The sequence below is a fragment of the Protomyctophum bolini genome (assembly GCF_963924005.1).
Source record: "Protomyctophum bolini genome assembly, chromosome: 23".
Lineage (NCBI taxonomy): Eukaryota > Metazoa > Chordata > Actinopteri > Myctophiformes > Myctophidae > Protomyctophum > Protomyctophum bolini.
In genome coordinates, this window is record NC_137884.1 from 19,157,536 (window position 1) to 19,301,714 (window position 144,179).

Consider the following 144,179-nt stretch of genomic DNA (forward strand, 5'->3'; position numbering starts at 1 on the left):
CATTTCTATACAACAATACCCTTTCTATGTGGACCATGACCCATTTACGATCCTTAAGAGAGTAAGCCTTGCCGGTGCCATGAGGCCCATAGGGCAGGAGCCTATCTCCTGTTTCTGTAGCGTGAGGCAGCGTGATGTAAGCTTCATGCTGAAGTGAAGAAAATAATCTTGTTCGGAAAAAAAACACCTAAAAACGAAAACAAAGATCTATAACGTCAATGTAGTTATTATGTAGTCACAAACTCGTGTTAATTCTTGTGATTTGACAAAACATAAAATAGAAATAACGTAACTGGTTGAGCTATACCAGGCCACGCCCCCGCCTACCCTATCTACCTCGTTATAAGAAAGAATCATGCAGGGACTGGCTGCATGCGTTTGATGTACAAAACATTGAACATGTCGGTGGGCAAAGACTGGCTTATAAAATTACAGCTTCGGGTTGCTCTTCTGTTTGAAGCTTAATCTGAGTTATTTTTCCACCCCCCCCACTAAGCATCTAGAGGTTAGACCTTAGTTCAGGATACATGGCTCGTTGACTTTAAGGTGGCTATATGGTGTGATGTGCTGATCCCCCCCTAAACACCTTTTTTCTTGAGCCAATTAAAAATACATTCTTTTCATTTTCTTTATCTTATGCACTATACTTTACCTTCTGATCTCCAGCCAAGCCAGAGCCTCCCGTCACCACGGTGATCAAACGGACCGCCATGTTCAGCAAGGTCACCTTCAGCCCCAACATCGTCCAGCAGGCCAAGATCACCACCAGCGGGATCCTGGGGGATTATGTGATCCACTATGATGTGGAGAGGGAGATGGGCATAGGAGACATACAGGTTAGTGATTGGATAGGAGATTATGTGATCCACTATGACGTGGAGAGGGAGATGGGCATAGGAGACATACAGGTTAGTGATTGGATAGGAGATTATGTGATCCACTATGATGTGGAGAGGGAGATGGGCATAGGAGACATACAGGTTAGTGATTGGATAGGAGATTATGTGATCCACTATGATGTGGAGAGGGAGATGGGCATAGGAGACATACAGGTTAGTGATTGGATAGGAGATTATGTGATCCACTATGACGTGGAGAGGGAGATGGGCATAGGAGACATACAGGTTAGTGATTGGATAGGAGATTATGTGATCCACTATGATGTGCAGAGGGAGATGGGCATAGGAGACATACAGGTTAGTGATTGGATAGGAGATTATGTGATCCACTATGATGTGGAGAGGGAGATGGGCATAGGAGACATACAGGTTAGTGCCGTGGCAGTTTCACGTTGGCATTTAACCGTATTGTTAACACATTTAGACCTGAGGCCGCATGGGTGTCGCCTTATAGCTTTTAATCACTTTAACTATTATTTTAAACTTTACCTGTTGAAAAATAGCATCTGCTAATCTGCTATTTTTGAATCTTTGAATACGGTGTATATATATTCTTTCACAGGGAACGTTTAACTCAAAAGTTTGTTTCTGGGGGGGGGGGGGGGTCCCTGGACCAAAATATTTTAAGATTGGGGGGGTCCACGGTCAAATACAGATATTTCTATGGGTCCTTGACATGAAAAAGTTTCACTGACAATCTGACATACTGTAGAAACATAGGGTTTTTCAGAAAACTATCATGATTTAGAAGACATTTGTAGGATCAGTTCTCAGTTAAAAATGGCTTAACCGTAGCAGTTAAAACCCTGGAAAGCGTCTGTGTCATTTTTAGATGTTAGCTATATACAACACATTGGTTCTTTACACGTTGGCTATTCACAAATAGCGCAGACAAGATCACATAGCGGGAGTAGGCAGAGGCACACTGCCTTGTTCAACAGCATGAGTCACGACCGGTTGTTGACAAACCAGCAGGAATTTAATCTGTGACCTTTCAGTTATTAGGAGACAAGCCCTGCTAACCCACCTACACGTGACAAATAATATAGCGACATGCCTTTGAAAAAAAACCACAAACAAAAGTACTCTGAACATAGTCAGAGTAATCACCTCCTGGATGACAAAACTGTGCCGCGCCGGCATCTAAAAGTCATGTAATGGCTATAGCCATTAGATCCTGATGCATAGGCGTAATATTCTGTGAATAATACTCTAATCCCAGGACTGTCAAAGTACGGTAAACATATAGGGTGTCACGCTATTATAGATCATTTCACAGCCCACAGAAAAACCTGACTGTGAAAGCATGTGTATAGAATACATTCATGATTCACATTTGTTTCTCATTGTCATGTATTGTACAATATATGCACGCACACATGGAACACCAATTCTCACACACACACACACACACACACACACACACACACACACACACACACAGTACAACCACCAACCTGTTAGTGATTCATTTTTCAGGATTACTGCCACCCCCTCATTCCACGGTCAAGCTCTACCTCCAGGACATACATTTCCATAAACAAACAAAGCTACTGAAACTTTTCTTTCCCTGACTTTGTATATAAATAGTTTCCTTTCTTCTCCAGGTTTTAAATGGCCATTTTGTCCATTACTTTGCTCCAAAAGACCTGCCGGTAGTTCCCAAGAATGTGGTGTTTGTGATCGACACCAGTTTCTCAATGCTGGGAACAAAGATCAGACAGGTAAGAGTGATGGACACCTTTATGGACATGTGGATGTTTTTCTTTTGCCAAGTTGTTGTCCGGATTAATATTATTTTATACAGATTAGAACAATAACCAGGCTAGAAATGTAACACTTTTCTCCAATTAATATATTGTGGGGAACTGAATGGATTTTTGGAGGGTTTTTTAAGTTTGTTATGCAGCGTTGTCTAACAAAACCTTACTTTTTTTCCTGTGTGAAGTTAAATGAGTGTACCAGCAGCTAGTAAACCTGACACCCCGCCTCCTCACTCCTACACCGGAACAGCAATATCTGGCCTTTTCCTCTTGTGTAAGAGCATGATAATCCCCTCGGCCAGAAATCACAAATCCGATCTCTGCAGCTGCCATACGACGTAGCGCGAGGAAAAACTAAAGGAGAACAGATTGCAACGAAAAGGGAAAAGTGGAAACGTACAAGGCCGTGCTGTGAGGGAGTAAGGTCAAGCCGTCTATGGAGTAATGGAACTTTCTAGACGAGAGCGCTCTCGACCCCGATGATCTGCTCCCCCGCCCAACGCCAGCCCCCAGTGGACCAGAGCAACAGAGCAACAAGTGTGCTTTGATGTGTCTCCACAATAGAAGGCTTCACTGTCGGACATTCTGTGGTTCTGCAACTTCTGTCCCCGTGGCTTTATACAGCCTCCATAGGCGTCCAATATCTCTCCCTCCCGACTTTATGACTCCCACACATGGCTGGAGAGCTGGAGGTCCTTGCTTGTGACACACACACACACACACACACACACACACGCACACACGCACACACACACGGGACAGAATAGTAGGAGGGATGTAAGTCATTATGAGAGCATATCGTAGCTGTGGGGGCAGAAACTTTGTGTTGTTTCTTAACACATTTACTGTAGCCCTGATTCCGATTCAACAAAATGCCTTCTAAATTGTGCCAGTTTTCTGAAAAAAACCTGTTTCTAATATGTCAGTCAAATATTTTCATGTCAAGGACCCCCACAAATATTATGCAATTGGCCGTCTACACCCATCTGAAAAATATGATGTTCCAGGGACCCCCCAGAAGCAAAGATTTTAGTTAAAAAAACGTTCGCTGTGAAAGAATATATATTCAAAGATTTGCGCCACATTTGAATGATTTTTCAAGAATAGCAGATCTACTGCTAGATATGTGTGTGTGTGCATGCGTGCGTGCTTGCGTGCATGCATGCTGATGTCATTATGGGACTACATCGTTGACATTATGCGTTTTCTGTCCAGTCATTACAACACATGAACCATGGTTACAGTCAGGCAGCATAGCAACCATGATCACATTGCTCACCAGCATTCACCCCTTGTGAAGGAACGCATGCAACTTAAAGGAGCATTCAGTGATTTGGGTGATTTGGAAAAACCCCGGTCCACCCCGGTAACAAGAAAGGACCGTTTACTTCCGCCTTTTTTCGCCGATTCAGCATTGGTGCCCAAATGCGGAAGTGCAACCGAGCGCTCAATGTTTTAAAGCCCAGCTGCACGGGGTTTCCTCGTCATGAATCCACGGGTCCGCCTGCAGTCCTTCCTCTTACCACTAGGGCCCAGTGCTTCAACGTTGTAGCGCCTCACTGGCCCCTTGGGTTAACTGGGGACAGGGAGGAACTCAGCACACTCTATAGTAGGGAGGATTATCACAACAAAACAAAAAAGAAGTGATATTTGAACTGAATATACCGGTACCTTAAAAAAAGGTTATTTAAAAAAAAAAAACATTTGAAACATGATATAGATAGATACAGTTAATGTGTTTCTCTCCATTTGTCTCTTGTTTTGCACCCTGTAGCGCTCTGGGATTCTCAGTCACACTCTCCCACTCTCTCTCTTACCTCCGTCTCCCCAGACTAAAGATGCTCTGTTCACCATTCTGAAGGACCTGCGTCCTGGTGACAACTTCAACTTCATCAGCTTTTCCAGCAGGATCAAAGTGTGGCAGCCGAACCGCCTGGTCCCTGTGACGCCGCTCAACATCCGAGATGCCAAGAAGTTCATCTATATGCTTGTGCCCACCGGAGGTGAGTGACTCCTCCTCTGCACATACCAGGGATTTCGCATCCTGATCTAGAATTATACATCACAGTGGAGATCACCTTATATTTATTCATAATCATATCTTTTTGTTACTTTTAGTTAACAATAATAATCTTGTTGTGGGCCCGGAAATAGTTTGAGAACAACTGATATAGAAACATTGGTTTTTGGTCATGATTCAGAAGACATTTGTATAGAATCTGGTCTCAGGTCTAAATGGGTTAAGTACATTCTTTATGCCAATACCTATTGTACTTTTAAGTAAATTGTGAATACAGTCATTTCTACATTGCCGTAACCCGTAATGCGAGTGCCCTTTTCCACCACTGCCACCTGTGTATACTAGGCACGAACATCGACGGCGCCATCCAGACGGGCTCCCAGCTGCTCAGCGACTACCTGGAGGGCCCCGACAGCAACCCCAACACCGTGTCTCTGGTCATCTTCCTGACCGACGGGCGGCCCACGGTGGGCGAGACGCAGTCCCCGGCCATCCTGGGGAACACGCGCTCGGCCGTGCAGGAGAAGTTCTGCATCTTCACCATCGGGATCGGCAACGACGTGGACTACCGGCTGCTGGAGCGCATGTCCCTGGAGAACTGTGGGATGATGAGGCGCATCCGCGAGGACGCCGACGCCAGCGCCATGCTCAAAGGGTCCGTGTGTGTGTGTGTGTGTGTGTGTGTGTGTGTGTGTGTGCGTGCGTTTGCGAGTGAATTATTATCTTCAGCTCGGGTGTTTTGTTGATTACCTGTTCCATTATGTTGGTGCTCTACAGTCTATACCCGGCATGGCTGGGGGGGTGGGGGGTGGGGGGGGGGGTGCGTCGCGGTCGTGCATCACTGCACCGAAACACGGAAGACAGTTGACCGGCCTATACCCACTCCTATATTATTATATCACAACACAATCTCATATCATTGTCATTGACCACATCATTGATCCTGCTGACGCACGTCGGTTATAGATTCACGGTCGGGAAAACTTGGCATTCCCGCCTTGCGTACCAGTGGGACACGTCCCGTGTACCAGTGGGACACGTCCCGTCGTCCCGCGTACCAGTGGGACACGTCCCGTGTACCAGTGGGACACGTCCCGCGTACCAGTGGGACACGTCCCGCGTACCAGTGGGACACGTCCCGCGTACCAGTGGGACACGTCCCGCGTACCAGTGGGACACGGACCGCGTACCAGTGGGACACGGACCGCGTACCAGTGGGACACGTCCCGCGTACCAGTGGGACACGGACCGCGTACCAGTGGGACACGTCCAGTGTACCAGTGGGACACGTCCCGCATACCAGTGGTACCAGAACAGGGACACGTACTGTACTTGGAAAGCATCAGTGTGTCTTTATCGCTCTCTTTAACTCAATGGACAGAATGTCACTCTTCCGGACACTACTAGACATAATCCAGCTCTTATTAACCAATTAGTGCACCTTTAATCCCTGCCTCTTATCTCTGAACTGCGTACTTTCATCTCTCATCACGCTATGGGGGACAGGAGGGTTGCCTGAAATGTGACGGTGCTGACAACATGGCTCTTTAATCAACTTCTGTGACAGCCACAGACTCTCTCACACACACACACACACACACACAAACACACACACTTTGTCTCACAGGAAAACACGCACAAACCAGAGGAATATCCAATTGCAAAAACAAGCCAGATAGTGATATTGGTCTGGCGTGCACGCACACACGCACACACGCGCACACACACACACACACACACACACACACACACACGTGTATTGCTATGCTTGCGAGGACTGACTTCACTCGCCACCTCCAGTTACAGTACATGCTCTTAAACTTAACTCGAATTCCAACCCCAATCCTAAAACAGCCTCTGTGCAAAGTCATATAGGACCAGGAATATTATGCTCCCCATCTTCTATCCTTGTGAGGACATTCGCCTCTCACAGAGATAGATGGCGGTACAAGTGCACCCTCTCACGCGCACACAACAAGGTGTTTGCTCTGTGGAGGAGGAATGTGTGTGTACATTGTGCAACCTGTGTCTGAGTATGTGTTCGGGGGGTTAACAGATATACTCCACAGATAATAGCCCCGGTCCTGCTTGAACAAACACGCTGGCGAGGAGGTGAGGAGGTTTACTGCGAAACACACAGAAACACACACACACACACTGAGATGGGCCAGAGAGGTGAACACACACACACACACACACACACACACACACACACACACACACACACACACACACACACAGATAAACGACACTCAATCTCCTCAGATATTAATTTCACCTCTCCACCACATGAAGCGTAGTAGTGTGTTCCCATTTAGGGCATAATAGGCAAACATTCGACAAAAGCAGACGTTCAGCCAAAATAGCAAATCTACATTCATGAGCTCACAACATATCGCATATTGTGAGCTTGTGCTGACATTGTTTGCTTGAGAATGCAGCACAAATCTTTGAATATATATTCTTTCAGAGTGAACGGTTTTTTTTATTTCGACGTCAGGCCTTAAAGGTAGAGTAAGTGATTTCACTTAATTCAAATATCACTTATTTTTTTGTTTTGTTGTGATAATCCTCTCTACTATAGAGTGTGCTGACCATATAAGGAGTTCCTCCCTGTCCCCAGTTAACCCCTGGGGGTCAAAAAACCGTAGGTTTCGTTTTTGACTCTCTATCCTGATTGGACGAAGGCTTAGGTCCCACAGCCAAAAACGAAACCTAAGGTTTTTTGAGTGAAATCACTGAATATACCTTTAATGGTTTAAACGGCAAAATGTAGTGGTAACTCACCTCTCTGTCCGTCCCTCCAGGTTCTATGACGAGATCGGGACACCGCTGCTGTCCGACATCAGGATCGACTACACGCGGGACCAGGTGGAGTACGTCACGCAGCACCTCTTCACCAACTACTTCAACGGCTCCGAGATCGTCGTCGCCGGCAAGCTGACCAACGCGAGCGCCGAGTCTCTCCACGTGCAGGTCACCGCCACCAACAACGACAAGAGCATCCTCCTGGAGACCGACGTGCCTCTGCGGCGCCGGCAGGCCGAGACGGAGAGGCACGTGAAGGCCGCCTCCGCCGCCGCCGTGGCGGCGTCCGCCCCCAGGCTTCCTCCTCCCGGGTCGAGGCCGGGGGCGCCGGGGGCACCGCCGGGGACAGAGGCGGCGGCGGCGGCGGCCGTGGCCGAGGACTTTGCCGAGCGCGTCTGGGGCTTCCTGAGCGTCAAAGAGGGGCTGAAGGGGCGGCTACGCAGCCAGACCAGCGGCGAGAGGGAGGGACACATCCGGCAGGCCACCAATCTCTCCGTGACGTACCACTTCCTCACACCGCTCACCAGCCTGGTGGTGGAGAGGCCGCAGGTCCTCGCGGACGGCACCATGGCCCCGGCGCCCACCGAAGCCCCCCCGGGGACCAACGGCAAGGCCAACGAGCTGCCAGATGACGCGGACGAGGAGGACACTCAGGCCCACAAGCTCCAGGGGAGGGGCGGGTCAAGCAGCTCCGATGTCGCCAAGACGGGTGAGACCGTTGTGTTATATTCTTCATCAAACACGGTCACTCAGTAATGGTTCCACACTATACAACAGTGGAAATGAACCACTTGACCCATTGAGACCTGAGACCAGATTCCATAAAATGTCTTCTAAATCTAATGTTTTCTACTATTTCATGTCAAGGACCCCCAGAATTATCTGTATTTAGGTCTAAGGTCTTAATAATAATAATAGACAATCTACCAGCTCAACAACATGCGAAAATGGCGGCTGGCCTAAAAATGACATGCTCAAAATAGTGACGCCATGTAAGCATGACGAGAGGAGGTACTCTGCAATAGAAGAGACCGAGTCATTCTAAGACGACAAATTCTCTTCCCCTTCCACAGGCAATAAAGCAGAGAGGAGACCAGTCAAGAAATCCATCACGGTGCAGTCCAAGACATCAGGTGACGCCTCGTCTTCTCTTTCTGTCTGCATCAGTGCATGTTTTCACCAACCAGCCTGGGGGCACATTGTAAACTCAAGTGGCGTAGCTGTCCCTCTTGTTGCCGTGCCTTGTTGTTCCCATGAGGCAGTTAAGCAGCTTCTTTAGGGGGACTTGACAGAGAGCTTGACGGAGAGCAGAGAGGGGAAATGTACAGTACAGTAGACCATTTTCTTCTGTCTCTCTCCGTGTGGGTGGCTTGTAATTTGCCTGTTGGTCCGACAGATGGTAATGATCACATAGACGGCAAAGGGGTTAATTGATGCCTCGGAACATGACCTGCAACGCGTCGAGAACACACAGTGTCTAATTGAAATACCAGCGCCGGGACTAGGCAGCACTTTAAAAACGTGCAAGTGCGTGTCCTGTGAGCACAGCACACATTGCACGGTAGAGTGTAGGACATGAGAGAGAGTGTGTGTGTGTGTGTGTGTGTGTGTGTGTGTGTGTGTGTGTGTGTCTTACAGAGAGATAGGGATGGCATCAGAGGTAGTTAGTGAGCACTAATGACCCTGTCATTACTGTTTGCTCTCTCATCTCATCTCATCTCTCCATTCATCTCAGTCTGTTCTCACAGGAAACTCAGGTTATACATTCTATCTGTCGGGAGTGTACAGAACACTAGAGCTGTCCTTTAGAGGTAAATTAAAGACAGTTATGCCATACTTCACCTTTTTTTTAACTTCACATTAAAAATAAATAAGAGACTGTATGCGGCTGGGGTATGTGTGTTCATGCCCACCGCAGAAGTGCTGGTGTTTGCAACGAAAACAATTGGTTTGCTTTCGCAGGTGGGAAGCCAGTAGTAGCTGGCCGTCACTGCGCTAGCGCCTCCTTCAGATTAGTCAGGGTGCCTGTTCAAACAGAAGAGCAAAACTGGGAAGGATTAGCATGTTCCTTCACCTCTCACCTGCACCGTCAGATGACCAAAAAAAGCGTCTGGAGGAAATGTGTGGTTGTTGTTGTCTACTCTACACCCTCCGAGCATCAGGTCAGCAGTGACAGGGACTGCACTGTATGGCATAATGTCTAAATGACATTAAAAATAAAAAAAGTAGCTGGTATGCTTTTAGGTTAGGTTACTAGATTGTGACTTTCATTTATCACTCTCCTAAATAACACACTTTTTCTTTTACAAAATAACGGCATTTCTGCAGAGAGGTCAGATCGACTATTTTTGGTGAATGCTCCCCCCAGAATTGGAATGCTGCGGTTTAAGTGGTTAAACGCAAAAGTATAAAAGTTATTTTCAGTCTGTCCTAATGGAAATCATATTCTCTCCAGTTTTCCTCGTGACATATACCGTGTCTTTGGGGGAACTACTAGCTACTGCACACACAGCGCCACAGCCCTGGTGCACTCAGGGCTTAAGTACCTTGCTTAAGAGCATTGCACTCAGTGCACTGCCCGTAGAATAACCTCCACAATCCAGCAAACTGTTGTTTAGCACAAGTCATGAGTCAAGTCTTTCTGCCTCCAGACCAAATCCCCCTGACTGCCTGTAACAGTGTTTTGAACCACTTATGGCCTATTCATACTTTAGTTTTAGGTGAAAAGGTGACCTAGCCTCGCATAGCCAGCCTTCATCTGCTTTTATTTGTGTTTTTTCTATTAATTTGGTCATTAAGGTCCACAGAATGAGAGGTCTGCTCTGCCGGAAACAGCGTGAAAAATAGTTATGGGCGTTTTTGTATACCACACCATAGACAACCAATATAAGGCAACATTTTCCAAATTCCATCATGCCTTAAGTAGCATGTGACAATTGTGACATGTCAAACTAGGCGGTTTTCATGATTCTGAATCCATTCCAAGCATTAGTTTTGCACGAAAAACACTCCTTGGCCTAAATTCGGCCATAGCACTTGCCAAAATGTGCACAAATGTGCTGACGTCATCACATTTGTGCTGTCCTCATCACATTTGTGCTGACGAAAAAAACAAATAACAAATAAAAGGTACGGCATGACATCACAAGTCCTGTCCAATTTTGGGCCCTTGGCTCCCCGGCTACAATGCATATTGCCCCAGGCAGTTAAACTCTGGCCCATCTCAATGCATATTGCCCATTTGCCCCAGGCAGATTAAGTCTGGCCCGTCTCAAAGCATATTGCCCATTTGCCCCAGGCAGATTAAGTCTGGCCCGTCTCAATGCATATTGCCCCAGGCAGATTAAGTCCGGCCCCTCTCAATTGTGGGAGGACTTCACAGCCGAAGTGGTGACGAGCCAACCAGATTAGTCTGGAACCAGGCTATAACCAATCAGGGAATCAGGGCCCAGTATGCAAACTTGCGGCGGGACATTGCAAAAGAAAATACTGAGAGGGACGAGAATAATATCCGTGATATTAGAATTGCTACGAGAGGCTAAAAGTGATCACCTAAACGGTGGTTAGTAAAAGGAGAGAGATGTGTTTTGGTGAGCGGTGAGTCGCTTATCACCACGGCGTGACGTCATGTTGTAGTTTTCGGTGCATGGTCACCGTATCACCTAAAACTGGAGTATAAATAGGCCTTTAGACCTTTAGTCTGTACTATTATAGTAAAAGAGACCTAAGTTGCACTGTACTTGTGTGCTTTTATATATTTATTTGATCTACACCCAGTCTACAAGCTTAGAGCTGTGAGCTGCAGAGCTGAGATTGGTTATTTTCGGCACATGTTCCCCCCCAGAAAAGAGATGCAGGGTTGTTGTTTGCCATGAATATCTCATCATCTTACTATTTTATTCTATGCAGTGTCACTGAGCAGTATGGGTGAGAGGGATTGAGGGTTCTTTTTGCCTGTTTTTGCTTTCCTTTCTTCTTTTTGTTTTTCATAAAAAAAGGAACAAATAATGTATACTGTACCAATTTATATAATAATGTATAACCAGTTCTTAATACAAAACGTATTTGATAAAAGAGAGAATAGAGATGCTGGGGTTTCCACACCAACACCCTTTTAAATCTTTATTGTCCTGCCTTAGCGGACGGTGACCCCCACTTCATAGTGGAGTTCCCCCTCAGTAAACTGACCGTGTGCTTCAACATCAACGGAGAGCCTGGACACGTCCTTCGCCTAGTGTCTGACCACAAGCACTCCGGTAAGATAGCAGACAATAAGCTCACAAACAGTCAACAAAGTGAACCACTTATGCCCCATTTCAATAATGGCAAAAAATAGCAAATCTACAAGCTCACAATACATTGCGATGCACTGCGTACTTGTGAGAGTGCAGATTGGCCATTTTTGAAAATGTTTTAAGGGCTCCATTTTCGTCACCGCTAAACCCCTTATCCCTAAACTTCTTTGCCTTTTTTACTATTTTGGAAAAAACATTTTTGAATAGTTCAACTAGCCAATCTATATTGACACGTTGTGAGCTTGTAGACTGGCCATTTTAACTATTGAAAAATGTTTAGCAAAATAGTAAAAAAAGAAAAAATGCCAAGAAGTTTAGGGATAAGGGGTTTAGCGGTGACGAAAATGGAGCCCTAAATGTTTTTCCTGTGCCCAAAATATGAACTCAGGCTTGAATTGCTTAACGAGGCTAGCCAGTAGTCAAGTCTTTGCTATCGTATGTTGGGACCGGCGAGTTATTTGAAAGCATCACTCGTGTGTGTGTGTGTTCCATTCGTCTCCCAAAAGGGGTGACCGTGAACGGCAAGTTGATCGGTGCTCCGGCGCCGCCCGGCAGCCACAAGCAGCAGCGCACCTACTTCAGCACCATCACCATCGTGGTGGACAAGCCCAAGCGGGCCTACATCGAGGTGACCCCCAAGAAGGTCATCCTGGACGGCCTCGACCGCATGGTCCTGCCCTGCGACTCCACCGCGACGGTGGAGAGCGGCTCGCTGTCGGTGGCCATCGTGGCCAAGTCCAACGTGACCGTGACCATAGCGGGCGTCATCAGCTTTGTGATTCTGGTGCACCAGTACAAGAACCCGGCGCCCTACCAGAGAGACCACCTCGGGTTCTACATCTCCAAAAGCAAGGGGCTGTCCAACAGCTGCCACGGCCTGCTAGGTACATGCTCTACATTTTTAACATTTCAACAGTTTTTTGATGTCAATTACGGTTAAAATGATAATCCAGATTGTGTTTTATTATTTATTTTAATGTTTGTTTAGAGCACGCCAGCTTAGTTTATGGAAGTGAGTGTTTTTTATAGGGCACCAAATAGACGTAAGTGGTCATGTGGCCAATATAAATACATTTTTTTTAATGCCTTTATTGCGCATATTGTTTATCTGTAACACATTTGATCAAAGGGTATGTAACGGCCCCTGTGATTGTATCCCTGTGTGGTCGTGTCTGGTTCTTAACCATTGTGTAATAGTGAGAAGAATCAAGATGAGGGAAAAGTTGAACAGCTGACCAAACATATCTGAATGAATTGCCACCGCTCACAATTACATTATTTTGAAACACAATTTCTTGAAATACATTTTCATTCATTATTGTGGTGCCCTACGTTCTACCTAGACTGAATGATTATATTTATGCAAGCACAATGCTTTGTAAAGAAATAAGGGCTGAAGAGATGAGGTACAATGCTTCCCGAGTAGTCGAGTCCTGAGTATGCACATGCATCACTTTTCACGCCCAGTAAAAAGTAGCCGTTCCTGGCATAACTTCCGGGTACGATGATGTGAAGATGTGATTCAAGAGGGGAAAGGAGGAAGTATTTCTCAGAGAGACTAGTCTGCTGTTGTGACCGTCGTGAGAAGTGACGTGCTGGAGGGAGATCAATCAGGACCAGTGTTCTTTTGACAACGTCTTATTTGTTTTATTTCCAGGTCAGTTTCTATACGAGGAGGCGGGCCTGGCACAGCTTCCTGGCAGCAGCTCCGCACAGGGCGATCCTTCGCTGGTCAAACCAACATCGGTCCTGAAGCTGAAGGGTCGCTCCGTGCCGGTGGTTAAGAAGACCAGGCGCATCTACAGCGGGACGCAGAGCGTGGACTGCTGGTTCGCCAGGAACAACGCGGCCAAGCTGATAGACGGACAGTATGAGGACTATGTTACGTCGCACATGTTCGATACGGAGGATTGGCCACATCATGGAACGAACAGGGCCTGAGACTGGGAACAATCAGGAGGCTGTGAGTGAGGTGGCCACTCGGCAAGCTCTTTCAGACGTGAACTGTATAGCCGATTAGCTGCCACCCTTTGGTTGACCTAAAACCTAACTTTTTTTTTTAAGTCAGACACCAACAACCTTTTGTTCTTCACTCCCAGGTGCACATGGACAGAATAACACCACCAATACTTTGAATATATTTTTGTACTATTTCTAACAGAAGTGTAATGTAGGTTTTTTTCTATTTGACGTCTATCATTTTCTACAATCATTTTGTAATTGTAAATAAATCCTTTTAAAACAAAAATGTTAAGTTATTTTCTGAGAGGGGGAAAAAACCTGCACAAAAAAAGCCCTTTCACACATGCTTGGGTGGAATAAGGTGTATATTCGGTCAATAATCTAAAATGTAAAGCTGTGGTCCTCAACCGGTGTGTCAGGAGTCAGGTGTATCCCCACATGATGGGGGGGGGGGGGGGGGGGGTTGTCCATCTGACATTGAAGTGACAATTTAAGGACACCTTTTTAATACCCCCAAAAAACTGCATCAAAAGTAATGAACAAACCAAACCATACAATAAAATTGGTCAAACATTGGCCAAATTGTCAAATAAAAATACAAGCTCACAATGCCTCACAACATTTATATGTGCAACCGGGTCAAAATGGAATGCCTCAATGCTTATTCCAAGTGATGGGAGGGGGTCAGATCAAATATTATTATTTTTGGGGGTGGGGGTGGGGGGGGGGGGGGGGGTGAGTACCACTGATGTAAAGCATGTCATGAAAGTGGCGACTGTCGGCTGGGGATCACACCTGGTCACCACGGAGACCAAAGCCAGGCGGAGAGCAAACCCTCTAGTTTCTGCGCGTCTTAGTACCGATGGCCACACACACCACCAACCCCCCCAGTCTCCCCTGTCATCAGCTCGAGGTCACAGGGCTGTTTGCCCTGCCCTCACAGGTGTGCTCTCTCCAGGTTGTGCGTAAGTGTCTGTCATCGCCGGGCTCCCTCCCCGGGTTGGGGGCCACTGCAGGAATTTGACACCAGAAGAGCCAAAGTGTGTGTCACTGTTCTTTATTCAGCACAGCACAGAGTACAAAAAAAGAGATACATTCATTAAGAAGCACAGCGGCGCGATGGGGTCTGCTTTAGCACCATCATCATCATCATCATCATCATCACAAGAGGAACAGACATACGCCGCCACATGTATTATTGTAAAAACACTCGATGCACTTGTGGACACAAAATAAAAGTACGTTACGGACACTAGATTATGTCAAATGTAAGACTCTCTCCAACTGCTATAGCCTACATCATAATGTAAACATTATTTGGTGGCTAAATTGAGCAGAAATTCTTTGGACAAGTTAATAACACGGATACAAAATAATACAATCTGAAACAGATATTTGATAAACATCAACACATTTCATTGGTCTACTGTAGTGCTTTTTCCCCCCTCTCGCCAATAGTTTTGCTATGACATATTAAAAGTAATATAAACATTAAAAACATGTTTTATCCCATTATTGTTACCACAGATTTGAGCACAATATATCAAGTCTATCAAATCAAATACGTATAAATAACGTCAATAAGTCAGAATAACTCGACTACCCCTGAATGAATCACAACAATCTACCAACCATTGCAGATTAAGGAAATAATGAGTTGGCCTTTTTTACCATTACAAAAATAAAACATATTTCCATACATTAACCATAATATATTTAAAAACAGCCTGTTTTTGACCAACCACTGTTCCCTGTCGTTCGTCCATTGTGACCATTGGCAATCACAAGATTTGACGACCTAAAGTCAACATGGCTGACGTCTGTTCAGTGGTTTTCGCAAATCAGGGCAATGCAAAAAACGGTCGACCAGGCATTCATAGAACCATTGGTGAGCAGTGTGCAGGAATGTCTATAATTATACCTCAATTAAAAAGGTACTGTAGCTCTGAAGCGTTCATGCATCAATATCTCGCTGTTCTTTGGAAATTTGATATGCGATGAATGACTCTTTAGTGGTATCAACTCACTCCCCCCCCCCCCCCCCCCCCCAAAAAAAAATCCCCATTGACAAAGGACAGATTTATTACTGCCTTAGTGCCTTTAATTTTTTAGAAACTTAAGGTTCCCCCCTGTTAATGCCGTTTTCAAATACCAACACACTTAGGAAGAGTCACTTGACCTTCTGCCTTTACAATGCATCATTGAGCAGAACCGTTTTCACATAATGGAGTAACCCACCATTGTGCGTGTACTGTCCTGGCAGTTTGTAAAGACGCCGGTGTCATGCTCAATCGCGTTTTATTAACAGACTGTGCTTTCCATTAAGACTAAAACAATACTTATAATCTAGACTTGTGTTCTCAGTGGGTCTTTTCTTGTTGCATTTTTTTTAATCATCATTATATGTATTCGATATTTATTGGAATAATGAAGCTGCAGAATAGTGTGTGTTTGCATGCGTTTCAATTTGATTCACCTGGTCGACTCACACCACCACCCAACTAGGTTTCAGGGCTCTTCCCGAGCACTGCACGTGAGGGACCGGTGGGCCACCGTCCTGGTCCTCTTCCCCTTCCGAAGCCTCGTCTGTGTCTACAGTCAGCAGGACCTGGAGGTGACAGGAACACCACATGTTGTTGGTGGACAAAGAAAGAGACAAACACACACATATGGGGCCAAAGGGACACGGATGAATGCATGGACAGACATAATAAGCGATTGGCCACGCCGTGCGTATGACTTTTGCATTTCCATCACAAAGCCGTAAAAAAAAATATCCCCGTTCATTCCAAAGCTTGGAATACAATCTCCAGGCTGCGAGCAAAGATCCCATAACTACATTAACATTTACAGCATTGTAAACCAAAATGTTGGACGAGATCGTCATCGTTCAAGAAGCAGAATGGAATCGCAAGCTGATGTATACTTCCAACACGCTTCTAACAACTTCTATGCCCGTTTCCAACCTATCATAATTTCCATGCCATCAGCTATACAACAAATGGGCCAAACAACAAGAGAAGGCTACGTACATTACACAGTTTTGACCAACAACTCCATCCGCGACCTCATCCTAATCAATGCCTTCTCTTATCTTCATCTCTCGCTCTCTCTCTCATGCTCTCGTGGCCTGCCTCCGCTCTGCTCTGCTCTGCTTTCCATCACATCAGTGCATGGAAATGGATCCCAAATGTCACTCGTATTCCCGGGGATGAAGGGATGATTTGTGGCTGCCTGGCTGAGAGCCAGTGGGAGGTTGGGGAGGATCCACGGAGGGAGAAGAACAGCCCTCCCAATTCACATGCCAATCAGTCACAGGCACAGCCATTGACCCTGAAGTGTATGTGTGTGTATGTGCACGTGCACAAGGCGCCAAGACAAATCACTATTCAATTTGTCGTAACTCTACAGGGAGAGAGAAAGAAAGAGACAGAGAAAGACTTGACGCGCAGGCTTCTGTGTAGGAGGCTATTATCCTGATTGTATGCATCACAAGGACGAGTCTGTTAGAGTTTCACCATTTGAGATAAACCAACACTTGACCCAAGACAGTCAGGAGCCGCCGTTCAGCAAAATTTCATCATAGCGGAGAGCACTCCTACAATACCATTCATTCTCGCCTTTCAAAGCACCACACAAATGCAAACTGACGTTTTTCCTCCAAAGATTTATCGCAAGGCCTGGCAGAATGATTCACGTTTGCCACAGTTACAAGAGAACGGAAACGCTTTCCAAAGCACAGGGCGGTGAAAAAAAATGAGTGACAACATTTTACATGCCCTTCCAATAGGGAGCATAGAACTGGCACAAAAAGGAAGAAGACAAAATGAAGAATAAAGAAACAACAGCTACCACCACCAACTTATCTTAACGGGAAGATAAATGGTGGAATGCTGAAGCACAGCATAGAGGGACAAGTAGAATCCAGAGATGTGTCTGACTCAGTCTTTCTTGGTCAGATGTCAATTGGCTACATTAACCTTTGTGTGTGCGTGTGTGTGTGTGTGTGTGTGTGTGTGTGTGTGTGTGTGTGTGTGTGTGTGTGTGTGTGTGTGTGTGTGTGTGTGTGTGTGTGCGTGTGTGTGCGTGTGTGTGTGCACGCTACCCCCCGCCCCACCCCTGCAAAAATAAGAAAGAAAAAGAAAAAAACAGGTGCAGCAGAGCATCCCCAGGGTGCTCATGTGTATATAATAACCATCAGCATCAGCGCTCTCACGTTCCTCACATTAAAGTGCTGTCTTTTCTTCAAGTAAAAACACACATATTAGACTTTCACAGCCTAGTCCCCATGGGAGATGCAGCGTTGTGAGGCTGTTCGGTGGGAGCGACCCCTCTTTTCTAACCGCGGCTTTCATGACTTCAGCTTTCATGACTTCAGCTTTCATGACTTCAAAAGCGATCCCTTCTCTTCATAGCGCAGGCCAGCAGATGATGCAGTACTCTCTGAACTCTGCCTCATGGCTCCCGTCACTTTGCACATTATATCCACTACATCAGTGGTTCCCAAACTTTTTCATGTCAAGGACCCCCAAATTGACACTAATTAGCCCACGGACCCCCATAAGAGAAGATTTTTACGGCTCTAGCAATGATTCTCAACCCGTTTAATTTCATTTTCAAGGAGCCCCAGTTTGACCTGCATATTAGTCTACAGACCCCCATTGAATGGCATTTCTATCTCTGAGACCCCAATTTATATTGTAAAATCAACGTTAATTTAACTCTGAGAATGTACAAATGGAACCAAATGGTTCCGTTTGTACACTACAAACTCTAACACACATTTGTACAACTCAACACACATTACCTGCACAAATGCATGCTTCAAAGTAGGAACGCTAGAGCAGTGATTCTCACCCAGATGGTCCTGGGACCACCAGTGGTCCTTGAGGGGGTTCCAGGTGGTCCCCAGCTAAACGATATGGTATGAAATGGTAACCAAATGGACACTTATTAGATCTTTAACTCTTGAGTGTAAAATGAAATTTACACTGTGGTAGCATAGGAGGGATAGTGGGCAAACGTAAAAAATAAATAAAAGATGTTTCACAATAATTTAACTCTTGACATCAACACAGCATGGAATTGTATCCCGCGATAACAAAATATTCTTTAGTTTTGGCGGGTCTGAGAGGCTAAATTTCATCAAATGGTGCTCCGTGGCTCAACTGGCAAATAATAAATAATGGAGCTTGATATGAAAAGGGTTGAAAAGCACTGCTCTAGACTACTATAGAGTGTATTGGTCACAAGATCAACATATCGCCCCCAACAGCTCCTAAAGGGATAGTTCTGGGATTTTTGAACTTAAGTTGTATGAAATACTTGCCATTAATATAGTGGTTGCAACTGTATTAATTGATTGCCCGAGTCTTGTTTTGGTGAATATTAAGTAGTTCCGGTCATTTTGTGGGGGATACAAGCCAGGTGCCACGCATTAAAAGTAAATTAATTCACAAAACTAATGTCATTTGTACTGTTCTAATTCTAAAATATTAGCGCAACTTTCGTTCATTTTTGAGCCCTCTCCATCACACGGAACTACGTTTTTTGTGTCCATATCACTACGCCCAAAGAATAGGTGTGTGTGATAGAGGGGTCAAAGTTGAATGAAAGTTGCGCTAATATTTTAGGTCAACAATAATAATGGCACTATTATTGTGAATTAATTTACTTTTAATGCGTGGCCCCAGTGCCCCCACAAAATTCAATTCAATTCAATTCAATTTTATTATAGTGTCAAATCACAACAAGTTGTCTCAAGACACTTTACAACCAACAAAGATCCACCCAGAGCAAGCAATATTGCGACAATGGTAACGAAAAACTCCCCTTTAGGAAGGAACGTCAGGCAGAACCCGACTCTAGGGTGGGCGGCCGAGAGACAGTAGACAGAGAGAGAAAAAGACAGAGAATAGGCAGGTGGGCTCCGTGGAGGGGTCTGGTGCACATCTGGTCCAGGTCGAGCTCTGACCGGAACTACTTAATATTCACCAAAACCAGAGCAGAACTCCCACCACGGGACTCGGGCAATCAATTAATACAGTTGCAACCACTATATTAATGGCAAGTATTTCATACAACTTAAGTTAAAAAATTCTGAGCTATCCCTTTAACTTCATAGTCAGGTTCAGAGTCAGACGCCACTTTAGCTATTCATTAATCCTTTTAGTGTGTTATTTACTCATTTCTATCAAACTTTTTCATGTCATGGACCCCCAAATTGACACTAATTATTATGGACCCCCATTTGAAAAGATATGCCAGGGACCCCCATAGGAGAAGATTTTTACGGCTCTAGCAGTGATTCTCAACGCATTTAATTTCAAGGACCCCCAGTTTGACATGCATTAGTGTACGGACCCCCCATTTAATGGCATTTCTATCTCTGGGACCCCAATTTATATTGTAAAAAACAAAGTGAATTTAACTCTGAGAGTGTACAAAAGGTTTCAAACTATCATTTAGCTGGGGACCCCCTGGAACTCCCTCAAGGACCCCTGGGGGTCCCCGGACCCACTTTGGGAACCACTGATCTAACAAACTTGTCTAATGCCTTATTTCCACCGTCTCGTTTCAGGCTGGATGTGGCTAGCCATGGTATGTTAGGATTTAATTTTTTCTAGCTTCCCCATGGCAAATAACCTGCCAGCCAAAGAACAGCAGGACGTGACAGCCACAAGTAAGCTTCGTACGAGGGGGGATATGCATGACTGACCAAAATCTAATTTGGTCAAAATCTAATCAGTTCCCCCCCGGAACGGAATTTTGTTATTCTCTTTACTAGCTGGAAGTGATCATTCTAATCATGAAAGGGCAACTGCACAAAAATTGTCACATCAGAATAGTCCTTCATATCGTTTCATTCATCATTCATTGGCGACAATAAATCAAAACTCACAGGTTTTGGTGACATAAGTGTTAAAGTGGTGTGTGCTGTTCATGCGTCTGTGCTTAGAGCCAGCATTATTTGGGACAGTTGATATAATGCTTTTTTTGGCCAGCCTCCTAATATAGCATTCAAGGTTACGCAAATATGTGCACAAAATCCCTCTCCTTCCACAAAACTGACTAGTGCTCTGGTTTCACCTGCTCGCTTGTCATCACAACCCCGCAACCTCGCAGTGAAGCTAGTAATGGGTGGCTGTTGTGAAGTCTCTTTAGGCCAATCTCTCCATCTTTTTGAAGCCGTGTCGGTGAGTGAGAGCGTGGCCATATGGCCTCAAAGTTTAAATTCAATATCCAACAGCTGGTGTAAATAAATCAATGGTCTGTACAAATTAGAACATATATCGTATATAATTGAATTAGAAATATGAAAACGATTAAACATAGTCTGTGCTGACATAGTGTACCGGTATGCAGACCCAGGAGATGAGGTACTTTTTTTCCCAAGAAAACAAGCTCACTTGACTGTGCTGTGTTGGGAAGGTGGAGTACAACCACAACCTGGACGCAGTGTTGATTTAGTCGACTAGAACTATGACGCAAATATGTTCCTCGACTAGATAGATAGATAGATAGATAGATAGATAGATAGAGTGCAACGAAGCGCTAAATCAGGCATCAGGGCACCTCCAAAATACATGTTAGTCGACAAAATAAACTGTAGATTTTAGTCAACTAAAATCTTACGATATTGCCGACTAAAACTAGACCAAGACTAAAAAGAAATCAGATGACTAAAAGTTGGATGGACGTGGATGTGACTGGTTCTTACCTGTGCTTCGTCGCTGTTGATCCAGGGCAGAGAGTCGCCCTTCTTCACGTCGCTGTCACAGCTGTCGTCCAGGTTCTTCATCGTCTTGTACTTCCTCATCATCAGACTGTCTATCACCCAGAACATGATGGACTGCATGGCGGCCGTCACAAAGACAAATAAACTGGTCAGCAAAGCTGATTCACCACCACCAAATGCCAAAAGCTAGGTTGAGTACTGTATGTGTGTGTGTGTGTGTGTGTGTGTATGATTTTGGAATAATTTGCCATTTGTGTTAAATTAATGTATCCTCTTTTATGCTTTATGCTCCAGAAGGACAATACAGCAAAAAGAGGATGGTAAAGCAGGTTTGCTAGACGCTGGTAAAAAAGAAACATAAACCCTCATGGTGCTCACTGACTGCTGCTGTGTCCTAATCAGTTAAAATATACCCAGCTGTGCCCCCAAATTGCCCATCACCTTCAACATAAAAGCATTAGCTGTAAAACGAATCAACTGAAATACAATGGCTGTAAACAAACCAATTATGCAAACAAAACCAATAAATATATGCATTAAATAAATAGCAACATACTGAATAGCTCCCGCAAACATAATTGTACATTTGTACCTAAGTTAAAGCTTTGTTTTGTGTGCAGCAGAGTACCAACAGTGACTGCACTTTCCTGCATATATTTAAACGAATAGCAAACGACTCGCCCCTTTACCAACCCGCGAAATGTTGTTAACAGTTAATTTAGTATTTCCCTCCCTCTCTGAAATCTGAAATTATCTTGTATACAGATTTATTTGATTGTATAGTAGTCAATCTCTATACTCTGTCAAATTTTTAAAAATCGATAAGTTCCTATTTTCTTAATTTTCGGGCAGCAGCTGAATTGCGGGCCGCGTCTCTGGTAATGGCGCCGACGAAATTGGAGCCCCTAGTCTCTAGATCTACAGGAACTCACATTGACTATGAAGGGCACGATGAGCATGACAATGACCAGCTCCAGCTGAGGGTTGGCCATGTAGCTCAGCAACACCTCCTGCAACTGGAAAGACACATAGAAAATGTTATGCAACACATACAATTACGTACAGTAGTTAGTGACAAAAACACTTTCTTAAATATTTTTCTGGCTCTTACATCAACCGGCGCCAATTGCGCCTTTTGACGCATATTTTCATGTTTCTCCACGCCGATGACGCTAGTCTTTGATTCTTTGAAGCATAGCTATTACTATGGCAAGGGTTAATGGGAACCTAAATATATAAACAAATATGATATCAAAATGTCACACAACAGCCATGTGAATACATTTACTCTGTCTCCATGTTTTCATTAAAATCAAAGGGTCAACACTCCTTTCTTCTCCTTTTTATCTTGGATTTGTTTGTCTGTTCTTGTCATGTGTGATGACTTGCATCTCTCGCTTTCAAACTAAAACCACTGACCACAGTAATAAAAGCAAAAATAAGAAAAACTTCCTATTCATCATATTCCTAACATGTATTTGATATTTTTGTTGCGTTGAAATAAATAAACTAATATATATATTTTTAAATACTGCGAGAATATAGAGCTGTTTAACATGCATTTTAACAAATACAATACATGAAAATACCACTGAAAAGACAATGAAAAGACCACTAACTAGGCCCGGGCGGCTAGTGTAGCGGTCCCATGCACCTAGGCTGCTAAGCCAGCCTGACGGCGTGTCGCAGGGTTCGACTCCCGATCCACTAACTATATGTGGTCCTTTAATAACTGAAATTGCCAAAAGATAAAAACCCTTTATAACTGAGACATGTGTATTGAGTGGTGCAGCATTCTTACATTGGACCAGCCAGGAACGAGCAGCACCAGGCTGATCACACCTTTCTCCAGCACCATGATGAGCAGGTAGATGCCACACTGGCCCAGCCACGCCGCGGCTTGAGGAGGGTCACCTGATGCAAAAGACAAAACACACACACAACACAACAGACCACAAGAGAAGAAGAAGAAGAAATGCGTTCTGGTAAATCAAGTTTACCAAGGGTAACTGGACTAAGCATCAGATACTTGTTTACAGCCAGGCCCACATGGAGCATTTCATGGTAGAGGTTCAATGCCTTGTCCAAGGGCACTTCAACGGTGGTAATTTTAACGTGTCGGATCGCTGATTCGAACTGGCGACCTTCCGGTATCTAGACCGCTCCGCAATCCACTCGGCCACCGCTGCCACCACGCTTGTCATATAGATACGAAAAGGATGCCCTGGGGGTCTGTGTGCTTGTTGTTTGTTTTAACTTCTCCTAGGCCTAGTGTCATCCCAGGACACACGAGGGACGTGTCTGTCATAACACAGAAAAAAAAGGACAAAAAGGCAGAGGGCGAACCCTGTGAAGAGTGATCACAGAAAGATGGGAAACGACCTACAATGTCCTGTTATCTCTGAACTATTAATATTGTAGTAGCTATATAGCCACAGTAAGTCAAGCAGTTTTACAGCAAAGACAAATAAAAACATCACATAGAAAGCCAAATATCTCTTGGACACAGAAGCATTGTGTAAATAAATAAAATGTACGGACAATCCATCAAAACTTGAGCCACGATAATGAGCTGGTCATGAGAAAAATAAAAGGATATATAGGACGATAAACCGCACAGTATTGAAAACCATTTCAGGGATCAAGGAGAACCATCGGAAACCAATGAGAGCTGCAAGCAGCTCGAACACAATCCCAACTCAGCGGTCATACCAGGGTGTTTTTCAGGCTGCAGCTGGAGTGACTGCTACAGTAAGTGCTTACTTGTGTCACAGCGGCCTCTGCTGGAAGTGCACTGTTCGTTTTCCAAGGAAAGAGAGGCTGCTGTAATAACAGCAGCAGACAGTGTGCAGGTGGCCGCCTGTTCTTTGGCCAACATCCAGCTGTTCGTCAACAGGCTGCGCTGAGCAGATGTGCCCTGAACCCCCCCCCCCCCCCACACACACACACACACACACTCACCATACTCTCCAAAGGTGAGCAACGTCCACTGCTTGTATTCCACCACCTTGGACCCCACCATGACGCCCAGCCAGATGACCAGCATCCCCAGGGTGGCATCCAGCAGGAAGTTCATTAGGTACCTTGGGTAAAACATTAAAAAAATTAAAAAAAATGGGTAAAAAACAAAACAAAGAAACACACACACACACAAAACGCCTTGTGTAATAATGTGACTAAATGGCCGATGAGTGACTTACAGTGAACATGGGTCCTCCTTGGTGAGAGTGGACAGGAAGACATTGGCAAAGTGGATGAACAAAGCACCGATAGCCTGCTTCGATGTATCAAAAAACCTGCGAGAAACACAAGTGAAATGTTTCAAAGCAGAACATAATGTGTGCAGAACATAATGTAATAGAATCAGTGTTGTTTTTGCCAGCAAATTTCTATTTTAGTCATAGTTTTTGGAATGAAACTTAGTTTTAGTCACATTTTAGTCACCCGGAATGTTTTAATGACTAAATATCATGACATTTTAGTCGACAAAAATGTATTTTGGCGGGGCTTGATGCTGTCGTAATGGCTGATTTTACAAGCACACACAGGTCACAGCGCGGCGAGTTGTGAGCTTGTAAGATCGGCTATTTTCAGCATACAACCAAGTGTAAAATGACTTGTGTCTTACTTATACTGGATCTCTTGTCCACTAGTCCCTTCCTAACATTTTAGTCTAGTTTTTGAGCGGTGCAACGACTCCCTTACGGAGCTATGTGTGTGGGTGGCTGGGTGGGTGGCTGGCTGGGTCTGAGCACGAAAACAGCATAGGTCTGGAACTTCCAGGGACCCCCACACGGAGTTGCACCACTCACTTCACACGGGTGTGATTTCTTATTTGTTGACGAAATTGTCAATATATTTAAAAAGTCGACGAACATTTTTCGTCATTGTATCAGTCGACGAAATCAACACTGAATAGAATAGAATAGAACAGAACATTACCAGATCCGCCATGGTCGTCTGATACGTGCAGGCTCTCTAAACCTTTTCACTGAAAAAAAAAGAGAAAAAGAATAAATCAATAATTTGTGCAAGAATAATGCTAGCCTTGGAAAGATAAAATGCTATACAGTGTCTTTGTATTGACCCAAACAGCAAGACTTATCTCTCTTTCAGCTCCAGGATAGAGGAAAGCCTAGACAGGATATTGCCCTTGTTTTACACTACCAATGCCCGCACCCCACCCACCCCTGTTCTATCCTACCACCCCCCCACCACCACCACCACGACAACACTCCTCCCTCAGCAGGCTCCTGCTGGAGGCTCGGAGAGAACTGGTTCACAGACACCCACTGTTACTCTCTCCCACAAGGTCACAAAGTGTGACTTGCCATGTGGTAAAACATGATCTTACACATATACACTCACTTGCTCGCGCGCACGATTTGTATGGTGGTGGAATGAAAGGGGGGGGGGGGGCTGCTACACAAGAATGGAATGGGGGGAATTCTGTAGCATTTTGCAATCTCTGCTATGAGGCTGTTTGCTATAGCAAAACATATTTTCTATTTCAGCAAGGTTGCTCAAAAAAAAAGAGAAAAAAAGCTTGCATTTAGGAATAACCGAATAAGGGAAAGCTGCAGCAAATCTGCACACAAATCCAATGTCTATCAGCATAAAAAGGGAAGACAAGGATTACGGCAAGTCAATGGAAGGAAATTACCAAAAATAGCTTTAAGGAAGAGCAGTCTAAACAAAGACTGTGGGGGTACTGGGTAGGAGGGGGGCTGTATTGTACTAGCCTGGCTAAAGCCAGACGTGAATCAGCCGTTGGCAAAAAATAATTGCCTGCACGACAGTGTGATAATAGTCTGGCTAATTAGCCAGGCTAGTATTGTACTGTACTGTACTGTACATGTACAGCCAGGCAAGGATCTGAGTCTCTGCATACCACCACGATGTCCTCGGCTGAGGGCTCTTCTAACGTTCGGCTGGTCATAAATAATGTGGTGTAACTATTAACAGATCCATGCACTGCGGCCAAGGAAGACAAGTTCGCATACATAACCTGCATGCATCCAGAGGCAGGGAGAAAATCGAGCAGTGGATGTCAACCCTTTTCATATCACGGTCCATTATTTATTTAGCATTTGAGCCACGGACCACGCCATTTGATGAGATTTAGCCTCTCAGACCCAAAACTAAAGAATATAATGTGGAGAAGATCTCATCTCAACAACTATATTATAGATGTTGAGATAAGATCTTCTCCACAATTCCATGCTGTATTGATGTGGCGCCATATAGGAGAGATGACAGGCAAACGTTGATCAAAATAACAATTATTCTACATACTCTATACTTGTGTAGACTTCTTGTAAAATAAATAATGCAGATTTAACAATAACATATTTCTAGAGTAGGGTCAATTTGGTTTCATTTTACATTCTCAAGAGTTAAAAATATCTACGGTTCCATTAACCAACTCTCCATCATTTAACCCATTTTGGTGTTTTAAACATTATGTTATAATTTAGCTATTGAAAAATAGCAGATCTACAAGCTCATAGCGCGCCCTTGTAGGTCTGCTATTTTTGAAAAATCGTAAAAATGCGGCACAATTCTTAATAGGTATATATTCTTTCAGAGCGAAAGTTTTTTTTATTTCGACATCAGGCCTAAATGGGTTAACTGAAGGACCACTGGTGGTCCCTGGACTACTGGTTGAGAACCACTGGGAGAAAGAGGGATAGAAAAGGGTAGAGAAGATAAGAGAGCAAGAGAGAGAGAGAGAGAGAGAGAGAGAGAGAGAATGCTGAAAATTGATTGGTCTACAAATAAGTAACTGAGTGGGGGTCATAGCTCACTGATCCAGCTCACTCTTACTTACAGTCTGCCCTTATCCTAAAATACTGCACTGCTATTTGGCAATGACTAGGCTGAACTCTGGAAGCAATGATTAGCTGATGAAAATCACAACGGCTGCACACTGGCCTTTCACAAATGCCTCACACTTAACTCACTCTCACAGCACAACATTGATCGCGTCCTGTGCCAACTTACTCATGTGACTCCATATAATGACACAGGGAGATGCTTGCGTGCCACCACAGTAGAGTCATACGCATTTGTCAATGATGACTGAACGTCCACCAGGGAACAAAACCGACAAGATTATAGTCCGGCAGCCGAGGTGGACGGGTGGGAAATTTGCTATATAGTCTTTTTTATTGGTCTAAAATATTGTCTATACGAACATAATCATAACAAAATAGGTACCGGTATCTGTCATCTGTAGGCGGTAGCCCCTCCTTTATACAGCTTTTGTCCCCACAAAATGTCTGCTACAAATATTAAATACCATTGACAATGAAGGGAAGATCTACGTCATCTTGTCCCCACACGTCTCATATTTGCCATCGACAATGAAAAGAGAAATTAGGTCAAATGTCCGCCAAATATGACGTAAATTTGTGGCAACAGGCATTCTGATTGGCCAGTATGTGATGATGCATGGGGATGTATGATGATAAGAGCGCCCCTCACTTCACACGGTTGTGATTTTTTCTTCATATAGAGCGAATGAATACTCCCTTCACGCACAGACCTTCTTCAGAGACTGGGGAGGACAGAGAGGGAGATCAGCCGGGAAGTGGCAGGGGCCGTATTGCAGTCGCTGTACCGCACTGTTGTGACGAAAAGAGAGTTTAGCCAGAAGGCAAAGCCCTCTGTCATCCGAGCAATCTTCGTTCCTATATACTCTCACCTATGGTCATGATGTGTGGGTCATGACCGAAAGAATACGGTCGCGAATACAAGTGGCTGAAATTTGTTTTCTTCGACGGGTGGCTGACATCTCCCTTTGAGATATGGGTGAAAGTCACACGAGGGAGACTCGGAGTAGAGTCGCTGCTTCTTTGCCTGGAAAGGAGCCAGCTTAGGTGGTTCGGGCATCTGGTTAAGATGCCTCTCGGGCGTCTCCCTAGGGAGGTCCTTGAGGCACGTCACACTGGGAGGAGACCTCGGGGCAGACCAAGGCATATAGTTGGAGGAAATACATTGTCCAACTGGCCTTGGAACGTCTCGGGATCCTCAAGGAGGAAGTCACTAATGTTGCTCTGGAGAGGGAAGTCTGGAGCACTCTGGTGGAGCTGTTGCCCCCGCGACCCGACTACGGATAAGGTTGAAGATGGATGGATGGATGGATGGACGGACAGGCCAATCACAGCTGGTTCTTGCACAATCCGTGTAGGGTTTTGAATGACGCCGCAAGGACACCCAATGAATATGTATTTGGCCGCAGACCCCCATCTGACAATATTTTGTGCCAGCAGGCACCCCCATAGATTTGTATTGTTAAAATGCTTCCTAAATGAAAATGATCCTTGAAATGGTTGAACATCACTGTTCGTAAAAACCTTCTCTTTTCCATTTTCTAATGGGGGTACGCGGGCTAATGAGTGTAGATTTGGGGGTCGGAGTCCTTGACATGAAAAAGTTTGGGAAAGTTTTGGGACCAGTGGGGTCTACAGTATAGGCTAGGTAACGTATTTTCATATTTTCTAATATGGCCCCCGCCATCCTTTGCCAAAAGATTTGACATTGACACCCCTCCCATTGGGCCTATTGTCACTGTGTTGAGCTGTGATGATAAACAAGCCACAATAGGCTGGTGTGCTGCTGCAACAGCATACTATAGGAGGCCTCCTCCTATATAGTAGGCCTATGGAACAATTAAACGTCAACAAACCGCCACGTGGACTTTTTAGATTCCATTTCCGTCGCTAATATCTGCTACTTTAGAACACCACTCAATATCAATAACAGCTGCTGAATACGCTAAGATAAATAAGATAGACAACAGAAATTTGTCAGGATATACACTGTAGGCCAGTGGCAGTGGTTAACATTTATTTTACAATAGGGTCCCAGAGATAGAAATGCCATTGAATGGGGGTCCGTAGACTAATTCACTGGGGGTCCTTGAAATTAAACGGGTTGAGAATCACTGCTATAGAGACAGACAGTCGTCGGATTGATTGATTGAAGTAGGCTATTTATCAACCGTTTGCAGAATTACAGTATAGCCTTGTACATTTGAAGCACAACTCAATACAAAAACTGTTAACTGTGAGTGGACGACACCATAAAAGCATTACATTTGTTTACAATAGAGTATAGGGCCCACCGTTTTCAATTAATCAAAACATTTAGAGACGTAGCATAGCTATACTACCCCTACCCATCAATATGTAATGTTACTCACGCATCAACGTGCTGAACGCGACGATGGCCAGCAGCCCCTGGACCAGGACCCCGAACCTGTCCGTCAGCGCTCCGTTGTCACAGCCGTGCGGGACAGGGCTCGCCTTGGCTATGATGTCGGACATGTTCGTCACTTCAGCAACAGCTGCGTTGTCTTCTAATCTCTTGACCAGAAAGACCCCGTCGTCGTAGCCGTACATGTCCATTATCGCCGTGATGACAGACAGACGCGTTTAAAAACAAGTAGGCCTACGTGGCAGTGTTGTGAGACAAAGAACGGGAGAATTAAGTGGAGGAGTCCACACTTCCTCGGCTCTGGCTTTAAAGGATTTCGCCTTTCTTTGCTTCATAAACTAAAACTGGGTGAATTGATGCCACTCTGGTCGAAAGCAACAACAAAAAACTCCGCGCGTCTTCTTCTCTCGACTCTCGGTGATCATCATCAAAGTCGCTGCCATGAATTGATGTTGGAAAAGTGAGTGAATCCGTCGCGGGGTCATGAACATCATCTCATCTCCTCCGACCGTCTAGTCTCACTTCCATGTTTTTGACAACAACGAAAACAAAGCGATCATGCGGGACTCTGACGTGACGTCATGCGTCCTCCTATAGCGTTGAATTCCTTCGATCTGCACCTGACTGACTGACTGACTGACTGAGTCATGCATGCACAGACAGTGCACACAGTCAGTCAACTGTACTGGTGGTGGGACTGTAAACTGAACACACATGTGGTTCCCAAACTTTTTCATGACAAGGACCCCCCCCCAAAAAAAATTTGACACCCCCATTTGAAAACATATGCCAGGGACAGAGGAGATTTTTACGGCTCTAGCAGTGATTCTCAACCGGTTTAATTTCAAGGACCCCCAGTTTGACATGCTTAAATCAGTCTACTGTCTACGGACCCCCATCTAATGGCATTTATCTCTGGGACCCCCAATTTAAGTCTACAGTCTACATGCTTCTGGCTGTTTATAGGATAATAATAGGCCTATAGCCAAACACATTTTAATAGGCTAATCAAATGATCTGGGGCGCCACCAAAAGGTGAGGTTTAACTGCATGATGCGGACAGGATCAGGATATAGTGGAATTGCCTTTCCCAAACCATTTAAATATTATCATCATGTGATTTTATTTTATTTGAATTATAGACTCATTTAAAATAGGCTATCTTGGGAATGTGCAGTCATCTGAAAAATGCCCAGCAGTGTTGTCACCATATAGTCACGAATCTATTCCCATGCATATGCTTTCAGATTTTTTTGGAGGGTGCATGTGTGATGATTGTGATCCCTTGGTTCCCTTTTCATCTGGTGCCAGCCAGTGCAGATATAGCCAAAACGAAACCGTCTCCTCTGCTCGGTTGGTGCTGCAGACTGCAGACAGAGCGGGGCGCGTGGCAGGACCACGCATGCACGAGTCACACGTGCACGGGGAGGGGGGAATAATCCCTTCTCCCGCGCGCTTGGTAAAGCCTTTGGCAGATTAATGGACCTCCTCGTCAACCATCTGTTACATCAGAAGTAGCCTCTATACCCCCCTGGCATTCATTGGTGCCCTGCCCTGGACAGAGGGGCGGGGGGCGCAGTGAATGCGGGCCCTGGCCTGGCTGGGGGAGTATACCAACCGTTGATGATATGTAGGAGTCGGGACTCGGGTCGGGACTAATCACTAATCATATGAGATCAAGTTGGAATTAAGTCCTTCGTCCTTGAGATGATGATGTTATGCTCTGAAATGTTTTTTTTTTTTAAGTATTGGTTACTATAATTAAATTAAATTTAAAGTCACTATGGAAACACATGCCATGCATGGCCTGAGAGAGACAGGCGAGACGCGACACTTTATAGTAAATGTGTCCAGACTCCAGTTCATGCAGATGAGCTGCTGTGTATAGCCTATATAATAGTGGTTCCCAAACTTCATGTCAAGCCTAAGGACCCCCAAATTGACACTAATTAGCCCGCGGACCCACATTTGAAAATGTATGGCAAGGACCCCCATAAGAGAAGATGTTTACGGCTCTGTCAGTGATTCTTAACCATTTTCATTTCAAGGGCCACCGGTTTGACCTGAATTAGTAATTAACGGACACCCATTTAATGGCATTTCTATATCTGGGACCCCCAATTGATATTGTAAAATCAATGTTAATTTAACCTAGGATCGATTTGGTTCCAAACATCATTTAGCTATATGGACCCCTCAAGGACCCCTATAGGGTCCCCGGACCCCACTTTGGGAACCACCGACCTACTGGGATTGTCAAAATACACCAAACAAAACCAATAGGCCTGTTCATAACTGTCACATATTTATAGCTAAAGTGTTACTGGCTTTACTGTAGCTGCGTGAGTGGAGCCCTGCCCTTCCACCACTAGAGGATAGTGTTGACTGTCATAAGAGATGGCTTTCTATTAGTATCATTTTTAAATCTATATCGATCAACTGCTGTGAAGGAAGAATGTTTATTGATTAGGCCTACCCTGCAAACTGGAAAAACAGCCTACATATGCAAGCATCGAAAAGTAACTCATCACACAATGGATTTGATTTGGCCCAAAATGGATAAAACGGATTGACAAAAACTGATTGAAAAGTATATATCTTCTTTCATCCTAGCCAATTAACATATATCACCCTATATAACCAGAACCTTACCGCCTGAGCCTGCAGCGATATAGGTGAACCACCCAACAACTTTTTCCAGTTGCTGGATAAAAGTTATCGATTATTTTATCAGTCGACTGTCGACTGACTCGATTGCATTTGCAGCCATGCCGTTATCAATGGCATTGCGATAGCCTATAATTAATTCAATATAAAACAGTCAGCATCTCCCTCTTATTTGCAACTTTTTTGGGTCATTCAAATTAATTATCTCCGTCTAGACCCAATTGGCTATATATGTTTATCCAAAATAATAAACTTCCTTCTATATAGCCTAATGCTCCATTCTTCTCAGATTACAACAATATAGCCTCCATATAGAACCGAATATAGGCTATTGTCCCTAACCTATATGTTACCATATGCAGCTGCATATGCCAACAACAACAACAACAACCTCAAACTGTTTTGCCTGCACAAACTAAACAAAATAAAGGGGAAAAACGTCGGGCAATTCGAGTCGGTTAAAATAACTGGCTTATTTCCAAGTTACTGTTTGAAAATATTAATTCAATGTCTTAATTTAAATGTTACCTGACCGCCGGCCTATACCAAAATAGCTCTTAATGAGTTCTCATCAATATATAAAAACTAATACCATTACATCTGGACAACCCCAGCCAGTGAGCATGCATGGAATGGAAATATTGTTGTGTAATATGCATGAAAAAGGCTGCTTATAGGCTGTGGCTTCCGACTCGTGTCGTGTATGTGTGTGTGTGTTTATATCGCTTTTTAAGCGATGTTATATCGCTTGCCGAAAGGATAGCAGATCTGCATGCTGACAACGCGGACGTCAGCCTGTAACATCATCGGTTCTTTTCGGCAAGCGACACCACCACGCACCACCGTCCTACTGGGCCACGCACGCACGCCACGGAGTAATATAATAAACGGCGCTTCGGAGCGAGAGAGGGGTGGGTGGTGGTGGTGGGTGGGGACTCCACTCCAGCATTCTATTTATAATTGGCCGAACAAAATTTTGCAACTGCAACTGAAAGGTCAATGAAGGAGTTGGCTTGGAAATATGTGCAGATCTGTGGACATGCGCAGACGAGAGATGCCATATTGGAAGGAGGATTTGTGTGAGTGTGTGTGCTGTGTGTGTGCACTGCTGTGTGTGTGTGTGTGTGGTGGTATAGTGCAGCAGCAGAGCAGCTGAAAGACGTATCGCTCAGTCCGCCGCCGATCGAGGCTGCTGCCGGGGAGAAAAACACGCGAAAAAAACTTCACCAAAGGTAGGACAGGTGACACTGAATTCTTGTCTCTTTGTGCGTCGGCGTGCGATCCGAAACCGATGTCGCCGTTCGTTGGACGCGACGAGCAACGGAGAGAGGTTTTTTCTCCCCACGGTTTGAAGTGGCTCTTCTCCGAGGTTGGTTTCTGTAGAAACAGAAACACTCTCCCGGAGAGAGAGAGAGAGAGAGAGAGCTCACAGATCAGCCAACTTGTTTCAAAGTGTTTTAATTATAGCTTTCCTCCGCGCTCACAACACTGACTCGTGGCACTTTCGATAACATTGTTTGCTATATTTGTATTCTTCGTTGCCGTGTGTTGTATAATCAATTAAGTTGGGAAACTTTTATTTTTTAGTTTTATTTTTTAAATATACTTCATCTTTTCTGCATTGACCAAATCTCACGACCAAACAGATCTATATAGGCCCAACTGAAATATCATCTCAACACGTTTAGTTTGAAGTGGATGGCGCAGTTTTAGTTCTTATTTTTGAAATTCGATTATAATTAACTCGTTGTCGTCACGCGCGAAGGTGAGTCATTTGTTTTTTTTTCCACATATAGGTGCGTAAAAGGCATCGGAAAATACCGGACATTGCCAAAAAATGTCAACACTTTCAACATGGCGCGGGTTATGGGTGAAAAACTGCACACCAAATCTTTGAAGAAGGAAAAAATAAAACGATGCCATGTAGCGAGCCGGGCTATGTTTCTTTTGATGCATATACACGAGCTGTAATGAATTAAATCTAAAGTGTGCATTTGGCAACTGCGTGGGAGTTTTTTTCCGTTGCAATTTTGAGTGTGCAAAGTACATGAGCGGAGTGCCAAACACACATGACACACACAACACACACAACGCGCGCGCACACACACACAGCCCACTGCATGGACTATGTGTGTGGGAAACACCCCTCTTACATTTCCTCTTTCACTTTGATCACAAAACAATCCTATATTGATCATGTTCTTCTATTGCTGAGCTGTAAATCCTGTGTATAGGCTGTCTTTGTCGGAGATATCTGACTATTTCAAATGACCCGAAATTAGATTGAATCCAACGTTTTCACCTTGGGTTTGCACGATATGTTACGCGCAGTATAGGCTATAAGCCATAGCTGTCATGAGAAAATGTTTCCAGTTCATTGTTTGAGTGTATACGGCTAGGCTACATGGCAAATGTATAACGATTAAGTTGATAATTAGGTTAAACCGTTTAATTATTTATTTGTGTGCGCGTGAACCGTCTGTGTAAATCCTTCCTGTGTTTTAAGCTTTGCATTACCCCCGTGGATTCCTCCTCGAGATTAGATATTCGTCACCAATGCAATGCCATGTGAATATAGGGCTAAATCGTGCGTGTATATAATATAGAGTTCGTTTTGCTCACAAAAAAAGAGAACGCAATTTATCTCCATGGTGGTGTCTGTGAATGGGCTGGTTCAGAAGCGCAAACCTATACGAAGATATAGCTTGATATAAAAACGGACCCCTTTTGGGGAAAATTGTAACGTGGCCAATTGGGGGGGGGGGGGGGGGGGGGGGGATATGCAGGTAGGCTATTATAATAGTATAGCAGCAGCTATATCCAGAATTTCCACATGTCATGGATAGCGATGAATATAGGTATAGCATGCTCTGTCTGTTGGGCAATATTGATGATTTTAGTTCCCTTTGTTGTCGTTTCGTTTTAAAAAAACCCACTATCACTATATTTTATCTATTTCCCATGGCAACAACATATGAAGAAGTAGGCCTATATTTCATATGACAATTAAGTCAAGCTCATATGGATGCCTATAGAAGCCTTTTGCCAAACTCCTAACACCATGCACTGGGGTTCACATCATGAACTGCACGTGCATCTTAAAATGCTGACCTATAAAACAAACAGTTTTCACGACAACAATGGAATGTGTCACACATGCCCTTCTAACAACAACTTGTTCCCAGACATTTTATGCTTAAATAAAAGGTTTTCGGGGCTGAGTGAGGGAGCTGCCCTGGGCTGCTTGCTCTTCCATTTTCATTGTTTTCCCTCATGGCCTTTAACTCTGTGTGTTATTGGCTGCCCGGGGCACATTTCTGTTTGCACTTCACTCCTTTATTCTGGTCAACATGATCTCAATGAGTGTCAAAAAATGTTACACTTGGGCAATGGACTGACAGGCTGCATCGGAGTGGACATATAGACACATGACTTAATTAAGAAAACAGTAATTGAGATGAAGTCTCAAATTGTCACATGTCCTGTTGGATAACTATAACTCACATAATAGGAGGTATTGCGATAAATCATTTAAATAACTCAACCCAATTGTCGCTAATATCTTAATGCCTCCAATTAAATCTTTTGTGTGACAAAGTAAAGCAGGAGGATAGCCTATAGCCACGCTATGAGGGGCTAATCAATAAATAAATAAAAATTAAGCTCTCTTCTCTTCTGGATATAAATCCTGTGTTTGAGATTATCTCTCCAGACCAGTTAATCCCTGCATGGTGCTCAATCTGGGATGCTCTAACAGTCCAACAGGCTTCATTCAATTTATCGTTGCTGCTGGTGAAGGAAAAAAACCTTTTCTGAAGCCTGAAGGACAAAGTGAATAGACCTTATTCTCAGACTGATGCCCTCAGAATTGATAAACACTGTCATTTCTGTATTGGCTTATTTTTCCACCTCCCAGGTTTAGGAAACTTACTCAACAGGATACGTATAAGAAAAAATCACACCCGTGTGAAGTGAGGGGCGCTAATATATTAAAGTCTAACTCATGTTGATTAGGTGATGTGATGATGATGTAAAACAAATGGTGCCAAGTGCCAACACAAACATTAAACGCCATTAACAATAAAGAGACAATGACGTAAACGACACATTATGACCGTACATTTTCCCTTCATTGTCAATGCGTTTACTAAACAAACTTTGAACTAAAGACAAACATTAAACCTGTGTACAGGTTGAAAATGAGACGGTTAAAATTAATGTTTAGCCTACTTTTCTTTTCTTTTTTGCTTTCGGGCTCTTCAACGTAATCCCTTTTTTATTTTATGTTTGTATCCCGTCGTTTCCAGGTGGTCCCCTGAGTATAGCCCCATGAGAACCTTCTATAGCAGTGGTTCTCAAAGATGTTCAGGTCAAGATTCCCCAAATTATGTGAAAGGATTTTTGTGCCACTGACCCCAATTAGAGAACAGTTTTTTTTAAAGCACATCTAAAATGTGTGTGCGGTGAGCTTATAGATTGTCTGTTTTTGAATAGGGGGAGTTTTAAAACAGGGTTAAGTGTTTTAAACTGTTCCTCATTTTAGCCGGAATCCCCTCAAGGACCCCACTTTGAGAAGCATTGTTCTATAGACCGGCTCGTCGTGCTATTTATTTACACAGGGCTTCACACCCATTTGATTTGACTGTCTTTTTGATGAGCTCAGTGTGGAGTGCTTAATCAAGGTTGCGCACCGATGACGGCGCACGTCAATGGGAAATGACGATTGCAGGACCATTTAGGCAAGAAGTACTGATAGGCACAGGGGAGGAGGGCAGGGGAGTGGCGTCATGTGAGCCAAATTAGCTCTGCTTGTTGTTTACGCAAGGGATGTGTGCTGGAATCACTGTGGGACAGAGGGGGTGGACACGCGCAGGAGATTGAAGAGTAGCTATACGCAGGAGAGACTGTTTTGAAGGCATGAGTCACGGATGTGATTTACTGTACTTTACATTTATTTTGTCAACATGTCTTTGTTTGCTTTTCTCCCTCTCAATATTTTACCTATACACCATAGAATCCTCAGTGTTAGTTGAGTTCACCCATGTGTAACTCCTAGTGGATTGCATTTGTGCATTGTCAGAGTTAAGGCAACACTGAGGACATTACGTGTACTGCCATCTACAATTTTCTGACGATTTAGGGTCATTTATTTTGTGTCCCTCATCAGTGGCCATCACACCTCTAATGAATGTTTCAGGTGATCCCTGCCCTGTACTTTTTGGACAGGCCTACTTAATTGTATTTTGAAGTTGACGTTGATATGTCTTCATGTGAAACTATAAGCTTTCTTGCTTTGGCTTGATTTAATGATGGCCATGACCCAATGGTTTACCTCAGTGTTAATTGCCAGGTTGATGAAAGTAGTAGTAAGTGTGTGAGTGGATGACTCATGGTGGAGCCTGCTCATGAGGCCAATGGAACCCTGGGAAAACAGAAAGGGGGATGACAAACAAGGTCTTTATCATCAAGATGTTGATCATTGTGTATTGTTGGCTGCTACAGTCCACTAATCAATTGGCAATCTTTGTAACAAGCCAGCAATTGGATGAATATGTTGGCGACGGTGTACATCTTCAGCTTTTGAAGTAGTCACCTTTCAGTGCACTGCATTATGTGCCATCATTTCTGGTCACATTTTTAAATGTACGTTGACAGTAATTGCAGCACTATTACACTAGCCAGCAGCAGATTGCTGCCATGTGTTGTGCTGATTTTAGTAGTTATGATAGGTTTTATATATTTGTTATTATGAACTATCATGGCGTCATTTTTTGTTTTGTAATTTCTCTGTGGTATCTCTTCAAAGCAGAGTAATTTGTCAGGCTGTAGTCTCCCTTGTGCTGTTCCTGTTTTTCTACTTTGTATTACTCTGATTGGTTATCTGGAGTTCTGCTGAGGCATGCAAATGCAGCCAGCCGGCAGATTACACCGCACACAGATATATTACACTTTCTCAAGATGCAAGAGTCAAGTTACAATGAAACCTAACACTTTGTTTTTAAGACTAAGCTTTTCCGATGCTGAAATTTGGACTGAATATTAAATATCGTTTTATAGATGCAAAAGGTGATTTCAACCACTTTTCAAACGATCGCTTTTTCTCTCTTCTTTGCCTAAAGCATCGAGTGGTGGAGATGCAGTGACGGAGAACTGAAATCACAACTTAACTCTCAAAAGTTCAAAGGGAAGTGAGTGAGGGCTCAGTCGGGATGGCTCAGTCTGGCACTCAGGGGCGACCATTGGTCCTCACTCCAGGGAAATCCCACTGCTCCACCAATGGGAAGGAAGAAGAGGTGCACACAGGTGAGGAAAATTACCTGCATTGTAGTACTGCTGACCACAGTGTGCGTGCATGCGAGTGTGTGTGTGTGTGTGTGTGTGTGTGTGTGTGCTGGCTGTACTCACGTCTCTGTTCAGCTCTACAATGCTCTCCATATCAGATGAATAGGCGGTAGAAGACGAGTCACAGATTAATGACAGAGCAAATCCGGGAATGGGTCCCAGGAATGGGTTCTTGGGGCTGACAACAGAGGGAAGACAATAATAGGCAAACATGGTTTCCATTTATTGAAACTGACTCGGTAAAACATTTATTTTTAATGCTTTTTATTCATTCAGACTTTGCCTGTGCATGTGTAATACTTCTACTCCCACCAGTGAGATGACAGCGAAAAGCAAATCTAGCATTGATTCAATCCAGAGTTCCTCCAATCCAGAGTACCGTGCATACTCGCGTTTACGCACACACACACACACACACACACACACACACACACACACACACACACACACACACACACACACACGACAGCGGAAGACTGACACATTATACCTCCAGAGTGTCAGTCTCTCCAACACAAAGTGAGCAATTCTCACCTTCATGAGAGACATTAGTGTCATTCAGACTGCTTAGAGCCAGGCTTCTTGGATTACTGAAGCATGCAACACACGCGCACACAGCCACACACATACAGTACATACACACACAAACATACGCACACGTGCACTCACAACACGTGCCATCAATCATACGTTTTCAGAGAATAATTTACTTTAAAGCTTATTTAAATAAATAAAATATCGTTGTCATTTTTCACCTTGTGTGTATATATTGAGATATACCATTTTCTGAGATTGTAAACGTTTTAATGTATTTTTTTAAATGTTACAAAAACGATTTTAAGATCAGTGGAACTCATGGAATATCATCAATAAGGTGCAGATTCCATGGAGGAAGAGGTGGAGTTTAACTGGGAGGAGTACATGGAGGAGACCGGAGCCAGTCCCGCCCCTCACACCGCCTTCAAACATGTGAGTGACCACGTTAGATCTACACCTCAAACTGAGATCCAATCCTTTAAATACCACATTGAAGATAAGTGGTACATTTAGAAATCCCGTAACAATGTGTTTGTGAAACAGTGGCCCTGACAGTCCCTTTTCCTAATGCCATTGATTCAAGCGTTCTCACTGGCTTATAGCAACGTTTTATGATTCACCTGTTGTTAGATGGCCTTTGCTGCTGTGCACAAACAGGGAAGTGGTGTGTCGAATGACGCACAGGTCACAAATGCCTAAGAAATTAACCGCAGATGAAATCATGCTTCCTTATTGTTTGTTGGGTTTCTTTACTTCTCTGCGTGTGTTCGGTTACATATACGTAATGGATTGAAGAGTGTAAAAAAAAAAGGGCCAACAGGCCGCTGCGCTGTGCACAAAGTGGCATGCGAAATTCTGCCAGCTTGCAGTCGCATTTTAGCGCTTAATGAAGTCTTCTGAAGTGTCAGCAGGCATTTTATCAAATTTAGCTTGACACGATTGGGAACGACTCTATTACCAAATACTGTAGCCGAGGGGCATTGAATCCATTATCACGTTACATCACAGGAATCCGCCAGATGGGCGAGCGTGGTTGACCCTGGAGGTGAGCTCTTTATCTAACCTCGGCTGAAAACTGTATTTGACTGAGTTCTCCTGAGGGCGCGGCTGTCTGCCCCTATGAAGCTCACAGCTCACATGCTAGTCATATTCACGGAGGACGTAGACGCATCTTTCAGCGGCTTGCATCAGTTCAGCTGCTAAATGTGATCGCAACGAAGAGGAGATTAGAATGTGTGTATTTTAGGAACGGACACTCGCGTCGGACAATCTGTGTACTACTTGGCCATTTGAGTGCTGCCGCTTTCGTGGGCAGCTAAATTGTTATGTTGGTACAGTAAGTAGATTGAAATTACTGGGAAAAGACCATGAAGTCCCTAGAAAAACTGCAATAGGCTTTCCCATCTCTCTCTCTCTCTCTCTCTCTCTCTCTCTCTCGGCAGGACAAATTGAAACAGTGATTTCTCTTGGGCCACACACACATACAGTACAGACACACATGCACCCAACAGAGAGAGAGAGCGAGACACACACACACACATACACGCACACGCAGTGTGTGCTGCCAAGGGTGCCTGTGGCTCTCTCTTACATAAGCCGGCCAGAGTGATACAGCACATTTGCATTGTTGTAGCAGGAAGTCATGAGGCCATTTGGTATTGTGTTTATTCCTAAGATGTTGGCTTTTTCCAATCACAGCTGTGTGTGTGTGTGTGTGTGTGTGTGTGTGTGTGTGTGTGTGTGTGTGTGTGTGTGTGTGTGTGTGTGTGTGTGTGTGTGTGTGTGTGTGTGTGTGTGTGTGTGTGTGTGTGTGTGTGTGTGTGTGTGTGTGTGTGTGTGTGTGTGTGTGTGTGTGTGTGTGTGTGTGTGTGTGTGTGTGTGTGTGTGTGTTGAGCATGAACATCCGGCTGAGCTTTATGCAATGCATTGGACTGTGTGGCAGCCTGTGGCGATGGTTGAAACACATTAGACTCCACCATATTCTCTGTTTCCTGGTTTTGTCAAGAAGCAGCCCTCCTCCTCCTCCACACTCACTCTCTGACTTTCTGTTCAAGGCTAAATTGTAAAAGGGCTTATGTGTGTTGTACAGTGTTGTTTTTCGTTCCGTAAGCTTAACCCCCCCTACATTCTTTCTATCTGTTCAAGAACCAAATCTATCTATACACGAAGCCAACCTAACTTATTCACTTCAATACAGATGAAACAGTCTTCATGTTTTCATCTGAGCCCTCGCTTGTGCACAGCATGTATTTCCCAAACATAGGATTGGAGCTGAAAAGGTTTGGGAATCCCTCATATACAGTAGGAGCACTGGAGCAGGGGTTCTCAATGTTTTTGGCTGGGGACCCCCGGAAATGCTTTGGCCATGTCTCGCGACCCCCACCCCAATACAAATTGACCGCTAATAACAGAGGAAAATATTCATCATAAATAAATACTGAAAATATAATCATTATGAAAGGTTTATGCATGTACTATGTGTACTTGAATGTAATGTAAACCCTTAATTTCCATTTTACAGCCATTCAGTTACAATATTATTTAGGGATGTCAATGATTAATCGATTTTTTGATTAATTGTGTCTCCAAAATCGATTGTAATATTTTATAATCAAAAACCGGGAAAAAAAAGAAAACAATTACAGACAAAATATAGGCTAATAGTACTCTACAGTAAGCCTGCACAATATATCGAACATGTACCTTCATCAGAGTGGAGAATAGAAGTATAAATCAAGTTGAGCAAAGCTACTCTGCCCCTCTCTCGCTCATACACAAACACACACAGTTAAGAGTGCCTGCCAGACAATTAGCTCAAAAGGAGGCAGCTGTATGTGTGTGTGTGTGTCCAACTGAACTTCTGTTTATATCAAGTACTTCACACTAGCCCCTCATGAAACTACTTCTCACCAGATCCAAAAGGATTTTTTCCCCATCCTGAATGACATTATTTATTATTGTCACTCAAAGTAACTACTATGAGAACTGAAAAGATCTCATCAAAACTGATTATACAACTGTAAGCATCAAATCATGCAATCAACATGTAATGGTATGTGACCATGGGCATATAATAATAAAATATACTAACTTGAAAGTTCTATGTGACATTTTCTTTCTGGGGAGGGGGGGGGGGGGGGGTGTATCAATCGATTAATAATCGGGAGAGCTGTTGATTAATCAATTTGGCTGATGGTCAGTTTTTTACATCCTCATTATTATTATTATTATTATTATTTTAAATAAGCTGCAGGGGACCCCCAGGTTGAGAACCCCCCGAAGTACTGACGTCAAAGCCATGTTCCCTGGGTCATACTCATAACTAAACCAAAGTCATGTTCAATGGGTCATAACTAAACCAAAGTCATGTTCCCTGGGTCATAACTAAACCAAAGCCATGTTCCCTGGGTCATAACTAAACCAAAGCCATGTTCCCTAGACCCTAGCTGGGTCATAAGTTAACTAAACCAAAGTCATGTTCCCTGGGTCTTAACTAAACCAAAGTCATGTTCCCGGCTGGGTCATAACTAAACCAAAGTGTTCCCTAGCTGGGTCATAACTAAACCAAAGCAATGTTCCCTGGGTCATAACTAAACCAACCCTTTTGCACAACTCGGGGACAGGTGTGTCGGTGGAGCAGACTACTAACAAGATAAAGAGACGAACCCGCACGCAGTCTTCACTTGCTCAATGGAGAATCAGCTTTTTATCATAAAGGCAACGTTTCGGTCAAAGACCTTCCCCTCCGCCTGAGGAAGGTCTTAATCATATTTAAATGGAGAAAAAAGGGTTTAAAAAAATCTAAACTGTGTTCCAAAATAAAATAAAGAATCCAGGCATTTATTATTTTTCAGTCATCCAAATGTATCTATTTTTGATAAATCGTGAAAATGTGGCCCAAATCTTTGAATATATATTCTTTCAGAATTAATGTTACTCAAATCTTTGCTTCTAGGGGGGTCCCTGGAAAAACACATTTTCAGATGGGGGTTGGCGGCCAATTAATTACATATATATTTGGGGGTCCTTGACATGAAAATGTTTTGAGAACGACTGACATAGAAACATAGGTTTTTCAGAAAACTTTTTTAATCTGCCTCAGCCCTAAATGAGCTAAACCTGTTGCTCTCTGGGTGGCTCCCCTTAATTGGCAGGTGGAGATGAGCCTGCAGAGCAGCTTCCAGCCCGGCATGAAGCTGGAGGTGGCCAATAAGAGCAGCCCGGACACGTACTGGGTGGCCACCATCATCACCACCTGTGGCCAGCTGCTGCTGCTGCGCTTCAGTGGCTACGGGGACGACCGCAAGGCGGACTTCTGGTGCGACGTCATGAACGCTGAGCTCCACCCCATCGGCTGGTGTGCCCAGAACGACAAAACCCTCATGCCACCCGAAGGTATGTATGAAGAAGAGAACATATGCACACACACACATACACGCACACGCGCCCACACGCATGCATGCATTTTCCAAAGAAAAAAGGCATTGTGTAAGCTGAGATACTAAAGTGGAAAGACAGGTTGTTCACGAAGCTTTCAATCATCTTACTAACTACACACCCACCCACCCATACACTACACCCCCCCCCCCCCCCCCCCCCCCACGCACACACACACGCACGCACACGCTGCATCCCATTTAAAACCATGTAACCTCAGCTACGTTAAACACAAGAACAATCACCCCCTTCCTTCACCAGGGTAATCTATTGCCGTTTAGACTGCCACCACACCTAAAGAAATTAAAATAAAAACATGTAAGAAAGGTGTAAAAGGCCTTCCATTATAGCTTTACCGATACATTTACCCCGGCTCAGTGGTTTTCAACCTTTTTCATATCAAGGCCCATTATTTATTCGGCTTTTGAGCCACGGACCACCACTTGGTGAGATTAAGGGCCGATTCATACTCCTATTTTAGAGCCGAATAAAAGTCGGTTCGGCTCTGTAGAGCCTACAATTTGACGTCATTTGAGGTTCGGGGGGGCGGGTACCGTCCTAAAGTCGGCTCTTCGGTGCTACTGAAAATTTCTGACGAGCCGAAATCATTTCGGCACTACAGCGCCGAAACAGGAGTATGAATCGGCCCTTAGACTCGCAGACCCGAAACTAAAGAATTTTGTTGTTGTTGGATAAGATTTTGTCCACAATTCCATGCTGTATTGATGACGTTGGTACCATTTGGAGAGATAACAGGCAAACGTTGAAATAACAATTATTTTACATTCTCTTTTGTGTAGACTTCTTGTAAATTAAGTAATGCAGTTACTCTTGAGAGTTAAAGATATACCGTAATAAGGGTCCATGTGGTTAACAACTCTCCCATCATTTGGCTGGGGTCCACCTGGAACCCCCTCGAGGCCCACTGGTGGTCCCCGGACCACCGGTTGAAAACCACTGCTCTAGATAGATGACTCACCCGCCCTAGTTGTGTTCAGGCCATTTATTTCCCCGACACTTCCTTGCTGATGGATTGTATGTGCTGCCGTTGTCATGGAGACGACCTGGATATGTTTCCACCTGACACGGGTGTCCTCACCCTCGCACCGGCTCCATTTGTCCTTTTCACTCCACTTTGGGTCTTTGCATCAACTTCCTCCTTTTTTTTGGGCCTTTTGTAGCAGCTGCTGCAACCTCACCTATAACCAAACAAATAATGACTTCAACATTAGTTTCAATTCCTTCTGTTTTTTTTTGTCTTTCGTCTTTTTTTTAATCACTGCATTTTTGTATTGCTTACGCTAAAGAACTAAACTAAGCTAAACTACACTAAACATTATTCACAAACTGCTGCGTTTGCAAACGGCTCTATTTCTCAATTAACGATTGTGTCCTGTCGAATTCTGTAGCCATGTGTGTCATGGTTGCTACAGTTGGCATTGATTATAAAAACGTAAATTAAAAATGTTGGTTTATCAATTAAAAAAAAACAAGCCATCCATCTCTTACTGTGGTCAGGGCAGACAGTAGGTATTATGAAAAACATTTAAGTGACCCCCCCCCTCAGAAAGCTTGTATTTCTGTATTAAGTATTTCTGCTGGACACTGCACTGCCATGTAAACTAGTCTCTGCTTCCTTCTTTGCGCCATGTTTCACATAGTCAGTGTGAGTCTGTTATTGTGTCAGCGAGGAACACACCAAAATACTGTGTGTGTGTGTGTGTGTGTGTGCGCGCGCGTGTGTTTCATTTTTTATTTCACTGCATACTGTGTGTGTGTTACAGTTACCATCTTTATTTCTGTTTTTTTTTCTTTTTTGCTTTGTTCTCAGATAACATTTACCTAAGAAAAGGTAAGCTGCTTTTACCACAGCATCTGACTAACTTGCCATGCTATACCTGACTATAGTTGCCGTCTCTGGAGAAACTCTGTATTAACATTAGTGTGGCAAGTATAGTATGCTTCCACTGTTTCCCTCTCTCTGCTACTGCACAGGAAGTCGCCTCAGCTGTTATGCCCCGCCCCCTTGTGCATGTGACTGTTCTCTGTATCTCCTATGTAGTGAACTCTCTCCTATAAGTGAGGATTTGAACGAGGGTATCTTATAGTACCAGCATGATAATACCTCTCACATGTGTGTGTGCATGCGCGCGCACAACACACAACACACACACACACACACACACACACACACACACACACTTTTGCCCGCTCTTCCAAGGGCAAGCTGTGGCTGTGTGATAACTGATGCAAGCGTCGCAGGCTAGCTCAGTGAGAAACATTGAGGTTTTGACAAACAGGGCTGCTCTCATATCCAACACGCTGCATTCTGTGTGCATGCATGTGTAGAGGCCTATATGTGCAAATAGTTTATCGAAATAGAAAAACCCTTAAATCAGGCAGAACAAGTCAAGCCAGTGAGGAAGGATATATCAATTCAAATCAATCAGGTTGTACGTCGACTCTGCTGCAGTGGACTTGTTAAATGAACCATGTGTTAGGCCCCGGGGTCGCTGTTTGGGCTCTGAACTTGTTCAGACAGGGCTGAGATGTTAACACCTCCACGTTCTGGAGTACACTCCCTGAATCTCCCCTGCTGTGCGTGCGAATCTATACGTTAATGCAGAGCACTTTTTAGGTTATGTCACAAGTTTGATCATGTGATAAGTGGCTGCTCGCTGTACAGAGCCCGATGCAGGACATTTACATAATGCATTCACCACACTGCTTCCTGCCAGAGCCCAGAGAGAGATGGCTCTGCACGCGTGTGTGTGTGTGCGTGTGTGTGTGTGTGTGTGCGCGCTAAAAGAGAGTTAATCCTGTGCTGGCAGAAGTGACAGAGGTGGCAGTCTGGAATTCCTCCAATGACAGTGGAGTCCCAGGGAGACACTATGGGTAGTCAACCAGTCAGGAACAGACAGGTCTGGTCTGGTCTGATTCCCAAGTGACCAGCCCGCCCATCATGACCACTTGATTTCCATAAGCTTGCTGTAGTAGAGTAAAGTTAGCTTGCGTGTGTGTGTATGTGTGCGTTTGTTAGGCATGTAACGATACACTCAACTCACGATACGATACGTATCACGATATGAGGTTCACGATACGATCTTTCACGATACACATTTTTTTGTATTTATTATAATTTATCTCCCCCCCCCCCCAAGCTTTTTTCACAATTTCTATTTAACTACATTGCAAAACTATAGCATTACTTTTCATGTCAAATTACTTAATTTCTGTGCAACAACTGTAAACATGCTTTCTTGTTTAGAACCTAACTCGAGTTAACATTTCTTTGGTGGCATCTTAGATGTAGACCTATTTGACAGTGCAGAAACATAATTGCCTTCCTTGATGTATTAATGAGCATCAACGACCATCACCTGGGCACAGTCACAGACACAGCTCTGCAGTGCTATACTGAAAGCTTTCTTTCCAAAAGCACTTGAATATGTTGGAATATGATTAAAGCTCACATTCACACATTTCACACATTTCACACACACACCATAATTCACTAGCCCCCATATTATTTGTTGAAGATTTGTATTAAACCGATTTCAAATCGATATACGATATATCGTTACATGCCTAGTGTTTGTGCATTGCACTTTTGTTAAGCTTTCAATAAGCTTCATTTTCATACGCTGCCACTATGCTACTCGAGCAGTTTCCCATGAAACAGAATCAAAGGCAACTTGCATTTCCTCAGCATTTCCTTTGAACAAATGTGTGAGCATGCACCCTCTTAACCCCTCACACACACACACACACACACACACACACACACACACACACACACACGCACACGCACACGCACACACACAGTTATGTTATGAATGCTATTTCACCATTTCTTTTACCATTTTAACTCCAACACTGAAGCCTGAGTTATTCTTAGTGGCGTGCCAGTGTCGCGCACACACACCGAACATAGCTGACGTACAAGCTCACAGCAAGCATGTTGTGAACTTGTAGATATGCTATTTTCAGTGTAGTATATGCGCAGGGCATATAGTGTAAATCTGCATAACTCCTCCAACCTTAACCTATATCCCCACCAGCTAAATGCCTAATCCTAACCCCAAACCCAACCTGAATCTCATGTGAAAAATATTTGTTCTGAGGATCAGAAAGTGTCCTCACAAAGTCTATTTCTCAAACTTGTGGGGACATTAAACCCCTCGCAAGTATAGTAATACAAGCACACACACACACACACACACACACACACACACACACAATCAGTTCCCGTGAGACTGTTTAGTGCTCTCCGTTCACCAAGGTAATTCATAGTTAAACAAATTGCTCTGATATCCCGTCATGAACGCCAGCTATAAAATATGTTAATAGTTAACAATGTGGGGTTTTCCCATTCTAAAGCAGCCCACGCATCATTAAGCCTATCACAACAGTGAGCGATGTCTTTTAATAAAACCACGAATTGTGCGTTTTAAGATCCTTGAATTTGTGTCTCTGCATACTCATCTGTTCATTGGGCTCCTTGTCTGTTTGAGAAACTGCAGGAAGCATGAGGTCAGTCCGTTGCTCTCCCCAGGTTGGCAGAGGGAGTGTAGCGCCAATGACTACATTAGACAATTGACACAGGGTGGAAACAAATGGGTTACAGTACATAAATCGTGGGATTAAAAATAAATGCGGGTTGAAATGGAAAATAGGATGTTACGCTAGCATCCCTATTCCGTGTCTAACATTTGGTGAAAATATTTAATGAGAAGTGAAAAAAGGAGGGGGCCTAATAGTGCCCTACAGTAAGTTGGGAATCTGGTTTACTTAGGATTTAAGAGGTTAAACGACTAAAGCCTTATTCATACTTAATCGTATGATTGTGTCACTTGCCGAAATAGCTGCACTACAAGCTCACAACACAAATAGCTGCACTACACGCTCACAACACAAATAGCTGAACTACAAGCTCACAACACAAATAGCTGCACTACAAGCTCGCAACACAAATAGCTGAACTACAAGCTCACAACACGTTGTGGGCTTGCAGATCGGATACTTTACTGAGCAACACCGTCCTCGGTGTATCTTCTGTTTTTGCTCTATATTAAATATATTCGCTGAAAATCTCCAAGTGACCTTGTAGAACTCAAATCCTCAATTCTGTCCCGATTGAATGAGCGGCACCGAGTCGGCTGAAGCAGACTTCGAAACGTTCGACGTGGTGACTCGCTAACCCGAGCGCCTCCGTCGTTAGCTGTTTTTGCTCTCCTACAGTAACTTAATATAATCAAGTACATGGTGTTCTGCAAGAGTTTTCCACAGAATACCGATGCTAGAGTTTAAGTGGTGGAAGCATACAGTGAGTTGTTCTTGGCCACTGGCACTGGATACTTCATCTCCATGTGGCTTACTTTACGTCATTAAAAGATGAGCAGATGGAATGAAGTGTCATTTGCTCCCGCGGTAACTCGATCTGATTTAGGATTTGTTGTGTCGCTGCGATCAAGGCTTAAAAACAGACACTACGCGATGCCAGCCAGATGATTGTTCTTTAATTATCACGCCGATAATCTCAAGTAAAGCTTTAGAATAGGTCGCCGTTGCACATATTTACACAATGGGCACATATTTACACAAATAGAATATGCAAATTACAGTTTTTTCCCCCTCCCTTAATTCCTTCACGAGTGTTTAGCTACAGTATATCTGCGCGGTGCGCCAGTGAAGGCCGCGACTAGCGGAGGACGGAGAACACACATTTATTTTCTCCTTCAGGTGGTGTCCCTATTTTGATCATGACATATTTTTTCCATTTTTGTCATGATCTATCAGAAATAGCAAAAATGGCCAATGTACAATACTCACGCTCCCAACCCACTGAGGTAGAATGCGTTGTGAGGTTCTAGATTCGACATATAAATGATGTATATTAAGTGGTTAATTATGCAGCTATTGTGGCGTGGAAGTCAAGCTTTTGCCTCTAAATGTGTACCACCTCAGGGACAGAGAGATAAATAGATTATTACCGTATTCATACACACAAAGCGTGGTATAACGGGAAAGGCGAGAAAATGAGAGAGGGCGAGGTAGATTGAAGTTCAGAGAGTTGACGCTTCTCCTGCTGCCAACCTGCCAGCCTTTGAATTGCTTCTACAAGCAGGAATAGTTTATCTATTTCTGCCTGCGATCAACAGGACTCGGGGGGGGGGGGGGGGGGGGGGGGGGGGGGTGTGTGTGCACAATGCCTGACACATATGGACAAACCACTTTTTGTGCATGTATGTTCCCATTCCCCATGTTTCCAGTGATGTGGAGGAAATAAAATCATTGTATAGGGGAAAAACACACATTGAATACAAACAGTGACGAGAGTCCTTAGTCAAACAAAACATTGACCATTCATATTTTACCGTCACAGGGAAGTTGCCATCTCTCATATCCACATATTGATTTATTTGCTGGAAAATTCCATGACTGCTCATTTGATTCAGGCTGGGCCCTGGAGTCCTGAAACACCAGGAAGACATAATGATGTTGACCAGAGAACCAGTCAATTATGTTTTATGTATAATGATACTGATAATGAATTTATTTATATGGCACATTTCAAGACGTAGTCACAAAGTGCTTTACATAACAGGGTGAAAAACAACAAAAAGCAACAACAACGTAATCACAGCTACAAGAAGATATCAGTGAATAATTAACCGCAAGCACAAAATGAAAGCATACACATAATAATCCAAAAATAGAATAAGGTATGCAAAAGGAAATTAAGAGAAGGTGGGTTTTCAGAAGGGATTTAAAACATGACACAGATTCTTGTGAGTCTTAAATTAATATGTAGGGCGTTCCAGAGTTTGGGAGCCCCGAATTGCAAATGCCCTGCCACCCTTTGTGATGAGCTGGGCTGTAGGAGGGCTCTGCCTGAGGACCTGAGTGAACGTGTATAGATGGTTCCCTATCCGAATCTGCATTTTGAGCAGGTTTAAAGACATCCTAACCCTAAACCATGCTTATTCAAGCCTCAGACATCACTATATCAGAACTGACCAAGCACAAAATAGAAAATTTTAATACAAAAAATATTAAATTGTTTTGCTTCTGAAGTGATTTAGGAATTTCCTAAATTAAAATGCCAGCTATCAATGATAGCAAAGAAATGTTCATAAATATTCAGATAGATACAACATTTCAAAGTTATTCCAATACTGCAGTGTAAACATTTCACTCCTCCAAATAACTGTAATTCCCAAGAGGTTTTCTTTATCTGGAATGTGCTATATGGTAGACTTTAGTATTTCACTCAATACAGTTTGGGGGCCTCTATCAGAACTGAAAGGGCCGTAATGACATTACGCTGAATGAATGAGTTATCAAATTGTATTTATTATTCTTGTTTTACCACCCATCCCTTATGGCAGTGGTTCCTAAACTTTTTCGTGTCAAGGACCCCCAAATCAACATTTATTAGTGTAATGTAATTTATTTATTTATTCGAAATAAGCATATCTACAAGCTCAAACGTCTTATCTGCAAGTTTTTTTTAATGATTTAGAATTGTTTTACTAAATACATTTTTAAATAGGGCTTAAGTGGTTGACTATACTTTTAAACACAAATCATGATATGAAGGACAATAAACTCATAGTGGTACTCATTCTCCATTAAAGTGATGTCACAATAATTACAGTACACATCCATTCTTCCTCTATAATCCCCCCCCCCACCGGTAGCTGTCTGTAATCATGATTCACTTGGCACAGTTCCTTGCTGTGGAAGTACAGTACAGTATTTGGCAGCATGTTCACTGTGTTTTTTCCAAGAGAAGATGCTGACTAGGAGGACATCATGTTAGTTGCCGTCTCACTGCTTTCCAAGGAAGTGCTGTGTGTTCGGGAAGAGACAAAAGCACACCCAAGCGAATAGTGGGCCCGACGATAGCAAATCAAAAGCCACAATGGTGCGCCGTAAATTGTACAAACACACCGTTGCATTGTGGGAAACGGGAAGCGGAACACGGCCTATCCTATTTGAAATGAGCCGGCCTCAAGAAAGTGTGGCTGCATTACACCTGATGTGTGTGTGTGTGTGTGTGTGTCGGTGTGTCGGTGTCTGTGCATGGGTACGTGTGCATGCACTCATTGCACTCATCGACAACACTTCCATTTGCAAAACAAAAACACAATTATTCATCATGCGATACCATCACCTCCCTGTACTGTAGTAGAGAGCTTTTGCTTTGGCCCTTGCTTGCACTGTAATCAATGTTTATCTATCTCCAGGAGTGTACAAATGCAACCAAATGGACCCGTAAGGGTCGGGATTTTATACATTGTGTGGTGCTGTGCTGTTGTCTTGCAGCCATTAAGGAGAAGCACAGCGACTGGACAGAGTTCCTCGTTAAGGACCTGACCGGCGCCAGGACGGCACCTGCCCACGTACTGGAAGGGGTGAGAATGAATGTCCAAACCCAGATGGTCCTTAAAGGAGAACTGACACGCCCCTCGGGAGCTAATAACTGCTATCAAACAATGCTATCATGATTCTGACGTCAGACTGGCGAAAGCTTTCCCCAACGACTTCTATGCGGGCTCGCCGGGCTTGGTGGCCGTGGTAGCATAGCAACTTATGCTACTATTTTGGTGTCACATTTAGCTTGAATACTGGGTGAAAGTCTCATTCAAAAAATTAATTTTTCGCAACATTGTTCAGGTGAACTGTGTGTTTATGCTTGTTCATTGTAATAATCAATATCGCTATGATTATTTTATTTATCGCCGCGTCGCTCCGCATGACAACATACAGTCTAGCCCGTCTCAGATGCAGGCTGCACACACACGGACGGACGGACGGACGGACGTATAGTCTCTGGTCAGGTCCCCGCATTGAACTGGGCATGTGTGTACGCACACACACACACGGCTATAGTGCATGACAGCGGGGAAGAGAGCTACAGACGCCCGAGGCAGATTCCGTGCCATTGCGTGTGTGTGTGTGTGTGTGTGTGTGCGCGCGTACACACATGCCCAGTTCAATGCGGGGACCTGACCAGAGACTATACGTCCGTCCGTCCGTCCGTGTGGTGTGTGTGCAGCCTGCATCTGAGACGGGCTAGACTGTATGTTGTCATGCGGAGCGACGCGGCGATAAATAAAATAATCATAGCGATATTGATTATTACAATGAACAAGCATAAACACACAGTTCACCTGAACAATGTTGCGAAAAATTAATTTTTTGAATGAGACTTTCACCCAGTATTCAAGCTAAATGTGACACCAAAATAGTAGCATAAGTTGCTATGCTGTGTGTGTACACACATGCCCAGTCCCCCGTAGAGGCTCATGATCTCGTCCGCAAGACTATGCCTCGGCATAGCGATATTTATTATTACAATGAATACAAACATAAACACACTATAGTTCACTTGAACAATGTTGTGGTAACTAACTACGGTATTACAGAGTGAGAGCGAGGGTGTACATGTCAGCCTGCGGCTGAGAGGGGAAAAGAACAGTAGTCGCGCTGCTCTCACAGCGGCCAGACAACAGCAGACCGTCCGTAGTCGCGACTGTCGCGCTGCGGGGCTGAGAGGTCTCAGAGCGGGCAGACAGGAGTGTTGGCGACCGGGGGAACATGGGACTCCAGTCCAAAATTTGCGCTTGTGCTGCAGTTCCCCTAAAAAACCCCACGCCAACCTCAATTGCATTCAAACTAAGCATTTCTGGCGAAAAAATAATTTTTTTCAATTACATTTATAGCCAATATGACGCTAAATGTACCGTCAAAAACGCTAGCCTGACCTATAGCCACTTGTTGCTAGCGCCGTAGCCCCGTTTCAAACTGTTTCAAACTGTTTTCAGTCAGACCACGTGATGTGCTGTACCACCCATATTAATTTCGGGGCATGTCAGCGGACCTTTAAAGGAGAATTCCATACTAGAAGGCTTTCGTATACCTTTATTTGTAGTCGTTACCAAAGAGGTCCAGGTGTTATTTTGTGCAAAAGTGCATTATTGGCTATTTCCCCTATGGACAGTCCGGTTTTAGACCCACCTGTCCTCATCCCACCTCAACCTCTGGCCGGACACATAATTGTCCGTTTTGTTGTGATATACAGTGCTTGTGTCATAACTGTCATTTACGTCGTCTCGCTCAGTATTAAAATCTCTGCAGCGCTGCTCCGCTCCGCAGCGAGCCAGCCACACTCTCACTGTCATAAACAGAGACAGAGTGTTGCCATGTCCACTTAATTATAAGCGACTTTGGGCTTGTTTTAATAGACATGGTTGCTCGTTTCTCTTCCAAAACCTGGCAACACTGCCAGTTGGAGGGTCGGTTTGTTTGTTGTGGAATGTGTGCTCTCACAATCACTGACTCTAGTATAGTTAATGCAGAGATAAATGAACCAAATATGCCAGGAGCGAGCCCCGCAAAAGTGTCCTCCTTTCTGAGGTCTTGCAGGTGGCCACCCTAGTTGGGTTGGGTTGTTGTGCTAATTCGCCTATTTCCATCGAAATAAGTAGTGAAGTGTGCCGCTTGGGATACTATTTACATTATGAAGAGAGAATATATACAAAAAAAGGCGATGGAAATAAGAAAATTAGCACAACACCCCATAGCCCCATTCAATTCAATGCAATTCAATTCAATTCATTGAGGGCTTATGGTAGGGGGAAATAGCCAATAATGCGCTTTTGCACAAAATAACACCTGGACCTCTTTGCTGGGGACGTAACGACTACAAATAAAGGTAAAAAAGCCTTCTAGCATGGAATTCTCCTGTTAAAGCTGCAATCCGTAACTTGTCTTAATGCATAAAACAATATTTCAACCAATCTTTTTTTAGGATAAGAGTACGTTAACACAATAAAGTAGCACATATGCAGTGGTTGGAGGCGGTCTCCCTACTCTTCCATTGAGAAATGTTGAGCCCGAAGCTCATACAGTAAGTGCAACATACTCCCCCATGCAGTCAAGAGGGGATTGCCTCATGGCTGTGGTAGAAGATTTGGGAGACCCGGGTTGAGAATCCCGACTCGTAGGACATACATGTTGTGGATTGCAGCTTTAACACACATGATTCGTTCAGATCGTCTTCAGGGCACCACTGATATATCCAGTTCCCCTTTCTCTGAGGAGAAACCACCAGAGGTCTTTCCCCCTCTCTCTCCTTCCTTGTAATCAATCATCTTTCTCGCCCTCCCTCCCTCTCCTATTTCCTTTTTGTTTTCTCTCTCTTTTACTCTCTCTTCTCCCATAATCTCTCTTGCTGTCCTCTACAATTTGTCCTCTGACAATTTCACCCTCTATTTCCTTCTCTCCGTCTTCTCCCTCTCTCTCTCTCTCTCTCCTCCATTTCTGCCCCCCCCCCCCTCAGCCCCAGAGAGGTAAGAACACGGTGGACCTGATCGTGGAGGGATCTCTCCTGGAGCTCCGGGACCTAGCGGACCCGGCGCTGTACTGGCCGGTCCGCGTCCTCCAGAACGTGGGCGGCAGGCTCCGCCTGCGCCGCGTCGGCATTGTCGACGACGGCGGCGGCGGCGCCCATCAGGAGGACGTCTGGCTGTTCTACCTGGACATCAGGCTCCGCCCACTGGGCTGGGCCCGGGAGAACCGCCTCTCAGTGGAGCCGCCGACAGGTGAGGAGGACACCGACCGATCAGACCATAACATGCGGGGTAGACGCCGGGGGGCACTTGTTGGAGATAGTCTATTTTCAAATGGGTATATACGTATAAAAATATATGTAATTGGCCGCCGACCCTCATCTGAAAATATGTCGTTCCAGGGACTCCCCCAGATCAAAGATTTGCGTTAAAAACGTTCGCTCTGAAAGAGTATATATTCAAAGATTTGCGCCACATTTTCACGATTAAAAAAAAATAATCTACAAGCTTAGATCTGCTATTTTTTCAACATCTAAAGAGGGTTCCCCGTCCAGAATGGGCTAAACCTTTCTTTTCCTCCTGATTCCCACTTCTCCCCCCCCCTCCTACCCTCTCCCGCTGTTATCGGAGCACTCTGTGCTGTCCTGCTCCTCGTCTCTCTCCCTCTTAGAGAGACCTATAGAGAGGAGAGGACAATCGCAAGCCCTTCACTGAGCTCTCATAGCCACAGCACTCAGGGCATCCACGAGAGGTTCTTTCTATCTATACACAACAGGATGCAGGGACTGCGAGGCTTGAAATATTAAATATGATGCACGCACGCACACACACACGCACACACGCACACACACACACACACACACACACACACACACACACACACACAGCGGTGGTTATTTCCAGTGATGTAGTAGTGATGTCTGGATAAGTGGGTATACTCGAAAAAAACAATACCTGTGTTTATAAGAAATCTCAGAAACGGTGACATGAGCTCTAGTTGGTATTATTGAGTGATTTCAAACGATATTGAAACCGGTTTCATAGAAGTACTGTAACTAAGTGCCGTTTACACAATCACTTGACTCTGTCTAGGCCCCATTTATACTTGCAGTCACAACCAGTCAAATCTGATTCAAATCTGATTTATTTCTCAAATCTGATCTTTTGGCCCGACCGGACCAGATTGGATCTGTCACAGATCTGTGTGTTCAGACTGGCAGCCAAATCCAGCCGGAATTAGGCCCCATTTACACTGGCAGCCAAACCTATAGCTAGAATATAAGACATTTTTGGTTTGTTTTATATATATTATATATATATATAACAAATATCTAAATATGAATTAGATATGCCTGTAATGACAACAATGCCTACATCACGTCGCAGAAATCGAACAGATAATGAGTGAGCCAAACATTCCTTTTCTATACCCAGAAACTGGAAGTACGCCGGAATAGCTACAGTAACCGCAGAAAGCTCTGAATGCACAAGCGTATGAGCAAATTGCGTCATAGCATTGTTCCCTTTCACAAACGACACAGTGAAAATGTAAGGCAAAAGTCCTGACACATTTAGTAAGTAAAGCATTTGAGTACTTCTTCCACCACTGGAAACTGACAACAAATGAAACTCATGACTAATTTGACAATCACATTAGAGTGTGTGTGTGTGTGTGTGTGTGTGTGTGTGTGTGTGTGTGTGTGTGTGTGTGTGTGTGTGTGTGTGTGTGTGTGTGTGTGTGTGTAATGTTAAGCGTGGTGGGTTTCGCTCTGACAGCGTGAGCTTCAGAAGAAATGTTGACTCTTCTTCCTGCTCTCTGTATGCTCGCCCCTCAGAGCTGCGCTCGCTAAAGAGCGCCCCCGAGTGGCAGCAGGCCCTGGAGACAGCACAGGACCAAGCACAGAAGAGTCCACTCCCACTAGAGGTATTCAAGGTGAGTCTCTCTCTATCTCTCTCTCTCTCTGCTTTCTAATTAATAGTCTATTTACCCAATAAAATCTGTAGCATTCATTTAACCCATTTAGGCCTGACGTCGAAATTAAAAAAATAAAGTATTTTTAAAATGTTGTTTTTTTTTCTGAAAAAGCTCATGTTTCTATATCAGCGGTTCTCAATATTTAAGTATATGTAATTGGCCCGCCGACCACCATCTGAAAATGTGTTGTTCCAGGGACTGTTCCATGAAGCAAATATTTGAGTTAAAAACTGAAACTCTGAAAGAATATATATTGAAAGATTTGAGGCACATTTTCACGATTTTTCAAAAATAGCAGATCTACTGTGCTCATAGCACTCGGTGCCGCGCTATGAGCTTTCCAAATTTTTAAACATAATGCTTAAAACACCAAAAGGGGTTCCCGCCCAAAATGGGTTTTGTTGCGTTGTAAAAGACGCTCTGGATTTTACTGTGTTATATGATCTATAACTATATCCATTGTATATTATCAAACAATTCCACTAGCTAAAGGAGCACGTCCATTGGGTTTGAAAAGGTGATAAAAAAAGAATACATACTGTATGAAACGCATAACCTCAGCTTATCAGGGTGGCTCCATTAACGGCCACAGTCCAGACACCTCTGCTCTTATCTTGGTGTGCGGGTGTGTGTGTGTGTGTGTGTGTGTGTATGCGGGTCTGCATAATATGCCACCGTGTTTAATGTTAACATTATAGCTAGATTTGCAGCACTATATATGGCCGAGATAAGCTCGTCGTGGTATTTATGCCTGCCCTGTGCTATCTTTATGCGTGACTGGAATAGAGATTCCGCTTTTGTTGAACAATGTTTGCATGCTTGCATATCGTCTCCTGCTGGGTGGAAACCTCACAACCTGGAGGGTTGTGAGGTTTTTCAGGATGGAAATTCCAAAAGATCAAAGGTTTAGCAGATGGACACGCTCGAAGCGTGGCGTGAAGCGACGCGTTTTGAGCTTGTAGATCTGCTACTCTTGTGTGAAACTGTGTGTGTGTGTGTGTGTGTGTGCATGCGCATGTTCCTGTTCCTTACCATGCCTTTGACGTTACTGTGTCAGGACCATGTAGACCTGCCCAAGCACTGCTTCAAGAAGGGGATGAAACTGGAAATGGTGTCTCCGTGGATGTCGCTCCGCATCTGCCCCGTTTCCGTCAGCAAGGTGAGTCACGCTGAACCGCCGAACAGTGTTGGCCAGATTCTGCCAGAGAGAAAAAAGCATGAAAACAAGCCCAAAAGAAGCGATCACATGCGCACACCTATATTACATATAGACTATTTAAAATCACACCTATGTGAAGTGAGTGGTGCAACTCCGTGTGGGGGTCCCCGTGGGGTCCCCGGAACATCCAGACCCCCAGGAACGTGCCCAGGGGGCCAGGCCGATTCCGGCAAGCCGCTCCACATCCGAAACGGTTGAGAAATGACAGTTACCGTGTGGGGGTCCCATCATATGTACAGTTATAATGTGCGTGTGTGTGTGTGTGTGTGTGTGTGTGTGTGTGTGTGTGTGTGTGTGTTAGGTTGCGCACAGGTGGTGAAAAACAACCATGCTATTTTCGTGCTCATACCCACCCAGCCAGGCACCCACTCACACACATAGCTCCGTAAAGGAGTGGTTGCAAAAAAAATAGCTGAGCTAATAAGTTCACAACGGGTAGCCCAATTCTGACACTAATATGATTTTTATCAGAGAGACAAATCAGGAGAAAATCTACTTTGTTGTCGACCTTTTTCTGTCCCAGCAACACATTCTCACCAAATGTAGAGACAATAAACAAACCACCTACCGTAGGAGACTATCTGTATGCCATTTGTGTCCCATTTCGAGGGAGGGGCGAAAATGTGGGGTGGCCCGTCGTCCTAAACAGCCACCATCTTTTCTTCTCTCCACGCACGCCAGGTCTACAACGAGAACTACTTCCAGGTCACCGTGGATGACCTTTCTCCCGAGGCCACGCCCCTGTCCACCGTGTGCCACGCCGATTGGCCGGGCGGCATCCTGCCGGTGCAGTGGTGTCTGAAGAACGGGGTGAGCCTGGAGCGGCCCCGGGGCTACCGGGGACAGGACTTCGACTGGGCCGACTACCTGAAGCAGAGCGGGGCCGAAGCCGCACCGGACGCCTGCTTCTCCAACGTAAGGGGGCACATAGGGAGAGGAATATGGACCGATTCGCTCGGCTGGCACAGCAAAAAAAAAAGCACAAAAAAAAATAGTTTGAGAAAAATCCACATCAAATTCCTGTGTGTGTGTGTGTGTGTGTTTGTGTGTGTGTGTGTGTGTGTTCTAGACATGGCAGAGCAGAGGTTTTGCCAAGGACATGTGGCTGGAGGCAGTGAACCCTCACCAACCAGCAGAGGTGTGTGTGGCTCGGGTCACACAGGTCAGGGGACGCCTGCTGTGGCTCCGACTGGAAGGTAAAACGTGTGTGTGTGTGTGTGTGTGTGTGTGTGTGTGTGTGTGAGAGAGAGAGAGAGAGAGAGTGTGTGAGAGAGAGTGTGTGCGTGTCTTTGACTGGGTGTTTGTGTGCACTTGTGTACTCAGTCTGGCAAACGGGGTTGTGGGGTGGGAAATTTGGTATATAGTTTTTTTTTATTGCCCTAAAATATTGTCTATATACATACATTCATGAATCCACTTGCTGACCGGCTGTCGGTATTATATGTATTTATATGTGAGCATACCATTGACATCTTATATAAAGGCAAAAATGACAACATTTCATCATGCTTTAAGTAGCATGTGACATGTCAAACTAGGGGGTTACCATGATTCTGAATCCATTTCAAGCATTAGTTTTGCACAAAAAACACCCCTTGGGCTAAAAACGGCCATTGCAATCATCACAAATGTGATGAGGTCAGCATATTTTGGGGAATTTGGGCACACAGTGGCTATGGCCAATTTTAGCCCAAGGAGTGTTTTTTGTGCAAAACCCCCTAGTTTGACATGTCACATGCTATAAAGCATAATTAATTTGAAAATCTTGCCTTATATAGGATGTTAATGGTATGGTCACATATAAACCCACAATTAAAAAAATTGCTCAATGCCGACAGCCAAGTGGATTCATGAATGTATGTTTGTATATAGACAATATCTTAGGCCAATAAAAAAAGACTATACAAAATGTCCCACTTTAAACAAAAGAAGCCTGTCGGCTGCCGGACTACAGCAACTCACTCAGCCATCTCTTGCAGGTGTGTCTAAGCCCTTGTCAGAATGTATCATTGACGTGGAGTCCATGGATATCTTCCCTGTCGGCTGGTGTGAAGCAAACGCTTACCCTCTGACCCATCCTCTGAAACCTGTCTGTGCGTATAAAGGCACGCGCACACACACACACACACACACACACACACACACACACACACACACACACACACACACACACACGTAGATATGCAATTTCAATTTATTCCTGCAATTTCACAAGCTCTCTCATTTATCTTTTCTCAGGCCAGAAGCAGAAGAAGATTGCAGTTGTCCAACCAGAAAAACAGTAAGAAATTTGCTGAGTTCTGCTGAATTCAAACCTTTTGCAAACTCTCCCCCGCACAATCACAGAATCACACCAGACCAGAGCATATTTCAGTCCAGGAGCCATTGATCAATTTCAGACGGCAGCCATTTTTGAGTCATCCTCAAAACACTGGGTGGAGGCCATAGGGTTATAAAAGATAGACCGTCGCAGTCCCACCCCCTTTCATGACGACGACAGGCCCGGAAGAGAATTCCCCATAAATTTTCCCCATAGACGTTTCAAAAAGTATTTATTTAAAGACCGTTTAAGCCTCGGACAAAGCCAACTCTTGTTGTGACAAATCATGACAATAAACAAACGTTTTGCCCAGGCGGTGGCGTAACCGTCTGGGCACCCGACTGGTAATCCAGTCGCAGTGTGCCGCGGGTTCGACTCCCGAGCCCGACACGGCCTTTACTGCATGTCTTCCCCCATCTCTCTCCCGTTTCCTGTCAGCCTACTGTCTGTCCCTTAAAAAAACCAATAAAAGGCGTAAGCCGCAAAAGAATATCTTAAAAAAAATAAAAATAATAAAGGAACGTTTTGGGCCGACCAAATAATTAGAAAGAAGAAAAAAAGGGCAGGGTACAAAAAGGGCAGGCCACAAGAGTTGGCTTTGTCTGAGGCTTAAATGTCTTTAAATAAATACTTTTTGAAGTATTTATTTACTTTTTGGGTGGGATTTAATTGAATATTTAATAAATATGAAACACCATCACTGAATATGGTCAAGTCAATGCTAATCTCCCTCCTCTCACTAGTGCCAGTCCATTGTTGGCCATCCTTTTACACGTATACTGAAGACACAGCAACGCAAGGAGTTTACCCAAGTGAGCCCCGAGGCCACTCTCTCTCGCTGCGAGCCGCTCCCAAGCCGTTAATTGAAACAGTGGCTTTTAGTGCAGGACTTGGCGTTCCCAGGGCATTCCCAATTGTGTTCCCCCGCGATTGATTTAGTTGACAAATGACATGTTACACCGGTGGCTCGGCAAACGCAGCCCCCGGGAACACGAGGAAAGTGGCTACCGGAGAGCGAGAGAAGTATGAGGTTTTACGGGCATACTTTGTCAGCCATCTCCTCCAACCACGAATACCATTCCTCACCTTCAAGGGGGACCCTATCATCAATATCCCCCCTCCCCTCTTCATACTCATGGACCTGCAAATAGTGTTTCACACACACAACTGAATCTAACAAAAACACTTTTGCTATGGTGGTAGTGGTAGATTGATTGGTTGAATGATTGTGTGTGTATGGCCGTCCTGTTTACAGTTTTGATTTAACTGGCCGTCGACTTCATCAATTAATTTGATTGGTTGAATGTTTTCCCTCACTGCAGATTGGCTCCACCCCAGCCAATGGAGACGGACCCTGTCAATCTCTGCCAGCCGGTTGCCATGGATCCAGGTAATGATAATCCTTAGTATAGCTGATGATTTAATTACAACAATTAATGCTAACGAGCTATAATGACGATATCAGGCATACCGATATGGACCCGGCAAACTGTGTGGTGGCAGCGGATTCGGGAGGCATTCTAGCAGCCAGAAACTGCAGAGAGAGCCGCATATTAATGAATGAACATGAGTCTCACAGCGACCCTTCACAATCAGTGGATGTTCCCTCACAGCACGGCTCTCCACCGTCAGGGGAGGCTGCGGTAGTTTGAGCAAATCCACTGTATCCCTGTCTCGCCTCATCAACAAAGAAATAAGCTGTGTGTGTGTGTGTGTGTGTGTGTGTGTGTGTGTGTACTGTGTACTGTGTATTAAAGGTGCAAATACAAAGCTAGGTGGGTGGTGGGGGGGGGGGGGGGGTGCATGTTACCACGAGGCCTATTGCCCCCTGATTCATTCCCTTTTTTTTTTAAATAACACCCACTTGCTCATGCATATTCATCGCACCGGCTAATTTCTATTCACCACGAGCAGTGCTGATCCAGGTGCTGCCGGTATCAGAGGGTGGAGTGCAGCATCGTTATGGTGACCCACACGTTCCTCTGGTTCGCTGTGACTTATTTTTTACCTAGTTTGACTCCGGGGACACCTCCATGGGAGTCACCTGCTTAACCCATTTAGACCTGAGGCCCATTCTACAAATGTCTTCTAAATCCGTTTTGTGTCAGAAAATGTCAGAAAAAACAAAAATTATATGTACGGTAATTGGCCACCATTACAGAATGGGTTAATGTAGCGCTGGTCGGGTAATGTAGCGCTGGTCGACATATATTAGGCACGCGCATATGTACGAGATGTTATACACTTACCGTACCTGTCTACACTCATACACACTTTCACGTGGACACACACACACACACACACACACACACTTGCTTTCTTTGCGAAGCTGTACACAAAGCAAGGTCATGCGTAGCAGTGTCGTCTGTTGAATAGAATATCCTGCAGTTTGCCATATGTTGCTCATTTAATTATATTCATTGCACCGGTCGGTTAACGTTGTGCTCCTGCCGATTGCTCCCTCTCTCTCTTTTAAGGCGCAGCCAATGGCAGCAGGTACTGCTGCTCCAAGATCTTTGTCAACCACCGGTGTTTCTCAGGACCCTACCTCAACAAGGGACGCATCGCCGAGCTGCCGCAGGCCGTGGGACCCGGAAAATGCACCCTGGTGCTCAAAGAGGTGGGCTTAACATGTGCACAACGTTCACAAATGGCTGCCAGAGCCACAGCCAGGGATCAGGTTTAGTCAAGGTATAGAGAGGAGACCTCAGGATCGAGAGAGTATAGGGCACATATGAAGATTAGAAGTGAGAGGGAGGGGGAGAGAGAAATATGTCTTAAGCACCTGCAGTCTCACAGCAGCACCTTCGTTGTAATGTGTGGTACTGTCAATCAAGTGTGTTTACACGTACGCACAGTGGTTGCTGCTCAGCAAAACAGACCCTAATTTCTCTAGGGGCCCTGCGTGCGCGTGTGTGCGCGAGTGCGTGTGTGCATATGCTATTCGTGTACACTATGTACTACATTATATAGGTCTATATGCACTTGACTATACAGTAAGTAGATGTAAAGTACACATGCATAAGGAGGGTGAGAGTATAATATGCATCTTTGTGTACGGTCCTTTTGATGTGGCTTGCTGCTTGATGTGGTTATTCGTTCATGCTTGTGTCACACACTGGCTTCATATAACGTGCTATATTCCCCAATGCTCTGCAATGTGTGCTCTGACCTGGAAGTTGTGCCGTAATGTGTGATGCGTTCCGTTCCCCTCCAGGTGCTGACCATGCTGATCAACGCCGCCTACAAGCCCGGCCGCGTGCTCAAGGAGCTGCAGGAGGTGGAGGACAAGAGCTGGGACTGTCACGAGGAGACCCTCAAAGCCAAGTACGGGGATATGGGCTGTAGGGCTAGTGGTTCCCCAAACCTGTAAACCATGTAAATCGACATTTATTATGACACAGTTATGTGTCATGAAAAGATGCGCCAGGGACCCCCATAAGAGAAGGATTTTTATTACGGCTCTAGCAGTGATTCTCAACCATTTTAATCAAGCACCCCCAGTTTTATGGAATTATTTTATGGCATCTCTGGGACCCCAATTTATATTGTAAAATCAATGCTAATGTAACTCTGAGAGTGTACAAATGGAACCAAATGGAACCAAACGGACCTGTTAGGGTCTGTTTGGTTCCATTTCTACACTCTCTGAGTTACAGACCCATAAGGGTCCATCTGCTTCCTAACTATCATTTAGCATGGGGACCACCTGGAACTCCCTCAAGGACCCCTGGGGGTCCCCGGACCCCACTTTGGGAACCGTGGCTGTAGAGGGCAGAGCTTAGAGGGGGAGTTCCAGGAGGTTTTGATTGATTGATTGATACTTGTCTCCATTCGGGTCCCATCATTCAATAACAATAATGAGCAACAACAATTGAGATATCTCAAAAACATTAAATCCATGTACAGGTTGGAATAGAAATGAATTGGAGGGTGGGATAAAGAGGTGGGGCAATCAACCTTCTCTCCCTTTGACCCGATGACAGTGACAGGTGATTTGTTTTTTAAAGGACACCAGTGATTTAGGAATGAAATGGACCGTGTACAGGTCTGTAACTCTGACGGTGTACAAATCGTAAACAAACAACGAACATTTTGTACACTCTCAAAGTTAAATGTTAAACACTGGGGATTGTACAGTATACAGTAGTGTACAGTAGATTGGGGTTCCAGTGATAACGATGGTATCAAGTGGTGGTCTTAAAAAAGGTGGAGAATCACTGGAGCTTTGAGACGGGCAGCGATTAACGCAGACGTTGTCATCTGGACAAACGACAGTTCTGCGGGCGCGACAATTTCATGGGACCGCGCTCACGTAAATACGCTTGCATTGTCGCCACCTCGACTTATCCGTGCGTATAAATAAAAAACGAAACACGGGTCTCATTGAAAATGAATTAATAGGCGCATTGATCGCTGCTCATCTGAAAAAGACGGCAGCCATTTTTCTATTACGTCATACTAGGAGAGTATGCGGGGGGGGGGCAGTAAAGTAGCAATGATTCTGTGAGAGTAGGAAAAGCCACAGTTACTTCTACGCAGTACTATCCTATTATAGTTGAGGTTTAGGGCTGATGAGATACGAGAGAGCTTGTTAGATTCCTCGTCGCGGCTGTCCTTGAGGGGCTGCCCTGCAGCATAACATGCCTTCCCTAACCTTAGCCATTAGCGGGGAGATTATAGAATTGACCCTCTCTCTCGGCTTCCAACAGGCAACTTCGCTGCTCCACATTCCAGGGCGGCCTCTCCCCATCAAAACCATTACATGAATTCTTGATGGGCCTCCTAAAACAGCCCCCGCATTATCCCACTACAGCGCAGGGGGGGGGGGGGGCAAATTACCGTTCATTTTAAAGCGCCATGATGGATTATGGATACTTTAATTATCTTTTGTTCCTTCCATAAATAACGTTCTAATTTGCTCTTCGAAGGGCGCTGGTTGGCTGTCTGACAATGTTGCGCTGTCGTCCTCTGGTTTTCAGGTACAAAGGGAAAACCTACCGATCTTCCATTCGTCTCGTCCGCCTGGCCGACCAGATCGCCGACTTCTGCCGCAAAGTGTGCTTGAAGCTGCAGTGCTGCCCCAACCTCTTCAGCCCCACGCTGGTCACCGACATGTGTCCCGAGAACTGCTCTGTGCAGACCAAAACCAAATACAGTGAGTTGTCTGCAGCGGTGGACAGACTTGTTCACGCGAGTATCAATACGGCAATGTACTGTAGAAAATACTACAAAAGTAGGAAGTACTCATTATGCAGAATGTCCCGTTTCTCAAATGTATACAATGTATAACGAATCTTTTGAAAATAGCAGATCTACAAGCTCACAATGCGCCATTGCGTGGCGCACTGTGAGCTTGTAGATCGGCTATTTTCAAATAGACAAAGTTTAAATAGGGCTGAAGTGGTTAATGCACGTTTTTTAATAATAATCAAATTAAATCTACAAAGTAAAGTTTTAGTGGAGTACAATATTTCTCTCTGAGATGTAAAAGTATAGAAAATTGGAAATACTCCAGTAAAAGTAAAAGCACCTCAACATTGTGCTGCGAGTATACAGTAGCCTACTTATGTAGTACGTAGTTATGCATTCCAACACTGGTTGTCTGTTTTGTGGATCAGATGTAATTACGCACAGCATTTCCCACGCCGCAAAATAATGCGTGTAGACAGTTTTAAGCGTGCCGTGCTACAAGGGTCTAATTGTTGTTTATGAGCAGCTCAGCATTTGTTTAACCCATTTTGGTGTTTTAAAGCATTGTCATACTTTAGCTATTGAAAAATAGCAGATCTACAAGCTTGTAGGTCTGCTATTTTTGAAAAATCGTGAAAATGTGCCTCAAATCTTTGAATATATATATTGTTACAGAGTGAAGCTTTGCTTCTGGGGGGGGTCCCTGGAACAACATATTTTCTGATGGGGGGGGGGGGGGGGCGGAGGCATATTACATATAATTCTCGGGGTCCTTGACATGAAATATTGAGCACCAATGATACAGAAACAGGAGAGGTCAGGATTTTGAAGACATTTTTTAAATGTCGACGTCACACCTAAATGGCCCAAACCACACCAATGGATCTCCATGCAACTCCTTGCAACCAAAACGGTTTGCAAGGAGTTGCATGGCGGCCCTTTGAACCAGTTGGATCGACGTGCAACAGGACGTATCACACCGCTGGGACCAACGCTAGAACCGTCTCGTCCCGTCTCTGCCCTTTGGTGTGGTTTAGGTTGCGTTGTTTTTTTGTTTTCCCCCCCCCTCTAACGTGTGCTGCTGCTGCGTGTCCCCCCCAAAGCCCACTACTATGGGAAGAAGAGGAGGCTCTCTAAGCCGCCGGGAGGAGAGGAGCCCGCGGAGGGAGACCTGGCCAAGCTGCCGCGCCGCAGGAAGAAGAGGAAATCCATCTTTGTCCAGAAGAAGAGACGCTCCTCCACCGTGGACTACACCCCCGCCGGCTCGCCACGGGTTAGGACTCCTTTCCCCTTCTGGGCTTCTTTCACTCTCTCTTTTCTTATCTCTCTTACCTTCATTTTTATTTTTGTTCTTCTGCCTTCTTTCTCATTTTGTTCAGTTGGCTTCCTTCCCTGATGCCTCATTCCTTCTTTCCTTCCTTCCCTCCCTCCCTCCCTTCCTTCCTTCATTTCATTGCTTCCTTTCCTTCCCTCCCTCCCTCCTTCCTTCCTTTCCTCCCTCCTTCCTTTCTTTACTCCTTCCTTCCTTCCTTTACTTATTGGCTTCCTTTCCTTGCTTCCTTTCCTTTCCTCCCTCCTTCCTTCCTTTACTCCTTGGCTTCCTTTCCTTTTTTCTTTTCCTCCTTCCTTCCTTCCTTCCTTCCCTCCCTCCCTCCCTCCTTCGTTCCAGCCTCCATCTGTCAGACTGACAACACGTCTCTCCCCCTCTCAGGACAGCGACGAGGAAGAGGACGATGGAATGGAGTTACATTCGGGCAGTGAGGAGGGCACCAGCTCCGAGCCGCGCGAGGATCACACCGACACCTCCTCTGTGGAGGTGTCCAGCCGGCCGCGGCGGGCCGCCGCCATGCGCAGGGCGGGCACAGCCGTGGGCAGCCAGGAGGGTCCTGAGGGCCGGAGGAGGTCAACGCGCTCTCTGTCCACCCATGCACAGAACAGCAGCGCCAAATACCAACCGCCCAAGAGACAAGACGTGCAGGTGAGACGTGTGCTAAACCACTGGTTCCCAAACGTTTTCATGTCAAGGACCCCCAAATTGACACTAATTATCCTACAGACCCCCATTTGAAAAGATATGCGAGGCACCATGCGAGGCATTTCAAACTCTGGGACCCAAATTTATATTGTAAAATCAATGTTAATTTAGGTTAAAACTAACCCAATAGCAGACCTACAAGCTTGTAGATCTGCTATTTTTCGATAGCTAAATGGGCCACCCATAACGAACGTACAACCTTTACTTTGGTGCCTGCTGTGTGTGTGTGTGTGTGTGTGTGTGTGCGTGTGCGCGTGCGTGTCAGGTGGAGGGCCGGCAGGAAGAGGAAGAGGAGGGTCAGTTAGTGCTGGACAGGAACCCTCTGGAGTGGAGCGTAGACGAAGTGGTCCAGTTCATCAACTCTACTGACTGTGCCTCCCTGGCCAACATATTCCAGGAACAGGTACGTGCGCACACAGTTCACTCTCATCGTTTTTCTTTCGGTTTTCTTTCGTTCCCTTTCATCTTTTTCTGTCTCTCCTTCTGTGATGCCGTAGGGTCCGTAGTTTGTTTGTTTCTTTTCCCTTTTTGAGTGGCGCAACCACTCCAAGGAACAGCAATGTCCGTGTTCACCTATGTGTTCACCTATGTGGCCATGAGCACCAGTATATGACTATGAGTACCAGTAGGGGCGCTGTTGTGCCAGAAACAGAGAGAGAGATAGTATTAGTGCTGCACTGTTGCCTGCTAATGAGAGAGAGAGGCGTGGAGGGGGGGGGGGGTTGCACCACTCAGTTCACACGGGTGTGATTTTACCTCCTCACATGATTTCCTGTTTTTTATATAGAAGTATATATTCGTACGTCTGAAAATGGTGGACCCCCTGTTGTAAACAAGTGTAATGCTTCAGTGTGTCGTCCACAGTCAACAGTCTTTGTACTGAGTTGTGCGTTGATGTGAAATGTACCCATTCGGCAAACTGTTAAAGAAAATATTTTCAATCAATTCTGCCAATATAACACGGCGTCATTTCCCCGTTTCGTAGGACATCGATGGGCAGGCCTTGCTCTTGCTGACCCTGCCCACGGTCCAGGAGTGCATGGACCTGAAGCTGGGCCCTGCCATCAAGCTGTGCCATCAGATTGAACGTGTCAAAGTGGCCTTCTACAGACAGTATGCCAACTGACCGTTGGCACGGGGCACGCCTCATCGCTGGAGGGCATGGCGGAGCACGGCTGGCCCACTCAGACGGTTTCCCCCCCCCGGCGAAGAAGAATGTTTGCAACAGCAACCCGGGAAGACTCAAGCTCGTCACGTCGATATCCCAAAAGGGCCGTGCCCCTTTGGGATTCTTAATCTGGAGTTTTTTCTGTCTCACTATCGGAGGGATTTCCGAGTGGAGAGAGGGAGATTGTAGGACTGATGGCGTCGGCATTGGGGAAGAAGGAGGCCTTTTGTGGAGGATGTTTTTTTCCATGGAGGGAGTTGAAGAATATTCTACTTTTGAGTAGAGTCTGGAGGAGGGTGATGTACAGTATACGCAGATAAGACTGCCATCTGCCGCGTGTGGCAGAGAGCGTTAGCACGTTGGAGTCGGTCCATATGTGCATTACAGATCTGTGAAGTGCTTTATTTCTGAAAAGCAGAAGATTTATTCAAGAACACTTTTTTTTTTTTATACTTTTCATTTCTGGACTATTTTGTATTTGCTATAGAGAAGCATCACTGCATTTATGTTCACATTATTGTTATTAGTCATTAAGATAGCCCCTCCCCCCCCCCCCCCATTTGTGTAAAATGATTGGTTCCTGATTACATGTAACAACAAAGTGTATTAATAACCCAAGACGTAATATATTTACAATATTTATTTCTAGCGTTATTTATGAGGAGTAATATATATATTGGGGAGAGAAAAGAGTCGAGTGGCTGTAATGTAATATTTACTTTAATTCAACTTCTTTTAAATCATCCCTGAAGGATGATTATTAATTTATTTCAGATACAAGCTGGCTATCTGCATGCATGTAGATACACATTTCATTTGCATTTACAGCGAAAAGTGACCAGCCACATGCTGCCTATATTTGTTCTACTTCTAATGACCCACTAATTTATTTCAATCTATTTCTGTTCACTCCTCAATCGTTACGAAAACAATCGTGTGAAGCAATCGTCTAAGGTATTTTGTAGCCATCTATGCAAATGTGGTGCAGATATTTTTGATAAATAAGAATAAATTTATACTGATTTTCTTTCCCCCTTTCTACACACGGTTGTCCCTGTGCGTACTCATTGACTATGGTGGGAAATTTAAGTTCAACATGTCTCATGAAGCTACATGATAGTGGTGGGATTATAGATGAATCCGCGGATGACAAGACTATAGCTCAAAATAAACTTGAATTAGACAGCTAGTACAAACATGAAAACAAATGATGCCTGTGTTTAATCACTTAAGTTATTATACCAGTGCAGGTTCCCAAACGTTTTCATGCCAAGGATCCCCAAATGGACACTAATTATCCCACGGAATCCCTAAGGAAAAGATATGCCAGGGACCCCCATAAGAGAAGATTTTTTCGGCTCTAGCAGTGGCGCGCTATGAACTTGTAGGTCTGCTATTTTGGAAAAATCGTAAAAATGCGGCACAAATCTTTGAATATCATTTAACTGGGGACCCCCTGGAACTTTCTCAAGGATCCCACTTTGGGAACCAATGACTATGAGCAGATCTACATGGCCCTTGCAAAGTTGTGAGCTTGTGAGCAAAGTGGTCGGCTTGTAAACCACACCGCCACCCTGCTGATTAATTGAACACCTGATCATGTGTATGAGGCTATTCAGGCTGCTGCGATCTACCTTTTGGGATCACAATTTTAAGCTATCATTTCTAACTCGAGTGGATTGACGTCACACTTAAGCCAGTTGATGGTTATATTATCACTGAGTCTAAAATGGGGATCACGTGAATTCTGCCAGAACCAATGACTTACTTAACCACTAGAGCCCTATATATTTTATCATACAATAAATAGCACAAATAGCTGATCTACAAGCTCGATTGGGCTGTAATCTATCTCTGGGGAAAAAAGAGAAAGAAAGAAAACTTGATGTTTAAAAATGTGAAGAAATAGCATTGTTGGTGACGGGTGCATATGTGACAAGAACAGGTAAGTCTACGAAATAAATATGTAAAAGAGGTGCACTTCTACTTCTACTTTTAGTACTATACACATACAGTACATCTCAGAGCCAAAATTATGTTTTTACTTTTACTCCACTACAGTCATTTGAAAACTTTAGTTACTATAGTTACTCACAATGCGACGCATTGTGAGCTTGTAGATCGGCTATTTTCAATAGATTTTGTACACATTTTGAACTTGTGAAATGGGACATTCTGCAAGATGAGTACTTTTACTTTTAGTACTTTAAGTACATTTTGATGCCGATACTTTTGTACTTTTTACTCAAGTACATTTTCAATTCCGTACTTTTACTTGTAACAAAGTAGTTCTAAATTGCAGTATTGGTACTTTTACTTAAATAATTGAGTACTTTTTCCTGCATATACACAACCACAGACAGTAGGATGGTGATTTTCATGGAATCTAAACAACTGAAAACAGGCAATTTACAAGCTCACAACACGTCACAGCATGACACATTGTGAGCTTGTACATCTGCTATTTCCTGTGCATAACACCGGTGTGCAAGTAAGTATAAATCAAGCATAATTCCAACCCTTAACCTAACCTCCAAAGGTCTAATCCTTAAACGTGAATATTTTCCTAATGCCTAACCCCAAATCTTAACTTATTCCACTATATATTCCACTATACTTCACGCTCTCACAGGTATAGTAATGCAAACACACACACACACACCCCTCCGAATGACTACTGAGTCACTCTGAAAAGCTGCACCACTCAACTTCTACCTTATACGGTTGCCTAGCAACCTCATATCAAACGTCCGCTTTGCATGATATTTTCCCCTGTTGTATGTGAATACAAACTAAGTAAGTCATGACTGCAAGAGGATAAACATACATTTATATATAAATAAAGCTTGGAATAAAGCTTTCCAATAAAGGAGAAGGCAAAAAAAATGTCACTGAATTAAAACTTCACAGCTTACAGTTTCAGGGGATACAAATAAAAGAAAACAGAATACACGAAGTCTAAATAGAGCAAGGTACCCCCCCCCCCCCCCCCGCACACACACGCACACCCCACCTCCTCCTCCTAAAACTCGGAAATAAACACAATTTGCATTAAATTCTGACAGGACACAGCTGGATGAAGCTAGCCTCATTGAGCATGTGAGTTTGTTTGCGTGCGTGCGGCGCGGGTGCGTGTGAGCTGGAGTGCTACGCGTGGGTGTTGTATGGTTAGACATAACTCTTGAGTTATCACACACACACACACACGCACGCACACACACACACACAACAGCCTTCGCATCGCACACTGAAATCTAGGTCATGGGATCACATACATAGTGCAGTCCTTCAGAATCAGAGCACAGAGAGAGAGAACAATCAGATAACAAAATTATGATTAAGCTGTGTTTTGTTTTGTTCTGCTATTAACTGTGTTTTCGTACTGTTTTTAACCTGTACGGCAACCTTGAGTGCCCTGAAAGGCGCCTTATAAATGCCATAAAAGTTATATTATACAAATACATCAGCGACCATCCTTACTCCTGACACCATCATTCCCCATCCTTGCTGGCATACTCCAAGGCCACACACTTGCCCCGTTTCTATTTATTATTGTTGTTGATTATGTTCTTCGTATGTCAGTGGTCAGAGTGTCCGCCCTGAGACTGGGAGGTTGGGGTTCAATCCCTGGCCGGGTCATACCAAAGACTCTAAAAATGGGACCCAATGCCTCCCTGCTTGACACTCAGCATCAAGGGTTGGATTGGGGGTAAGTCCCTGCAACATACTAGCGTCATGTCCAGGGGGTGTACTTGTACATCAAGCTGCCTCACGCTACATAAACAGGAGATAGGCTCCTGCCCTATGGGCCTCATGGCTCGACAAGGCTACTTACTTTTATGTCAGTTGATACTATCAATGATAAGGGCTACCAACTAAACCCTAGCAGAAGCTCTCGTCATCCTGCTAAATACGTAACTGACACTGACTTCGCTGATGACATCGCGCTTATCAGTCAATCATTAGAGTACACTCAGGCTCTCCTTCAGTCTCTTGAGCAGGCCTCCAACTGCGTTGGTCTTTATCTCAACGAGACGAAAACTGAATACGTAAATAAATATATACAAATCCAACAATAACCACATTATAAAAACACACAAGTATTTGGGTTCATATATATCTTCTTCCCAAAAGGACTTTCAAACAGGAAGGGTATGGCCTGCTCAGCCTGGAATGACATGCATAAGATCTGGTCATCCCAGCTTAGTAAGATGTTCAAAGACGACCGTTGCGCTGATTCTACTCTACGGCTCCGAGACATGGACACTTTCAAAGAAATTAGAGAAACGGTTGGATGGCACTTACACCCGCCTTCTAATGAGTGCAAAATCTGTCTTTGAAGAGCCACCCATCGACTAATCTAATATACGGAAACCTTCCCAGTGTTTCTTCACTAGTCAGATCCAGAAGAACACAGTTTGCCGGCCACTGCTACAGAGCTGACAATGAGGTTATATATAATCTTCCCTTCTTCTCTGGAGTCCTGCCTCAAAGCAGACCAGAGGTAGAAAACTGTCGTTCCCTGATGTCATCGCTAGACACAGGCATCAGTAAGCAGGAACTGGGGATGGCAATGACCAGAAAGTCTGGCGTGGCATTGTGAAATCCATGAGGTGCGCATATACAGTAGCTATGTCCATGGCTTGATTTGCAATTCAAGACCCCAATTTGGCCAATTTTCACTCTCCATCTAAATTCTACAAGGTTAAGTTGTATTTTGTTCTCACTTGCATCTGCCATGCATTGTGATAAACCAAAGGTTCTGGGTTCAATACCACAATTTGGCAGGTTTTCTACACTCATTTCACTAAATTCAATAAGGTTTTGTTCTCACTTGAATCTTCCATGCCAGCGTGGCTCAAGAAATAAAGTCAGGGGTTTTGTTGAAATAGTTAAAGCAATATACATGAGCCTACATGGACCTTAACAAGAGATAAGACCCACACAAAAAAGGGGCTTTGAGCATTGTATGTTTGGGCAACGCATGCAGTTGTGTTCTCATGAGAAGCAAGAGGATACCAGCGAAAAGCCACTTTGCTCCCTGCTCCACCTGCACATGGAGGTTCACAGAACCGCTATTGTTTACTTCACTCCGGTTTGCGACGATATTCTCAACACGGTCTACTGGAAAAGAGGGAGTTAAATACCATGAGCTGTTCTCAGAGAGGTCCATTTCCCTCTCGCTTCCTCACTCACCACTACCAAATCATCATAAGAATTACATCCCTACCACGTATTCCCTGTTACACCCTGACGGGATGTCTGGAAATACATGTAATGTACAATAGAGCTATACAGAATGGACAAATAGCCTGTATTAAACACCTGTAGAATATCCAAATCATATAACACTGTGAAAATAAACCCATTTCAAGTCAACATTTTGGATTTCCTACTAGTCACCACAGTCAAGCATATGAACATACTTTCTTGGACATTCTATATAGGACACGTTTATTAACAGAGAACTTTTCTAAGTAAGATGGCATCTAAAATTAAATTTTTAAAAAGGTACAGTTGGCCCGGGATAACTCCTCTATCCATGTACTCCCAATACAGATCCACCGGCACATGATGTCTCATGAATGATATGCTCCCTGCGCTTTTGATAAGCTAATAGGCATCTCTGTTGAGGCAAATTGATAAACGTGACTCTGTCACCGAGACATGACTCAGTATTGATTAACGTTTAGCGGCGTAGGATCTTTAACATCGCACGTCGGTTCGGAGGCAGAACATTTTCCTCTCTATTGTTCATTATTCATTAGTCATCTGGACTGCCTCTGGGACTATATCCCTGCACCCACACAACACTCTGCTATGGTTCCATTCTCATATTGCCCAGCTTACACTAGCCAAAGGATCCATCAAGATACGAGAGCAGAAAGAGAGACTGACAGAGAGAGACAAAGTAAATTTTCATCTAGTTTGGCCTCCTTTATCTCTTTTTCAAAAGATAATATATTCGTTGATTTTTATCATGTGGGAGGGCGTGGGGGGGGGGGGGGGGGGTGTGTAAGCGGGTGAAAATGGAAATAAATTGCTCCTTTGAAATAGACAGGAGAGCATTGAGGCATGACAGGAGTGGTGTGGGAAGTGTGTTTGCTGCGGTGGGTGGTGGCGGGTGGTGAGCCACGGGTGGGGGGGGATGTTGAGAAGGTGCAATGAAGGGGGAATCATACAAATTATGAGTCGACTGATTTACAGTCTGCCATTATGGAAAGTCACGATAAACACTTGCACATAAAGAAATACTATGACTATAATGGTTTATCCACTTTACAACCTGGCGTCCCTATTTTGGGCCTATATTTATCGTTCAAATATTGCAAAATTAGTTGCGGGACACTGTCGAACACATATGAATAGGGCTTAAGTGGTTAACACAGGCGCACATTTAGACACATTTAGTTTGCCTTTGATTCCCGTTTATCATTTATTGATGTCCCTCTGACTGCCAGTAAGCCAAGTGCAGATATAAGGAAAGTAAAAAAAAAGGCAGGAAAAATTCATGATTTTTCTCCGCCGGGTAAACAATAAAACAGAGCAAGCTGGAGGCAATCCAAATGTGTCTTTTCTCGGACACAAAGTATAATTGAAAGTCAGACAGAGATCGGACAGCCTGAGCTATCACAGCTCATGCAATTCGCTGTAACTGGCAAAAAACAAACATGGGTGGTTGTAGGGTGGGAGTGATGCGTGTTTGTGTGTGTGTGTGTGTGTGTGTGTGTGTGTGTGTGTGTGTGTGTGTGGGGGGGGGCTCTTCAAATAGAGCTATACAGACACACAAAAAAATACAAACTCACACAGTAACCTTTGCACTGACACCTAAAATAATCTTTATCCTCGGTCACTCCTTAATACACAGTCAAATCCTGTGTTCATTTACTGTTGACAGTGTTCAGAATTGATCTGTAATGAGTAATCCTGTAATTCTTTCAACATTGAATTAACAGTGGATTTTTACGTCAAATGAATTGTAATTCAGGGGGATTCCTAGGCAGCATGCAGTCACAAGGGGCCATTCTAAGGCCCTGAGTGGTTTATCACAGACACAGTTATCTCATGTGGGTCAAATTGAATGCCACTGTATGGTCTTCACTATCGCCGTGCTCTAAAGCTGGGGGGCAGGGGGGGGGGGGGCTGTGGTGGGGGTCTGCCATGCAGTAATACGAGCCGTCGATGTGTTGATGGTCGGGGTCTATCTCTGTAAGCTCACACAGAAGACTAACCAAAAGCTCTCCCGTTCCTTCACTGTGTCAGGGAAATTCAAAACCACCGACTGCATTGAAAGACAAGACATTAGCATCCACTCCTGTTCTCTCCCATTATCAACCACCCTCTCTTTCTTTTTCGCTTCTTTTATTGTCTTTCTGTTGCCTCTTCCGTTTCTCTCTTCCCTTCCCCGATGGTCACATTCTATATACCGTCATTAGCCAGTTTTCTCTCCCTTTCCTTTTCAGTGCGATATATGCCACCAATTGTTCTATTGTGTTGTTGCATTGTGTCGTCGTTCGTATTCCGCACGGCAAGGATTCAGCCCAGATGTTTAACACAAGGCATTCCAATTATCATGCTCTATTTTGTCTGTGCACATGTGTGCGTGCATGTGTACAGTATATCTGTGCACAATGCAAGCTCTCTCTCTCTCTGTGTGTGTGTGTGTGTGTGTGTGTGTGTGTGTGTGTGTGTGTGTGTGTGTGTGTGTGCATGTATTTGCTTATGTACAGAACAAAATCTGCATATAATCCTGCATGAAGAAGTTAAATTAAGTCTTTACATGCCGACACACTGGTGACCATCAAAAAGTTTTATCCCCATCTCCCTGTTAATCACTCTCTGTTAATGCGCATCATCGCTGTTATCATCAACATTAGCTGATCAAATAGCCGGCTCCTTTTGGGGCGTGTCAAAAACGTTACGTTTCAGGAAATGAAACATTTCCAATAGATTCAATGTAGTTATTACCACAGACTTTCAACCGGGTCATCCCTATTATCATTATAGGTCATTATCGGACAAAAAAATGAATAATAATGAAAATAGGCAGATCTACAAGGTACAAGCACGCGACTTTGCATTGCACACACTCCGCACAGCTCCTGCTCTTCCCATCCACATTCATATTGCATATACTGTACCCGGCACATGGATAGTAATGTCTTGTGCGGTGTGAAAATATGAAAATGATGAGGTCTCTAAATGAGAGAGCAGAGGAAACACACCTGACGTAGTTCAAGGGGATGTGGTTGTTGTGATAGGACCCTGTGCATCACTCCCACTCCCTGCACCACACAAACACATGCATGCACAAAGTCTGCACGCACGCACGCACGCACAGTGAAGGATGCTGCTTACCCAAGGTGTGATATGGTTGTAGAAGTGTCATTGCTGTCAGACAGAAACCTTTTTTATGTTTTTTGTTTTCATAAATGGATGCTCAAACTTTGTCACATCTACAAGTATCACACGCAGTCTGTGCATGCGCACGCGTGTGTGTGTGTGTGTGTGTGTGTGTGTGTGTGTGTGTGTGTGTGTGTGTGTGTGTGTGTGTGTGTGTGTGTGTGTGTGTGTGTGTGTGTGTGTGTGTGTGCGTGTGTGTAAAGGATGGGGGTTTGGAGGAATTTCTCTGGAATCTTATAGCAGCTGGTTGGCTGCTGGGCTGGTATCCATGGCAACGTGTGTAAAAAGAGTGCAGGCTCTGTCCCTCAGTCCCGTCTCGGTGCTCTATACAAAGAATAACGTTTCAGAATTACATGCTCTCCCTTCTCTGCTTATCTCTCTCTCTCTCTCTCTCTCTCTCCTCTACTCTACTCTCTAATCCACGCCACTACCTCAGATTGCAATCTCTCCGAGTGCAAGAAAAAAAGTATTGCCATTAAAAGCCATTTGCGATTCCACCAGACATATTGATATTTTCGGGGGGCTTTTCCACCTTCATTGATAGTATTACAGTGAAGAAAGGACAGGAAACAGGGAGAGAGAGAGAGAGAGAGAGAGAGAGAGAGAGAGATGGGGAGTGACACGCAGCAAAGGTGATCAGGGATCGGGAATCAAACCCGCAACACACTGTCACTGCAGGCATGCGCCTGGACCGCTAGGTCAGCGGGCGCCCCTGACTTTTTTAACCCATTTAGACCCGAGGACGATTCTACAAAATGTCTTCTAAATCATCATTACCCTATGTTTCTATGTCAGTAGTGCTCAACCTTTTTCATGTCAAGGACCCCCATAATTATCTGTATTTAGCCGCCGACCCCCATCTGAAAATATGTAGTTCCAGGGACCCCCCAGAAGCAAAGACTTGAGTTAAAACGTTCACTCTGAAAGAATATAAATATTCAAAGATTTGCGTCACATTTTCACAATAAAAGAAAAATGGACAAGCTCGTAGCGCGGCACCAAGTGCCACGCTACGAGCTTGTCGATTTTTCTTTAGCTAATGTATAACAAAATGCTTAAAACACCATGGGGTTCCCGAACTTCCCGTCATGAATGGGTAATACAATGCAGACTCTGTAACTGTCAAGACGAGAGGACTAAGGGTACCTCAAATACAATGTCTTATTCCAAATATTATATGGACATGTAAATTCAACCCTGCAAGGATAATTTAGAGAAAACGAAAAAACTGGGAGTAGTTATACTCACCACACCACACCACTAGCAAGGATTTTGTGGAATATAAAAAGATTGACTCACAGATAACCTTGACTGGTGAACATTACAGAAAAACACTAGCTGATGCAACACCAGGGACAGTACGTACAGCCCTATTCACATAAAGTAGCCTATACAATGTGACTTTAAATAGTGAGAAGTGCACAATCCAGCATTGTAACTACTTGAGCATTTCCTGATAAAGCATGCAAAATGAGGAAAATATTTTCTGATATCATACATACTATCATGAGATAACAATAACACCTGTGTCATGTAATGAATTTCGGGTTTGAGATGACAAACCTTGATTCAGAAAATGGTGGATGGAGGAGAAAAAAACAGAAAGCTGGCCATAATTGTATTATTTGACTAATTAATCTGAATCTCTGGAGTGGACCTCAAGACACAGGCAATGCCACAGGGCAATAGGCATTATGTACACATGTAGGGACTAATATGGACATCTGGGGCCCTCCTTGCTGTTCCTAATTAATTTAGATACAAATAATGTACAGTAAAATAATTGACCATAGTGGAACAGTAATGTGAAATTATGAGTAGGGCCTGTGTGTGCATGTGTATAATCTGTATGTATGTGCGTGTGTGCGTGCGTGCATGTGTGCTCGTGAAGGGTGGCTCGTAGAAGATGTGTCTCAGTCACACATTATTATGTGCTGAATTAATATCAATATACTGTATGTATAGGCTTTGATGAAGCCTTTTTTTCAATTTCAAGTAAAACGAAATGTCAGTACTGAAATGATTCATATGCATCAATGGTGGTGTATGTCCATACTCATGGCAATAAAACATTAGGGCAGACCGCAGCTACCAGGCAGTCATGTAAATGTGTGTTGTACACCGGGGGTTTTCAACTGATTCTGAAATAGGGACCTGACTAAGAACCAATCTGGGGACCCCTGTTGTCACGTGTTGTGTTGGGTGGGGATAGGGGCCAAGATTAGTTCTTTTTTGGGGTGGGTAACACACATCCCACTGTTTCTCAACCAACAGTCCACGGACAACTAGTGGACCATGGTATAATTAGGTCTGAATGGGGAAATGTTTCAAAATGTTTGTTAAATGAATTTAAATGTGTTTAAATAAGCTTGAAAATGTATAATTTGCTACATGACACTATGCGAGTATGCAATAGTATACACGCAACGACTTATATCAAGCCCTTATCGTTCATCATTATTTAACTGAAATATGCTAATAGCCCAGTGTTAAAAATCTATTATTATCTCACGGTTAACTTAATTCCATTCTCTTACTTATTCAACATTCCATATTAAACTCATGATATATTAACTGATACTGATTGTATGAGCATCGAGCACACACATGTGATATATATATTTCCTAATAATGATGACTCAACCATGGACCCTATGACCCTATGGGAGCCAACCCAGGGCAAAGCCAGGAGGGGAAAGAAGCGTACCGCCTATGTAGACGTGCTGCGGCACGACAGCTTGGCTGACAACACTGAAGAGCTCAAGAACCTGATGTTGGATAGGAAATTGTGGAGGGCAGCGGTCCAGGAATCCCGAGTTGGTATTGGCTAGCTAGACCTCACTCTCGCAGCAACTAACTAACTATAACTAACAACCAGGCAATCCGTATACACTTCCCCATCTTGAGATTTGAAATTCCAGATTCCAAATTCCAGTGAATTAGATCATTGACAGGTCATCACTCATCATAGGTCACCAGGTCATTCAGTTTCTCAAATAGTGGGGAAGGAAATACAAGTAAAAGACAGTCTAACACCTTTCTATGTTTCTAATGCATGATCAGGGACCACATGCAATTCCTTCACGGACCAGCAGTTTCTACATTACAGCATCCTACCTCCTACACTGCAGCATTTGCTTTTTCTCTACTCTGCTGTGTGCTGCTGGTCTGAACAAGGCTTTGGCCTGAAGCCTGTCCTGCCTGCTAGAACTCTTTCCAGGCCTCATGCTCTTAATCATGAACATCATTAGGTGGAAGAGGGGCATTGTTCGACATACTGTACATAGCAATTTGCAGACAAGGAAAACCCTGAATAACTGAGTGGAAAAACACAACAAACTAAATGCTTACATTACTGCATGATACAATTAAGCAATTTCCATCCTATCATGCTGAGCAGGACCACAATACCTCCATTTTGGATCAAGATGGCAAGAGAAAAAGGGGCACAGGTGGCAGAGCTTCAGCTAAAAAGACTGCTGTACATACTACAATAACAGTGACTAAATTGATGTCTGCCGTTTGATCTATTGACCATTTGCAGACTGCGGCTATCTTCCCATCAGAGTTTGGAAGCACTCGTTTTCAGTAAAGCAATGTCCTGCTGCATCCTGCATTATGTGCACATTCAAAACAGGTGGTACGCAGGGCCGTTGAGTGATATCTAGCGAGCACTTCCAAACTGCAACACTAAAATAATCACCTGCAAGGAAAGAAAGTATAGCTCATAACATGTCTATGGATTGTAATGAAACAAACACTTTGCAGGTAGAAAGAGGATAATTCAAGCTTTTCGTACAGCTGCAATGTTGGCGAGTTTGACGTTATTTAATACAATCAGATAGGACCTTTCTGTTTGGATGAATGTGCTGTCGATAGGAAATTGCACCTGGTTAACACCTTGCCAATCATTTATATGGCAAGATGGCCGCAGTCTGCAATGTTCTAATTCACTGGAATTCAAATAGCCAAATGTCTATTTTCACATTTTTTTGCCTCTTAGGTCATATTTGACAATTTGGACAATGTTTGATTGTTTTTTTATAGTATAGTTTATTCGTTACTTTTCATGTAGTAATGGTCTTATAGAGAGGGTATGCGTGTGATGTCATCATCATAACCCGGAAGTTATGTGGGAACGCAAAAGTGGCAAAAAACAACTTTCTGGTCTCGACAGCCCATACATCCAAACAGAAAAGTCCAATATGATTGCATTAAATGACGTTAAACCATGTTAAACTCACTTTGCCCCTCACTTTGCCACTCGATTTGCCATTCACTTTATGCATGAGCATAGCCTCTATTAGTTTAGCATAATTATAATTATTTCTTTTTCATTTTAGATTAATTAAAAAGGTCTTAAAAGTCCTTAAATTGTCACTTAAGAAATGTGCAGATACCCAGTGTATACAGTACACTTATACTGTATGTTGGGTTGTCTACTCGTGAGTGAGAAAATAATGTTGCACTTTTGCAAAATAATCCGTACTCATAATATTCAGTTCCTTCAGTTGTTATGCCGATGACACTACTGTTCTGCAACTATACATCCCTCTGCAACCCGGTGTCACAGGTAATCTGTCCAGTCTCTTATCATGCCTCTCTGATATTAAAGACTGGATGTCAAATAACTTCTTATACAATTGAATGAAGCCAAATCAGAAATTATATTATTCGGTCCCCCCCAACTCCACACAGCTATTTATCCCTGAGCTTGGTAGTCTATCCTCCAATGTAAAAGAGGTCGCCCGTAACCTGGCCTGGGTGTGATTTTTGATTCTGGCCTCACTTTCAATCCGCAAGTAACACGAGTTGTGCAAACTTGTTACTTCCAACTAAGGAACATAGCCAGAATCAAAAGCTTCCTGTCACCCGCAGACTTGGAAAAGGTTATTCACGCTTTTATCTCATCTAGTTTAGACTATTGTAACTCCATTTACTCTGGCCTATGTAAAAAAAAACTATTTCTCGTCTCCAACTCGTCCAAAATTCAGCTGCCAGACTACTTACAAACTCAAAAAAACGTGAGCACATCACCCCTATATTAGCCACCCTTCACTGGTTACCTGTTAGTTACAGAATTTATTTTAAGATTTTACTTTTTGATTCAGGCTCTGCAGTATGTCTCTGACATGCTGGCTCCCTATAAGCCTACCCGCACACTCAGGTCCTCGGGCAAGGCCCTCCTTGAGACCCCCACAGCCCAGCTCATCACAAAGAGTGGCAGGGCTTTTTCAATCCGTGCCCCCAAGCTGTGGAATGCCCTGCCTATTAATGTAAGACTCGCAAAGTCTGTGTCATGTTTTAAATCCCTTCTGAAAACCCAGCCTTCTCCTAAATTCCCTTTGCTCATCTTATTCTATTTTTCTTCATTATATGTGTATGCCTTCATTTTGTGTTTGCTGTTTTATTTACTGATATTTTGTTGTAGCTGTGATTATGTTGTTGTTTTTACCATGTTTTGTAAAGCACTTTGTGACCATGTCTTGAAATGTGCTATATAAATAAATTAATTATCATTATCATTATCATTATAATCATCTGGGGACCTCCCAGAATAATTAGTAGCGGAAGCTGCCTAGTCTAGGGGGTGCGTGACATTAATAGTGTAATGGTGGTGATGGTGTTCTAATTAGTAATTAAACATACACTATCAACACATTCCTCTGAACTTTGACCTTCACAAAGGTAGGTCAGTTCACTTTTTCCTTTCAAACCATGTGAGAAGGTCATCTTGTATCACTGGCGAGTGGCGATTGGTAAACTACTGCACCAAATTGGAGAAATCTCACCTCACAATCCAGAGAGAGGATTTACGGCAAAGTGTAATTCTGAGTGGTCACCTTTATCCTATGATGAAACATTTCAATCCTGATTCTTCTTTCCTGCCATGATCTCCTTACCCCACTTTCTCATGAACAGGGGGGGGCTTGAGGGGGCCTTAGCACCTCCAAAAAAATCACATAAGCCACCCCCCCCCCCCTGTCAGTGAATACAATTATTTTCTCTGGAATGATTCAATAGCCTGCAAAAATGTATTGTCGTATGGAGGATGCCCCCCCCCCCCCCCCCCCGCACCCTGACAAGGCTGCACTTGGAACATAGGAGTTGAGGCATTACATTTACATATCAGATCAACAAGCTCACAAGGCGGCATTGTGAGCTTGTCGATCTGCTATCGTCACCTGGAGACCCCCCCCCCCCTGGTCCCGCAGGTTGGGAACCACTGTGTTAGACAGCACTCTCCACCACCAACACCAAAACACACCAAATGAGGGAATATGTTTTGGAAGAATGTTGTCCATGTCCCGTCCCTCCAACAGTAGAGACTTTAAGCCAAGGGCTCTATTTTCGTCCATGCATGCTAAACCCCTTATCCCTAAACTTCTGGGTGGGCACTAAGGAAAGCTGGGCATGTATGTTATGTTGTTTTTCCCTTTCATTTACCAGCCAACTGTATATTTCATTAGAAAGTGTCTGCCTTTGCCTTGAACTGCCATTAAAGTTTCAAGTGACATTACTCACCTAAAAACCAGTGCCTGGTCAGTGCTCACTTGTGTGTTATTAGAGGAACGCTGGCACCTCCTGGTGGAGAAAACAAGTCTTATCAGCATGAGAGCTATACTTATGCAGATAGTATTCATTGGAAGTCACATCTTTTACGCCACACATTCTAACATACTACATAATTATGCTGTGGTGTGGCTTTACATGTGCGTTTCCTCATTTAGTACACTGTACATTCAGTATTAGGCTGGAGTTACAGTGTGGAGAACTTTAGACACTTTATAGAAAGTGTCATCAAACCCTTGAAAAAGTGTAGTTCAAACCCACAGCTGTTATAGTTCATTTCCAAAGTGATAACATTATTTTGTGCAGAGAATGGTCAGCTGTATGATGATAAAAAGTTGAGTATGTGAATACCAATGATAGTGGGCCTACCAATTCATGGGATATTGTTTACTACATTGTTTCGGTACTTTGGTGTTTAAACTTTAGCATTCTACTTCATTCTAGTGTTAACTCTAAACAACAACCCCCCTCTCCCTCTCTCTCTCAATTCAATGCAATGTAAATGAAGTAAACTAAAATGCACTAAACCACGGCGAGTGAATAAGAAATTAAGAATTACATGTCGATGAAGACGTGGCTAGTTAATATTATATACGTCTATCTTCATAGTTTTAACACTAAAACCAATTAGTGACGTTTTAGTAGCCTATGATGCAAAATCAACCATGCTAGGTAGCCTACTATAGTAGGTGGTAGTGGTAGAGTCACCTTTTAATAGTCGTTCGATGGATTTGGGTCAAAGTGGTCAAAAGTTAGCTGCAGTTGGGCAGCAGGCTATAATCGGGGTCAAACCCTGGCCTATGGGTCAAAGTTGCACTCGTCTGGTGGTCACTCACAGTCACTGGTCACATTATTAAGTTTAACCGGAAGAGTCCCGACTCCCAGCCCACTGAGCCCAGCTAGAACAACGAACGTTACGAGCATGTAAATTGTAAACTTCCGTTTCTGCGAGGAGAGGCTGGCATTCAGCTGACAACCGTGGAGCACCATAATGAAGAAGATCTTCGACAGCTGGCTGCAACAAGATAGCCAGGCCCACAGACAAGTTTTCCAACATGACTGTGTGTGTGGGTGCAGGCCAGGCCAGTCTGTGCAATAGCGGAACCCTGGCTATGGCTGCTTATCAGACGAGTAGACTCATTTAATTCTACACAAATTAAATAAATATGTGGACAGGGATTTACATCAAACCGCACGAGGCTTGTGTTTTACTGTACTTCATACAGCTTACATAGAAATATTTATATAAGAGTTAAGCTTTAATCCATCATCGTCGCACCAGGGGATGTCGTTTGGCGAGTGGCGAAAGCCGCGAGCCCGCGACACCTTCGTACTGCGTGCGGGATATAATAATGGTTGAGTTGCGTGTAGAGGGGCGTGCCAAATACTACCCATAGAGTGCCCCAAGCGCAGCACTCTGTAGTTGTACAATCAGATGCAGAGAAGAAGGGTCTCTCAACTCTGAACTGAATGAGCCACAACTGGAATTCACATTAAATCCTGATTCATTGGCCATAACACTTCACTGGACACGTTTTTGCACAGGTTTGTGGCTCTATATATTTTCTAATAACACTGTCCCCCCCCCTCCCAGTGAGCTGTGGCGTCCCACAAGGAAGCATACTAGGGCCTTTACTGTTCCTAATATATGTAAACGACATGACTTCAGCTTGTGACTGCAACTTGTTCCTGTTCGCAGACGACTCAGCACTGCTGGTCTCGGACAGGAACAAACTGCAGGTTGAAAAGACCCTCAGCTCTGAACTCGGTAGAATCTGCACCTGGCTCGCTGATAACAAACTATCCTTACACCTGGGAAAAACTGAATCCATTCTCTTCGGATCAAATAGTAATCTCAAAAAGGCAGATGGCTTCTTGGTTAGAGTTGGTGATGATATTATCACACGGAAGGATCAAATTACCTACCTAGGTTCCATCCTGGAGGCCAATCTTTCCGGTGATAAGATGGCCACCAACGTAATCAAAAAAGTCAATCAAAGAACAAGATTCCTCTACAGGATCTCCTCACTGGTCGACAAAAACACCTTGAAGACCTTAACAGGAGCCCTTGTACAAGGTTTCTTTGACTATGCATCCACCTCCTGGTACCACAGCACCTCAAAGGCCCTTAAAACAAGGCTCCAGACCTCCCAAAACAAACTGGTCAGGCTCCTACTTGGCCTCACCCCCCGAACCCACCTCACCCCTGCCCACTTTGACAGGCTGGGATGGCTTAGGGTCGACGACAGAGTACAGCATCTTGCAATGGGTCTGGTCCACAAGATTAGATACACCACCAAGATACCCATGTACCTGTCTAAATACTTCCTTAATGTAAACGAAGTCCACACCCACAACACCAGAGGGAGTGCAACAAACCATGTACAACCCAGATTCGGCACAAACAAGGGACTAAATTCTTTTCGCTCCTATGCGACCAAAATGTGGAACGCCCTACCAACAGTCATTAAGACATGTGAATCCCTTGGCTCCTTCAAAACTGCTCTCAAAGGGCACCTACGGATGGCTGCAATTCGAAACTGGCCTCTGTAAAAGCTGAATTTGTATCTGGATTGTACTATGTTTTTGTATGGACGTGGTGTTGGGTGCCTGCACATATGCACACATGGCATCAACGCATGGTGTTGTGTGCAGGCGCCCTACACTCTGTCTTTGTACTATGGATTGTACTATGTTTTTGTATGGACGTGGTGTTGGGTGCCTGCACATATGCACACATGGCATCAACGCATGGTGTTGTGTGCAGGCGCCCTACACTCTGTCTTTCGTTTTCTTTTCTTTTATCCCCCTGTTCCCCTCACTGTATATATACTTTTTTTCCCTTTTCGCTTCCTATATGATGAATTCCTGTTCTGTTCTTTAACTACATAGAAGTGTCTATTTGTTTGTCTCTAAATGTTTTGATGAATTGAACAATGTGGACCCTGTTGTAAACAAGTGTAAGGCTTAATTGGGTCGTCCACTCACAGTTAACAGTCTTTGTATTGAGTTTGTGCTTGAAATGTACTGTAATTCTGCAAACTGTTAATAAAGATTTCAATCAATCAATCAATTCTCTAGTAGGCCTAGGCGATCTTTTATTTTCCATGTTTCTTGACTTGAACTATAGGCTGCTATACAGATTTATTTTAAATATTCCTGACGCGGGCTGACCTGACTTGAAAATTTGACAAAATGGCTAAACTATAGTAAAAATCCTATTCATAGATAATGAAATAACGGGGAAACGTGTAAATGACAGAAGGGATGTAATTTCATTAAAAGGAGGCTAGCCTATTTCAAACATTGACAAAGGAAAAATAGTAAAATACAATTAGGCTATCAACTCTCAAGAAGACAGATCTGAGATATGTGCATTCAGATTGCATTGTATAAATAGCCTGCAAAAGTTTAAATTCATCCAATGGAATATGGAATCAATCAGTCTAAATTTAAGGAGATAGGAAGATCGTTACACTTTTGTTGGACTTTAGCCAAGCCATAATTATTGGCACTGTAATGAAAGCATCCTACTCTTGTGAATTAGAGCGATAACTGCATTTGTTTCTTTGTAGAATAAGGGCGTATTAATAGGCCTATATAATGTCAAGACAAGAGCCCGAGTAAATATTGAGGCTATTTTAACTTTAGCCCCCAAATAATTTATACAAGGTCTGAAAAGAAGAAGTCAGAGGAATGACAATCAGCCACACTCGCTTTATCTACCTGTTAGATATAGTTTTCATACCCCTCCCATGATTTGTCATTGTCATCATAACTAACGGATGTCAGCATCAGCAATGCCATTCCATAACTTAGAAAGTATGCAATAGAAGGTGCCAAGACCAGACTGCTAATTTGAAATGCAATGTTCAGTTAAACACCATCTCAATTAATCGTTTACCAGTTGCTCTATAATCTTAGCCAAACATGACATTAGCTTGCGATACCTCCTTTGTAAGCAATACATAAGCAGTTTTCCACCTCACTGGAATAATTACAGTAATTACACTCAAAATGTGAGTCAAAGAGTCTAGTATAATTGGTGCAGCCAGTAAATAAATTACTTAGTCATAGAGTAGACACATGATTGTTAGTACACACATCCACAAACACACACACCACCAGATCCCCAAGTAATTAACCCATATGCACGTGCACGCACACACACGCACACGTACACACACCTCTTTGATGACACACAGAACAGAGGGTTTGATCTCCCCACCCCAAAGAAAGGTCTCTGAAAGGGCAATGCATGGGGCATTGTACTTGACCTCAGTGTGTGTGTGTGTGTGTGTGTGTGTGTGTGTGTGTGTGTGTGTGTGTGTGTGTGTGTGTGTGTGTGTGTGTGCGCGTGCGTGCGTGTGTGTGTGTGTGTGCGCACGTGCGTGCGTGGCTTTTGCGTGCCCCTGCATGGTAAAGGTGAATCCATCTCTTTATATGTCGACCTAATGTCATCCAGCTGCTCGCTCACGCACGCACGCATGCACGCAAGCACGCAAATTGACCTCTCCATCGTCCAACATGCTGAACTGCAACACAGGGTCATGGGTTTAGTTCACAACAAGTCATGATCACAAATCTCGACAAACTTATGTTTAATCTTCAACAGAGCATTATAGATCATTTCAAACTGATTCCCTTGGTGTTAAACGGGGATAATGTTTTTTTCTTTTTTGCAATCATGGATCAGCAGCTAGGTCAAAGACCCATGTGTTGTAAGTAAGTAAGTAAGTACCGGTAAGTAATGTGTTGGGGCCCTCTAAATCCCTAACATGTTACACGTACCATAGGTATCCCTGATCCTGCACAAGGCTGTCACAAGTCACAACACATCTTACCACTATATTACTTGTCTTAACCCATTAAGACCTGAGGCCGATTCTACAAATGCCCTCTAAATCAGCACTGTGTAGTTCTCAAACTTGTTTGTGCCAAAGATAGATATTTGTGAAAAATGTAATGATTATACAAGCTCGCAGGTGCAGCACGTCACTTTGTACTGTAACTCTGTTATTTTTGAGAACCGCTATTCTAACCAATGTCCTAAGAGTCTTTTAAAAAAAAACATTTGACGCTTTAATGGGTTTCATTCAAACAATAAGCAGTGCACCCCATGCACATACATTGGTGGTGGTGGTGGCAGATTACAGTAGTATTTCTTTTAAGTATAGAGGTGTTTTTCAATTATCTGTTAGCAGGGGCCACACCTGCAGCTTCAAAACCTTCAAAGAAAAGAAAAGAAAAAAGCACAGACACAGGAAGTGTTGGTTAAGCAGTTGTAGCCCATAAACTCAAACACAGGAAGCCTTACTCCTCCTCTAAATCAAAAACAGCAGAGAGAAAAAAATAATAATAATAATAATAATTTGAATTGAATTGAATTTATAAAAAGAAAGACATTTTTGGATTATTTATTTTATTTTATTCATTCAATTTTCAAATTATTATTATTATTATTATTTTTTTCTCTCTGCTGTTTTTGATTTATTTTATTTTATTTCTGATCCCCATATCTTTTCGTTTTATTTGCTCTCTTCCTCCTTTTTCAAACTATCATTTGATTCTTTGATAAGGATTTAGAGAGTCAATAAAAAGGGGGTTAAGGAATATATAATGATTACAGAGCAGGGAGAAAAGAAACAAAAACAGGTGCGTTTTCCCTTTGTCTCATTTGTGAGCATTTATCGCTTTGCTGATTGACAGTGCTGAGACGCTGTTTCTCCATTCCTTTTACCTCAAATAGCAGTGCTGTGTTTTTTTTTGAGTATTAGTACATTTTCGAAGACTTTCAGGCTGGTATACTACTAGCCTACTTTGTGTTGTGAAGGGACAAGTGACTCCAAGGCAGTCACATCCCTGTTGTCAGGAGCCTACAAAAAGTTAGATTGCAGGATCGCCATCTTGTATTTTACCTCACGTAGCCCCGTCCCCCGATAGGAGATCCAAAACTAAGGCCGCCCATCCGGCGGACGCTTTGGACATTCCCCCTTTGCCCGTACTGTGTGACAATCACAGCCAGTCACCCCATCTAGTGGCCATAGCTGGTGTCACGACGTGGTACGTGCATGTTCATGGTTGGACAAAGCATTAAAACGTTTGGATCTGTGTCATGTGTACGCTGTTTTTGTGAATAACGGCACAACACTCACTGGGTCTATTTGCATGCGTTTGTTCAAATAGTATCAGCAACCGCGTACATGCGGAGCTGCTCAATTGGTGTTTCTTCGAAGTATAGTGTTACTCAGAGACACTGTACTGCTGGTTTGATTGTTTGTACTCTGTGTGGTGGTTTTGTGGTACTGCTCCGTTACACTGTCGTATGGTTCAGGTGAAGAAAAGTCATTTTTGAATGCACAATGAATGAAACGTTTTGAAAGTGGGGAACTTTATTAGTATAAATCTAAATTGGGATTGTTTTATCACACCCTACCATTATAAAATCCTAGCTTCGCCTAGGGTTTCACAATTTAAATTCTAAAAAGTTTCAACTGTGGCTGTGGGATCGTTTGATTAGACCTGTACAGGTTATAATTGATCGATCGCTTACTCATTGTTTTAGCTGGCTCCATTTCGTGAAATTGTTTTGATTTGACCCGGTGGTTGAATTAATTCCATTTTCGCGAATGGTCTTAGTTGCAAGCTGTTAATAATCAGTGACTCTCACTGCTTAATTAATTCCGTTTTGACAAATAGTTTTAATCGAATAGTGGGCTATTTGCTCATGTTTTCAATTAATTCAGTTTTGACAGACAGCTTTGATTTGGCAATCAGTTACTTACTCAGTGTTTCGATTGAACATTGGTAACTGCAACTTGGATAAGGCTTTAATTGAACTTTAATTGAATTTCATTGCTTCAATTTTTTTTAATAAAAGAAAAAAGGAATGAAAGTTTTTAATTAAATTTGATTGATTGAAGTTTAAGTTTGAATTTTATTAGAATTTTAGTTTTTGAGAATTTTTTTTTTAACGTTTTATTTGCTCTCTTCCTCCCTTTTCAAATTATCGCTTCGATTCTTTGATAGGAATTAAGAGAGTAAATAAAAGGGGGGTTAATAGGTAAATAATAAATAACAAAAACAAATATATATCCACTTTGTTTCATTCGTGCGCATTCTTACATTGCTGTTTTTGCTTGATAGACAGTGGAAGGACGCTACTTGTCCATTCTACCTCCCGGTGTCAGGGTTACGGAACAACAGCATTTGTGGAGCTTTTGAGTATTGTTATACTTCCGAGAGCTTTCAAATTACTAGTGCTAAAACCATAGCAGTCAGAAGGTGAACATGGATCCAATTATAGCCATGATCAAAGGACTCCAAGTCACCACTGGTCTATTTATTGATGACACGCCTTGCGTGAATCAATTAGATGCGACCATGACCCACTTGAATGTCCAAACTCTAGCTAATTTACATGCTGAAACCAGAGGCTATACTGAAGCCGAACGGGATAAATTAGCTGGACATTTGTTGGGAAATTTAATCCGTTTATTTGAGCTGGATCTTGCGACAGGCAAAGCACTTCGTCAGCAAGTACAGGATTTAACTGAAAAGGCCAACCAGACCAGCAGTGACCTCCTCAAGGCACAGCTGGAAATAACTCTCTTACAGGGCATTAGTTCCCCAGCTTCCCCGCCGGGGACTCCTCCTTTGGAGGGGGGAAATGCCCAGTTGCGGCAGAGTCTGACTTCCCAAGACACACCCATGATGGGTGTGGAAGGAAGGTCTACAGACCCATTGGTGACCGACCGGCTGGATGCCGACGTCACTCTGCGCAAAGTAACAGACTTGGGTTGGTTGATCAGCACTGATTCCTATGATTCCAGTTATATCATTCCGGTCATGGGCAAAAGCACTGCGTTACTGCAGTGGGACCAAAGGTCCCCTGATGTGACCACGTCGTTGCCCTCAGGCGCGACCTCTATAGTCTATCAACTGCCCTTAGTGGGCAGGATGGAATTTGATGATCAGGAGCACATGTTGATATACAACATCGCTCAGGAAGGCACGGCCGCAGCGCACAAGAAGCGCACGGCAACCCTGGCTAGGGTAAGCGTGCTCGGTCCTCCACCACTGCCAGAGTTCGACGCAGAAATAACTCAAACTCTGGCGCTGGGGGACGCAACCGCAGATCCAAAATTCCACACAGATTTTCGGCAGGTGTTGTATAAGCACGAGTCTGTCTTTGCCAAGGTTTCTCTTGATCGCGGGTTCACCGACATCCACATGATGCGGACCCCGATGGAACCAGGTGCCCCGCCCTCGTGTGTGCGGCAATACAAAGTTCCCCTGACTCTGTACGACGAAACCCCGATTGACTATAGTAAACTGGCCCCTGTGGAAAGACATTTTGATCTAGTGTCATTACAGGCGGCTGACCCAGCCCTAGCCCACATGATGGCGCTCCTTGCTGGTGATACCCCATCACCTATCCCTGACGCAGACAGGGACTCCACAGAGTACCTGGCACAACTGCTGTTAGCAATGGACTGCATGTCACTGAGCGGGGGGCTGTTGGTGTATGCTGTTGACTTATATGCTGCACAGCGTGTGGTCATCCCCCAGCACCACAGGGGGATCCTATTAAGCTTTGGCCACAACTCCGCAACTGCTGGACATCAGGGTGCCCAGGCAACCTGCGATGTGTTGTGTCAGATAGCTTATTGGCCCAAAATGCACCAAGATGTGGTTGTTTATGTGAAAGGTTGTCTGACTTGTTGTCAGTCCCAAACTTCAAGTCCAAACCCCAGAGCGCCCTCACAAGAGAGGGGAGTTAAGTTTCCATATGCAGACCTCCAGATAGACTGGTTTGGGCCATTTGCCAGATCTTCTCAGGAAAACTTGGCAAAGAGCATGCAGGTCAGGAAAGCTTCCTATGACTACAGGGCCTCGCAGGGCCAGATCAAATTACACATGCCCCAGACAATCACCGAACTGACCGACTCTGAGACCAAAACCTCTCTGTGGCTGCTCTACATTGCAGAGCGCTTGGTCGTGTTATATCTAGTCTATTTGAGTTTCTCACTGAAATAGTTTAAGCGACATAGGATCCTGTTTCCCGTGAAACAGTAAGAAACTTCCTCCCCTACCGAAACGGGATGACCAATCAGTGTGTAATTAGTAACCTTTGTTTACCTTCTTTTTATTTTATTCTTATACTATGAAAGCTACCTCAAAATGCCTATACAGAATACTGACTCCTATGATGAAGGGTTGACCTTTTAATTCGACCCTGCTTCAGTGTGAGACATGAGCAAACTACAACTCACTAGTGAAACAAATCCAACAAATAGATACGTTAATCTGTCACAAATGTAGCTACTCTTTTTGTTTACTTACATTAGATTTTTGAGCCATTTTGCTCCTTATATTTTGTTATCATTTAAGTCTTATTTTTACCGGACAAAATGTTTACTTACATTAGATTTTGAGCCATTTTGCTCCTTATATTTTGTTATCATTTAAGTTTCATTTTTACCAGACGAAATGTTTATTTACACTAGATGTTGAGCCTTTTTGCTCCTTATATCCGGTTATCATTTAACGAAAGTATGATTTCCTTGCTTCTACTCTGGCCCTTGTTCCATTTTCTCTTCTCACTGTCACCCTGGTTTGCCAGTTTTTAGACCAGCACAACTTTACAAATAGAAGAGGGAGCTCAGTGTAAATGACTTAGGAGAAACCATGTCGTTTTGGGTGCATGATGGGGTCAATGAGACTCTGACCCGCCCGCAATGACATGATTGACATTGCTGTGTGTTTTTCCCCTGGGAGCCTGCCGTGCTCAGGGAAAAACCTTACACCCACCTGAATGACATTACAGACACCGCTTCCTCCTCCTCTATCAGGGATATCATTCCGGGCAAACCGGAAACCTTGCAACACACCTGAAATGACACTGTTGCGTTCCTCTCCTGGGAGCAAAGGATCGTGCTCGGAAAAAGCTCCCTCTCTCTCTCTCTCTCTCCCTTCCCCATGGATGCTGATACAGGCCGAGGAAGACCTGCACCCAGGTTAATGACATTACAGACACTGCCTCATGCCTCCCAGTTCCTCCTGGATTCTACTCTGCAACTAGCGGAACTCTGCATCCGCCTGAAATAACATTACAGGCATTGTTTTCCTACCGCTCCCCTGTGCCACAGATACTACACTGGGCACCCAAGAGAAAACCATGAACATTGACAACACATTGGCCTCAAATTGACAGCTTGTCACAAATTAAGTGCGGGATATGAAATAGGACAAATGAGGGTCCACGGACGTTGTCTCGTGCCCCCTCATGTGTCCTAAGGGGGGATTATGTAGCGTGAGGAGGGGGGTGTTAACTGACAAGGCACAATTTGTGCTGAACAATGAAAGGATGACATGGCACCAAAAACCCGTTTTTGGTGAGTCAGTATAATTAGGAGAAACGGCAAAGTGTAGCCCTCAGTTTGACCCCGTTTTAACACTGCTGAGTACAGGTGTATGACAAAACCCAGACCGGACAATGTGTCACGCTATCTGAAGTGACCACAAGGTTGACTTTTTGACCAAATACTGACCCTAACAAGGAGACTCTCTGCCACATGCATGGCACATGCAACTATAGCACGAACACCAACAGACACGCACGCTGAGTGTGGATTTGATGCACATCACACACCACTGATAAATGTGTTATTCAGCAGATGAAAAGTGTAATGTTCTTATTGTTGATTGCTGATTCTATTTTTCATTTTCTAACCACTGATTTGTGACGTGTGCATTTGTGTGCATTGTGTGTGTGTGTATGTGCGTGTGTGTGCGCGACGCGCGCATCTGTGTTAGCACTCAGAGGAGTGGAAGGCGAGATGGTCAACGGAGATAAGAATGAATAATGACCACAGGATGTTTTTCCCGTGTGGTAAAAACTGTTAATGAAGAACTGCTAACTATTTTCTTTAAGTCAGCAGCTTAAGAACCAGTTTAAACCAGTTTTGGGAAAGACAGAATAGAGTCAGACCCCTTTCCCATATAATGAAGGTGTCAACTAAGACACGATGCTCTTTGACGGCGATAGCTCTGCTGAGTGGTCGCATCAACCCAGCTGGCCGAGCGCATGCAAGCGGGCCCAAACAACACAGCCACCTATGCGCTCCCTTACGCAGCTCTCCGGAGCGGCTGGCCTACGCGCAGGCAGGCGGTCCAACAGGACAGCAGACAGGCAGTCGGCCTGAGGACAACCGCCTAGTCTAAACGGCGATTATAGGACTTAAGAGCAGTCCTTGTTAATATACCAGTTTAATGCGAGTTTTACTCTGAGACAGTGATGACTTGTTACACTTTAACTTAAGAAGAAAAGTAAATTCTCGCGCGCTGCATCTGGACCAAGTGAACTTTTCCTGGCAATGCAGAACGCTTGAGGACCGCCGTGGAAGGCTGATATTTACAATCAGGTGGGTCGGACTGATTGAACATCTAGCCTCAAAACGACATTTGGTTTGATAGGGACCTTAGGCGTATAATATAGTCTAGTTGTAAAGAAGAGCTCTCTTTATAGACTATGATACACTGAGGCCTTCATGCCACTCTACCCACCAAGCCTACACGCCCTCTCTCTCTTTGCGAGGCGTTACTCTCCTCCTCCTACCCTCTTTTCCATTCTTGTGCTGCGTATACTGTAGCCTTCTTTCATTCATGCAACATGTTTTAAAAGCGAACCTATTCCAATCTCATGACGTGTTCGCTCATTGCTATGTGGTTTTTATGCCATTGTAACCAGTAATCGATATTAATAAACACTCCTTTTGATAGTACAATCTATTTTGTTGGAGCAGTTTATTTGGTTCATGATTTACTGTATATCTGAATGTTGCTTATGCAAAAGGGAATTCTATTGCATTTCATTTATTCAAGCGGTCCAACAACTCACGTCCGACAGACAGACGTTTTTGATGTGATGCGCTGAAATAGCTTGAATATTCCAGAGTCATTTTATTATGATTTTGGAATATCATTGCTGATTAATCATATCGAATTAATCCACTATTTCACGGACTACACTTTGTACTGTAACTCTGTTATTTTTGAGAACCGCTATTCTAACCAATGTCCTAAGAGTCTTTTAAAAAAAAACATTTGACGCTTTAATGGGTTTCATTCAAACAATAAGCAGTGCACCCCATGCACATACATTGGTGGTGGTGGTGGCAGATTACAGTAGTATTTCTTTTAAGTATAGAGGTGTTTTTCAATTATCTGTTAGCAGGGGCCACACCTGCAGCTTCAAAACCTTCAAAGAAAAGAAAAGAAAAAAGCACAGACACAGGAAGTGTTGGTTAAGCAGTTGTAGCCCATAAACTCAAACACAGGAAGCCTTACTCCTCCTCTCTACTCACAGGAAGACTGCATGTATGTGTAACGGTAATAAACAGGTACAGAAAGTGCTCAAGTGGGCGGTTTGGGGGTCCTGTCGCTGACGTGCTTAGAATCAGTAGTGCTGGTCGATGGAGGTATATGGGTATGGGATGGCGGGTGTCATTGTATTTGTGGGTTTCAACAGTGTATCAGTGTCAATGGCAGATTGAAGAGTTTAAATACAGAAATATAATCACACTCGTGTGAGGGGCGCCCGGTGTATGTCCACATGATGTCTCACATCGACATTTAGTGCCCTAAGCAAACATAAAGGTCCATAGACGTGGCTGCTATAAAATATATAGTTATAATCTTCAAAAGCCAGGCATTGGAGGGGACAGGGCCAGCGCCCCTCAGAAAATTGCAATTCGCTTATAATCATTCAAGATGGAAAGCAATGTAAAGTCCTGCACGTGTGTGCATGTGGTATGGTATCTGTATGCACATATGGGTTGGGGTCAAAGATTGTTGTAGCTTACATTTAGAGAGTGACTTTTACCAGGCAACGGTGATGACCGAGTACCGGGAGTGGGAGTGTGGCTCCAGTAATGTATTCCTGATCAGCGTTTAGTATTTCAGCTCTATTAATAGGACTTTCACAGTACCCCCCCCCCCCCCCCGACGTACACAACTCTCTGGTGAGCCTCAAATATCAAAACCCAATGCCTCTCTGACACAGTCTCTCGTCTTGCACCCAAGCAACTGTAATGTTTTATGGAGAGACGGCTAGCTCAGTGCTGATCTATGCCATCAGCGCTGAGCTATAGCCATCTCTCAATAAAACACTTCCAAGAGAGACAGCTGGTGGCTGACCAGTCCTGATAAGTTATGGCCATCGTGTCGGGGAGTTTGACACAATTGGACACAAATGGTAGTTGCCTTTATTGGTTTTTGAATACGGGTTAGAGGTGGCTCTGTTTTCTTTATTTATTTTTTGTCTTTGTTTGATGGGTGATGATACTCTCTCTCTCTTTTTCTCTCTCTCTCTCTCTCTCTCTCTCTCACACAGGGTGACAGCAACCTCCTATCAGAACAGTGTCGTTTGAAGCGTCAAAAAGAAAAGGGCGGAACTGCTGCCGCTGTGAGACAAACAGCCCTCCCTAAACCCCTGCCCCTCCTCTCTTCCTCCTCCTCCCCTCTCGTTCTGTCTCTCCTTCCCTCTCCCCTGCCAGCCCATCTCTACCCCGGTGGCATACAGTAGGCAAGTGAAGTACTCATCTCAGAGGGGACAGTGTTGACAGAGTGTTGACAGAAACAGAGGGCCGTCAACTTGTGAATCGACCAACCACAGGAGCCCCCAATCTCCTCAGCAGGCTGGTGCTGTCATTTTATACAGGACCTTTGAGGGGTTTCTCCGAAGGCTGTTTTGAACATTGGAGTTCACAGAGCGGGGTGAAGTGCAGTCATGGCTCCCTTCTTGCGCATTAGTTTCTCTAACTTTGAAATAGACCCGGGACTGGCCTACCACGAAGAGGTGCTGAGCCCCTACTGCGCTGTCTACATGAAGGAGGTGATAGACACAGGTCAGCTACTCTACGTTGTGTTTTTTACTGTTTTGTCAGTGAACGTCTGTGTTAATACTTAATCCCAAGTAGGCCAATGCCCAACGACGGGAGTCCCCCAGGGGTCTAATGGTCTATACTAGGGCCCCTCCTCTTTTCAGGCAACAAATGTCTTCACTGAAAATAGCCGATATACAAACTCAACGTGTCATGCTGCAAGACGTTGTGAGCTTGTAGATTGACTATCTCGTCCCAGAATGTGGGTAAACAAAGGACAGACAGAGGAAGAGAGAGATGGAGGCAGGTGTGTAAGTAAAGATTATGATGAAACTCAGAGTTACTATGATAAGTCGGGCTTCACTGATTCACTCTCTCTCCAGTTATTGTCAAGAGACCTGTGGTGACGTTGTCTTTCAATTGTAAACTTGATACTTGATATATGAAAAGTGTCTGTTCTCAGTGTAAAAACAAGGCTTGCTGAATGAATGAATGAATGAACAAATTTAAAACAATAAACTGTCCTTCACCTTTCAAGATGTTAAGTGTGACAGCAGGGCAAGTCGGTTCTCTGGGTTGATAACGGACAAGACTAGATGTCTTTGTTCTGCTGCTGTCTATCTTTAACCACGGGGTGAATAATATGACAGCTAGTGGTTCTAAAAACAGTCAAACAGCGTGTCATGGAGAGGAAAGAGGAGGGATCTGCCGTTTGGGCCCGTTTCTTTTCCTCTTCTTTAACCACAGCACTCACACTGCAACATAGCAGAGGAGACCGCCTGTGAGTGTGCTGCGTCTGTGTGCGTGTGTGTGTGTGTGTGTGTGTGTGTGCGTGCATGTGTTTCAATGTTATTAATTGACCATGGAATTTAGTTTTCCCACTTTCAACGCTCCTCTCTTGTGTGTGGCATTGCGTTATCTTTAGCCATTTGTAGATGTGCATAATAGTCTTTTCAGAGCAAAAAAGCGCAGTGCTTTTAACCAAGAGTACCAAATAGGCCCAAAAGGCTTTCTGTGGACACAGCCCCTGTTTGCCAAGGTGTTTCTGAAGCGTCCGCAACTATAGCAATTTGCCTGATCGGCCCTTATACCTGTATTATACAGTAGCCTACTGGCACGAGTGCTTACATTATTCAAATGAATTGCCATGCATCACGTCAGGAATCCACTAAAAAACATGAGAAATTGTTATAAAGGGCCTTCGAAAATGCCCAAAATACATACCAAGGAAATAATAATAATAACTATTTTGTAACCCCATTTTCGTTTCACACTGTGCCACTGCCAATGCCTAAGATGTAATCCTGGGTGCTAAACTCCCTCCGCCAACCTCATGCTGGACAAAGTTTATTGAAGCTTAAATGTGCGTGCCAAAGCAAACCGGACGAACACAACTGACTAGCGCACACGCAGCGGTATGCAACATCTTTCAAGCAACAGGGCTTTTCTTGGGGTCTGATACTCATGGCTTTGCTGTTGATGCTTCCCCTTTTTCCTAATAATGCCCAATTCCTGCTTTAGTTCTCGGTGTAACTGCTGAAATGTCTTTCGATGTTTCGGTTTTCCTTTCTCTTCCTCCCATATAGAGCGTCGCAGTCCCGCCCCCCTACCAGGGACCAGGAAATTATTCCCTGTTCATTTGCCTCATAGACATTTCAAAAAGTATTTATTTAAAGACCTTTTAAGCCTCGTACAAAGCCAACTCGAGTTGTGACAAATCATGACAACAAAAACTATTTTTTGGGCCGAACAAATAATAAGAAAAAATACACTTTTTTTGTTGTTTTTCTTCTTTGTAATTATTTGTTCGGCCCAAAATGTTGTGTTTGTTGTCATGATTTGTCACAACCAGAGTTGGCTTTTTCCGTGGTGTAATCGTCTTTAAATAAATACTTTTTGAAATGTCTATGGGAAAAATGAATGAGTAATTCACTACTGGTCCTAGCGTCGTCATGAAAGGGGGCGGGACTGTGACGCTCTATAGCTGGAGCTGAAGCCACAGGGCCACTCGCTGATGGTCAGCTGATGATTCTACAGAACCGATGATGAAAAAAGAAATCAGAGAATCAGGATTTTGCAGTCCAGTTTTAACTAGGGGTGCACGATTATGAAATTATGACCGATATCCGATCTCCGATTATTTGCAGGGTCATATCTGCCGATACCGATTCTGACCGATTCCGATATTATAGGATTATAGGATGGAAACAAGCCTATAGGCCCTTGGGGCTTGGGCCCAAAGCCTGTTAATAAAGTATTAAACCAATCAATAAATGGCCTTTTCCAAGTGTCTGTTTTCACAACTGAATGACTACTGAATAAGAGTACACTTTCTTTTTACTTAAGATTACTAAAGATTTTACATCATAATGTATGTAAACTTGTTCTAGACTAGACACTTTTGATTCATTGAACTCAATGAAAAAAAAAGTAAGCTGGTGAAAACCGATTAAATAATCTGTATTCTTTTTTAGACCGTTCCGATACGGCATTTTTATGGCCGACATGGCCTATTCCGATTAATCGTGCATCCCTAGTCTTAACAGTGTGAAGTGTACACCTTATCTGCACTCGTTTGTTTACATACTCAGTGGAGTTAAGAAACAGTTTGTCCTTTGTGACCGACTCTCTGCTCAGTGCAAAGTGATACTGCAGCCCTGCACAGAGATATGAGAGCACGCCGTCTAAATGTCACATCACCAAAGTGTGAACGACAACACAGGAACTGATAGACAGCGTGGGTTGAGTTCTAGGTTGTAAAAAGAAAAAAGAAAATGAAGGTTTGTAGAGAAAAATACTCTATACATTGAAGCTGTGTACAGCAGTGGTTCCCAAACTTTTTCATGTCAAGGACCCCCAAATTGACACCAATTAGCCCGCCGCTGCCTGTGGACCCCCATTTGAAGAGATATGCCAGGGACCCCCATAAGAAGATTTTTACGGCTCTAGCAGTGATTGTCAACCCGTTTGATTTCAAGGACCCCCAGTTTGACATGCATTAGGCTATGGACCCCCATTTAATGGCATTTCTATCTCTGGGACCGCAATGTATATTGTAAAAGTCAATTTCACTCTGAGAGAGTGTACAAATTGTGGTTCCATTTGTACACTCTCTGAGCTACAGACCCATAATTGTCCATTTGGTTCCATAACTATCATTTAGCGTTGGACCCCCTGGAACTCCCTCAAGGACCCCTGGGGGTCCCCGGACCACTGGTTCCCACCCAAACCTTTTAGCTCAAACCCAAAAGAGAAATTAGACGTTTGCCCCGGGACACAAACTAGTGAAAATAGCAGATCTACAAGCTCACAATGCATCACTGCCATTACTACTTCTTAACCTTCCTTTGGAGATCTAAGGGTGTATACTCTTAATGCTGCATACAGTATAAGAGAGTGTACAGGGTTTGACTATGGAGCTGACCTGTTTTGACATTCCATATGTTGATCTGACCTCATCAAACCCTGTACACTCAAGACATGCTCCTTATATGGCCAGTACAGAATTCATTCCATGTTGATCTGACCCCCCATGCCAAAGCGCCAGCGCTCGCCCAGCAGTCTTACTGGTTTTAATTGACTAAAACATTTACTACTCACTATACTCTTGACAAATAGGACCATGACCCACACATGGGTCCCAACCGACTGTTTGGGAAACAGTGCTATATAGACCTATAGAGGGAACAAAATGAACACCTGCAAACTGCCAATGCCATGTTAATTTCCTCTTTGCTGGTAAATTACGGAGATAACCCAGTCACTCACTCAATATTAGGAGCCTACTTCCTGATTCGTCCGATTTCTTTTTCATACAAGAAATCAGCCTGGAAACCAGACGAATCAGCCAGTGAAAAAAGAAAAAGAAAAATCAGTGTGAAGTGAAGGGCGCTCTTATCATCATATCATCATCATACATCATCTCACTACGGCCAATCAGAATTTGCATCCTCACCTTCACCTTCGCCATTCATGGCCTACTGCAAGTCGGCAGCTCGACAGAGTGCATTTCTAGTATGATTCTGTATTGTACATTATGTAAGTGGATACATGCGATATTATGCCACATAGAGGAACTAGAGGAAACATCTCTTAAATGTTGTGTAGCTGGATAATCACAGACAGTGCATGGTCAGGTGGTTAAGTGTTTACAGCCGTAGCCTATATCCGCTGCAGTGCAAAGCACCATACTGTACTGTATACGCAGGCCTTATGGCAACACATAAGCTGATGGAAAAGATAATGTCACGACATGAATTAAAATTCCCATTTGAATGGATTATGTGCGCTAAGCATATAGGAGAAAGATGGGAACAAATCGCAGGCATGCTAGACCTGTTTATGTGGAGGATGGACCAGGGTATCTATCCGGTAGCACAGACAGGTTGGGTAAATAATATACTCCTGCCTTTGCCCTTCTCCAAGGAACCAGCATTGGCTACATTGAAAATGAGGGCCTGCCCTCAATTGTACTCAATTGTACCCAACTCGGGAGTACAATAGAGGGGCAGGCCCTCATTTTAAATGTAGCCAATGCTGGTACTTTAGTTCAGACTAGTCATTGGTCCAACAAACGACAACATACCTCAAACCCTAACGTAACCATAACCGCAAGCACGGGAGCAGCGCATGTTCGAGCGGTTCCTGCATGTTGGACTAATGCTCTGTCGAAATTACCTCCTGAGTTTAAATAAAGGTTATGATGATGATTGCAACTGTAGTTGTTCCCTGGGCGCTGTACTGTCTGTGTCTCCTACAGAGCGTTGCAGTCCCACTCCCTTTCAAGACGACGACAGGCCCAGGAAATAATTAAGTTTTCCCATAGACATTTAAAAAGTATTTATAAAAAAATCTGTAAGCCTTGAACAAAGCCAACTGGGATCGTGACAAATCATGTCAACAAACACAATATTTTGGGCGAAACAAATAATTACAAAGAAGAAAAACAACAAAAAAGTATTGTAACCTGCCCTTTTTTTCTTCTTTCTAATTATGTGTTCGGCCCAATTATCTTTTTGTTTGTTGTCATGATTTGTCACGATCCGAGTTGGCTTTGTTCGAGGCTTACAGATCTGTAAATAAATACTTTTTGAAATGTCTACGGGGAAAATGCACAGGGAATTATTTTGTCGTCTGCGATGCTCTATAAGTAGTTAGGATGGGTACATTTCCCCAAGGGCATGATAAAGTGTATAAACATAAACAAACAGATGCCCTGAGACGGTGCAAATCCTATAGGCTTTGCGTGTCTCTTCCCATCTTTTCTCCTACACCGTCCTCAGTCCTGTCTGCTGCTAAAGCTTAAATGCATGGATCCGTTTGTCTGTGTGTGTTTTCCAGAGAAGGGCCAGGTGTACAAGCAGAAGAAGTCTGTGTACCCAGAGTGGAACAAGACGTTTGACGCTCACGTCTACCGAGGGCGCGTCATGCATGTGATGGTGAAGGACCGCACGGCAGAGCTCAAATCTGAGGCCACGGTGGCGCTGGACATCCTGGCGGTACGCTGCAAGAAAGAGGCAAACGGCAAATTGGAGATGTGGGTCAGTATACAGCTGTGTGTGAGTGAGATGTGGGTCAGTATTAGAGATGTCCCGATACTGTATCGGTATCGGGAAAAGTATCGGAAATAATTTCCCGTTCATTTTCCCCATAGACGTTTCAAAAAGTATTTATTTAAAGACCTTTTAAGCCTCGATCGTGCAAAGCCAACTCGAGTTGTGACAAATCATGACAACAAGCAAAAACAATTGGGCCGAACAAATAATTAGAAAGAAGAAAAAACACTTTTGTGGTTTTTCTTCTTTGTAATTATTTGTAAACATCTTTAAATAAATACTTTTTGAAAAGCCTATGGGGAAAATGAATGGGGAATTCACTTTTGGTTCTCTCGTCGTCATGAAAGGGGATGGGACTGCGACGCTCTATCATTTAGTTAGTCAGTGTGTGTGCGTGTGTTTTAGCAATCAGTCTAAACTAGTCTAATCAGTCTAAACTAGACTAGACATCATAATGGTATCGCCCACCACCACTAGAATGCTTCCCCTTTTTCCTAATAAACCCCAATTCCTGCTGTTTTTGGTATAGCTGAAATGTCGTTAGATGTTTTGGTTTTCCTTTCTCTTCCTCTCCTAGCTGGAGCTGAAGCCGCAGGGCCGCATGCGAATGGAGGCGAGATATTATCTGGAGAAAAGTGGTGAGTGTCTCAAACTTCGCATTTCTCAGTTCAAGCAATTAAGGTGTGGAACTTGTGACAGGACTGGCATCACCATTCTGAGGCAAGAGGCTTATAGACTGGCATGTGTTGATTTCGTCATCTAAAACGAAGACTACCTTTTTCCACTGACAAAAACTAAATGGAAACTAAATAAAAACTAAGCTATGATGACTAAAACTAAGACTAAATATATGGACAATTTGACTAAAATGTTAGGAAGGGACTAAAGGACAAGAGATCCAGTAAGAGTCATTTTACACTTAGTTGTATGCTGAGAATAGCCGATCTACAAGCTCGCAACGCGTCGCAACGTGCTGTGAGCTTGTAGATCGGCTATTTGCAGCAAGTGTCATTACGACGGCATCAAGGCCCGCCAAAATACATTTTAGTCGACTAAATCAACTGTATATTTAGTCGACTAAAATCCTATGATATTTAGTCGACTAAAACTATGCTAACACTAATACATTCCAGGTGACTAAATGGGACTAAAACTAAATGAAAACCATTCAACAGACTATGACTAAAACTAAAATGCTGAGGCGTGTGAAGCTATACAGGGAAGATCCTTCTCATGTCCCTAAATATAGACTTGGCAATTAATGCTGTTCACAACAGGTGGCCCAGCAAGTGTTACCGGGTAACAATTTATTCAGGATAATAACACTGTACACAAATAGAAGATCACACTCTGTAATAACTAACACATGCACATGGAACATGCATGTGCACACACACACACACACACACACACGCAAAACTGTAATCCTGGTACCGTACTGTATTACATTTTTAAATGCCAGTGCAACTAGATAGATTATCTCTAACTTTGGCTTGACAACAGGTCAGCCAAAGCCCCTTCGCCTAACACACACACACACACACACACACACACACACAATTGCTCATGAGCATGCACTATAGTATGCATGCTGAGCAACACTGTCTGACTTAATTGTGCCCATGACTTATGACGCGTTTTCTCCATCGTCTTCCAATTCGATATTCGACCAAAACAGAGGAAGTGAATCGTGCCGTGTCAAAGTGCACACGTTTAACCTTGCACAACATTGGCGTAATGTTAATGCGTGTGTTCGGTCCCGTTTGACAGATTCCGCGGGTCAAGGCGAGGCGGACGCGGAGAGAGAGGCCGAGAGGGACAGCGAGGGTATGTTCGCCCTGCACCACCGACGCGGCGCCATCAAACAGGCCAAAATTCACGTCATCAAGTGTCACGAGTTCAGCGCCACGTTCTTTCCGCAGCCCACCTTCTGCTCCGTCTGCAAGGAGTTTGTCTGGTACGGATCCCTATAGCCTCCATCCTCCTCTAGAACAGCGGTGCTCTAGACGAGGAACTATATTTCCGCACTCACTCCGTGGGTGCGGAAACAGTAATATGCACATATTACTGTGTATGTTTCTTTTCCCTTTTTTACCTCCTTCATGATGAATTCTTTTTCTGTTCTTTGGCTATATAGAAGTGTCTATATTTGTACGTCTCTAAATGTTTTGATGATTTGAACATGGTGGACGCTCTTTTAAACAAGTGTAATGCTTTATTGGGTCGTCCACTCACAGTTAACAGTCTTTGTATTGAGTTGTGCTTGAAATGTACTGTAATTCTGCAAACTGTTAATAAATATTTCAATCAATCAATCAAAAAGCAAAAATAGACGATCTACAAGCTCAAACAAGCTTTTCAGCTTGTAGATCATCTATTTTTTTGCTATTTTTCAATTGGAATCCTGAATAAGTAATTTTTTTTATTTAATTTCAAAAGCCTTTCAAATGCCTTTAAATGTTATCTTTATAAACTAAATACACATTGGACAAAAAAAGGCAATAACATTTTAATACTCATTAAGCTACTAATGTAGACTGAAGTAATTAAAGCGGGTCATGATTGCAAATCAATAATAATACCAGTATTCTGATATTAACCTGAGGGCCACATTAAGTGAAGGTGGGGGCCGCATGTGGCCCATGTATGCTCTAGTCTAGAAGCACAACTACTGTGATGGAAAATGATAAATAATCTCACATTAGTCATCTTGAAATGTACCCAAAAGGATTCATGGCTTCTTTGTTTTCACACCACAGGGGACTCAACAAACAGGGCTACCAGTGCAGACGTGAGTGGCTTTTGTGGTTTTTACTTCCTTTGTCACCAAGTTAGTCATACCACCCCCTGACCGCTTCACCATGTCATCTGCCGTCTGTGTCATTCTGTGTCACAGAATACAATGGCCAATGTCAGCAAAAGGCTGCATCCAGACTCACAGAAGTGTTGTTCATGTAGTTTTATTCAAACCAGGCGCAGGGCAAACCACAAACGTGTTTCGGCCAAAGGCTTCCTTGGCGTGATTGCATGGTTTGCCCTGCGTCCCGATTTGAATAAAAGTACCTGAAGGACACTTCCGTGGGTGCTGGCGGGCCTTTGCTGATATTGAACTCTTGCACGTGCACCTGGTAAATAGTTACGTTTTTCTTACAGAATGCAACGCTGCCATCCACAAGAAGTGCATTGACAAAGTCATCGCCAAGTGCCCAATGTCAGCGATCAACAGCAAAGAGACAATGGTACGTACGTCAGACCTGTTGGTCCACAGTCATATCCATTCTCCAATGATACCATTCAACAATGAGTTGATTCTTCAGACCATAGCCATATGTGATTTCTTAGCAGGCTGACATATGCAAGGAGATGTGTAAACTTTTCATAAAGTCCCTCGTTTTGCCCTCGTTTCATTTCCTCTCAAAATTCTTGCCTGCTTGCTCTCATAATATGTGAAACCAACAGAAAATGCCAACCCCCACATTGAGGTATAGTGCACATAGAGCAAGCCATGTGCCCACCACCATGGTTCCAGGAAATGGTTACAACATTGAAATTCAATATAGGTATTAGGTACAGTTCCAATAGTTTTCCCCACCGGCGTAGGGTCCATTGGGCCACGCGGGCCGTGCCCCAGTCAGTTTAGAGCTTTCCCAGTCTAACTTTGAAGAGAGGGGGCCAAAAAACTAAGAAAAACAACAAAAGACGGCCTACTTTGGCAGCCCTTGTGCATTCTGTTAGTATAGCAAACGACAGCATGCAAGCCGCCTTTGTTTTAAAGGCGCCCAGTCAATCGCCTGGCTTGCCCACAACTCCTTGTCTAGACAATAAATAGCATTACAGACCATGTGTGTAAAAGAGTAAAGAAATTAGTATAAATTTTGCACATTTTGCCTCAAATTTCAGTTCTACTACTAGCTTTCAAACCACCTGCGCCACTTGGATTGAACCATTATGCAATGTCATCAAGGGCATTCCGTTTGATGGAGGGACCTTTGTGAATTCACTGTGACTACCTCAATAGTACACTGTGACAGGCATGCAGCTGTATAGAAGTCTGTTTTCACTGTGTGTTGCAGATCCACAAAGAGCGCTTCAAGATCGACATGCCCCACAGGTTCAAGGTGCACAACTACAAAAGCCCCACCTTCTGTCAACACTGTGGCACACTACTGTGGGGGCTGGCCAAGCAGGGGCTCAAATGTGAGGGTGAGAGAGGACTCAGTACTTCATCCTAACGTATTGCAGCACATGTTTCACCTCATCCTGATATACAGTGACATGAGCGAATTAAGGAGCGAGCAAGCAAGCAAGAACCTATGTTTCTATGTCAGTGGTTCTCAAACTATTTAATGTCAAGGACCTCAAAGATTATATGTAATTGGCCGCCATCTGAAAATGTGTTGTTCCAGGGACCCCGCAGAAGCAAAGATTTGAGTTAAAAACGTTCGCTCTGAAAGAATATATATTTGAAGATTTGCGACACATTTTCACGATTTTTCAAAAATAGCTACAGTAAGGGGTTCCTGTCCTGAATGGTTTAAGTTAAGTGGTTAATGCGAGACCTAGTTTTTCAGAAAACTGTCAGGATTTAGAAGACATTTGTAGAATCGACCTTAGGTCTAAATGGGTTAAACCCCAGCATCTGTATTGTGGGGAAGGTTTTTGCTGACAATAGCAGATCGACAAGCTCACAATCTTGTCGATCTGCCGTTGTCAGCAAAAGCTTTCCCCACAATGACAGAAAACAGAAAATATACTAGCATAGAGCCCTGAGGGACTCCACTCATATGTGCGTAAGTGGTTATGGGAGACCAATCACAACACTTGTTTAATTCACGGAGAATGTAAACTGATTTGTAAAGCATCAATGTAATTTCCTTGAGCGGTACTTCCGCCAAAATCCCGCAACTTCCGCCCAAAACAAATGATAGCGTCTACAGCGTAGGTCTTGCCCAGCGTGCATTGAAGGAGGAAAGTGGCAACCAGTCCTAGGAGTCAAACTTTTTAAGAAAGCATTCTCAAAGATTGACCTACAAGGGAAATGGGGTTAAACGCAAACCACAATTTAACAGCCTCCTGATTGTGTCATTAAAAGCATAACGTTAGGCAGCTCTGTCATGATTGTCTTTATAAAAGTACAAGAGTACAAAAGTGGTAGTAGAATTACAGATTAGAGAAAATATAAATATCTCTGCTGTCTGGAAGAAATCGCTCCAAAATGTTGGAAGTTTCTTTTTCAGGAAATTAAGAAAACCTCATATATTTTTTAAATATATTGTCAATTACTTGCATAGGGGGAGGGGCGGTGGAGTTAGCTGCTTTAGCAGACAGTTTGAGGGTCCAATATGGAGTTAAGAGGTTTTGCACTTTTTACTACTTTTTATTGGTTCAATATCCTTTTAACCAACACACAGAAGCAAGGGTGTTCAATAGCACTGATTTACCGGCAGCAACGGTATGCTCAATTACAGTATAGTGAGAGCTTTTATATTATCAGTAACTATCCACACCTGGGTAAAATGGGTACATTAAGGTTTGTATACCAGGCAACCAATACACATCTGCTGCAGTTCCCTCTACACACTTGTCACATCATAATCTTACATTTCTAGTTAGTTGGATCAACATCATCATAATTAGTCTATCTAAAGGGTTACATAATATTAAACAACTCATATTCTTACATTGATATTTGAGAATATTAACCACAGCTGACTTTTTTTTATTTATTTTTACAATCTGCAATAATGTAACAATTAATTTGTTTCACTGCACTTTGAGCACTACTGCATTCATATTACTGTCATGCCAACAGATGTGTCAACTGTGTAACTGTTTTCTGTGCAGAATGTAGTATGAATATCCACCACAAGTGTCAGAAGAAAGTTGCAAATCTCTGCGGGGTCAACCAGAAACTGATGGCAGAAGCTCTTGCCATGATTGAGAGCAAACAGCAGGTCAGTGGGGGCAAAAAGTCTACAAATTCTTTGGCATGAGGCGATGCCGTTGCAATGCATGATTTATTTGCATTTACATTCATGCATTTTCAGCTGCAAGCTGAAAATAGTCGATCTACATAGACACCCACGCGCAACAAAGCATAAAATGTCTTAGTTTGACTACTCTCTTCTCCCTAACATTTTCCGACAAAATTTTCAGTATACTTAGTCATAGTTTTAGCTCATCATAGAGTTTTCATCAGTGAACAAACATGTTTTGCTATAGTTTTAGCAGACCAAATTACACTGCACACCACATATTTATAATTTGCTAATACTACATGCAAATCTCTTATACCGTATAGGCTAAGAGTTCCAGAGACGTGGAGACGACCGGTCGAGACGGGCCAGTAGGTGTGGATCAGCCGGGTGTTGTCCGTGCACCGTCGGGGCTCGTGATGGGCTTACCTAAAATAGCAACCCTTGCACGTCCAGGTGAGATGAACTTTTGAAGCCAAGGTCATTCATGTTCATCGACAGGGGCTTTCATCTGGTCAAACTGAACTAAATGCATGCGTTTCTTGGGGCTAAATGCAGAGCCTTCTATTGGAGAGTTGCGTCAATGAGGGGGCAGAAACCATAGATATATATAAGAAAGGCTAGATGGCTGCTGGCCAATGGAGAGCAATGTCGCTACGTGGTGGCCATCTTACCGAGGTGCAGGGGTGGACTGGCCACAGGACGTACCGGTCATATTACCAGTGGGCCGCGACCGTTCTTTTAAATTTTGAACAGGCAGGCAAAGTGAGTGACACATTTTTGTCCCAGTCCAGCCCTGCCGAGGTGCAGCATAACATTGTGTCTGGTTTGTTATAAACGTCAGAGACATCCGCATACTTTATACGCTTTTATATGACATTCATATAAAAAATACCATGAAGCAGATAAGCATCCTGAATCACGTTGATAATGTTTGAAGATTTGAGCAAGTTATGAATATTCTTGTTTGAGCTGCCATAGAACACTGTACTAGTGTACTGTAGCACCTCAGCAAGATGGCCGCCAGGTGAACTACGTCAGAGACGCCGCCTTGAGCCATCTAGCCTTTATATATATCTCTGGCAGACACAGCAACACTCACGTCACGTGGTTCATGTAACTCGAAACAGTGACAAACGCGTGTACAAATCTTTTGAAAATAACGCAGATCTACAAGCTTGAAGATCAGCTAATTTTCAAATAGCCTAAATATATAATAGTGGTTAATGTAGCCTATGTTTTGTAGGCCTAATAATAAATAAATATCTACAAAGTAACTAGTAACTAAAGTAGTATATTTGCCTCTGAGATGTAGTGGAGTAGAAGTAAAAGTACAGAAAATCTGAAATACTCCAGTGAAGTAAGAAATACCTCAAAACGGTACAGTACTTGAGCAAATTTACTGAGTTCATTTAATTTACACCACCGCTCAGTCTCATGCAGCTCTCCTCACTCGACTCATCTTGTTTGCTCCACTTGAAAATAACTGTTGCAGTGTTGCCGTGTGCGTGTTTGATACCTTGCTATATAGTTGACAAGTGTGGCAGAGCCTCTGCAAATGGTTTTGAGCCATAAATATGACTATGAGGCACTCATACTGTGATCTGGCTTAACCTTTGTGCAGAACTAGAATTTCTCTGGCTTAACCTTTGTCCAGAATGGCCAGAAAACAATCATGAGTGCTGCTCGGAAATGCGCTGCATTTGAGCCAACTTAACAAGGAGGAACAATGGATTCCAGGCTCCAGCCATGCATACAGTATGTGGTCGCTGTCGTGTGGAAACCTTGTATGTCACTGTGTTCTAAATAATCTAATGGATCCAATGCAGTTATTTAGTCACAAGCTCTTGTTAATACTTACCAATTTTAACAAGAGCCAAATTTCCAAATTTCATTTTCACAAATATTAGTTTTTACAACAGGCTTCAGACACGCCTCCTCAGGAGACTTGGCTCAGATCTGGACCCATTTAATTTCGTTGCGACCACATGCCCTTGCTGGCGTCGACCCCAGGCAGGGTTTGAACCCACAACCTTCCACATGAAAGGCATATGCTCTAACCACTACACTAGGACGGCCACAAAAAAAGCTCATAACAGGTCGCATTGCGAAGCGTTGTGAGCTTGTACATCGGATATTTTTGTTACTTGTGACACTGACTGCAGTATGACGAAGTAGAACATTATTTTTTCGAAACAACATAAAAACAAACTATGGAGTATGGAGATACAAGGTTTCCGCCCCAACAGCAATGATATGGAAGCATATAGTACTACAGAGTTGTGCGCGCACACACACACACACACACACACACACACACCCTTCCTAAAGGCAACAACTATACTGTAAAGGGCATATGATGTATAATGTATATGAAACTTGACCTTGCATTCTTCTCTAATCAGAGATGCAGGGTATAGCATGGGACAGTCCTGCAGATGACATCACCGAGGAGGAGGAGGAGCCTGAAGAAGAACCCGTCTACGCGGTACCCAGAAAGGAACACAAGTTCAACATCGACCAGTTCAAACTGCATAAGATGCTGGGCAAAGGCAGCTTTGGCAAGGTACTGTACTGCACAGAGAGAAGAACAGAGGTACAGTAGAAATGTATAGAAGAAGGAGTATGGAGTGAGGATTAGGAAGAATGATGGCACTACTGTATGTCACATTCATTTGCTTTTGCAGTAAAAATCCTATATGTTTATATTATATAACTCAATCAAGCAATATTAAAATCAAGTAAGGGATGAGACGTCGAGGGACAGTATAGATCAGGGCAGGCAAACAAAATGGGAACAAGACGGGCTCCAATAATAACGGTGTGGCTTCCATATTCAGACTTTGTGTGCAGGCCATCTATGACATATGAATCCAATCCAGTCTGATCGAACACCCATTGACTTCCATTAGAAAAATCAAAGTGAAATATGAATAATAATAATTAAAGTGAGTCAAAAGCTGCAGTATTTGTTTCAAAACATGCATTGTGTGTGTGTGTGCGTGCGTGCGTGCGTTGTGTGCGTTTTGTGTGCGCGTTGTGTGCGTGCGTGCTCCAGGTGTTTCTGGCAGAGCTGAAGAGCTCTGGTGAGTTCTTTGCAGTGAAGGCTCTGAAGAAGGACGTGGTCCTGATGGATGACGATGTGGAGTGCACTATGGTGGAGAGGAGAATCCTCTCCCTGGCGTGGGAACACCCCTTCCTCACACACCTCCACTGCACCTTCCAGACCAAGGTATATATGGAGCACATCTGGACCGCACAGAGACTCACGTTCCGTACACATGCTTTTTAGCCTGCATATATACTGATACACCCCTGAAGATGAGAGATATTGTCTGTTCTGTGATCTAGATGAAATTGAAAACGAAGTTCACTTTTTGTTTTACTGTCCTAAATACGATGACTTAAGGGATAATATATTTTGGTTAACAAGATGTCTTCTATATGTGGGGATTTCCTAGATTTAAATGACTACTGTATGTAAAAATGGAGATACGTTTTGCCAAAGGGACTTTCCTTGTAGCAGATTTTATCTGTCAAGCTTGGGAAAGAAGACAGAGTACTCTGTATACATCTGAGGTGTAATATAATTAATTATGTAATGTAAACATGCTGTAAAATGCATGAATTATGTAATTGCAAATGTGAAAATGGTGGGTTGGGCACAAGTTGTGCATGACACGAAAATAAATAAACTATCTAAACTATCTATCTATACTAGTACATTAAGTACAACATCCTCCGTCCACCACTTGTTTTCCCTGACCTGTCGGCCGGTGGGTGTGTTCCAGGAGAACCTCTTCTTTGTGATGGAGTACCTGAATGGAGGCGACCTCATGTTCCACATTCAGAACTGCCGCAAGTTTGACCTGCACAGATCCACGTACGCTGTTATACCCAGTTATATACCTGTAGTCGGTGCCAGCACTACTCTGTTTTTTGCCTCGTAATTCCTCAAGCCAACTCTGTGTCCGTCTTCTTTCTGCGTCTATATCATTTATTTTGCAGGTTTTACGCAGCCGAGATTGTCTGCGGGCTCCAGTTCCTGCACTCTAAAGGCATAATCTACAGGTAGGCTGACCACACAGAATTGGATCAGATAAGGTGCAGTGGTATAGCTGCCCACCACAGCAGAATCAGAGATCACAGCGCTACGAGCTTGTAGCTATTTTGGGAAAATCGTGATTTTATTATTAACTCAAATACATTTTAAAGTGAACATTTCTTTTTAACTCAAATCTTTGCTTCTGGAGCTCCCTGGAACAAAATATTTTGAGATGAGGGAGGTCCTTGACATGAAAAAGTTTGAGCAATTTTCAGAATCGTCCGGTTAAATAATTCCATATATTTTTTTCTTTCCCCTCTTCTTTGCAGAGACCTGAAGCTGGATAATGTCCTGCTGGACAATGAGGGACATATAAAGATAGCAGACTTTGGCATGTGTAAGGAGAACATGCAAGATGACACGCTAACCTGTACTTTCTGTGGGACCCCTGACTACATCGCCCCCGAGGTGATTATCACATTTCTAAGTTACAACGGAAGCTCTGATTTCCATTAAACATATGTCATTGCAGACCAACCAGAACAACCACTGAGATATAAAGAGCATGCTCTAGTCTAGAACTACAGTAAGATCATGATATGAAACATAATGTTCTAGAACTGAGATCACTGGTATACTCATGTCACTACGAAAAGGAGGAGCACACTTCTAAAAATCACGCTTTGAGTTTGTTACAGACAGTAAATAGTTGTGCTATACTCAAGACAGAGCTGGTGTGAGCTGACATTATTAGGGGCGTGCTGCATGTGACATGTGCCCGTGTGTTTTTCTGTCAGATTCTCCTGGGTCAGAAGTACAACAACTCAGTGGACTGGTGGTCCTTTGGGGTGCTGTTGTATGAGATGATAATTGGCCAATCTCCATTCCATGGTCGCGACGAAGAGGAACTGTTTCAGTCCATACGGACAGATGACCCCCGGTACCCCAGCTGGCTATCTAAGGACGCCAAGGACATCCTGGTCAAGGTCAGACATTGGACTCCATCTAGCACCCAGTGCAAAACCGGCACTGAAATGCTAGTTTTTTACCAAATGTATTTGCACTCATCTTAGCACTGAAATACATGACATGTCATAATCATGGCAGTTGTTGTAGCGACTATACTTCTTCCCATCGAATCAAATAAACAATAAATAGAATCAACAAACCAAATGTATATTTTGGCTCCTACATCAGTCATGACTCATGACGCAACGATGGCCTGATTTACACATTTTCTTCGTTTACAATATTACAAATATAAAGTGTTCACTTCCAGGGCCACGTACAGTATGTACCCGAATCTTCCGTATTTTTCAATAAAAAACATTTAATTTTTTTCCGATCGGGCGCGTAGTTGAAAGCATATCGCGAAAATGCTTTTTATTGAACAATATGGAAGACACAGGTGCTTATATACCCTCCCGAGCAGAATTGTAACATCTGTGGCCCTATAGGGTGAGAGCTTTATATTTGAAATCTGAACGTTTATAGAGGTAAGGGATGCAAATGGAACGACTCCCAGCCAGTGTGTAGACCAGGTTGAAGGTCCACCATGACGGACAAACGTTATGTGAACCATTGGCTACACTCATCTGTGTGCCTGTGTGTGTGTGTGTGTGTGTGTGTGTGTGTGTTGGTGTGCACATAATGCACCAGGTGCAGGAACACAGAACGCCTACAGAGCACCTACAAGTCTGTACTGGTGTGTGTGAGTGTGAGTGTGTGTGTGTGTGTGTGTGTGTGTGTGTGTGTGTTGTTTGTGAGCTCATGCTGTTCTTTGTTCTATAGTTGTTTGAGCGGGAGCCAGAGCAGAGACTAGGGGCGAATGGTAACATCAGGCACCACGACTTCTTCAAAGACACCGACTGGGATGCCCTGGAGAAACGGCAGGTGGAGCCGCCCTTCAGGCCAAATGTGGTAAGACTTTTTGCAGTAGAGCCGTGATAAAATAAGTTGCTTTTAATCGATTCATCTGTTCACTATTTTTGATTTGATTATTTTTGTATGTAAGTTATTTGGTACCTTTACTGTTGATCGACTAATTGATAAATCAGTTATTCGTTTCAGCCCTACTTTACATTTAAAGGTACAGCCATACGTAGTGTATTTTAGGACAGAGAAGATAGGGGAACAGGTCTACACGTGTAGAAAAATCTAGTCTGGTAACAAAAACTCCACCATTTTCCTTTGCCGTCAACGTTTCAATCTGAAGAGCTTCATCAGGAATTTATGATGATGATCTTGAAATCGAAACGTTGACAGCAATAAAATAAATATAAATAGTGGAGCTTTGTGTCCGCTGTGCGGACTTTATTCTTGTCGTTTGTCCTGCGTCTGCAGGGCATTCATGTATTTAGCTATAGCCTACTTACGTGCACATAACAAATCTTCCCAAGACGACCACGAGATCACAAATCGGGGCAGATCACGTTATTTTCAAATGATCGCAACCGGGGAAGCAAAAAACGTGATCGGGACATCCCTAGTTTCAATATGATATCCATATCATGATATTTGACTGGATATTGTCTGTGATTTGGGATATTGTATACTATTGTGATATGTGAAGTGTACTATACAAATATAAATATCGGATCGAGACATGCCAACAGAACTGATGTATTTCATGGTTTCTGTCGCCGTCGCAGAAGTCGGCCAGCGACTGCAGTAACTTTGACAAGGAGTTCCTCAACGAGAAGCCCAGGCTGTCGTGCGCTGACCGGACCCTCATCAACAGCGTTGACCAGACCATGTTCAAAAACTTCTCCTTCGTCAACCCGGGGATGGCCCGTCTCAAAGGGAAATGACCGCCTAACGACGATCCCCAAAACCTGCCGGCAAACCAGCCACAACAACTTCGAACGGAGGACAATATAGACCATGAATGTTGCGAGACTGATCTTAAACACTTCTACACACGCTAGCAACAACAACCGCTTTGCTCAGTGAGAGACCTGGAACAATACATACACAATATAGCGGGAGATGAACTGAGTTTCACTGATTCCCCAAAAATAAATGGAGGTACTGTACACATTCAGTGTATTTTGTAGCAGTTGTACAAAAAAGGTTTTGGACTGAAGGACAATAATAAGAACAATTTGTGCATTTGATGCATACTGAGGTTTGGTTTCCACTGTTGAGTTATTGTTAAATTTGAATAGTTCACTATGATCAAATATAGTCCAATATCCTGTTAACATACAGTAATGGCTAGAGATGTAGCCAGGGTTTATATGTTTACACGTATCTCTTTGTTTTACCTCAGAAGTTTTTGATTTATGTAATGATCCTGCTGAGTTATCCAGAACCTATACTGGCAACTGTAGATTGTATTGTATCTTCATTGTGTATCCGGTACAATCAAACTACTTTTTTAGACCTCTGTCCCTGTGTGTACAGTATTTGGGCGGCTGGGGGAGGGGGGTTGCTTATAATCAAAATGTTGCTCTGGTTCAGAGCTGGACATCAGCACAGAAGGGAATGTCAAAAGCCAATGAATACATGTACCTTACTTACTGCCTTAGGCTATTTATAGACTGGTCCTCACTGCTCACTCTTGACGAATTAATTATAGTTGAATTGGTTATGGTCCTTTAATTGATTTGCCTCTCAAATATGTTTCTACCCAAAGGATATAGCTATACTGTATACAGTAGAGTACTAGACAGTTAAGCATGCGCACGCTTCTCAATTTGTGTCCTTTTGAGTCTGAGCCCCATGGGCAGGCTACCCTGGTTTTCCATCTGATACGGCATGTATATGTGTCAACGTAATTATTCTAGTGATCAGATGAGTGTTGCATGCACTTGTATTTTGTATTATGCATGATACAGTGCAGCCATATTTGAAATTGGGCCACTTCTTACTTCCTTCCTTACCAATTATATTAATTTAATTCTGTAGTCTAGTCTAGTCTGTATTGCCTATAGCCTCGGTCCCAGCCTTACTCATCTGCGAAGAGAAGAGCAGTGCCAACATGCACCATAGCAGCATCCTGACTCTTGTTTGACCAGAATGGAACACAGCCTTATAATTAATAATTAGTCACTGGTAAAGGAAGGAAGGAAAAAAGGATGCCATTTTGACTGTCATGCATAGAGTGTATTTAGAATGATGGCTGGTGAATGCAATCAACATGCTGGTAGGATAGATAGTACCCAGGGGTCCCAAGGACTGGAGTTCAGAACAAATAAATTAATTCCAAATTTGTCATCAAACAAGCAAAGCAATGTATGAGCCCTCCATGATATTTTCTTACCGGTATGTTTAATTATACTGAATGAGAACTGGGTTTAACTCGTATGACAACTGTAGCTATACAGTCGTCAAGACAGCTAGTCTAATCTTGTAGGTCATCAATCATGGCAAATGTGGCCTATTTTTTTTGAGTGGTGCAACCACTCCTACAATCAGCAATGTCCATGTACCTACCTGTGTGTGTGTGTACCTGTGCACATGAGCCTGAGTATGTTACTGATTTATACCAGTAGGGGGCGGCAGAAACAGAGGGAGGGGTAGTGCTGTGTAATGAGAGAGAGAGAGAGAGAGAGAGAGAGAGAGAGGGGGGGGGGGGGGGGGGGAATTGCACCACTCAGTTCACACGTGTGTGATTTTTATTAAACGCAAACCTATTTTCGCGCGCGCACACACGCACGCACACACACACACACACACACACACACACACACACAAACACCTTGAGACACATTAGTTGGCCCCGAGCCCAAGAACACTTTGACTGTACTGTACAACTGTCAACTGCCAGTGTAAACACTTTGAACTTGAACTAAATGTATACAGTATCTGCATTGAAGGTGCCACTGTTGATGTAGTAATGCCACTATCCACTCCTGCAGGTCAATTAGTCAATATGATTGACATTATTACAAACATTATTTGTAACCTATATTTTCTGCAGTGGTGTAAAGTAACTACGGTACAATTTGTACTGTACTCAAGCACAATTTTTGAAGTACTTTTACTTTACGGGATTATTTCCAACTTTCTATACTTTTACTCCACTACATCTCAGAGGCAAATATTGTACTTTTGACACCTCTACAATTATTTGAAAATGTTAGTTACTTTGTCCAATGTACAATGCAGTATTTACTTTTACTAAAGAATGTCAGTACTTTTTTTACCACTGATTTTCTGTACTATTATTTTCAACTCCGCTGCACAAACTAAACTTGACTGACCACATTCTTCCACACATACAGTACAGTACATGTCATACTGTAGGATAGTATACAGTAATGGAGCAATAGCATGAAGCTCTTAGGCATGTCATCTTCTAGAGCAGAGGTTCTCCACCCATGGGTCGGGACCCCCATTGGGGTCGCCACATGATTTTGGGGCGGTCCGCAATTTAAGGACCTTTAAAATAATTAAACGATTATAAAGAAAGGCCATAATACTGCATCAAAAGTAATAAACAAACTGTAGCTATAAAAACCGGTCAGACATTGGCCAAATTGTCAAATAATATAAGAAAGAGGCCAACAAATTTACAATAGTTGCGACTTGCGAGGTGAGGTGCTTTCACGATATGTATCTGTGGAACAGAGTCAAACACAATGTAACTCCTCAACTCCGTCCTACAAGTGCTTGGGGTGGGGTGGGGGGGATACCCAGTTCAAATATGATGAAATATGATTATTTTGGGCGGTCGAAGTATGATCATCTTTGGGGGTCACGGCCTGAAAAGGTTGAGAACCACTGTTCTAGGCCAGGGGTTTCCAAGTTCTTTAATATTAACCCCCCCACATTGGCTTTCATTAGGGCATGGCATCCTGAAATAATGTTGATAATACATTTGGATTAAATTAGATTGTCAAATGACATAATTGTATGATACATAGTGGCAATATCCGTTTGTCTGTAGTGACAATTGTCAGAATAGTATATAGACAGTAGACACTCATAAATGTTTTCTCCGTTATAATAATGTATTATACTATTATACTAGTAGGTCTCCGGACCACACTTTGAACTTTACAGATGCCACTTGCAATCAGAGATGGGCAGTATTTTAAATACATGTACTTGAAATCCGAATTTTCTGTGTTACAATTGAATACAATTTCAATTAGGCTATACTGCCCATCTCTTGGCTGTTTTTGCACTCATATTCCTGAGGGGGGCGCACACAGTCCACATTTCAGAGAGCGTAGGAGGAACTTCAACTCGGTATCAGAGTCAGCAGGAGTTTCCCGGACAGCCCCCCCCCCCCCCCCCCCCCCCCACTGTCCACTGTCCACATGACTATCTGAGTCATATGTGTGGTCAGTGGAAGTGAGTCATGCTGGGAATATGTTTTGATTTTTTTTTTACTATTCTGTGCTCTGCTCTAAAAAAAAAGCCTGTATCTCCCGTCCGTCCGTCCGTCCATCCATATAGTTAGTCACCCCACGCCTCTATATATGGCCATGCCTCGTGACATGATCACACCTCCATATTTATATAGTCACGCCTCATGACATCATGCCTCCATATATGGTCATGCCTCCATATATGGTCACGCCTCTTGACATCACATCTCCATATTATGGTCACACCTTGAGACATCACGCTCCGTATATGGCCATCTCCATAAATATGAAGATCACGACACTGCCCTCATCTAACCCTGGATAACATCTGACCTCAAATTTCAAACCTCAAATCCTTAAATCTCCATATGGAGCTGACCTATGTTCTGACATTCCATATACTGTATGTTGATCCCTCCCCACCCGTCCTTCCTGCTCTGACATTCCATAATGTTGATCTGACCTCCCATGCCAAAGCGCCAGCGCTCGCCCAGCAGTCTGCCGTCTGTCGTCGCCCAGGCGGATGCGTGCACGCGACGTCTCCCCTTTAGGGCGAGGTCGCTTCTCGCGCTCAGGGCGTCTTACTGGTGTGTTGAATTGCAGTGCGTTGTGAGCTTGTACTTGTAAATTGAATATTTTCACCTATTAAAGTGATTTTTGTGAAGGAGGGAGACGCCTGGCGGGCCATAACAAATTCTATACAGTATACAGTAGGTGGGTAATAACCGTAATATGCTACCACTCTGTACAGATCGAGGAGCAGCAGGTGGGATGTGGTTTTATCTAATCAGTTACAATCCGCGTCATCTTTGAGGATGTTCAGTTTCAATACAAACATACGTCTTCAGTTCTGCAATCTCTCAAAGTGCTGCTAGATAGCCATAATAACAATCAGTGTTTACTGTTTTCATAATGAACGTTTTTCGTCATAGTTATTTTTTTGCCACCTAAAGTGGGATGCATACTCTAGTTTTTAGGTGATATTATCTATTCACCGCAGTGGTTGAGAAAACTACAACATGATGTCACTGAGCCGCAGTGATAAGAGACTGCAGTCACCGCTCACGTACCCAGCACATCTTATCACCTTAAAAATGTATTTAAAAAAAGTATAAAAGAGTATACATCCCACTTTAATAGAATCAGACAAATATACCAGCTACAGTATATGTTACACAAACAATGTTCACCTCAAATGCTGCTGCTGTAGTTAGTACACAGATAAGCGTCACAACCATTTGGATGTAAGGACAGACAACTACAACCTCTTTGTATCCACAAATTACAAATAACATATTCATCTTCTTAAATATTTAAAGTTAGTTTACCTATAGAGCTACACTTTAATTATGCTTGCAAATTAAACTATTTAAATAAATATACTATTTGTGTCCAGTATGGAGGTTTGTTGCTACCCAGTATCTTTTTATCCTGTGCTACATTTGTCTTAAGAAGTCCTTATCATGGTTATGTTCGTGGGTCAGGTAATGAGAGCTAAAAGGATAAAGAATCGTTATGTCAGATACGTCAGTCATACACTGACATTGATATAACAGCAACTTGCATTGCATGGCAGGTCCGAGCAAAATCGCAGACAACAACAAATCCAAATATATCTATTTCAGCATTGATTTGATTAGTTTCTCAGTGAATTAAAGTTAGCTTGTCTGCAGATCCTGTGTTGTACGACAGTGTCACTGTGATTTCTTAGCTTGAAAATCAGTTTAAGTGAGTTACACAGTGACACATTCATGAGACAGATCACGTAGTTAGGCTTAAAGGATGTAAGGTGATCCTAGATAATGACATTACAGCTGTCTGGTATACTTAAATGAACCCCAGGATCGGTTTTGATCCACATACTTCCATCATGGGCAGAGGCTTGTATGAGGGTGCCTATATGTGGTTCCCAAACGTGTTCATGTCAAGGACCCCCAAAATGATACTCCTTAGCCTGCGGACCCCCCATTTAAAAATATATGCCAAGGACCCCCATGAGAGAAGAGTTTTACGGCTCTGAAGTAAAAGTGTTGGGAGCCTGCAGTAGTAAAAAATAATTTCACCCACTATCCCATCTGAAATCATGTGATGTTACTAAGTTGAATCTGGATAGTGGATTGTAGCCTTAACCTGGATGAAAACCTACAGTACACAACTCACATCATAGCCTTGCGTGAACTCCATGGACTACAATGTTGTAGTCCAACTCATGTTTTACCCATTGTGGTTTAGTCAAGTTCAAGTAGGGTGTTTCACATATTGTATCTTACAATTACATAAGTGGTGTGTGGCAACGCTGGGGATACCACATTTGATTTCGCCTCACTGTATCAAAGTTCTCCTTTTCATATTGAGTCTACTGACTATATCACTACAGCTATTGTGGAACATTGTGCATTTTACCTGCCGAAATTCTGACCTGGCGATCCACAAAGCATCTCTCTCTCTGGCTCCTCCTTCTGGAAATGTATGCATGCCTTACTGTATGATGTTGTGGGTTGTTGTGACACATGAAGAACCCACGTCTGGAAGGACACGGAAAGCAGTAAGTAATCACATAGAAACAAACAAATCATTAATTACAATGCTTACACTTTCAACTGGTCCCTCGTGCACCCTCCAAAATACAATGGGCTATATCTTGCGCCACCCCGGCCTTAACCCTTATCCCTAAACTTATTTGCCATTTTTTACAATTAAAAAAACCCTTTTAAAATAGTTCTAATATAGCTGATCTACAACATTCTCAACGTTTCTGGCCGGGGACCCCCAGAAATGCTTTGGCAATGTCTCTGGACCCCCACCCCGCCCCCTCCCGACCCCCAATATAAATTGACTGCTACAATAACCTTAATAATAGAGACAATGAATACACCATAAATAAATACTGAAGATATAATCATTAGGGAGGTGTATGCATGTACTATGTATTGTGTACAATGTGTAAACTCTTCATTTCCATTTTCCAACAACTTTTTTTTGGAAAAGAATATGGGGACCCAACAAAATAATTTGGCGACCCCCTGAGGGGTCGCGACTCACGGGTTGAGAACCCCTGATCTACAAGCTCACAACGTGTAGATCGGCTAGTTGAACTATTTTAAAATGATTTCTCAAAATAGTAAAAAATGGCAAATAAGTTTAGGGATAAGGGATAAGGGTGGCGCAAGATGGAGGCCTATATGTAGATATAGGTTTAATGGTGCAAAGTTAAACCTCATTGTCCTGACAGGTCATAGCCTGTCGTTGCCTCTCTCTGACACCTGGCCGATCCTTGAACTCCCCCACTCACTGCGACAGAAGGATTGCGTGGAAAACCACGGGTTTTGTCTGCTATAAATCTATCAAATTAAAGTGCATTTCAAAGGGCAATCCATATACCGGTAAACAAATTGGAGGTCAGGTTCAGTATCAAGCATTGTATTTGCACAACACAGGAAATCCATTTTGACCTACGTCACATGGAGTCTTCAGAACAAGCCCTACTCATGTGACTGATGAGTAATTCTGTGTTTTTGAGCCAACTGGCTCCGGCCAGAATCTGCTCGTTTTGTTGCAGTCAGTGTCATATTATAGAAAGACGTTAAGGGGAAGTGGTTGACCTCTGTGAACCGCCAGGGACTGGTAAAAAAAAGAAGAAAGAAATCGAGTTCACACTACGTACGTAAGAATCTCTTTGAAGACAACATTTAATTCAAATAATGTTTCACTAGCTGGCACCACATTGTAGGGGTGTGTGTGGGCCAAATCAATGTCTTTACACACGCTGCGGTAAACCTTTTAAACCAATATTTTTATACTGGAAGTCAGTGGAGGTCAATTTGGGCTGACACTTTGCCCAAATATGGACATGATGATGATATCTGACGTCATAGTATATTTATTGACATCATAGAATATGGCCGATATCTGACGTCATGGTATTTATTGACATCATAGAATAGATTGCTGACGTCATAGACGTGTTCTCTTGTTTTGTTGCATCTTTTCAACAGACCAGTTAGGTGTTTGCCAGCGATGAAACACCAGTTTGCCAGGGAGAGATCTCTTGGCACATCTGTAGCTTTTAGACTGTCCCCACATTCCTGTATTTAAATTGCAGCTGCAATGGCCATCCTATAGTTAGTCCATGGCCATGGTTTGTTAGTCCAACAAATTATGCCATTCTAAGTCTTTTTCACTTCTCTCCGCAGTTGCTGCCACATTGTAAATGCTTTGAGGAAATTACACATCCTAGACATAGAACAAAGTTCTTGCGACCTTTATCTCTTATTTATTTATTTTATACTATTTATATAGAGCTAGAACATGGAAGATTCCACCAAGCAGTGTGAGGGCTTGGATACAGGCACAGTGCTGTCTTGTTAACATGCTGAGGCCTCAGTCAAAGAAGCTGCCATTGTCTGTTGTTCTGGGCCTCTGACCAAGTCTCCACAAAACGCATGCACGCACGCACGCACGCACGCACATGCGCACATACACATGCATGCATAATGACTGGAGGCTATTCAGAATCATCAAGTTCACAGTGCATTGAGGTGACGTCACAATGTATGTCTGGGTCACAAAACGTTTATCTTAACATCACAATTACATTACACAAATATATGGCTATAAGTCTTTAGCATACTCGTTCTCATCACTTGTCCACAGGAGTCTTGAAAAACAATAAAATGTACAATTAAGATACACAGTAAAAAAAATATTAGTCAGACTGACAAAGTCATTGGTCATATCATTCCAGTGTTTTCCCTCTCACTGAATAACCACCCTTAGTAAACTAATACTTTGTTGACCAGGGTCGGCTGCTCTGCACTTGATCCGCTATCTCGGACCAAAACCCAATATCTTTGCTGAAAATAGACGATCTACATACAAGCTCAAATACGAGCTTGCAGATGGGCTATTTTTGGAAAATGTTCCTTCTACTAAGAAGAATATGAATACTAGATTAGGGTTCCAGTCGACCAGTCCCAGCAAGCACGGTCAGGACCTGGACGAATTAGGGACGTCTTGATTATTTGTGGCCAGATCAAGTCGAACCAAGACTAGTCAGATCTGGCCCAAAATATCACCTGATTTCAACCAACATACATTCTGCCCACTAAGACGGATGTTCCGAGAGTCCGATCGAGGCCAGATCCACTTAAGTCATATCATAACTAGTCAGATCTGGCCCAGAATAAGCAAAAGTATTTAAACTGGTGAAGACGTCCTGGAAATGACGTAAAGATCATCCCCATATGGGCTGTGATCTGGCCTAGTCCTGAACGTCACCGGAGTGACCGGAGGACGTCATCATAACGTCATCATGACGTCATTTGGCTTGCTGGGGTGGTTATACTGGGAGTTCTGTGCAGACAGAGTGAGACGTCTCTACTCACTTTGCCTCACACATCATGCACCAGTGGCCAGGTGACGTCTGTCTGCACTATGATCGTTTTATTAGTCTGTCTGTCACACGTCGTATACACATTCCAAAACGCAGGCGTATGACAGGAGCCTCGACAATGCCATAATAAATGTGAGTGAGACAACTACAAAGTAGATTCTGGAAAACAATTATTTGAAATGTGCATTCATTAATTCATAGGTTATTTTGTAATTGAGAGTTAAATGAACACTCCAGATTTTACAGTGTAAAAGGGTTATCGATTAACTGTTAACGGCTCAGCGAGGTGAAACCACCTTATGGACAGTGTAAGCACATAGTATGTCAGGTGAAAAATGTGATTCATCACATTGACCCACAGTCACGCATTCCTTCAGAACGAGCATGCCTTGAGCTCAAAGCCATATCAACAAAAGTAACCTGTACTCAACAACGGAATGTGTGGCAGTTAACCATTAATCTGAACTGGCAATGACTTTGTATATTGTGTTCATAATTCAGTAAAAACAAATATGACCGACTCTACTCCAGGTAAGGCAGAGGTTTCTTAGCAAGGTCTTTGTCGTGCATATTTATGTAGATGGTTTTAAAGGTCTCATATCGCATAATCACATGTCTCAAGGAGGACAGGAGAAGACACGAGAAGTCTGGAGAGGACATGACCGGACAATACGTGACAGGACGGGACAGTACTGTACTGTAGAGACAGGAGAGGACAAGACAGGAGAAGAGAGCAGGCGAGGAGAGGTGAGAAGTGGACAGGACAGGACAGGACAGGACAGGACTGGACAGGACAGGAGAGAAGTGGACAGGACAGGAGAGAAGTGGACAGGACAGGAGAAGAGAGGACAGGAGAGAAGTGGACAGGACAGGAGAGAAGTGGATAGGACAGGAGAGAAGTGGATAGGACAGGAGAAGAGAGGAGAGGAGAGAAGTGCAGAGGACAGGACACGAGCAGAGAGGACAGAAGAGGGGAAGAGAGGACAGGAGAATGTGCGGTCGGTCTCACAGTGTGGTGCCCATGTGAGCAAAGTCACGTCCACCTTAAAGCTCCGCCCTTTCTCCACCCTTACACGCTGTCACTCTACCCCTTTTTCTTTCTCCCTTCCAGCTGAATAATAATTGATCCCAGACAGTGATGTGCAGCAGCTCACGTACGGACTGTATAGGCCGGGGGTACGTGAGGCTGGGGGTCGCCCACTCCATGGGACAAGAACAACGCCACAGACAGAAAGAAGTGTGATTACAATGATGCAAAGGCGAGTTAAGAGTGCAGTTGTTGTTAAATAAATAGATTTATAAAATGTGCACATTGGGCACATTATGCACGAAAGAGCACACACACAAACACACGCACGCACAGCTTATGGTTGCACCAGTGCCAGTTGGCACAGCTTTACCCTTTGGAATCCTATTAGTCAGCTAACTCTAACTAGTTTTAGAGAGATGCAGTCAGACAAGAGGACAGTGATACAAAGACCGTAAGCTGCTGTTGTTAACATCCCTAATGACAGTGAAAATTATTTATTTTGTTCGTTTGTTTTACCATTTACAACCTGCCGGCTGGCGCTCCTAATTTGGGCATGCAACATGCAACCGGAAATATTCCAAAACATGCAAGAATGTTCAAAGATTCTGAGAACGTTTGAAAAATAAAATAAATAGCAGATCTGCAAGCTCACGGCACCTTGTGATGTGACGTGTTGTGAGCTTGTAGAGCACCTATTTTCAGTATTCATTGTACAATGAATTATATAGGGCAAGTCTGTGCAACACTGAGAATAAGTTACATCACTTAGCACTAAAGTGACCCTAAACAAAGTGCATGCGTGTGCGTGCGCATGCGTGTGTGACATGTGTGTGAGAGGAAGAACACACACAATTAAGTCTCACCATAAAATATACTCTCCGGTTGTCTCTCTTTTGTCAAACAGTTGTGAAGACAAAAAGGCTCTACAGAGTACGAACAGCATGCAGCAATGTAGGCTTCAACTGTACTTGCCAGGTATTTCTATGGGAAGATCTGGCGAGGAGTGGAGTGGGGGAAAGGAAGGCAGGGTTCTTGAAGACTCTGGTGTTGATTTGAGAATGGGATTCTATGCTGGTGAGGGGCTGGTACAGTAGGTGTGCATGCAGTGCCACACCCAGTCAGCTTTCCATCAGAAGGAGACTAATTAGCTATATTCACACGGCTGCCATCTTGCCAGCAAGGTGATACCTAGGTGACACTTCCCATAGACAGCCCATTCATCCAAACAGAAGATGAGATCACACTGTGGCGTGGGCGTGGCTTCCAGGCGTGTGTGTGCGTGTGTGTGTGTGTGTGTGCAATCATTGCCAGTGTTGCCAACTGTCATGACAGAAATAAGCTAAGCAGCATCCAAAAACCAAACCAGGCAAGCAACTGTGAATGAATCCACGTTAGGCTGGAAATATGCAGGCTTGGCAACCAGCAGAAAACAGCAGAAAATGATCTCCCCGCTTCCAGTGTGTACTACCCGGTCGAATATATAGCAAGCTCTTATTGACCAGCTTGCAGCTGATAAAAACAAAATAAAAAAATATATCATTAAAGCTGGGCTGTTGCCTGAGTCCAATTAGTCTAGTGGGAAGAGGGGGGTATCATGCACCCCCCGGAAATATACTTCTAATCAGTGTTTTCTTATTGGAAAAAATGTGCTGAAAATGATGAGCTATGATAAAAAAAGTTGTCAAAATGTCCCACCTGCCTCAAAACCCCCTTTTTGGTATATGGTTCTGGCGATTCACTAAAATTACATACCGGTACATAGACATGGAACTCTGAAATTTGTCATGGAGTATCATGACACATAGGGGTAAGTAGAAGAATAGGATTTGGGGGGTTGCTACCATTATATTTTTAATTATGACCTCTGCATTATCCCCAGAAATAAAGGGAAATAAATACTCTCCTGTTTTATTACGGTTAGTTGTGTAAAGAGATAAGAAATGTGGGTGGATGATTTCCATGAAACCATGCAGTTTCAAGAGAATAACCGTCCGATACACAGCTCAGCATATTTCCTGTCAGTAGGCTGGGGTGCAAAACCCAAACTCAACTGTAGGCTACTACACCATGCCAACATATTAGGGATATTAGTGATACCAGTGGTCCTTGAGGGGGTTCCAGGTGGTCCCCAGCTAAATGATAAAGAGTAACCAAATGGACCCTTATAGATCTTTAACTCTTGAGAGCATAAAATTAAACGAAATTTGATTTCATTTTAAGCTCTCAATACATTATTGTTAAACATCTGCATTACAAAATTTACAAGAAGTCTACACAATTAGAGAATGTACTGTAGAAGAATTGTCTTTCCTGTTCTCACACACACACACACACACACACACACACACACAGGTCATACCAAAGACGGACATGTCCCTGCTACATAGCGTCATGTCCAGGGGGTGTACTTGTACATCAAGCTGCCTCATACTAAAGAAACAGGAGATATGCTTCTGCCTATGGGCCTCATGGCTACACAAGGCTTACTTACAGGTCCATTTGGTTCCATTTTGTATACACTCTAGAGTTACACCCGTAAGAAGCTCTGGATATCATCAACAGCTCAGTGGCCTTGTAGTTAGAGAGTCCGCCCTGAGACTGGATGGTCAGGGGTTCAATACCAAAGGGTTGGATTGGGGTAAGTCCCTGCGACATACTAGTCATCATGCCAGGGAGTGTACTTGTTAGGCTCCTGCCCTATGGGCCATATGGCTTGGCTATAGGCTCAGAATATATGCTATTTACATTGTGAGTCTTCAGTGAAAGAGTGGTGGGGGGCAGATGACAAACTCATTTCTAAATCTAAAGTTGACCTGCGGCTCGCCTTCCTACATGCTACTCTGCTCTGAAGAGAGCCACCGTTGCCTTATACAAGCGAGCTGATGAAGCTATGGTGGAAAACCCCTATGATGAAGGGCAGGGATGGTTGAAAATCAAATCGTTTTTGAATCCAGTGTGTCCTGTGGTGCAGTCCTATACCAACCTCACTGCTTGATCTCCTTACACTGGAAAGCATGGACAAGAAGCCGACGAGATAGAGGAATTGATTTCATCGGCATTGATTTGCACACCAGCATGTGGTCACTTTAGGAATAGTTTCACTGAGATCTTCGACCCTCAAAACAAATGTCTTATTTGTTCATTTAAGTGCAGTATTGGCTGAGATATAGTGAAAATCGGGCACTCATTTGCATATATATATTTTTTAACTTTTCCAACTTTTTAACATAGCTTATTCAAGTAAGAAATATTCCATAATGTGGAGTCATTCATTAATTTATTCCAAATGTATAGCTGACTGACTGGATATACCATTTTCACAGATTTAATTTATAGTTCAGAGTTTTTCAAGATAGATCTTGGGCTCAAATTGAAGCTTATGGATATGGGAAGTTTGTGTTGGAAAATAACCATCTTTGTTATTATTAGTCAAGCGGACAGCATCTTTTTTTTGTTTTTCTGGGGATAATGTAGGTGATATTTAAAAATATGTCTATTTATGTAATTTTAGTGAATTAATATATTGCCTTTACACAATTTCCCCAGAGCCATAAACCAAAAAAGGGGTTTTGGGGCAGGTGGGACATTTTGACAACTTTTTATCATAGCTCATCATTTTCAGCACATTTTTTCCAATAAGAAAACACTGATTAAAAGTATATTTCCGGGGGGTGCATGATACCCCCTCTTCCCACTGTACTAAATGCATTCTGCCAACTTCCGGTCCAGGACTTTTGTCACTCTTCGCCAATAAGATTGGACTGGCCCCATTAAGTGAACTGCATGGGTTGTTACAACAACAATCTATACGGTGCTGGTATTCGAAAAGTGTGTGTGTGTGTGTGTGTGTGTGTGTGTGTGTGTGTGTGTGTGTGTGTGTGTGTGCGTGCGTGCGTGCGCACACCCGTGTGTACTTACTGTTCTGTTTGTTGATTCAATGATGACCAAGTACTTTGACTCCAAGGCTTCTTTATTCAATCAAACAGGTATACAAATGTTTGTCCTTGATATGAACTCTATCTCATCTGACTTCCTGTCTCTGTGTGCCCTTATATGGATTTCACTACTGACACAGACACTGACACCTTGTGGTTAAAGATAATAGATGATGATCATGATCATCACATCTCCCTTTCTGTGAAATATCTAATAATGCTATTTCTCTCTAAGCACATCACAAGGCAACAATAATCATAGAGTAAGTATAAAACGAATACACTAAGGTAGTCAGCATTTGACTTTCCTTTCCTGCAATAAACCTTGGACAATATTTTCAATTTTACAATGCTTTTTTTTTTTTTTTTTTTTTAATGTTTTTTTTTTTTTTTTTTAATCCAGTTTTTTTTAACAGTCTGTTTCACAAGATCAGTCTGTCAGGCTTTATGCTTTCTCTCGTGGATCTCCTAAGTACAGGAGTAGATGGTGTGGGTTGTGTATGTGTTTGTTTATCTGTGTATCTGTATCACACAGTTACTACTTTACTGTCTATACTGTAGCCTAACTGTGGTAACCCATTGACCCAGCACTGTGAAGGTTAGGACAGCAGCTCCTCGAAAAGTGTGTGTGTGTGTGTGTGTGTGTGTGTGTGTGTGTGTGTGTGTGTGTGTGTGTGTGTGTGTGTGTGTGTGTGTGTGTGTGCGTGCGTGCGTGCGTGTGTGCGTGTGTGTGTGTGTGTGTGTGTGTGTGTGTGGGTGCGCGCGCACAATTTTATTACATATTTCCTAACTAATAGGGAACGGATATGTGAAGACAACCTGCCGAGTCATGGCCACTGGCGAGACCAAGAGGGGGGAGAGGGAGGGGGTTGGGAGAGACTGGGAGAGACTGCATGGGAGAGACTGGGAAAATGAGAGAAAGGCAGGAAAAGACAGAGAGATTGAGACAGGAAGGAGATCGGACAATGTAAATATGAGCATCTGTGTAGGCTGAGATAATGAATAATAATAATGAATTGCATTTTCATGGCGCTTTTCCAAGTGCTCATAGCGCTTTACAATGGGAGGTGAAGTGGCGAACAGTCAACGCCAGCGTCCTCACTTCCCACATTCACACACCAATGGTGGCAAAGCTCACACCGACCGACTCAGTGTCTTGCCCAAGGACAGGAGGAGCCACAGCCGCCCTAATTGATTATATAATTAGTGTCTATATCTTGATCATCAGCCAAAAACGGGATGATTTCATTATACACAATTGCCCAATTGCCCAATTGCGAGGCCTGGATGCACGAGTGAGCAGCAAATTTGTTGACTGACGTACGTACACCACCAAATCCTTTGTCAACACCGTATTAGATATCTATTTGTGGAGCTGCTGGCTTAGTCGACGATTCAACCGGCTGGCCCATGTTCCATTCATCTGTTAGCTTCTCTTTCCCACACAGATTAGTCTCTGTCTCTCTCACTCACACTCACTCACTCACTCACTCACACACACACACACACACACACACACACACACACACACACACACACACACACACACACACACACACACACACACACACACACACACACACACACACACACACACAAGCCTATTGGTAATTATTATGCATGTCTTAATTCAACAGCACCATAACACCATAACTTTGGTACTGTAACTTTTGGATATTATCTTCTGAAATATACACAAGCGATAAGTTATACTTTGTGAGTGACGTACTGTACTAACCCTGCATTTAAATGGACCTCAAGTGCACTTTGGTATTGGCTCATTATTTAGAATAGGAGGCTCAGTATGCAAATCCACATGTAAAGCAGCTGTAGCTTCTGATTTGTGTATCTAGATTGTGTCTGTGTTTTTGTGCCAGTCAGTTTGCAAGGCCGTATGCAGACTAGGTGAACATGAGGGAAGTCACATAGTCACTTTGGCCACTGGTGGTGACCAACCACTGAGCCAAGCCACGGATCAGACTACCCACTGTCTGTCCTGTGAGTCATACCAAAGGAAATGGCAGAGCACTTTGCGCGCGCATGTGTGCATGTGTGTGTGTGTGTGTGTGTGTGTGTGTGTGTGTGTGTGTGTGTGTGTGTGTGTGTGTGTGTGTGTGTGTGTGTGTGTGTGTGTGTGTGTGTGTGTGTGTGTGTGTGTGTACGTGTTGGTGGGTGCATGTGACTTCTGACTGAGTCAGTGAAAGTGGTACCTGCCGTTAAAGGAGAACCAGACAGAACCGCTTCACAAGCCCTACTTACAACACAAATGAAGGACAACATTAGTTAACAATAACATTGGCAATATTACATCATCTGGTTGCATGGTTGAAGATTCATTGCCGAATTCACAGTCTTGCAAATAAACAGTCTTTAGTAACAGAAGGGACGGTGTTCTTTCATAAACGAAGGTCCATATGGCGTCTCACCATCATGCTAAGCACACTGGCATAGATAGATATAAAGGGGGGGAGGTGGGTCTACCCCACCTGGTTCTCCTCTATGCTGGTGAGGAGCTGGTAACATTTACAACTGAATGAATTGTTTGCTTGGTGAGGATGAAGTGGTTTGAACTCACCACCAGATACCGGTACATTATTTTCCAGTCGTAAAAGGAGGCTGGGTTCAGTGTTCCAAATGTGGACGACAGCTACAGCTGGGCATATATATCGATAGATTTAGTCTGGGATTTGGATTTCGTAATACCATAACCATGGCATAATGTTGCATTTTCCTGGTTTTAAACTTAGTAACGTGCCATATTAACTCCCACTATAGTTGGTACTTCCATGTGGAAACTTCCATGTGGAAACTTCCATGTGGAAACTTACGGCACACAGAAACCACATTAGCTCAACAAGTCCAATGACTGTCTCAGTCAGCCCTAATTCACTTAAACAAAATGAACGAATTGAGTTGTTTGCCTGTCTGTCTGTTTGCTCTCCTGTCTGCAACATATTTTCTTTCTTAATCAGAATTGCACACAGCATTAATGATCTCATCCAGACTAAGTTCCAGTTAAGAGGTCAATGATGCTCAGTGACTCTGAAGACTAAACCGAGAGAACATGGACCACAGTCTCCCTGCATACATCCTCACGTCAGTCTAGACATCAGTCATGAACTTTGAATCCGAGATATTAGCGACTTTAAGCAATGACGGCTACGGCAGTCGGCTACGGCAACCGGTAATGGATCAGTGCTCGATACATAAACCTGCTCTCCGTCGCAGAGGCCGTTTGATAATCATAAACCCACTTGTTCGCCTCTCAGCCCGACCAGTAATGAAGACGTGGCATTGGACGGACCCTGAGCAAGACGGATAACCCTCAACTGCTCATGACCATCCAAGAGACCATTGGCTGTGTTGAATTTCATTTTTGTCATCCACAACTGACATCAAAAGCATAAACACACCCTTCACGATCACATAACGTCTGTGTCATATAACACATAATTTCAACACTGCTGTTGTGTACTTTCATTTCAGTAAGATCCTAGACTAAATGGAAATGAATCAATAAATTAAATTTCTGCAATGTAACGGTTTACAGTTCCAGTTCATAAATCCAACAGTAAATCAATGGCCCCGGGTCTTAAATACTGCGAGGCATGTGACTCGTGACTCAGCTCACAGTGAGAACACCTTCTTAGAGCTTAGCTCCTTAAATAGATATTCTGTCAAGCAATGACAAACCGATCTTCAAGAGGCTTGCCTCTTGCCAGGCCGTCCTTGTAAAATCATTTCTTTACCTGACACTGACCTAGTGACCTTGACCGGTTTGATTTAAACAAAAAGGTAAAGAAACTCAAGTCCACAGGATATTAGCTTCCTTAATGACAGATTTGGCCCAGTCAGAGTAAACAAAATTTATTATTTTAAGTAGATTTTATTGGTTCAGTATAGATGCAAAATATACACATGTTCTTCCCCTGTCACTGTTCAAGTCATGCAACATCCTCAAGTTCAAACATGGTACATCTCACTCTGAGCCATCAAATCCACATAAATATAAATAAATAGTATAGCAAAACAATTCTTACAAAAACAAAGATTCAAGTATCAAATAACAAAAGTATTATTGTAGATTTCTTTTTACAGCTCCTGCTCTCTGTAACATGGCAGTACAAAATAGTCTTCTGAAAATGCACAATGTTCATTAAAATAAAGTGGGGGTTTTTTTATGCCAGCCTTGGGCCCACCCTCCTGCATACAGTATTTAACATTTACAAAGGATATTACTGATGAGGAGAATGCAGTGTTCTAACAAAAATATGTGTGCAGCAAATATACAAGAAAAATAAGTTAAACAAATACAATTGAATTAGACAAATAAGCAGCATGGGGCTTACAGCACGAGCGTTATAGGCACTCTAAGGCAAGATAATCTCCTTTGCCCTAGCCAGAGTACTCGCACAACTGAAAAAGCTATAATCTCATTCTTCGCTGTGCAAAATGCTTATTCGTTTTGTGTATGCTTATGCAATAAAAATAAATATGACAGCACTGAATAGCATTGTGACAATCTTTAGAAGGAAACAAAAATGTTAGAAAACAAAATGTACAAAGAATTGTCAGGAGTCGATTCCAGAGAAATGCCTAGGTTGTTGTTGTTTTTTTTTTAGTGCAACCATGTGCAACCATGAGTGGCATGGTTAACAAGGACAGGATACATTTTAAGTTCCATACTTTTGGACTTATACCGACTCCGTTTAAAAGGTCAGTATGCCAAGTCCTGAATAACCGGGATGACTGGAGGCGAAGATGGAGGGCTCGTCTGAGGACGACCTAGAGAGAGATGCTGTCATTCAAACCAGACATCTCTGACCAAAACAGAGCCAGTTCACCAAACCAGGATTCCAGGAAAATCCTATTCACCGTCTTGTGAGAATAGAGACTTGATGCTAGTAAGAAAAGTTCTTGAGTGCTGTTTTTTAAGATTTTGTCTTTGAATCCAATTCCTGGTCTCTTGGGTCAGGTGATCCACCAGTACAATATTATTGGCAGGGCTGTAGGACATCACGGCGATCAGTTGTTCTCCTTTTCAATACCTGGAAGTGCAGATAAACAATGGTGTCATGATCTGGGACACATTACTATGGCAGAGGGGCAGGAATATTAATGACACAACATGTCTTTGCTTAAATTATCTGCACACAACAAATACTAGATCTAATCCTTAAACCAGATGTTACATCATGTTCTCTATTCTGCGGTGCGTGTGCTGCTCTGCTGGTAAATAGAAGCTGCCAAGTTTAAAGCAAGCATTCATCATGGATCATTATTATGGGTTAGTCAACATGTTTGTGTGAAATAATCGGTGATTATGAAAGAAGCCGACAGCAACTTTTGCCACCCGACATAACAATTATGTGCTCTATATATATATATGAATATGTCTCCTTAACCCTGGGCGGGAACCCCTTTTGGTGCTAGCATTAGGTTATGCTTTAGCTATTGAGAAATAGCAGATCTACAAGCTCATAGCGCGCCACAGAGTGGCACGCTACGAGCTTGCAGGTCTGCCATTTTTGAAAAATCGAAGAACGACTGACATAGAAACATAGCTTTTTCAGAAAACTGTCATTTTCGAACAGACATTTTTAGAATCTGATCTCAGGTCAAAATGGGTTAAAGAACAAACATTATTTTCTATGGGTTATATTTGATCAGGGGTTGCACACAGTCTCGCAGGGAAACAAAGCTAGGAGGAGCCGGGGTTCGAAGCAGGCATCTTACGGTACGCACTGCAGACGGCCAGTCTACCTCCTGAGCCACTGTCACCACATACATCTACATCTATCTGCTGGGCTAAAAGCTTAGACATGATAACTTGCTTTTTTCTCTGCCTTTCTTCTTTTTTTACCTGTGGGTTGCTACGAGAGACCCCACTTTCAGATAGTGGAGGATGACACACCTCAGAGACAGAAAGCCAGAGAAACAAAAAGAGACAAGGACAGGACAGGACAATGAATATGAGTTGCCATGGCAACATTTGTGCGATGCTGTGACGAAAGACAAGAGGAATTCCAACGTAGGAGGGGGAGGAATGTGGCCTGGGAAGTTGGAAGCACGTGACTTCCACCGGCAAGTTATAGGTTTGTTTTCTTTTCTTTCTCTCAAGAACAAGACATGCCGGTTTTGTAATTTCAAAATATATGCAGTAGGCTATATTAATTAGGTGACTTCCATCATCAGTGAAACAGACAAAACTAGAAAAAGTGCCCCCTGGGCACAAGTATCCCCACCAGGCCAGGTTCAGGTTGTGGCCTCCTGTTGGCACTATAATAGGCCAATGTGAAAAGGGTGCCATTATTTGTTACACCTTTGATGGCAATTGGATGATTTGAGGCGTTTTGAAAAATCCACCTGTTGGTGGCGCTATAACAGGCCAATGTGTAAAGGGTGGGATATATTCCTCAGACTAGGCCTGGTGGAGACAACAAATGCCACACTGAAGCTGATCAAACGCAAGACTTGGCAAGTGCCAGTGGCCACACAGGAGGGGGAACAGAGAATGAGATATCTACATGTATTCTAAGTGAGTACTTACAGGCAAACTTTGCTCAGCCAGTGCTGCAGGGTGGTGAGAAATGGGTGGAAGAAAAGACGGTGCAATAAAAAAAAAAGTGAATGCTAGTTAGGAAGCAAGTGAACGTGCATGAAGTTTAAAGCGAAGAAAGTCAGCAGCGAATGGTTGATAAGAGTTGGCTAGGTGTGTGTGTGTGTGTGTGTGTGTGTGTGTGTGTGTGTGGTGGGGGCCCACCTGTCCGGACAGGGTAAGGGGGAGGTGTGTGGCGCTGTAGAGCGACATGGCGCTGGAGATCTCCTGGATAGGTGCCCCATCCAGCTTGTTGATGCGGGGCTTCTTGATGTTGGGCTCTGGGCTGGTCAGAGGAGTAATGCTGTTCCTCCTGATCAAAATGCCAGGAGGACCCCTATTCACCTCCTGGGGACAAGGAGAGAGAGAGAGAGGAAGGTTTAAATGTACGCCGTTCATCAAACATAGACATGCGATGTGAAATCAGGCAGTGTAAGAGGCACCTACACACAGTGAAACATACCTCAGGCCTCTCTCTGTGTGTGTTCGCTGCCTCCACGTTGAGCGAAATGGACTCCACTTTACACCCATAGGCGATGGGGGTGAGTTTCAGCACGGTGTGCAGGGGACACCTCAGGTAGGGCATCTCGTCTAGAGGGAACAACATTGCGGACATCAAGTGCATGTCACGGTCAGCAATCCACGGACGACAACTGTAGGACAGAAGAGACCCATGCAGGGGCTTATGGGAGTTGGTACTGCCTTACCTGCGCTCTTGTCCAAGAAGTAGGCCAGAAGGCATCGCATGACCGCCTGGTGACAGATAACCAGAACATTCTCCTGCCTCTCCAGTGCCATAATCACTGGCTCAACCCGCTGGACCAGGTCCTGATAAGACTAACATCGGGCAGAAGGAAGAGAGGGGTTAACGTCTGTTCCATTTCTTTTCGTCAGCATCACAGATAGGCAGATATCTCTGGAAAGATATAAAGGCGTGTACCTCCCCCGTGGGGTAGCGGTAGTAGTATTTGTCTTGGTCTCTCAGAGCGAATTCCTCTGGGTATTTATCCTTCACCTCGTCATATGTCATCTCTTCACACACACCCTGAAGCAACAAATGAAACGCACATAAGAGTTTGTTCATGCCAGGGTTTGTGGAGTGAGTGTGACCGACTGCCTGTACTGTATGTGCGAGTGTGTTTAAACACTCACCGCATCTATCTCATTTAGGGCCTTCCACTGTTCATAGGGTACATCCAGGCCTTCAGCGGTCTGGACGCTGCGATGGAGCTGGCTGCTCCAAACCTTCAGCTCTTTCAGTTTCTGCTCCTCCACGAACCGAGCCAGGGCAGCTGTAAACTACAGACAGGACAGGACACATGTTCAGAGGTCGGGAACCTATGGGTGAGCGATTGCGTTTGTTTTAGTCGATGACTAACCGTATGCGTGCCTGTATCCATTATCCTGATAGCGTTAACTTAAATGCATACCTCGGTACAGTACATTTCTGTGTGCACCGGTGTTGTCACCGGAATTTCTTTCAGAATTTAAAACGGTATGATGTAAAAAGGTGTGTTCCTTGAGTGTAAGTCATCTTGAGTATATAGATACCTTTCTGCCCTGAGGCGAGAGGCCCGAGTCTCCGCCCAGGCGCCCCTTCAGGTTGTCGGTGCTCTCCCCATGTCGACACAGGTAGATGGTGCGGGGCTGGACGTGGATGTTCATCAAGTAGTACACAATCTTACTCTGGACGTGGTCCTGGATCCGGTTGACCAGAAACTGCCGGCCCACATCAATCACTTTGATGAAGGACAGATCCCTAAATAAAGACAGGGTTCGGTATAGCTTCTAGTCAAATGCTTGAGGGGATATCATACCAGCAGTTCTGTTCATGATTATGATTAATGACACATTATTATGTGTGTGTGTGTGTGTGTGTGTGTGTGTGTGTGTGTGTGTGGTTTTACCTGTCATGCTGATCAGGGTCTAGAGGTTGGTATGTAGCTTTATAACATTCAATCCTTTTCTGGAAGTCCAACATGGCGTCCGTTTTGTTAGTGTCCTGGTAGTCTGGACATGACACCTTTACTTCCTATTATGGAGAGGAAGTGGAACGTCAAATTAAAGACAAAAACACACCGATTCTGTGGCACAGTGATTAAAATGTTAGATTTCTGACTGACCATGATATTAGATGCGATGACACTGGGATCGTTACACACCGACTCGATGAAGAAGATCTGTAAGAAAAATGTGGTGAGTCACATCGTGGCTCTGACTCAGTCTTCTTGTCAGTGTGCAAAAGGTGTCACCCCTCCCTGCACAGGTAACCATGGATACGCTTACCTTGAAGCCGTTTTCGCTGCCAAACTGGAGGATCATCTCTCGTCTTTCCCTCGTGGTGTTGGTGGCGTCAAACACCTGATCATCGGGAGAGTCCACGAGAAATTGCATGACACAAGCTTCAATAGACTCCGACAAGAACCATTTTGATGGGGGCAGTGTTGCCAACTCTCCAGTGACGGAAGTAGCTAGTGGCTCCTCGAAAAGTCGCTAAAAGTCGCCAGGGGTGGGATATGCGCGCGCGTAGCGCGCGCCGCCCCTAGCGACTTTTTTGCGTCCCTAGCGACTTTTAGGCGCCCCTAGCAACGAAAATATGTAGCCAGCCCAGAAAAACATTTGTCATTTATGTGCACTTAGTTTGTATCATCTCTTCATTTGATAACACATCGTTTAAACTCATTGTAATATAAAAAAAACATACCACAATTCAACTAATGTTTAGAACGCTATTTTGTTCCGATCCATACAGGAACTAGAAGGTTAATACTTTAAGCATCCGAGTGTGTATTTTATTTTTACTAGCAGACTAAACTGAGCTGCCAGTGCTTCCTCCTTTCTTGCTCTGTCGAGCTCGAGAGGCGCGTTCGGAAATACCGCACCGGAGCGCACTCGCCTAGGCAGAGCAAGAAAGGAGGAAGCACTGGTAGACAGTCTGTGCAGTGTGCACATAACCGAGCCGAGGAAGCCACTGAGCCTGCTGTGACCTGTGAGCCAGACCAGACGCGCCGACCACTTTTAGTTTTGCCAATTTAGCGGATTTGAGGCTGAGAAAAACAAAAAAATGATTTTATCTCTGGCGCATATCTGGCGCTTGTCAACACGATTTGTCCCCAATTCACCAGGGGAAAAAAGCTAGATTTCTCGCCAGAAGCTTTTCACTAATTCAGTCGCTAGGGGGGTCTGGAAAGAAGCTAAATATGACGACAAATCCGCTAAGTTGGCAACACTGGATGGGGGAACGTTTGCACAAGGCATTTATCTATCACTCAATGTTGTAAAGTAAAGTGAAATACTATAGGATGAAACTTACCGCAACCTGGCCTCCCTCCTCGGTTAAGTAGAGCTTGACATCCCTTAACGCTGATAAGGCCAACTCACTGCAGGAAGACAAACAAACAAATATTTGTACCTATGGCAGTCAATGTCAGATTGGCATGTCAGTGGGTGATGTGGTGGTTTACGATGAATTGAACAAGGTGGACCCTCTTGTAAACAAGTAAAGTGGTTTAGATGGATTACTCATATCTCTACCATAAGACCTGACTTTGTTTAAATTCAGTTAAATCTGTTTAACCTGTAGAAGCAGATGCACCTGTTTGAGATACTTATGTATTATGACCATCAATAGAGAAGAGAGGCAGATATCTCCCCTTGTGTGTATTGTACGTATATTGTCTTGTTTTTGTTGTATGTATTGTCTTAGTCTTTTCGTTTACATGTATGTTTGATTAAAATTCAATAAAAAGAAAATTGAAAAAAATAAAAGAAAGAAATGTACTGTAATTCTGAAAACTGTTAATACATACTTAAATAAATCAATGTTTCAGTGTATGCGTGTGTGAGCAGTTTCACTTACTGTCTGATTTTCACAGCACTCTCATTGTCAGATCTGAAGAAGTCATAGGAGCTGTAGTTCTTAACCGACTCCCTACGATATTCTCCAACATTGAAGACTGCAGCGAGGACAACAAACAATTATATAAACTGAACGTTCCAATTGGGAACAGAACAGAAAAGCTAAAAAAAGGTTGCACTGACTGTGCATAAAGCTACTGACGGGTGCTTTGGCAGACGTACCTTTAGTGGGCATTCCGATCCAGTTGAGGTAGCGGGTGAGTTTCTTGGACATGTAGGTCTTGCCTCGAGCCGGCAGACCCACCATGACTATGACAGTGGGGGAGTTAGACAGGTGGGGACCCCCACCAGCTGCAGAGAAAGAGAGGGGGGGGGGGGTTAGTAAGATATCAGTCACTAGGTGCCACTGCCTCCACTAAAGTGCAATGAGAGACGGCTAAACTCGGAGCACCACACAGATACATGAAGTGCCATGTTTATATTTTCTAACTACAGTAGTCAGTGTGCCACATAGACATTAAAAGTTTAATTATGACAAAATAAAAATATTTCCAACCGATTTTGATTGTCCATATACATTCAGTACACAACAACCTTGATTTTCCTTCTTTTGAAATTATTTTGTTTCACATCAGGACGTTGCAATGATCATTAGAGTCAGAGTTCAGAGTTTGACTGAATGTAGAATTTATGTGCAGGATATAATTTGCATACAGATGTAAAGGGCCTTAATTTAATTTACTTAATATTGTATTGTTAAAAAAAAAATCCTTTCTCTCGTTCTTATGCCGCTGTGCCCATGATCACCCGACCCTCCCCTTTGCCAATGTTGGCAACGGTACCTACGGTTGCCACGGTTGTAACGTCAAAGGAGAGACGAGTGCCGCTGGCAGGCAGCCCTGTGTGAATTTGTTGCATCCGTTTCGCCGTCTATGAACTCTGCGACTCTCTGTGCCTCCCCCCCCCCCCCAGCCCTCGCACGCCCGCTACCCCAGAGGAGACCCGCCCACGTGCTGAACATGCACGTGGCCTTTCACCGTAGCCAGACACGACCATCAATTCCACATCACTGCCAGTTTGACCCACTTTTGCACGCTCCGTGAGAGCTGCATACTTCAGCCGGGTCTTGGCATGAACACACATAACCACAGTATTATTGCATCACATTATCCTGTATGCTGTGAACTAGTAGTAGGTCACGTGTGAATGTGAAAAACAATAATTTGCTTTCCCACCGTTAGGATCATGAATATTTGAAAGTTAACTTGTTTTATATTTTGCGGTATTTTGAATTAAAGTTTAATGTTGTCTAATTCAGCAATGGGTATAGCTGACTAGCTGTAGATTAGTAACATTTATAATGTTCTATATAAAAAGATGTCTGGGGTCATTTAATGTGGTGAAACTGTGTTAAATGTGGCATTCGAGACATCTTTTTCTGAATGTGTACAAACACTTTGTGTGACTGTGAACCAAGTAAACCCTTTGCATGGAGGATTACAGTGCCTAATGCAGCTCTCATTAACCATGTTCCACAACATCTCTAATCCCTTTTCCATAACACCAGAGCCACAACACATCAAGCAATTACACAAAACACCTTTCTCTCCCACATCTAAGAGCCGGATCCGATCGAACATGTGATGGACATTTCTCCTCACAACTCTATCCTTGACCACCTTAACTTAACACACATAAAAGGTTTATGGTTTAAGAAGAGTTCGTCCTTGTGAAAATGTGGTAGCTGCCCAGATGTATAACGTTGTGGGCTAACGGAGCTAAAATAATAATAATGCCATTTAAATAATTAAAAGTTCCCATCTATCTGACTGGTCCATCCCGCCCCAAAGGTCAATCTACTTAGTACCTATACCTACTGACAATCAAAACTGTCTGGTACTGGTACTACTGCAATTGTTAACCAGTCTGCAAGATTGTCACAGAAGATGACTGAAAAACATGTGACTAATTACAAATACTTTTATTTCCCAGCCGTGGTCATAATGTTCAGCAGCATGCATGCAGGCACAATGCAGTAGCTTGGGCATGTGTAGCTAAAAGTGTAGCCAGAGGCTGTATGATATCGATATATTCCTATCATTAAACATCATTCACTGATGTCTTAAATGCACCCTGCCCTGGCCTGCAGGGCAATGGGCATAGGCATAGATAAGACCAATAATAAACACATACAAGAGATCAGGTCACATTTCAGTGAATGGTACCACCCTGGCTCTGGCTGGGTGGTATTCAGGACAATTTCAGGTCAGTAGTACAGAGTCTGACCCCAATTCCATACCACCAGCCAGGATACTGAATGACTATGTTCATCTCTGTCTACTCCAAACCATAGACCACTGTATAAGGTCTAAACCCACCACCATGCAGGCAGCATCCTGCACGTGCACTAGGGGCGGGGACCACCGCCGTCCGTAGTACCACCCGACCGCAGCGGTCCTATCGGAGAGGGATGCGCCTTTGTGGGAATAGGCACCCGCCACACCCCCTCACCACAGTGACTACACACATTCTATAGAGCCGAGCCCCCTGCGCCGTGCCGACACAAATTTCTCTGAAGCGCTTCTCTGAAATCTCGGGAATTAAATTAAGGGGAGGCGTCGTGGTCGTAACTATAGCAACTACACACGTCAGACTCACGCTGAGTGTTTGAATGATGGGCCACCCCATGCGCCGTGCATATTAATGTACCGGCCGGTAAAAAAAAAAGCAATTTATTTATTTTTTTATAAATCATGCATTTAATTAATGCACGGGAAAAATTACTATACATGATAAACTCGTCGTGGATTTCTGCTAAATAGATATATAACACATTCAAGTTAATGCTGTACAAAACGTGTCCTAGATAAGAAAATCACTACATTCCAAATGAATGGATTGTGCCGACTGCCGAGGATGATGATTAGCAATGAGCCAAGAGGTGACTTACATGATCTTGTGGGGACCGCAGGTTTGTCATCTTTCGACGGAATCCATATCTTTTGGATCCGGCTCTGGGTCAGTTCTCTTGGCATTCCAAAGAGGCTGGATGGAATTGGTGAGGTGATCAAAGGAAGAAGAGATTTGCCGGCCGGGTGTTCAGTCAACTCGAACCCCGAGATTAGAAGATGATCAGCTGTTCACCGCGGGTTGTTGCAACTCAATATGCGTCCGATGGTGATGAAGCTTGTCCGATGGTCGACTTATTCTAGGATAGTCTGTCTAGCGTGCGCTTACTGCGCTATCCTGATGCAACATGAGCCGGTATACTAATCTAACCGGCCGGTGTCCCAGATCCTCTATTTAACTGTCGTGTGCGAGCAGGAAACAACGTAACAGCGATGACGCGGCAGCTGTTCAGCCCCATCATTTACCACCTCACTGGCTCCACCCTGTGGTCGACGGTGGTATCCATAAAATTAAGCTTTACTATTGGTCCCATTGGGTTAAGGTTGTATCATGGTTATTTATTTTAACTGTCTGTCTGTCTGAATACCGTACGGTAACGCCGGTATAAAGATCGCCCGATAAGCAATTCAACGAGATAGATTGGACCATTTGCCTTTAAAAGCTATTCAGTTATTCAGAAATACACACCAGGCCTCCAAGAAAATAAATTGGCTTGCCTTACTTCAATGCACAAAAAAGTGC

General features: G+C 43.6%; 5 protein-coding genes across 8 annotated transcripts in view; 3 read left to right on the plus strand and 2 right to left on the minus strand.

Moving 5' to 3' along the window:
• itih5 (inter-alpha-trypsin inhibitor heavy chain 5) overlaps positions 1 to 14,033 on the plus strand; it is an 18,693-nt gene extending 4,660 nt beyond the window's left edge. Inside the window, exons 6-14 of the mRNA XM_080757991.1 lie at positions 667 to 836; positions 2,507 to 2,623; positions 4,494 to 4,665; positions 5,028 to 5,337; positions 7,490 to 8,199; positions 8,564 to 8,623; positions 11,630 to 11,746; positions 12,292 to 12,669; positions 13,443 to 14,033. Of these exons, the coding sequence (XP_080614117.1) occupies positions 667 to 836; positions 2,507 to 2,623; positions 4,494 to 4,665; positions 5,028 to 5,337; positions 7,490 to 8,199; positions 8,564 to 8,623; positions 11,630 to 11,746; positions 12,292 to 12,669; positions 13,443 to 13,726 (2,318 nt within the window). The 3' untranslated portion in view covers positions 13,727 to 14,033. The remainder of the gene's footprint in view (positions 1 to 666; positions 837 to 2,506; positions 2,624 to 4,493; positions 4,666 to 5,027; positions 5,338 to 7,489; positions 8,200 to 8,563; positions 8,624 to 11,629; positions 11,747 to 12,291; positions 12,670 to 13,442) is intronic.
• A 755-nt stretch (positions 14,034 to 14,788) lies between these two features.
• On the minus strand, positions 14,789 to 30,362 carry tmem110l (transmembrane protein 110, like). Its single transcript, XM_080757113.1, has 8 exons — positions 29,692 to 30,362; positions 25,428 to 25,476; positions 24,686 to 24,781; positions 24,447 to 24,568; positions 23,287 to 23,399; positions 22,418 to 22,501; positions 21,468 to 21,599; positions 14,789 to 16,355 (listed from the first exon to the last, which is right to left on the minus strand). Exons 1-8 carry the CDS (start codon positions 29,894 to 29,896, stop codon positions 16,233 to 16,235), a joined length of 924 nt encoding a protein of 307 aa, XP_080613239.1. The 5' UTR covers positions 29,897 to 30,362; the 3' UTR covers positions 14,789 to 16,232.
• A 3,072-nt stretch (positions 30,363 to 33,434) lies between these two features.
• sfmbt2 (Scm like with four mbt domains 2) lies at positions 33,435 to 70,001 on the plus strand. Of its 4 annotated transcripts, none has more exons than XM_080757301.1 (21): positions 33,435 to 33,604; positions 38,492 to 38,675; positions 39,589 to 39,683; positions 43,406 to 43,646; positions 45,520 to 45,540; positions 52,020 to 52,108; positions 55,039 to 55,300; positions 56,884 to 56,972; positions 58,081 to 58,182; positions 58,924 to 59,157; positions 59,312 to 59,438; positions 60,222 to 60,335; positions 60,481 to 60,523; positions 61,885 to 61,952; positions 63,040 to 63,182; positions 63,780 to 63,889; positions 65,545 to 65,720; positions 66,859 to 67,028; positions 67,467 to 67,733; positions 68,056 to 68,193; positions 68,776 to 70,001. In XM_080757301.1, exons 2-21 carry the CDS (start codon positions 38,582 to 38,584, stop codon positions 68,914 to 68,916), a joined length of 2,724 nt encoding a protein of 907 aa, XP_080613427.1. In that variant the 5' UTR covers positions 33,435 to 33,604; positions 38,492 to 38,581; the 3' UTR covers positions 68,917 to 70,001. The 4 variants fall into 4 exon arrangements, with proteins under 4 accessions (XP_080613427.1, XP_080613425.1, XP_080613428.1 ...); XM_080757299.1 differs by having other exon boundaries at positions 33,436 to 33,604; positions 56,884 to 56,981; XM_080757300.1 differs by having other exon boundaries at positions 33,438 to 33,604; positions 39,595 to 39,683; positions 56,884 to 56,981.
• A 15,362-nt stretch (positions 70,002 to 85,363) lies between these two features.
• On the plus strand, positions 85,364 to 117,781 carry prkcq (protein kinase C, theta). The gene is made up of 18 exons (XM_080757708.1): positions 85,364 to 85,479; positions 97,331 to 97,844; positions 103,161 to 103,360; positions 103,953 to 104,013; positions 105,146 to 105,332; positions 106,135 to 106,166; positions 106,529 to 106,614; positions 107,449 to 107,578; positions 109,220 to 109,329; positions 109,677 to 109,806; positions 111,756 to 111,916; positions 112,409 to 112,582; positions 113,142 to 113,233; positions 113,359 to 113,421; positions 113,725 to 113,863; positions 114,193 to 114,381; positions 115,187 to 115,315; positions 116,047 to 117,781. Exons 2-18 carry the CDS (start codon positions 97,727 to 97,729, stop codon positions 116,203 to 116,205), a joined length of 2,160 nt encoding a protein of 719 aa, XP_080613834.1. The 5' UTR covers positions 85,364 to 85,479; positions 97,331 to 97,726; the 3' UTR covers positions 116,206 to 117,781.
• Positions 117,782 to 133,967: 16,186 nt separating this feature from the next.
• pfkfb3 (6-phosphofructo-2-kinase/fructose-2,6-biphosphatase 3) lies at positions 133,968 to 143,787 on the minus strand. The gene is made up of 14 exons (XM_080757549.1): positions 143,479 to 143,787; positions 140,751 to 140,879; positions 140,530 to 140,626; positions 139,984 to 140,050; positions 138,957 to 139,031; positions 138,794 to 138,850; positions 138,578 to 138,702; positions 138,222 to 138,429; positions 137,823 to 137,969; positions 137,611 to 137,715; positions 137,378 to 137,507; positions 137,134 to 137,261; positions 136,836 to 137,018; positions 133,968 to 135,120 (listed from the first exon to the last, which is right to left on the minus strand). Exons 1-14 carry the CDS (start codon positions 143,561 to 143,563, stop codon positions 135,067 to 135,069), a joined length of 1,590 nt encoding a protein of 529 aa, XP_080613675.1. The 5' UTR covers positions 143,564 to 143,787; the 3' UTR covers positions 133,968 to 135,066.
• Between the last annotated feature and the right edge of the window lie 392 nt (positions 143,788 to 144,179).

What these genes read in the sequence shown, in the direction of transcription:
- tmem110l (XM_080757113.1), bottom strand. Translation starts at nt 29,896, where the DNA reads ATGGACATGTACGGCTACGACGACGGGGTCTTTCTGGTCAAGAGATTA. An exon ending in CGCGTTCAGCACGTTGATGC is followed by an intron (nt 25,477 to 29,691) that starts GTGAGTAACATT and finishes TTTTTTTTTCAG; the next exon opens with TGAAAAGGTTTAGAGAGCCT. An exon ending in GCTCACCTTTGGAGAGTATG is followed by an intron (nt 23,400 to 24,446) that starts GTGAGTGTGTGT and finishes CTTTTGCATCAG; the next exon opens with GTGACCCTCCTCAAGCCGCG.
- sfmbt2 (XM_080757299.1), top strand. Translation starts at nt 38,582, where the DNA reads ATGGCTCAGTCTGGCACTCAGGGGCGACCATTGGTCCTCACTCCAGGG. An exon ending in TAACATTTACCTAAGAAAAG is followed by an intron (nt 45,541 to 52,019) that starts GTAAGCTGCTTT and finishes GTTGTCTTGCAG; the next exon opens with CCATTAAGGAGAAGCACAGC. An exon ending in CCATCCTCTGAAACCTGTCT is followed by an intron (nt 60,336 to 60,480) that starts GTGCGTATAAAG and finishes ATCTTTTCTCAG; the next exon opens with GCCAGAAGCAGAAGAAGATT.
- prkcq (XM_080757708.1), top strand. Translation starts at nt 97,727, where the DNA reads ATGGCTCCCTTCTTGCGCATTAGTTTCTCTAACTTTGAAATAGACCCG. An exon ending in GAAGGAGGTGATAGACACAG is followed by an intron (nt 97,845 to 103,160) that starts GTCAGCTACTCT and finishes TGTGTTTTCCAG; the next exon opens with AGAAGGGCCAGGTGTACAAG. An exon ending in ACTGCACCTTCCAGACCAAG is followed by an intron (nt 112,583 to 113,141) that starts GTATATATGGAG and finishes GGTGTGTTCCAG; the next exon opens with GAGAACCTCTTCTTTGTGAT.
- pfkfb3 (XM_080757549.1), bottom strand. Translation starts at nt 143,563, where the DNA reads ATGCCAAGAGAACTGACCCAGAGCCGGATCCAAAAGATATGGATTCCG. An exon ending in AGTGCTGTGAAAATCAGACA is followed by an intron (nt 140,051 to 140,529) that starts GTAAGTGAAACT and finishes GTCTTCCTGCAG; the next exon opens with TGAGTTGGCCTTATCAGCGT. An exon ending in CCCTAAATGAGATAGATGCG is followed by an intron (nt 137,716 to 137,822) that starts GTGAGTGTTTAA and finishes TTGTTGCTTCAG; the next exon opens with GGTGTGTGTGAAGAGATGAC.